The sequence below is a fragment of the Hevea brasiliensis genome, chromosome 18, assembly GCF_030052815.1.
Source record: "Hevea brasiliensis isolate MT/VB/25A 57/8 chromosome 18, ASM3005281v1, whole genome shotgun sequence".
Lineage (NCBI taxonomy): Eukaryota > Viridiplantae > Streptophyta > Magnoliopsida > Malpighiales > Euphorbiaceae > Hevea > Hevea brasiliensis.
In genome coordinates, this window is record NC_079510.1 from 48699173 (window position 1) to 48818133 (window position 118961).

Below are 118961 nucleotides of genomic sequence, written 5' to 3' on the forward strand. Positions count from 1 at the left end.
TTTGAATATTTGCAGTTCTTGGTTATGCGGAAGTGCAAAACGTATGCACCTTCCATATGCAACCCTCCGCAAGTATGAATTTTCCGGGTTTTCGTCATGCGTATGCATAGGTTATGCACTCGCTTATGCACCCTCGGCACTGGAAATTCAGAGTTTTTGGTTATGCAGAAGTGCATAGGTTATGCACTCTGCTTATGCAGACTTCGGCAGAGAGAGAAAATGCAGAATTTGAAGTTGTGCAAATGTGCATAAGTCATGCACTCACCTTATGCAAGTTTTGACAGATATGAAATTTGACAAAATTAGGCTATGCAGAGTTGCATAAGCTATGCACTTTCCTTATGCACTTGCAATAAAGGTGAAAAATGGCAAGAATTGTGGTTATGCAGGATTGCATAAGCTATGCAGTTGCTTATGCACAATTTAACAAGATCAAGAATGCAATAGAACATGGATTGCAAGTGTGAAAAATACCCTAAAATGAAGAAATATAATTCCATGAAGCATAAACCACAAGAAATTTTCACTAAAAACACATCAATATATACAAAGTGTATCAGAAAGGCATCACACAAGCATGTAGACATTGATCCTACATAAAAGACCTTTGAGAACTATGCTATTTTAAGTCAAATTCTGCAAATCAACATTTAGCACATAAAATTCCATAAAATCTGCATAAAGTTGCATCTAACCACAAATGAGAAATGAAATCTCCAAGATTTGCCAAGAGAATGCAGCATTTCTACTTTGAATTCTACAACCCAAATAAGCTCAAAACTGCAAAAATAACTCACTTACCACCATATTAACATTATAAGCACAAGTATTAAAAAGTTACACACCCAACCTCACCAAAAGCACAAGTCATTAGCTGCAGACACTCTTTTTGCTGCAGAATGTACATTTCCTCTGCATTAACCAGATTGCAGCCTCTGACAAAGTTATGCAAAGAAAACTTATCAGTTCTTTTGAAGGACAAAATTTTTCAAGTTAAGAATTACTTTCCCAACAGTTCACCAGCCTTTCTTCATTGAATTACATCTACAAGAGACAAAATTTAACAATGTCAAAAATTGAATTTGGGGAGATTTAAGATAAAAACAAAATTAATGAAAATGAAAGTAAATCAACAAAAGCAAAATAAAAGGACTTGGGATGCCTCCCAAGAGGGCTAATTTATAGTCCTTAGCTGGACTCTTCATGAATTTTACTGAAAAGAGGTGAGGGATTGGAGAGCTTGTAACAGCTTGCTCCTAGTATTGGGTCTCCAGTTATGTAATGTTTCAATCTATGCCCATTGACCTTAAAATTCACAGATTTTTCACTCCAAATTTCTATTGCTCCATAAGGGAAAACCTTAGAAACTCTATATGGACCAGTCCACCTTGACTTAAGTTTTCCAGGGAACAATTTCAATCTTGAGTTGAACAACAAAACTAAATCACCTTCTTTGAATTCCTTTTTCCTCAGATGCTTATCATGCCAAACTTTAGTTCTTTCTTTGTAAATACGGGCACTTTCATAAGCATCCATCCTCAATTCCTCAAGCTCATTAAGTTGTAACAACCTTTTTTCACCAGCTTGCTTAAGATCAAAATTCAAGGTTTGAATTGCCCAATATGCTCTATGTTCTAGCTCTTCAGGTAAATGACAAGACTTACCATACACCAACCTAAAGGGAGTAGTTCCTATAGGGGTTTTGTAGGCAGTCCTATATGCCCATAAAGCATCATCTAGTTTGATAGACCAATCTTTCCTAGAATTGTTCACTGTTTTCTCCAAAATATGCTTGAGCTCTCTGTTAGAAATTTCAACTTGTCCTGAAGTTTGAGGATGGTATGGGGTAGCTATCTTGTGCACTACACCATACTTCCTCATTAAGCTCTCAAATTGCTTATTACAAAAATGGGAACCCCCATCACTAAGTATAGCCCTAGGAGCTCCAAATCGCTCAAGACAAATTTCTTCAAAATTTCACTACCACTCTAGCATCATTAGTTGGAGTTGCAATAGCTTCCACCCACTTTGACACATAGTCAACCCCAACTAAGATGTATCTATTACCATATGAAGGAGGGAATGGCCCCATAAAATCTATTCCCAAACATCAAATAATTCCACTTCAAGAATATTATTTAGGGCATTTGATCTCTTTTGACAAATTTCCACTCCTTTGACATTTATCACAATCCAACACAAATTTCCTCACATCCTTAAAAGATTTGGCCAAAAGAAACCAGCTTGCAAAATTTTACTAGTTGTCTTAGAGATGCCAAAATGACCTCCATAATCGTAAGCATGGCAATGATGCAAAATACTGCACTCCTCTTCAGAATACATCTTCTAATTAAACCATCACAACATCTCCTAAAGAGTAAAGGATCATCCCATCTATAAAACTTCACCTCATGCAAAAACTTTTTCTTTTGTTGCCATGTCATACCTAGAGGTAAAACTCCACAAGATAGATAATTCACAAAGTCCGCATACCAAGGTAGTTTAGCAACAAGAGAGAAAAGTTTGTCATCCACGAACAACTCATCAATAGGATTTCATCCAATTCTTCACCATCCAATTTCAACCTACTAAGATTGTCAAGAACTACATTTTCAGCTCCTTTCTTATCTCTAATCTCCAAATCAAATTCTTGTAGCATCGATCCACCTAATGAGCCTAGGTTTAGCCTCCTTTTACGGAGTAAATACCGATGGTCGCATGATCCAAAATATAACCACCTTTGAGTCAATAATGTAAGGTCCGAACTTTTCCAATGCAAAGACAATTGCCAAAAATTCCTTTTCGCTTGTTGCATAATTTGTTTGAGCCTCATCCAGTGTTCTACTAGCATAATAAATAGCATAAGCCTTTTGTCCTTTCTTTGACCAAGAATGCCCCAATTGCATAGTTGCTAGCATCACACATAATTTCAAAAGGTAGGCTCCAATCAGGTGGTTGCATGATTGGTGCAGTGATAAGAGCTTGCTTCAACCTACAAAAGGCATCCAAACACTCTTGGTCAAATACAAATGGTGTGTCATTACTTAGCAAATTAGACAAAGGTTTAGCTATTTTAGAAAAATCCTTGATAAAGCGTCTGTAGAACCCGGCGTGTCCTAGGAAACTTCGAATTCCCTTGACATTGGTAGGAGGAGCCATCTTCTCTATCACTTCAACTTTGGCTTTATCAACCTCTATTCCTCTATTAGACACCAAATGTCCAAGCACTATCCCTTCCTGGACCATAAAATGACACTTTTCCCAATTTAACACAAGGTCAGTATCTGCACATCGCTGCAAAATTTTAGAAAGGTTAGCCAAGCATATATCAAATGAAGATCCATAAACAGAAAAATCGTCCATAAAAACCTCCATTATGTCTTCAATGAAATCTGAGAAGATTGCCATCATGCACCTCTGAAAAGTGGCTGGTGCATTACACAACCCAAATAGCATCCTTCTATAAGCAAATGTTCCATATGGACAAGTAAAAGTGGTTTTCTCTTGATCATTTGGATGGATAGGGATTTGAAAAAAACCTGAATATCCATCTAAATAGCAAAAGTAAGAATGCCTAGCTAGTCTTTCCAACATTTGATCAATGAAGGGAAGTGGAAAATGATCTTTTCTAGTGGCAACATTTAATTTTCTGTAATCTATGCACATTCGCCAACTAGTCACTGCTCGTGGGAATTAATTCATTATTTTCATTTTTACAATCACATTCCACCCTTTTTTGGAACAACATGTACTGGGCTCACCCAAGTACTATCTGAGATGGGGTAAATGATCCCTGCATCAAGCAACTTCAAAATTTCCTTTTTAACAACTTCTTTCATATTTGGGTTCAACCTCCTCTGATGTTCAATAGATGGTTTACAATTTTCTTCCAAAATGATTCTATGCATGCAAAAGTGTGGGCTTATTCCCTTAATGTCATCTATGGTGTATCCCAAAACTTTCCTAAATTTTCTCAACACTCTTAATAACTTATCAGCTTCTAAGGTACTCAATAATATCAACTCTCAAGCAAGTATCAGCTTCAGAATGATGCTTTTTCATAGTGTTATTAATATTGAAAACCAATTGCTCTTCACCAACTCTAAGAGTCAGCTTTTCTCCTTTAACATCAATCAATGCTCCTGCTGTAGCTAGGAAGGGTCTCCCCAAGATAATTGGAATATTAGAATCTTCCTCCATGTCCAAGATGACAAAGTCAACAGGTATATAGAACTTTCCAACCTTCAGGGGCACATTCTCCAAAATCCCTTCAGGATACTTGATTGTTCTGTCGGCTAACTGAAGAGAAATGTGGGTTGGCTTTAGATCTCCCATGTTGAGCTTCTCATAGATGGAAAGGGGCATAAGGCTAACACTAGCCCCTAAATCACATAAGGCTTTTATAGAACATGATTCTCCGATGTGGCATGGAATTGAAAAACTCCCTGGATCCTTAAGCTTTGGAGGAAGTTTCCTTTGGAGGATAGCACTACATTCTTCCTCACAAAGCTACAGTTTCATCATCTTCAAGTTTTCTCTTGTTTGAGAGAATTTCTTTCAAGAATTTTGCATAAGAGGGCATTTGTGAAAGAGCATCAACAAAAGGCACATTTATGTAAAGTTTCTTCAAAACCTCTAAGAACTTCCCAAATTGCCTATCAAGCTTGGCTTTGTGAAATCTTTGTGGAAAGGGAAGTTGTGGTTTGTAGGGCTCAGGAGGTATATATTTCTCTTCCTTTTCTTCAAATTCCTCTTTACATTTTTCTGCACTCTCTTGTTTTTCACTCCCATCAGTTCCTCTTTCATTTTCTCTCTTCTCACTATTTTCACTCTTCTCATCATTTATAACTTTACCACTTCTTAAAGTAATAGCTTGACACTACTCTCTTGGATTTTCTGGTTGACTTGGAAGCTTTCCAAAAGATTTGGCACTTGAGGAAGATGCTTGTTGTGCAATCTGATTTTCCAGCATTCTGTTGTGTGTTTGCATCTGTTCCAGCCTTGCCTTCACCTCTCTCATCTCCTCATCATGCTTATTTTGGTTAGCAAGTATCTGTTGCAATAAAGCTTCAGTGGTGGAATTTCGTTCTTGCTGTTTTGGTGGAGGGTTCATATTTTTCTGCTGAAAATTAGGCAATGGTTGCCTATTTTACGATATGGAACTTGACTCTGCTTGTGGTTGAAAATTCGATTTGGAACTTGACTTTGCTGATTTCCCATGAAAAGTTGGGATGATTCCTCCAATTTGGATTGTAAGTTTGAGAATAAGGATTCCCATTTGCTTGTTTCCATAATTACCAACATATGCGCTTGTTCTCCATAATCTACTCCACACCGGTTGTTTCCTCTGCATAAGCCACTTGTTGTGAACTTCCAGCTGATGTTGATGAACTAACCAACATACTCAAATCTTCCATCTTCTTAGCAAGGACATTTGTAAGTGCATCAAACTTTGCATTAATCATGTTGAATGGATCAAGATCATATATTCCAGCAGCTTGCCTTTTCTGAGTTGGAGCTGGTCCTCTTGGACTACTCCAAAGATGAGTATTCTTTGCAATTTTCTCCAATAGCTCATAAGCTTCATCTTCATGCTTAATAATGAATTCTCCTCCTGTTTGAGCATCAATAATTCCTCTGATTGCAAGAGTGACATTGGTGTAAAAATTTTGATTTATCATCCATTTCGGAATGGCATGATGTGGGCATAATCTCTCTAATTCCTTCCATCTCATCCATGACTCATAAAGAGTTTCATCTTCTCTTGGTCTGAAAGCTGTCATTTGATTCCTCAGCTCTTGAGTTTTTCCAGGTGGAAAATATTGTGCAAGAAATGCATCAGTGAGCTGCTCCCAATTTGTGATGGAGTTATGAGGTAAAGAATCAAGCCAATCCAATGCTCTATCTTTCAAAGAGAATGGGAATAGCTTCAATCTTGCTGCATCATCAGATACTCCAGGTTGTTTTTGCATGTCACAGATCATAGCAAACTTCTTTAGATGTGTGTGTGGATTTTCAGAAGGGTGTCCTCCAAATTGAGAATTCTGAATCATTTGAAGAACTCCAAAATCCATCTTGTAACTATTTGCATCAATCCTTGGTCTTGCTATGCTCTCTCTCAAGTCATCAAAACGAGGAAAAGCATGATCCATCATACTTCCCCTAGGCACGTTTGCATTAACAACTTCTTCTCCTTGGGCTTCATTTTCATTGTTTTGACCATTTCCAGCATTACCAACACCAATTCTAATTCTTTCATCAGCCATGTCTCCTTCAATTTCGGTTTCTCTCAATGCTTCTTTTCTTTTTCTGGTTTCTTTCTTGTTGCCCTTACAAAATTTCTCTATTTCGGGATTGAACAATAAGGATGTGTCACTTGAGCTTCTAGCTCTTCTCATAAAAGATTAAAAGTACCTGAAAAAAAAAAAAAAAAAAAAAAACAAACACAAAATGAAAAGATAACAAAAATAAAACTAAAAACAACTAAAATGATCAAGAATTCAATCTTAAACAAACAACTCCCCGGCAACGGCGCCAAAAACTTGATGCGTCCCAACCGCAAGTGCACGGGTCATACAAGTAGTATAGAAAAATATCGATCCCACGAGGAGTTGTGCTAATGATTGAATTTTCGATATAAAAGTTGACTAAATTGAAGAATTTATGAAATTAAAATAATGAATTAATGGGTAATGGAGTATGAAATCTAAATGTGCAAAATTAATATTCTATTCAACAATGTATTAATTAAACTAAAGTTGCATCAAATAGAAATAAGCAAGTTCAAATATGGCAATATTTAAAATGGCAAATGATTAAATTCGATTAGAAATTAACAATGGTAAAAAGGTGATTCCGAAGTTCGGGATTTCATATTCGAGCTATTTTGGGATTTAAATCGGTTATCCAATTTTATGAAACTTATGGGTTTTAAGGAGATTAATTCTTAAATCCTTTGAATTCCCTTTCGAGTGAGACAAAGAGTGCCTTAATCAAACTAATCCTACTTTCGTGGAGTTAGAATTAATTAAGACCCATTAAGTTCTTTAATTAATCTGTGAATCCTCTTAATCCTTAGCCTATTTCTAGGTCTAAGTTAATTAAGTCCAATTTCCTGATTATCTATCACAAGGCCTTCTCCTTTCGGTGCTTCAACCATGGATTAAGAACATTACTCAATGGGATCCTTCATTAAGCATGTCATTAAGCATACAAGAAATGAATAAAACTCATTAAGACCACAAAATATGGATTACCCAATCAAAATCCACAAAATATCTCAAATATTACAACCCTTACTCCAGAATCAAAAGTAAACTACTCACTATCCATAATGCTTACAAGATATGATGAGTTTAAATGGAAATAAAGCTTTAATCTAAGCTAAGAAGTAAGAAATTAAACACTAGAAATGTAGAAAAGTGTAAAGAAAGAAAGAAATCTGCAAATCTTGGTTGAAAATGGTGTGGAAGGTGAAAATGACTCCTCAAATTCTGCTCAGCCTCCTCCTCTTCTTCTTTGCTCCTTGTCTCCCTCTAAAATGGGAAAATGAGACTATATATAGCATTTTTCTGACATGGAGCCCTAAAATAGTATGTTCTAGGAGGAATTATTTGAGGGAATCTCCTGCCAGCTCATTAATGAACTCTTCAAGGGACTGCATAAGTGGACTGCATAAGTTATGCAGTCCCTTATGCAGTTTTCGGCTGGATCTGGGTCACTTATGCGAAGCTGCATGACTTGGTGCATAGGTTATGCACAATTTCGTGAATGTGCATAAGGGAGGCGAGAATGTGCATAAGCTATGCAGTCTCCTTATGCACATTTCTTTGGTTCTCGAATGATGATCTTTCTCCTTATGCAGATCTGCATAGCTTATGCGGCAAGTTATGCACAGTTTGGTCAATGCATATTTCAGCTTGAAAACTTGTTTTTGACATCTTTGGCTGTAGAAGACACTCCTCAATGGCAAAATTCTCTTCAGTCCTTCAAAAACACCATTTTTCCTACAAAACAAAGTAAAAATTACAAATTAATGCAAAATTGACAACTATGAAAAACTAACTAATTAACTAATGAAATTAGCTAAAAATGACTAATAATCAAATAAAAAGGGTTATAAAATTAGACCTAAATGACTATGCAAAATGTATGCATCAATCTTGAATGGCAAACATAGATCCTAATGCATATTAAAAGTGTTTTAATATGCAATTGAGTATTGAAATTAATTAGGCACATAAGAGATGTGGCATGATGCACGAAACCATAGAAGAAAATTTTTAAATTCAATGCTCCAATGCAACAATTTTCATGCTTCCGCTCCTTTAAAAACTTCAAATGCGTCCATTCCCAAATCCCAATTCCCAATGTTTAGGATCCCATTCCCCCACTAAGGATTCTAGGGTTCCTCTTGCATAATTTTTTTTTTTTTACAGTAAAGTAAAACACACACACACACGGGAGTATAGGAGTTACTGTACCAACACTCACACCCAGGCAATTGTGTTGGTACTGTGCGACAGGTTTTACCAACTGTCAGGGGCCCAAGTTTTAGTACTCACTTGGGACTATGTGGCACTTGTCTTGAACTCTTTCAAGACAAGTCAGCCAGGAGATTCTCATAATAATTTGCACATCAAAAGGGTATTTCATTAGAATGGGGCTTTAGCAAGCCAATTACGGGAAACTACTCCACATATCTCATATAAGTAAGCATCACAAGCACAGTAGACACATCAAGCAAAGGGGCAATAATATATACGCACAAGCATCTAAAGCTTCATAAACAACGAGGCACAGATATATCAAGAACGGGCTACTTCTTTCATTCGAATAGCGAAATCAATACAATGAAATAGGGATTCCTCACATTACTTGCAGGCAGGGGGGAAACCTACAAGGAGTGAATAAATAGGGACTCACCAACCGGTGACTGTTGGGCCCAGCATTTGCTAACTAGTTACTCCCCCTTAAAGAGCATTAGGAACACAATGAGGTGTGACAAGGGGTTAGAAAGTTTAAGTAGTAATTTGTAAATTTCAGCCGACTCTATCCTGGGCACGCCCCACATGGGACCTCAACCAGGCCATACCGGTCCACCCACAGACGGTAACAAGGCCTTTCATTTTTTTTTTATAATAAAGTGAAACACACACACACACGGGAGTATAGGAGTTACTGTATCAATACTCACACCCAAGTAATTGCTGACTGAGAGGAGCCTTGACACATGCCTATAAACCCACACACACACGTCTACAACCGATGTTGAAGCCCAAAGGCTCTACTCTTGCATAATGTTTGCGAGGCTGCTTGTTTTTCTTTTGACATTTCAAAAATTTGTAAAAAAAAAAAAAAAGAAGAATCCTTAAATTCTTGAATGATGAGATTGACACTCACATTATTACCGAAACTATTATGGATTTGCTTGCCCTAATATGTGTGCAATATAGTTATCTTTCCTCTCTTTTAGACCTTGCACAATTGCATAACATGAATTTTCTTGTTTAGGTCTTGTTGAACATAAATTAAGATATAAATAGATTGTACCATACAATCATGTCTTAATCCAAATTTAAACAAGAATGCTCGTATATTCACAAAAATAATTCTAAATGAGATTAGCCCTAAGAAGCTGAGAACCATTTAAAAAAATAAAAGTGACAATCATAAAGAGTTTGTTTGACATTATTATTTTAGTTAATATTAAGAAAAAAACATACCATCTTAAATATATTAATATATTAGTGAGATTTCATTAAAATTGAATTAAAATTAAACTTAACATGTTTTATTAATTATAACTCTAAAACATCCAAACAACTTTCCAAACTTCCTTTAATACCATGTAAAATGTTTTTCTTTAGGAAAAAAAAGTCGGTTGAAATGACAATTCCAAAAAGATCTAATGACTAGTTTTAGGTTACAACTTTGTCTTTTTTAGGATATTTGCATATTTCTTGCCTTTAACTTGCATCATAATGTCATAGTGCATTAGTTAATAAAGCAATTCTTTCCTTTTCATTATCATTGGTTTCCTCCCTTCTCCAACACTTAAACTAGCTAACAACCAGCACCAAACCTACTTTTGTCACCACCATCTAGCTCTGTCCTTGCACTTAAAGAAAAGAAAAGCTTTTCTTGCAATCATTTTATATTTGATAAATTTCAGCTACAGTGGTTGATTTAGGCTTGTAGGTTGTTAAATTCCTGCATCTTCCTTCCATTTTCTTTCATACTTCACAACTACTTCTATTATTATGGTTATACGTATAAGTAGAGAAGAAACAAAATATACATTTATATATAAAGATTATGCGAAGTTTGCCTTAAGAGGCTACCAAAAATGAGTACAGCAAGATTTATCAAGTGTGTGACGGTGGGGGATGGTGCTGTGGGAAAGACTTGCATGCTCATTTCCTACACCAGTAATACCTTTCCAACGGTATGATATGGCGAATTCTTCTCTTTTTCATTTGATGATTATGGATTTTTTTTTTTTTTAAACAAGTGACTCTTTAGAAATTAAGGGATGCAAATTTTCCTCCTGTTTCTTTTTGTGTAGGACTATGTTCCCACAGTATTTGACAATTTCAGTGCTAATGTGGTGGTAGATGGTAGTACAGTGAATCTTGGATTATGGGACACAGCTGGTAATTAAGTTCACACAATTTCTGAATTCAGTGGGTTTTTATTTAGGCATGGCAGGGCAAGAATATAAGTGAACTTTGTATTTGTGCATTTCAGGGCAAGAAGATTATAACAGGCTGAGGCCACTGAGTTACAGAGGAGCTGATGTGTTTTTGTTGGCTTTTTCTCTCATTAGCAAGGCCAGTTATGAGAACATATACAAAAAGGTCTTTCCATTTCTAGTCCATGGATGCTTTATTTATTGTTTTCTTTTTTCCTGCAACATTTTCATTCTTGAATTTTCAATACCTTTGATACTGTTCTTTGATTCATTACTCACAGTGGATTCCTGAGTTAAAACATTATGCTCCAAATGTGCCAATTGTGCTAGTTGGAACCAAGCTTGGTAAGAAATCAAGTCTTGCTATGAAATTTTCAATCCTGATAATACCAACTTGATAGAGAACTATCCACCGAATATCATTTAATCTAATGTCTCATCAGTTTAACTTAGCATAATGGCACAATGTTTCTGTTAACTATATTTAATTTTGGAACACTATAATGTAGATTTGCGAGAAGATAAGCGGTATTTGATTGATCATCCTGGGGCAACACCAATAACAACAGCTCAGGCAAGCTGTCTAATCCAAAATCTAATCAAAACCTTGCATTTGAACTTCTTAAATTTAACTTTTGATGAGCAGGGTGAGGAACTGAGGAAAATGATCGGTGCCGTTGTTTACATAGAGTGCAGTTCCAAAACTCAACAGGTAGGCCTGCTTCTGTGTATTCAAATTGTAAAGAAAGATTCAACGGGTAGGCCTACTTCTTGAGTATTTCTCACAAGACTAATCTTTTGTTTGTTTTCTCTACTCGGATTTTCAGAATGTGAAGGCTGTGTTTGATTCAGCAATAAAGGTAGCTTTGCGACCACCAAAACCAAAAATGAAGCAACGAAAGCAACAAAGAAATTGCTCTTTCCTGTAGACGAGATCAGTCTTTCTGCAACTTAAAAATTTGTCACATATATACACTTGATTCTTCTTGAATTAGTAATTTTCATACCCTTTTGAAGCCATAGAGATATCCACACAGGGGAGGACCTCAATTGCTTATGGCTGTTATGAGTTTTCCTTTTGTCTGCATACATGTGCAGTTTTGTATCTTTATAATTGTAATTTCTTTCATGGAACTAATATATAATATTCAATCCGTCCGTTGATTAACGTTTTCAATCAAAAAGTGAGCAGAGAGACCTATGTTTGATACTAAAGGCCAAAAGGGATACGTACTAAGGAATTTAATGCAAGAATTCTCTTCCCATCCTCATCTCTTTTGTTTTTCTTTTCGTGGGAAGTGAATTCAAATCTTGACTTTGCAAATTCAAAATTAATAGAGGCCCAAAATGGATGCTAAAATATTTTGCAAATTAAACAACATTCGAAATCATATGCATGTTCTTCTCTGATCTGATCCTTTCCCCGTCTCATCCTTTCAAAATTTTCAGTGCCAAAGAGACTAGTATAATAAAAGGAGAGTACTCTGGTGTTGAAAAAATTTTCCAGAGCAATAGCAATATCATATAGAAGGTTGCATGTGCACCCAGCTTGAAGCATTTAATCTTAGCATGTTTGGGTATTTACTACATGCAGGTTTGCATTTAGTACTGCCTGCTGTTTAACGCATTTCTAGCTTTGCCACACACAAATACCCATTTCATGTTGCCTTTGATAAATGCATGCCCACCCATATTATTGGTTTCATGTGTAACTCTTAATCTTGCAGAAAGAATCTGTATTTCAGAATTTAATTTTCCTCTAGTTTGTCTACATGCAGTGAGATTTTTTTTTTAATCGGAGATAGAGAAATTTCATTAAATAAATTTTAGTACAAGATTAGAGCTTTTAAATCCAACGTAAGCAAAACAACCAAAATGGATCACCAACAATAAATCATGTTCAAAGACAAACTAGCTTTACATTACAAACGGCCCAATGCCACCAATCTCAAACCCTGGAGTTGTCAGAGAAAGACCGATTGCCAAACCACAGCGCCGCTAACTTTTCATTACCGTCTGAAAGAGGGCTATCGGGTTCTCAAACGGAAATAACAAGCCAACATAGTTCAAACCCAAGAAGCCACCTTCCAGGCCTTCCATGCACACATTTACAGATTTAACATGATATATAGATTTATTTTTCAATTTGATAATATTCTAATTCATATAGCTTCTTTCCAAAAAAAATAAAATAAAATAAAGTAGCTTCTTTTCTTTCATTGCAAACAAATAAAAATAAAAAAGGTAAAGATAACATACTCAGAAATATTTGTTGTATACCAGCGGAGTGCTTATTCTAGGGGAGAAATGGGAGTAATTTATAGCTGATGAGTTAATTAATTTAAAGGTATGTTTGTCATTGGAATCAACATTTAATTAAAGCAAAAATTAGCTAGGCTTCTTTATTTGTATTTGATGGAACAAGAATGCAATATGGCTTGATTTGAGCCGGTTCAGAGGATTCGACATTATACTCTTAATTAATTATCCTATCTAATTAATGTATGGTCTTCTCTCTCTCTCTCTCTCTCTCTCTCTCTCCCTCTCTCCATCTCTCCTTGTCTCTCCCACTCTCTGTTTTCTGTATCCTTTCACCAAGCACATCTCTTGCTCCAATTGCTCCTCCTTCACCGACTCCTATCGTGTCCCCTCCCACCCTCCTTTCCCTTTTCCCTTTCTTTGCCTGCCTTGCACCAATCCCAATTTATCCTTCTTCCGCCTCGATAAAACTAATAATCGAACCATTGATAAGAAAATGGCCACGATCCTTTTTTGTGCAGCCGAAAATTACAGCTTCCTCCATAGCAAATGGCGATTGTAGAGAGGTAGAGTATGAAAGGAGGGTAAGGGAAGCGGCTGTTTGTAGGAACAAAGCTAAGGAGGCGCTGGAGCACGTGGCGTTGGTGGCGAAGAGAAAGGAGGTGGAATATGTGGAGATTTCTGGATCTGGGAATTTGGGGAAACGGTAAAGAGAGAGCGGGAATGGAACTATCATCAAGTCACCTAAGAAAAGTGGAGTGAATTGCTTCTGAAAAAATTGACAATGACAATGAGAATTCCCAAAGAGAGAGAAAGATTTATCAAGAGCGAGAGATTTATCATATTTGCAAAGAGAAAAGATCTTTCAGGAATAGGAGAGAAATTTATTAGAGAGAGGAGATTAATCAAAGAGAGAGGGAAGATTTACTAGAAAGAGCAGATTTATCATATACAAAAAGAGAGATGGAGTGACTGAAAAATTCTTGCCTAGATAGAATTTATTATAAATTAATTATGGATCTGTGCAATATTTTTGATATTAGCAACGGATTGAATTAAATTTAATTTATTATTAATTTAAAACACAATATATATAATAAGATTCATAAATTTATATATTTACATTTTATTAGTTTTATGTAAAATTATTATATTCATCATAAAAATTTATGTTTTAATTTTTTACAGAGCTTTTTTTATTAATTTTTACATATTATATAATATTATTAAATATTATATTTAATTATTTAAAATAAAATATTAATTTTAACATCATTTTAATTAATTATATAAATAAAAATATTTACCAATTTAAAATTATTTTTTATTTAATTATATTTTTATATGGTAAAAAATTATAATAATAAGTTTTAAAAATATGAATAGGTGAAAATGTTTATAAATTAAAATAAATTAATAATAAATATAAATTAACTCATTGAATTTAATTCATTTAGAGCCTTCAGACTTTCATATCAGTTGTGAAAAACGTCTGAAGAAGCGGGCCTTTATAATTTTGTTAAGATACATGTCCAGTCCTTGACCTGGATATATGCGTTTGTCAATCTTTGAGGGAAAAAAAAAAAACTCAGAGTTAAGAGGGTGAGCCGGTGTGTGTGAATGTAGCTCAACTCGCATTAATCTCCTAGTAGCACTGCCTCATTTGGACTCCTACATTGATTGTGGAAAAGTGTGTGTACATAAATTATATAGGTTAGTGAGTCTTGACAAAATTATCATAATTTTGTCAATATACATATTCTGTCATTGGCAAGGGTGTGCGTATTTGTTTATATTTGAGGGAAAAAAAAAACTCATTCAAACTTTATTATGTTAATTTCTTTTAAAAAAATTTGATTGCATTGTTTTAAATTTTTCATAAATTAAAATAATGTTAACTTATATAATAAAATTGCATATCTAGATTAATGTAAAAGAAGATTATTTGTAAAATTAAAAAGATAATAATTTTGAAATGAATTTTTGTTAGTTTAGTGCAATATCATTATAAAATTTTCACTTTTATTATATTAATATATTGAAATTTTATATTGTTAAATTATTTAATAAAAATATTTTAAAATTATTTAATATATGAATTATTTAATATATTTAATAAGTATTTTTTAAATTATAAATTATATTATATATATTATAAATATATTATTAATTAAAATATAAATATTAATTAATAATGTATGTTCTAATTAAAATTGAATATATATATATATATATATATATATATATATATATATATATATATATATATATATTGGTTTTAGGTTTCTAATTCTTAATTAAAAGTAAAATTTATAAAATAAAAAATATAAATTTATATTATTAATATTTATAAGAATATTTTTATTAGTTTAAACAGTCGATCTCTTATTCGTACTTGTATATATATTGTAGTGCATATAGTCTATTATTATAAATGTACCATATCTATTTCGTGTTTAAATTTTAATTATGTTAAAATTATATTATAAAAAATCATAAAAAATATTTTTATAAAATTATTTTCAGTTTTAATTATTTTTCTATTTTTAATATTTTTTATTAGTATTGATCTCTAATTAAAATTAAATAAAATTTCTTTTAAGTTGTTTATTTAAAAATTTTTAAAATTAATGACAATTTTTGGATGATTTATATTATTTTTATTTTTCCTTTATAAATTATAGTCATTAAAATGTTTAATTTTGATTAATATTCATAATTTTATAAATATTAATATTTTATTTTATTGAAATAAAAAATAGATGGAAATTAACTTAAAGAAACTAATAAAATATTTTTAAAAATATATATAATAGATAACTAATTATAAAAAAATATGAAAAATTAATTACTAATAAAGTATTTTATTTAATATTGTATTACAATAAATTATATTTTTTATTTATTAATTTTTTTATTTTAATTAATAACTTATTATAAAATTTTATATTTAATTAAAGTTAAATAGAAGTAGGGTTAAGAATTTTAAATTTATATAAACTTTAAAATTAATTTAAATAATAAAAATATAATTATAATTAATTTTAAAAATAAAGGATAATTTAAGTAAAACTAATGTTCTTTCGACCTTCATACATTTATATACAATATAGATAAGTGTAAAGTGAATTGAATCTAGAAAAAAAAAAAATTTCCCCTAAATAGGGATAGCAAAAGTTCTTGAATCCACCCCGCCCCGCTTTAAACCTAATCAATTTTTTCCGACGTCGACCCAACCCTAATTTGTACAGGGCAAAGATGGGATGAACTTTTCCCTATCCCAAAACCTCATAACTCGCCCTGCATAGTAATATATTATTATTTTTTATTAAAAAATAAATTATTTTTATACATTTATATATTTAAATATTATAATTTTAACAAAAATGTATAAATTTATTGTTAAAATAATGTGTAAAACTTGTATTTCTAATTATATTTTAGTTTTTAATAAATAAATTTATATTTTATACTAATAAATTAATACAAAAATAAAAAAATTCCCTAAGAGGAAATTTGCCCCACCCTGCCCACCCCACACCCCAGCAAGGAATGTCCTACTGTCATGACCCAAAATTCTGAACCGTGACCGGCGCATAATTTAAGTATTCTTAAATCATGCAAGCCTTATCAGAGTATCTTGAATGAATATAGTGTCACTTACTAATCCCAAAAATAGATAAAATCCAAATAAACAAAGCACTGAATAAACATCATAAATATCTCATAAGTAAACTGCGGAGTCTCTACAGATTTCAATAAAAACTTAAACTGTTCAATAAACTAAATTAATTATTAGCCCGAGAAAACATGAATTCTGGCATACCATCAGAACAAATCAAAGTTGTCCCTCTTTAGAAAATGGACCGAATATTTGGATCAGCTGCAGAATTCTATTGATATGAAACAGATAACAGACAGAGAAAACGTGGTTTGAGCTAGATGCTCAGTGAATGATAATTATAACACACAACGAAATAGGAACAGGCAGACGCTTGATTAATTTCATAATAAATTTTCTATTCAATAAAATCATGCTCATGCTGTCAAAAATCATTAATAAAATAACTTCATAAAAACATAAATATAAAAGAAATTCATTCAATAAAAATTTTATGGTATACGATTGCACCAGGTGATGATACCACATCACCAAAGGCCGATGGTAAGCGCTACGGATATCGATACCTTCCTCCTCCTTCACAGATATCAATGCATATGATACTAATGCAAACCATAAACTGCAATGATGCATGACTCGACAATGCAACCTAATACCGTGATAGTCCACACGGCGAGGCGGATAATGTAAATGACATCGGGCACGGTACCAATTCAAAATAGAAAATCAATTTGTACAAATCAATCAAAATCAATAAAAAATTTCAGATAGCAAATAATAACTGATAGTGCAATTCCAATTGTGTATTTCAATAGTTTCAGAGAGTCAATAAAACCAAATCAATCTCAAATAAATTCAGTAACACATCGGTAAATTTTATAGTTAAATATCAATCAATATAAATACATTAAAGGCCTGTTCCCGGAATCCTAATGGGTCTAATGCAGAGATAGTTGACAAAATCAATTATTTAATTAAAATCGAAATAAAATTCAATAATAAAATAAAACTGTAGAAAATCACATATAAAATAATTGTTAAAATATTAATTTAAAATTTCATTTAATAACAAACTTAATGCTAATAAATTTTAAAAGGGACTAAAAAGGTGCCATGTACTATAATTATCACTCACCTAGAATCTCCAAGACAATAGTTATTTTCAATGGACGAGAGACAATTTCAACTGACTGATTGAATATTTGAATATCCTACATACCCAAAATATAAAAGAAAAATATTAAATAATAATAAAATAAAATAATTTTAATATATATATATATATATTGGGTGGACGGACGTGGACGAACAGGGGATACAAGGTTTGTACGAACAGAGGATTCAAATGTTTATATATATATATATATATATATATATATATATATATATATATATATATATATATATTAGGTAGATGGACGTGGACAAAGATACAAAGGTTTATATATTTATATAATCTAAATTGAAGGTTACTTATCTCACAGTGATCATGATCAACCCAATTCAATACCAATGGTCAAAGAAAAAAAATAAATTTCTAGAGTAATTGTAACAAATCGAGGAAAGAAAATAAAATCAAATTCACCTATTATTGAATAAAGAATGAGAATTTTTACCTTAAAAACAGAATTGAAGGTGATGAATAAAGAAGTAAAAATTTAGGATTCTTCACAAGACATCAGATTATAAATAGTAAATTTTTATATTTATATACATATATATATATGTACATATATAACAATAATTTAAAAGATAATGAAAATACCTATTGAGAGTATTTGATAGAAAAAGGAGGTGACAAATAGGTTTTGAGAGTAAAGTTTAGCAGAAGAGATGATTAGGGTATATATATATTTCAAGAGTTCTATTTGGTGTAGAATGGGATAAGAGTTATTATTGAACTGGGTTGTTCAGATTGCAGATATATATTTAATTTTCAAAATATATATATATATATATATATATATATATATATATATATATATATATATATATATAAATAAATAAATAAGCAGACCATCCAATAAAATATATATATTTTTTATAAATATATTAAATTATTGTAAGCTAATTAAAATAAAATAATAATAAATGTATATGGGTTTCCACACACTTCTCCCCTTAAAAAAATTCGGTCCCCGAATTTGAATAGACAAAATTCTAACCTGAAGAATCAAATAAGTGAGGATATTTGGCTCGCATTTCAGATTCTGCCTCCTATGTGGCCTCACTACTTGAGTGATTATGCCATAAGACTTTGATCAAAGCCACTTCCTTAGACCGGAGTTTCCTAATTTGTCGATCTAAAATCTTTACTAGTTGCTCCTCATATGACATATCATCCCTAAATTGCATGGTTTGAGGTTGTAAAACATGAGATGGATCTGGTACATACTTCCTAAGCATAGAAATATGGAAAACTGGATGTACATGTGCAAAACCAGGTGGAAGGGCTAAACAGTAAGCAACTGCTCAAATTCTCTCCAAAATTTCAAATGGACCAACAAAACCAGGGCTAAGCTTCTCTTTCTTCCCAAACCTCATGATTCCTTTCATAGGGGAAACTCTCAGAAATACATGATCACTAATCATAAATTCTACATCTTTACGCTTAGGGTCGGTATAACTTCTCTGTCGACTTTGAGCAGTCAAAAATTGATCACGAATTAGTCGAACCTTTTCTGAAGTTAATTGTATCAACTCTAGTCTAGTAAGCCTTCTTTCTCCAACTTCATCCCAACAAAATGGTGACCTACACTTTCAACCATATAATGCCTCATATGGAGCCATCTCTATACTTGCCTGATAACTGTTATTATAAGCAAACTCTACTAAAGGCAAATGATGATCCCAACAGCCACCAAAATCCATAACGCATGCACGAAGCATGTCCTCTAATATCTGTATAGTCCTTTCTGACTGTCCATCCGTCTGAGGGTGAAAAGCAGTACTAAAGTATACTCGTGTTCCTAAAGCTTCTTGGAATTTCTTCCAAAATCGAGAAGTAAACTGAGTACCACGATCAGAGACAATGGAAACTAGAACTCCATGAAGACTAACAATCTTGTTTATATACACCTATGCAAGTTTAGCAAAGTCATATGTAGTCTTCACAGGAAGGAAATGAGCAGATTTTGTCAATCTGTCCATTATCACCCAGATTGCATTGTAACCACCTTGAGTACTAGGTAGACCCACAACAAAGTCCATGGCAATATGCTCCCACTTCCACTCAGGGATAGGCAATGGCTGAAGTAACCCAGATGGTCTCTGATGTTCTGCCTTAACCTGCTGACAAGTCAAACATTTAGCAACAAAGTCTATAATATCCCTCTTCATGCCAACCCACCAATAATGCTCCCTTAAATCACGGTACATCTTAGTTGTACCTGGGTGTACTGTGTAAGCAGAATGGTGTGCCTCCTCCATGATTTATCTTCTCAACTCATTGATGCATACATTTTGCATAGTCATTTAGGTCTAATTTCATAACTATTTTATTTGATTATTAGTCATTTTTAGCTAATTTCATTAGTTAATTAGTTAGTTTTTCATAATTGTCGATTTTGGATTAATTTGTAATTTTTACTTTGTTTTGTAGGAAAAATGGTGTTTTTGAAGGACTGAAGAGAAATTTTGCTATTAAGGAGTGACTTCTACAGCCAAAGATGTCAAAAACAAGTTTTCAAGCTGAAATATGCATTGACCAAATTGTGCATAACTTGCCGCATAAGCTATGCAGATCTGCATAAGGAGAAAAATCACTGTTCCAGAACCAACCGAAATGTGCATAAGGAGACTGCATAGCTTATGCACATTCACGCCTCCCTTATGCACTCTCACAGAATTGTGCATAACCTATGCACCAAGTCATGCAGTTTCGCATAAGTGAACCAGAAATAAAGCGCATAAGGGATCTGCATAACTTATGCGATCCCATAAAGGTTTCATTAATGAGTTGTGTAAGATTCTCTCAGATAATTCCTCCTAGAACACACCATTTTAGGGCTCCATGTCAGAAAAATGCTATAAATAGTCTCATTTCCCATTTTTAGAGGGGGGACAAGGAGCAGAAAAGGAAAGGAGAAGAGAGGCAGAATTTGAGGAGTCACTTTCACCTTCCACACCATTTTCAACCAAGATTTGCATATTTCTTTCTTTCCTTACATTTTTCTACATTTCTAGTGTTTAATTTCTTATTTCTTAGCTTAGATTAAAGCTTATTTTCATATAAACTCAGATTTTCTTGTAAACATTATGGATAGTGAGTAGTTTACTTTTGATTCTGGAGTAAGGGTTGTAATATTTGAGATATTTTGTGGATTTTGATTGGGTAATCCATATTTTGTGGTCTTAATGAGTTTTATTCATTTCTTGTGTGCTTAATGACATGCTTAGTGTAGGATCCCATTAAGTAATGTTCTTAATCCATGGTTGAAGCACCGAAATGAGAAGGCCTTGTGATAGATAATTAAGAAATTGGACTTAATTAACTTAGACCTAGAAATAGGCTAAGGATTAAGAGGATTCACAGATTAATTAAAGAACTTAATGGGTCTTAATTAACTCTAAGTCCACGAAAGTAGGATTAGATTGATTAAGGCACTCTTTGTCTCACTCGAAAGGGAATTCAAAGGATTTAAGAATTAATCTCCTTAAAACCCATAAGTTTCATAAGATTGGATAACCAATTTAAAATCCCAAAATAGCTCGAATATGAAATCCCGAACTCCGGAATCGCCTTTTTATTATTGCTAATTTTCAATTGAATTTAATTGCTTGCCATTTTAAATCTTGCCATATTTGAACTTGCTCATTTCAATTTGATGCAATTTTAGTTTAATTAATACATTGTTAGATAGATTATTAATTTTGCACATATAGATTTCATACTCCAATACCCATTCAATCTATTATTTTAATTTTGAAATTAGTTTGATTTAGCCAACTTTTATATCAAAAAATTCAATCATTAACTCAACTCCTCGTGGGAACGATATCTTTACTGTATTACTTGTATGACCCGTGCACTTGCGGTTGGGCCACATCAAGTTTTTGGCACCGTTGCCGGGGAGTTGTTTGTTTAAGATTGAATTCTTGATTATTTTAGTTGTTTATAGTTTTATTTTTGTTATCTTTTCATTTTGTGTTTGTTTGTTCTTTTTCAGGTACTTTTAATCTTTTATGAGAAGAGCTAGAAGCACAAGTGATACATCCTTATTGTTCAATCCTGAAATTGAGAAATTTTGTAAAGCAAACAAAAAAGAAACCAGAAAAAGAAAAGAAGCTTTGAGAGAAACTGAAATTGAAGCAAACATGGCTGATGAAAGAATTAGAATCGGTGGTAATGCTGGAAATGGTCAAAACAATGAAAATGAAGCCCAAGGGGAAGAAGTTGTTAATGCAAACGTGCCTAGGGGAAGTATGATGGATCATGCTTTTCCACGTTTTGATGACTTGAGAGAGAGTATAGCAAGACCAAGAATTGATGCAAATAGCTACAAGATGGATTTTGGAGTTCTTCAAATGATTCAAAATTCTCAATTTGGAGGACATCCTTCTGAAAATCCACACACACACCTGAAGAAGTTTGCTATGATCTGTGACATGCAAAAATAACCTGGAGTGTCTGATGATGCAGCAAGATTGAAGCTATTCTCGTTCTCTTTGAAAGATAGAGCATTGGATTAGCTTGACTCTTTACCTCACAACTCCATTACAAATTGGGAGCAACTCACTGATGCATTTCTTGCACAATATTTTCCACCTGGAAAAACTCAAGAATTGAGGAATCAAATGACAGCTTTCAGACCAAGAGAAGATGAAACTCTATATGAGTCATGGATGAGATGGAAGGAATTAGAGAGACTATGCCCACATCATGCCATTCCGAAATGGATGATAAACCAGAATTTTTACACAAATGTCACTCCTGCAATTAGAGGGATTATTGATGCTCAAACAGGAGGAGAATTTATTATAAAGCATGAAGATGAAGCTTATGAGCTATTGGAGAAAATTGCAAAGAATACTCATCTTTGGAGTAGTCCAAGAGGACCAGCTCCAACTCAAAAAAGGCAAGTTCTTTGGAATGTATGATCTTGATCCATTCAACATGATTAATGCAAAATTTGATGCACTTACAAATGTCCTTGCTAAGAAGATGGAAGATTTGAGTATGTTGGTTAGTTCATCATCATCATCTGGAAGTTCACAATAAGTGGCTTATGCAGAGGAAACTAACAGCTGTGGAGTAGATTATGGAGAACAAGCAGCATATGTTGGTAATTATGGAAACAAACATATGGGGAATTCTTATTCTCAAACTTATAATCCAAATTGGAGGAATCATCCCAACTTTTCATGGGGAAATCAGCAAAGTCAAGTTCCAAATCAGAATTTTCAACCACAACAGCAACAAGGAGTTCCATATCAGCAAAATAGGCAACCATTGCCTAATTTTCAGCAGAAAAATATGAATCCTCCACCAAAACAGCAAGAACAAAATTCCACCACTGAAGCTTTATTGCAACAAATTCTTGCTAACCAAAATAAGCATGATGAGGAGATGAGAGAGATGAAAGCAAGGCTAGAACAGATGCAAACACATAATGAATCTTTGGAAAATCAGATTGCACAACAAGCATCTTCCTCAAGTGCCAAGTCTTTTGGAAAACTACCAAGTCAACCAGAAAACCCAAGAGAGCAGTGTCAAGCTATTACTTTAAGAAGTGGGAAAGTTATAAATGATGAGAAGAGTGAAAACAGTGAGAATGCAGAAAAGGAGAAAGAAACTGATGAGAGTGAAAAACAAGAGAATGCAGAAAAATGTAAAGAGGAAATTGAAGAGAGGGAAGAGAAGTATATACCTCCTGAGCCCTACAAGCCACAACTTCCCTTTCCACAAAGATTTCAAAAAGCCAAGCTTGATAAGCAATTTGGGAAGTTCTTAGAGGTTTTGAAGAAACTTTACATAAATGTGCCGTTTGTTGATGCTCTTTCACAAATGCCATCTTATGCAAAATTCTTGAAAGAAATTCTCTCAAACAAGAGGAAGCTTGAAGACCATGAGACTGTAGCTTTGACAGAAGAATGTAGTGCTATCCTTCAAAGGAAACTTCCCCCAAAGCTCAAGGATCCAGGGAGTTTTTCAATTCCATGCCACATTGGGGAATCATGTTCTACAAAAGCTTTATGTGATCTAGGGGCTAGTGTTAGCCTTATGCCCCTCTCCATTTATGAAAAGCTCAATATGGGAGATCTAAAGCCAACCCATATTTCTCTTCAGTTAGCTAATAGATCAATCAAGTATCCTGAAGGGATTTTGGAAAATGTGCCTTTGAAGGTTGGAAAGTTCTATATACCTGTTGACTTTATAATCTTGGACATGGAGGAAGATTCTAATATCCCAATCATCTTGGGAAGACCCTTTCCAGCTACAGCAGGAGCATTGATTGATGTTAAGGGAGAAAAGCTGACTCTTAGGGTTGGTGAAGAGCAATTGGTTTTCAATATTAATAACTCTATGAAGAAGCATCATTCTGAAGCTGATACTTGCTTGAGAGTTGATATTATTGATGAGCTGGTTGAAGAACATTTCAGAAAGAAATATCCAGAAGATCCACTTGAAAATTGCTTGGTTCATGGAGGAGGCATAGACTATGACAACCCTCATGTGACTGCATATGCTCAACACTTAGAGGGTAGTCCACCATTCATTTTTGCTCCAGTTTTTCAACTCACACAAAAGGAAAAAGTAGAATCTAAGCAACCATCATTTAAGGAAGAAGATGCACCTAAGGTAGAACTTAAGCAACTTCCTTCTCAGCTCAGGTATGAATTTCTTGGCACTAATAACACTTATCCAGTAATTGTAAATGCAAACTTGAGTACCTTAGAGGCTGATAAGTTGTTAAGAGTGTTGAGACAATTTAGGAAAGTCTTAGGATACACCATAGATGACATTAAGGGAATAAGCCCACACTTTTGCATGCATAGAATCATTTTGGAAGAAAATTGTAAGCCATCTATTGAACATCAAAGGAGGTTGAACCCAAATATGAAAGAAGTTGTTAAAAAGGAAATTTTGAAGTTGCTTGATGCAGGGATCATATACCCTATCTCAGACAGTACTTGGGTGAGCCCAATACATGTTGTTCCAAAAAAAGGTGGAATGACAGTGGTCAAAAATGAAAATAATGAATTAATTCCCACTAGAACGGTGACTAGTTGGCGAATGCGCATAGATTACAGAAAATTAAATGTTGCCACTAGAAAAGATCATTTTCCACTTCCCTTCATTGATCAGATGTTAGAAAGACTGGCTAGGCATTCTTACTTTTGCTATTTAGATGGATATTCAGGTTTTTTTCAAATCCCTATCCATCCAAATGATCAAGAGAAAACCACTTTTACTTGTCCATATGGAACCTTTGCTTATAGGAGGATGCCATTTGGGTTGTGTAATGCAACAGCCACTTTTCAAAGGTGCATGATGGCAATCTTCTCATATTTCATTGAAGACATAATGAAGGTTTTTATGGACGATTTTTCTGTTTATGGATCTTCATTTGACATATGCTTGGCTAACCTTTCTAAAGTTTTGCAGCAATGTGCAGATACTGACCTTGTGTTAAACTGGGAAAAGTGTCATTTCATGGTTCAGGAAGGGATAGTGCTTGGACATTTGGTGTCTAACAGAGGAATAGAGGTTGATAAAGCCAAAGTTGAAGTGATAGAGAAGATGGCTCCTCTTACCAATGTCAAAGGAATTCGAAGTTTCCTAGGACATGCCGGGTTCTACAGACGCTTTATCAAGGATTTTTCTAAAATAGCAAAACCTTTGTCTAATTTGTTAAGTAATGACACACCATTTGTATTTGACCAAGAGTGTTTGGATGCCTTTTGCAGGTTGAAGCAAGCTCTTATCACTGCACCAATCATGCAACCACCTGATTGGAGCCTACCTTTTGAAATTATGTGTGATGCTAGCAACTATGCAATTGGGGCTGTTCTTGGTCAAAGAAAGGACAAAAAGGCTTATGCTATTTATTATGCTAGTAGAACACTGGATGAGGCTCAAACAAATTATGCAACAACTGAAAAGGAATTTTTAGCAATTGTCTTTGCATTAGAAAAGTTCAGACCTTACATTATTGACTCAAAGGTGGTTATATTTTTAGATCATGCAGCCATCGTGTATTTGCTCAGTAAAAGGAGGCTAAACCTAGGCTCATTAGGTGGATTCGATGCTACAAGAGTTTGATTTGGAGATTAGAGATAAGAAGGGAGCTGAAAATGTAGTTCTTGATAATCTTAGTAGGTTGAAATTGGATGAAGAAGAATTGGATGAAATCCTATTGATGAGTTTTCTTGGATGAACAACTTTTCTCTCTTGTTGCTAAACTACCTTGGTATACAGACTTTGTGAATTATCTATCTTGTGGAGTTTTACCTCTAGGTATGACATGGCAACAAAAGAAAAAGTTTTTGCATGAGGTGAAATTTTATAGATGGGATGATCCTTTACTCTTTAGGAGATGCTGTGATGGTTTAATAAGGAGATGTATTCCTGATGAAGAGACACAGAGTATTATACATCACTGCCATGCTTCTGATTATGGAGGACATTTTGGAATCTCTAAAACAGCTAGTAAAATTTTGCAAGCTGGTTTCTTTTGGCCAAATCTTTTTAAGGATGTGAGGAAATTTGTGTTGGATTGTGATAAATGTCAAAGGAGTGGAAATTTGTCAAAAAGAGATCAAATGCCCCTAAATAATATTCTTGAAGTGGAATTATTTGATGTTTGGGGAATAGATTTTATGGGGCCATTTCCTCCTTCATATGGTAATAAATACATCCTAGTTGGAGTTGACTATGTATCAAAGTGGGTGGAAGCTATTGCAACTCCAACTAATGATGCTAGAGTGGTAGTGAAATTCTTGAAGAAATTTGTCTTGAGCAGATTTGGAGCTCCTAGGGCTGTAATTAGTGATGGGGGTTCCCATTTTTGTAATAAGCAATTTGAGAGCTTAATGAGGAAGTATGGTGTAGTGCACAAGATAGCTACCCCATACCACCCTCAAACTTCAGGACAAGTTGAAATTTCTAACAGAGAGCTCAAGCATATTTTGGGAAAAACAGTGAACAATTCTAGGAAAGATTGGTCTATCAAACTAGATGATGCTTTATGGGCATATAGGACTGCCTACAAAACCCCTATAGGAACTACTCCCTTTAGGTTGGTGTATGGTAAGTCTTGTCATTTACCTGTGGAGCTAGAACATAGAGCATATTGGGCCATTCAGACCTTGAATTTTGATCTTAAGCAAGCTGGTGAGAAAAGGTTATTACAACTTAATGAGCTTGAGGAATTGAGGATGGATGCTTATGAAAGTGCCCGTATTTACAAAGAAAGAACTAAAGTTTGGCATGATAAGCATCTTAGGAAAAAGGAATTCAAAGAAGGTGATTTAGTTTTGTTGTTCAACTCAAGATTGAAATTGTTCCCTAGAAAACTTAAGTCAAGGTGGACTGGTCCATATAGAGTTTCTAAGGTTTTCTATTATGGAGCAATTGAAGTTTGGAGTGAAAAATCTGGGAATTTTAAGGTCAATGGGCATAGATTGAAACATTACATAACTGGAGACCCAATAAAGGGAGCAAGCTGTTATAAGCTCTCCAATCCCTCACCTCTTTTTCACTGAAATTCATGAAGAGTCCAGCTAAGGACTATAAATTAGCCCTCTTGGGAGGCATCCCAAGTCCTTTTATTTTGCTTTTGCTGATTTACTTTCATTTTCATTGATTTTGTTTTTATCTTAAATCTCCCCAAATTCAATTTTTGACATTGTTAAATCTTGTCCCTTGTAGATGTATTTCAATGAAGAAAGGCTGGTGAACTGTTGGGGAAATGATTCTTAACTTGAAATTTTTGTCCTTCAAATTCTCCCAAAAAAACTGATTGGTTTTTGCTGCATAACCTGTGCAGGAGCTGCAATCTGGTTTATGCAGAGTAAAAATGAAATCTGCAGCAAAAAGGGTGTCTGCAGCAAACGGCTTGTGTTTTTGGTGAGGTTGGGTGTGTAACTTTTAAGTATATGTGCTTTTAATGCTAATATGGTGGTAAGTTGGTCATTTTTGTAGTTTTGAGATTATTTGGGTTGTGGAATTCAAGGTGGACAATATTGCATTCTCTTAGCATAACTTGGAGAGTTCATTTCATCATTTGTGGATAGATGCAACTTTATGCAGATTTTATTGAGTTTTAATGTGCTGAATATTGATTTGCAGAAATTGAAGTCAAAATGGCATGGGTCACAAATGCTTTTTTTTTTTTTTTTTTTTTATGCGGGATCCATCTTCTACAAGCTTGTGTGATGCATTTTTGATGAACTTTGTATATATTGATCTGTTTTTGATGAAAATTTCTCATGGTTTATGCTTTATAGAATTACATTTCTTCATTTTAGGGTATTTTTCACACTTGTAAATCATGTTCCATTGCAATCTTAATCTTGTTGAATTGTGCATAAGCAACTGCATAGCTTATGCAATCCTGCATAACCACAATTTTTGCCATTTTCATCCCTGTTGCAAAGTGCATGAGAAGAGTGCACAGCTTATGCAACTCTGCATAGCCTAATTTTGTCAAATTTCATATCTTTAGAAACTTGCATAAGCAGAGTGCATGACCTATGCACATTTGCATAACTTCAAATTCCTCATTTTCTCTCTCTGCCGAAGTCTGCATAAGGAGGGTGCATAACTTATGCACTTCTGCATGACCAGAAACTCCAAAACTCAAAACCTGCCGAGGGGTGCATAAGCAGAGTGCATGACTTATGCACTTCTGCATAACCAAAGACTCTGAATTCCAAAAGCTGCCGAAGTCTGCATGAGCAGAGTGCATGACTTATGCACTTCTACATGACCCGATTCTCTGAAAAACCAAATCTGCCGAGAGGTGCATAAGGGGAGTGCATGACTTATGCACTCCCTCATGACTTCACTCCCCAAATTTCAAAAGTTGCCGAGACATGCATAAGCAGAGTGCATAGCGTATGCACTTCTGCATAACCTTACATTCTGAAAATCAAAACCCACCGAGGAGTGCATAAGCAGAGTGCATAGCTTATGCACACCTGCATGACCACATTTCCCAAACACCAAAATCTGCCGAGACCTGCATGAGCAGAGTGCATGACCTATGCACTTCTGCATAACCACCTTCCACAAAAATCAGAACCCACCGAAACATGCATAAGCAGAGTGCATAGCTTATGCACAACTGCATAACCACATTTTCCAAACACCAAAACCCACCGAGAGGTGCATAAGGAAGGTGCATGACTTATGCACAACTGCATGACCACCGACCCAAGATTTCAAAACTTGCCGAACAGTGCATAAGGACAGTGCATGACTTATGCACTTGTGCATGAGCTATTTCTCTGAAGTTCAAATCATTCTGAAACATGTATAAAAGAGTGCACAGGTTATGCATAAATCGCTTTTCACTTATACAGTTTCTACACAAACCCGATTCAAATCAAATTTCTTTTCGGCAATTTTCTCTTCCCTCCTCCACCTCCCGATATCCCTGCTCTCCCCTTTTCCCCCATGACCTCAATTCTGGCATACCCTTTTTCTCCACTCGCATTTTCGTCGGATAAACCCTAACTTCTCCCTGCATTCTCATTTCCGCCCTCATCTCTTCCATCTTCTCCAACGGCAATGGAGTCGCCTCCCCATTCCCGTCCAGCTTCTCCTCTCGAGGTCTCGCCATTGTCAATGATACCTCCCAATCCCGATTCCCCTCCACAAGCGACACCCCCACCACCTCCCACAACCACGTACAAACGAAAAATCTTGTCGAAATCTGTGCGACCCATGTCCTCTACCCCTCCTCTATCCAAACGCAAAGAACCACCTACCCCATTGTCAGAACCACCACCCAAAAAGCCAAAAACTCCAGCCTCCACACCCTCTTCCAACAAAAAGCCAATTTCAGTAGCTTCACAGGTATCAAAGCTACCTTGGCCTCTTCCTGATACAATTCAAAAGGCAGCTTTTAAGAGACTCAAGGATAGGAGGGTACAACCCACTAGGTATATTTCTGCCGATTCTCTACAATCTCTTGGTTTATTTGACAATGTAGTTGCATATCTTGATGGTATGGGTTGGATGGAATTTGTTCATAAGCAGGAGATAGTTTATCCAACTCTAGTTTTGGAGTTTATTTCTTCATTCTCTGCTACCCTCAAATTGCATGATGTAGACCATAAGCCAATTATGAAATTTAGATGTTTGGGGCAAAATAGAGAGCTGTCATTGGACCAATTTCATACCATTTTTGGTTTTGCAATTGATGGGTTATTTCGAGTGCCACATACTGGAGTAGAGGTAGCAAACAAGGGTATTTGGAATGCTGCACAATTCTGGAGAATCATCACAAACCAACCTCAGACTTTCTCTGCTGGCAAATAAAAAACTTCTCAAATCCTTGACCCTGCACTTAGGCTTATTCATAGGCTGATTGCTAGCACTATATTGGGCAGAGGGACTAGTTCTGGCGCTGTGGGGAAATCTGAATTATTCATGTTATGGTGTGCTTTTCACAAGGTCAAGGTTTCTCCTGGTTATTTCTTTTGTGAGCATGTGTTGCATATTGCCACCAAATCCATAGGTGACATTGTCTTGGGTGGGCTCATAACTGTCATAGCCAAGCATTTTGGTTTTAGTCCTGAAGAGCACCAAATACCAGCACTTGTGGACACCTTATATTTTGATACTGCACACCTATCTAAAACAGGGTTCAGTTTGCCACATTCTGACATTGCACAACCAGAAGCCCAACCTTTTCCATCACCCCCACAGCACTCCACTGAACCTATCCCACCCCCTCAGCCTGCACAGGACACCCCAGCAGCTTCTGCTCAGCCCACACCTCCTACAGCTGAACCTTCCTCATCCACAGCCCCTCCTGCATTCAACACTAAAGCCTTATTCACCTATCTTGAAAGGCTTAGTGATGATATATACTTTGTGGATAGGAAACTTGACACTGGTCTTGATACACTCAAGGATCGTCATGATCAACTATTTGACCTTGTCATGGAAACCAGGGACAAGCAGAAAGAATTGAAGGAGATGGTGAAGCAACTCATGATCTTTCTGGGAATGCCACCTCCACCTCCATCACCTCCTCCAGCACCATCGTTTCGACAACAACCAGCAGCTACCAGCCCCTTAGCAACATCCTTGGACAAGGGCAAAATAATAGAACTAGATTAGTTTTTGTTTTACTTTTGTTCCAGCTTGTAGGACTTTTCCTTTGTAAATATGTTCAAACATTTATAGTTTATTTTGAATTATGTTTGTTTGTTTTGAATTAGTTTGTTTCAAATTATGTTTTTCTTGAAGTTTCATTGGATAGCTATTACATTAGTTTTCTTTGATTTTCATTGCCCTTTTGTACATATTTGCCCATACTCTGTATATATTTCAATGCTTCTACTGCTGGTTGTACATTTCCCCTTGCTAATCATCATGCAGCAGCTTTTGTATACACTGCACAGGCTATGAATTTCCTTATGCAAATATCCTGCATAGCCTGTGCAACCCTTTCTGCAACTTATGCAGAACTGCACAGGCTGTATTCCCCTTATGCAAATGTCCTGCATAGCTTATGCAACCCATATTGCCACTCATGCAGAACTGCACGGCTTATGCACCCTACTTATGCACTTGATCTGGACAGCATTTTACTCTGCATAACCTGTGCAGCTTTTTATGCATCCCTTTATATCTTGAATTCTCCTCTGCCCCATACCAGGTAACTCTTTCTCTTTGCTCTTAATTTTCACAATTCCTGGTAAATATTATTTGCTTTGAGTTTTGGTTATCTACTACTTGAGACATTGAGGACAATGTCCAATTTTGAGTTTGGGGGTGCACATTTTGATTTTTGCTTACATTTTGATTTTTGCTTTATTTTTCACATTTTGAGTATAGGAGCATCTCATCCCATTCCATTTACATATATTGTAAATATTTACATACACATCCATATATACATATACATAACACATTTACACACACATTACACATTTACATACGCATTATACATCACATAGCACATATACAAATAGACAAATTGTACACATTGCACACAAATAGACAAATAGACTTCCTCCATTTAGTTAATGCATTACTCATTTTAGAAATCATGCATCATGCATTAAAATCTTTTGCCAAATCCCTTGAGTATTGAAAATGTGCCTATGAGAGTAATTTGACTCACCTTTTAGTTGGGTTTGTGGATTGAAAGTTTCCTAAGAGGTGCAAGGTTTTGAAGTGTCTATCCCTTGCCTATATCTTCTTAGCCAAAAAGCCACCCAATTAGTCCTTTGGAGATTGGAATGCTTAGAGGGAGTTATTGGATATAAGGTAGTCAAATGATGTCTCACCAATCCTAGAACAAATTTTCTAAACCTTTCAAGGTGAAATACCAGCTTGTACTTGAAAAGAGAGATGATTAGGCATTCTTTGATTTAAAACCTTCTCATTTTAAACCTTTGGCCCTTTTTCCTAATTAAAATTTACCCTTGCAAACCCCTTTGAGCCTTTTTTTTTATCCCTAATTTTTCTTGAAATCCTTATTGCTACCTAGCCAATGAACCAAACACTCCAACCCTTTTCATGAGAATAATATTGAATATTAGGTACACTTTCTAAAAAAAAAATAAAAATAAAAAAAAGAAAAAAATATACAATAAAAGGGAGAAGAAATGCTTGTCATCTTGTAAAAAAGTGCTAGTATATGTGCTTTTCACCATTGTCATTCAAAATGAAAGAAATCCACCCAAAGTATTAAAAGAAATGAGTTTGGGGGTGGCAAATTTTAGGGACAAGCATCAAAAGAAAATGCAAAATACAAGTTTAAAGTATCAAAATGTCCCTCCATTTTATGTGTTTTGTAAAATATGCTAGCACTTGACAATCCTCATTGTGTATTTCTCTCTCCTATATATAAAAAAAAGAGAGAAAAAAGAAAAAAAATATATAATAAAGTGTACCTTATGTTTCAAAATTGAAAATATTCTCATGCTTTGAATCCTTTTTACCCATCTTTCTTCTTAGCTTCATTTTGAACCCCATGGCCCCATTACACCCCTAAAAAGACCTTTGATCTCTTGATAGTGCTTGCTACATTAGTGGAGATAGGAGTAGGGAATTTGCCTATGGGATTGGGAAAATTATCCATTCATTCATTTAATTCCATCATTCTATATAGAGACACATTGGTTATTGATGGTCCTAGAATTCCTTTTGAGCATGACTCTCTCTCTTTTGATTGGTTGGTTTGGGGATTTTGAATGATAATTGACTTGATGGCTAAGCGGTGAAAGCTTGGATAAGCATTAAATTCTTTGCATTTTGAAGGATGGGTATATGGATTGCTGGTATGGCTAAAGGGGTGTTAAGTTACTTTAATAGGTGATTTTCATAGCTCTTTAAATAAGGCACCCCTAAAATTTTTGCACCACATTTTAAAGTTTGCTTGAGGACAAGCAAAAGCTTGAGTTTGGGGGTATTTGATGCATACATTTTGCATAGTCATTTAGGTCTAATTTTATAACCATTTTATTTGATTATTAGTCATTTTTAGCTAATTTCATTAGTTAATTAGTTAGTTTTTCATAATTGTCGATTTTGGATTAATTTGTAATTTTTACTTTGTTTTGTAGGAAAAATAGTGTTTTTGAAGGACTGAAGAGAAATTTTGCTATTGAGGAGTGACTTCTACAGCCAAAGATGTCAAAAACAAGTTTTCAAGCTGAAATATGCATTGACCAAATTGTGCATAACTTGCCGCATAAGCTATGCAGATCTGCATAAGGAGAAAAATCACTGCTTCGTAACCAACCGAAATGTGCATAAGGAGATCGCATAGCTTATGCACATTCACGCCTCCCTTATGCACTCTCACGCACTGTGCATAACCTATGCACCAAGTCATGCGTTTCGCATAAGTGAACCGTAACCACTGGAAATCGCATAAGGGACTGCATAACTTATGCAGTCCCATAAAGGTTTCATTAATGAGCTGGCAGAAGATTCTCTCAGATAATTCCTCCTAGAACACACCATTTTAGGGCTCCATGTCAGAAAAATGCTATAAATAGTCTCATTTCCCATTTTTAGAGGGGGGACAAGGAGCAGAAAAGGAAAGGAGAAGAGAGGCAGAATTTGAGGAGTCACTTTCACCTTCCACACCATTTTCAACCAAGATTTGCATATTTCTTTCTTTCCTTACATTTTTCTACATTTCTAGTGTTTAATTTCTTATTTCTTAGCTTAGATTAAAGCTTATTTTCATATAAACTCAGATTTTCTTGTAAACATTATGGATAGTGAGTAGTTTACTTTTGATTCTGGAGTAAAGGTTGTAATATTTGAGATATTTTGTGGATTTTGATTGGGTAATCCATATTTTGTGGTCTTAATGAGTTTTATTCATTTCTTGTGTGCTTAATGACATGCTTAGTGTAGGATCCCATTAAGTAATGTTCTTAATCCATGGTTGAAGCACCGAAAGGAGAAGGCCTTGTGATAGATAATCAAGAAATTGGACTTAATTAACTTAGACCTAGAAATAGGCTAAGGATTAAGAGGATTCACAGATTAATTAAAGAACTTAATGGGTCTTAATTAACTCTAAGTCCACGAAAGTAGGATTAGATTGATTAAGGCACTCTTTGTCTCACTCGAAAGGGAATTCAAAGGATTTAAGAATTAATCTCCTTAAAACCCATAAGTTTCATAAGATTGGATAACCAATTTAAAATCCTAAAATAGCTCGAATATGAAATCCCGAACTCCAGAATTGCCTTTTTATTATTGCTAATTTTCAATTGAATTTAATTGCTTGCCATTTTAAATCTTGCCATATTTGAACTTGCTCATTTCAATTTGATGCAATTTTAGTTTAATTAATACATTGTTAGATAGATTATTAATTTTGCACATATAGATTTCATACTCCAATACCCATTCAATCTATTATTTTAATTTTGAAATTAGTTCGATTTAGCCAACTTTTATATCAAAAAATTCAATCATTAACTCAACTCCTCGTGGGAACGATATCTTTACTGTATTACTTGTACGACCCGTGCACTTGCGGTTGGGCCACATCACTCATCAACATTGGGGACACAAAGTCTAGTGCCATAACTAAGAACTCCATCATCATTCAATATGAACCCTTGAGCTTGGCCTTGATGAATACTATCTATAATCACACACAGCTGAGAATCCCTCTTCTGAGCAGCCTTAATTCGATCAATCAAGATAGGCCTAACTCGAAAATGTGCTAAGAATGATCCAGCTATGATTTTAAACTCTACTCCCTGATCTAGCAACTCATGTAATTCACCAATCAAAGGCCTCATCTTGGTAGATATATGGGCTAAACTACCAGAAGACTTCCTGCTTAGAGCATCAGCCACCACATTAGCCTTTCTAGGGTGATACTGTATGGTATAATCATAATCCTTCAGCAATTCTACCCATCTCCTTTGCCTAAGATTAAGATCACGTTGGTCAAAGATGTATTTGAGACTTTTGTGGTCAGTGAAGATTTCACAAGTCTCATCATACAGACAGTGCCTTCAGATTTTCAAAGCAAAAATTACTGCAGCCATTTCCAAATCATGAGTTGGATAATTCTGTTCGTGCCTTTTCAACTGGCGAGAAGCATATGCAATAATCCGTCCATGTTGCATCAAAACACATCCCAAACCAATCCTAGAAGCATCACAATATACTACATAACCCCCTGATCCAGATGGAAGGGCTAACACTGGTGCTGTAGTTAAACGAGTCTTAAGCTCCTGAAAACTTTTTTCACAAGCCTCAGACCACTGAAATTTCACATTCTTCTGTGTCAACTTATTTAAAGGTGCTGCAATACTAGAGAAGTCTTGAACAAACCGTCTATAATACCCTGCTAAACCCAAAAAACTACGAATCTCTGACACAGTTATGGGTCTAGGCCAATGAAGCACTGCCTCAACTTTCTTCTTATCAACGCACACCCCATCCTTAGATATTGTATGGCCTAGGAAAGCCACACTATCTAACCAAAACTCACATTTTGAGAACTTGGCGTACAGCTTGTGTTCTCGTAAGATCTGAAGGACAATTCTCAAATGCTGTTCATGCTCCTCCTTACTCTTTGAGTACACTAGAATGTCATCGATGAACACTATAACAAATTGATCTAAGAAAGGCTTGAAAACTCTGTTCATGAGATCCATAAAAGCGGCTGGAGCATTGGTAAGACCAAAAGACATTACAAGAAATTCACAGTGTCCATACCTAGTCCTAAAGGCTGTCTTGAGTATGTCTTCATTCTTGACCCTCAATTGATGATACCCAGATCGAAGATCAATCTCGAAAAAATACTTTGCACCTTGAAGTTGGTCAAACAGGTCATCTATGCGTGGAAGAGGATACTTATTACGCACAGTTACCTTATTCAATTGCCTATAATCAATGCACATTCTCAAAGACCCATCCTTCTTTTATACAAATAACACAGGAGCACCCCATGGAGAAACACTAGGGCGAATAAACCCCTTATCTAGTAGGTCCTGTAGTTGCTCCTTCAACTCCTTAAGTTTTGCGGGTGCCATACGATAAGGTGGCATAGATATGGGCTCAGTTCCAGGAACTAAGTCTATACCAAACTCTACCTCTCGCTCCGGGGGTAAACCTGATAAATCTTCTGGAAACACATTAGGAAACTCCTTAACCACTACAACATTCTCCAAACCTGCACCTTCTACCTGAACATCTCTAACATAAGCTAGATACCCTTTACACCTCTTTCGCGATAATCGTCTGGCACTCACTACAGAGATAAGATTACTAGAGGCTATACTACGATCTCCCTGAAATTGAAATTCTGCTTTCCCAGGAATTTTAAAGAGTACAACTTTATTATGACAATCTAATGAACATGATAAGTGGCTAACCAATCCATGCTTAAAATCACATCAAACTCAAACATATCCAAGGAAACAAGATCTGTAGCTAATTCCCTATCTCCAATGTGAACTATACATCCCCCATACACCATATCAATGTCTATTGCATCCCCCATAGGTGTTGATACAGATAAAGGATACTCTAACAAAGTAGGTGGTGTACTAAATCTCATGGAAAAGTATGGAGAAACAAAGGAATGACTGGAACCAGGATCAAACAGTACTCTAGCATCAAATGAGAAAATAGAAAGTGTACCTGTCACTACTGCATTAGATGCCTGAGTATCCTGCTGAGTCAAAGCAAAAACTCTAGCTTGACCTCTACCACCAGATGTCTGTCCCTGAGTTTGAGCAAATCCTCTACCACCAGAACCTCTACCACCCTGTCCACGACCACCAAAACCTTGACTTCTACCACTATACTGTGAAACTGGTTGAACCTGAGAGGGAGCAGAATGTGTTGCTTGATCAGCACCCTGAGTTGTCTCACTAGTAGGATGATCCTGCTCACGGTGTCCCACTTGTCCCACAACCAAAGCATGCTCCAGTGACCCAATGACAAGTGCCCTTATGTGGCTTACCACAATGCTGACAAAGATTGGTAATAAGCTCAATGCTAATATGGTTATACTGAGCATTCCCTGTATGTGTCCTCTGCTCACGTCCCTGACCAACTCCAGATTGATGTGCCCTATTGCCAACTGTAGACTGAGAACCCTGCTTATTATCCTGATAAGAATCCTGATGACTCTGTCCTCTGTTAAATTGATTACCTTGACTATCTTTCTTAAATCGCTTACGCTGCTCACGAGCCCAACGTTCATCATCATACATCTCCATCTGTCTAGCCTGATCAACCACCTCCTCATATTTAGGTAGTCGTAAAGGAGCTACATGATCAATTAGCCTGTCTCGTAAGCCCCTTTCAAACCTACGAGCCTTCTTCTCCTCATTTGGAATCAAGTATTTACCAAAACGGGATAATTTGGTAAACTTCATCTCATACTCTGTAACTATCATTTTACCTTGCTTCAAGGTTTCAAACTCCAAGGCCTTAGCCTCTTAAACACTAGGAGGGAGAAATCGCTCCAAGAAGAAAAAGTGAAATTCAGGCCAGAGGATAGAACCTTCAGGTCGCCCATTCTTCTTAGAGATATACCACTCACGAGCAACTTCCTTAAGCTGATTTCCTGCCAACATCACCATCCTAGCACTACTGCAACCCGTAGTGTCATAACACCTCTCCATGTCATCTAGAAAATCTAAGGGATCAGCTAATGCATCCTCTCCAGTGAACTCCTTTGGTTTTAGCTTGAGAAAATCTGTAGAGTCAAGGAATCGAGCCCTATCCTGAGCTGGTGCTGAAGTAGAGCCAACCACTGGTTGTTGTGGTTGAGTTGTAAGGTACTCAGCTATAGTATTAATAGCACGATTCACTGCATGTAATCCCGCTGCCATATCTACCACAGTAACTTGACCAGCCCTAGGTGCTTGAGCTGCAGTAGCTAATTGGAATGGTTGTGTGCCAGTCTTAGCCATAGGCGTCTGTTCAGATGTCTGATTAATAGTTTGAGGTGGTACCTCCCCTGTTGGATCAAGGTTTGCACCATTAAGACCCTTGGCCCTAGTTCTCCTCTTACGTCTAATAGACCCAGGCACCTATTCATTTTAATAAACAAGTATTAAATCTGAAAATGTGAGCCAAATTAAGACAGGTGAGAAGGTACGAAGGACGCAGACATCTAAAGCAATGATAAACTGAAAAGACGTTAAGGATCCTATGCTCCGTAAGTTTACTAGACCTCAACCGAGCTCTGATACCAACTTTGTCACGACCCAAACTTCTGAACCGTGACCGGTGCATAATTTAAGTGTTCTTAAATCATGCAAGCCTTATCAGAGTATCTTGAATGAATATATTGTCACTTACTAATCCCAAAAATGGACAAAATCCAAATAAACAAAGCGCTGAATAAACATCATAAATATCCCATAAGTAAACTGCAGAGTCTCTACAGATTTCAATAAAAACTTAAACTGTTCAATAAACTAAACTAATTATTAGCCCGAGAAAATATGAATTCGGGCATACCATCAGAATAAATCAAAGTTGTCCCTCTCTAGAAAATGGACCGAATATTTGGATCAGCTGCAGAATTCTACTGATCTAAAACAGATAACAGACAGAGAAAACGTGGTTTGAGCTAGATGCTCAGTGAATGATAATTATAACACACAACGGAATAGGAACAGGCAGACGCTTGATTAATTTCAGAATAAATTTTCTATTCAATAAAATCATGCTCATGCTGTCAAAAATCATTAATAAAATAACTTCATAAAAACATAAATATAAAAGAAATTCATTCAATAAAAATTTTATGGTACAGTGCACCAGGGTGATGATACCCCACATCACCAAAGGCCAGATGGTAAGCGCGCTACTAGATATCAGATACCTTCCTCCTCCTTCACAGATATCAATTCATATGATACTAATGCAAACCATAAACTGCAATGATGCATGACTCGATAATGCAACCTAATACCGTGATAGTCCACACGGCGGGGCGGATATAATGTAAACAGAATCGGGCATAGGTACCAATTCAAAATAGAAAATCAATTTGTACAAATCAATCAAAATCAATAAAAAATTTCAGATAGCAAATAATAACTGATAGTGCAATTCCAATAGTGTATTTCAATAGTATCAGAGAGTCAATAAAACCAAATCAATCTCAAATAAATTCAGTAACACATCGGTAAATTTTATAGTCAAATATCAATCAATATAAATACATTAAAGGCCTGTTCCCGGAATCCTAATGGGTCTAATGCAGAGATAGTTGACAAAATTAATTATTTAATCAAAATCGAAATAAAATTCAATAATAAAATAAAACTGTAGAAAATCACATATAAAATAATTGTTAAAATATTAATTTAAAATTTCATTTAATAACAAACTTAATGCTAATAAATTTTAAAAGGGACTAAAATAGTGCCATGTACTATAATTACCGCTCACTTAGAATCTCCAAGACAATAGTTATTTTCAATGGACGAGAGACAATTTCAACTGACTGATTGAATATTTGAATCTCCTATATATCCAAAATATAAAAGAAAAATATTAAATAATAATAAAATAAAATAATTTTAATATATATATATATATTGGGTGGACGAACGTGGACGAACAGGGGATACAAGGTTTGTACGAACAGAGGATTCAAATGTTTATATATATATATATATATATATTCGGTGGATGGACGTGGACGAAGATACAAAGGTTTATATATGTATATAATCTAAATTGAATGTTACTTATCTCACAGTAATCATGATCAACCCAATTCAATACCAATGGTCAAAGAAAAAAAATAAATTTCTAGAGTAATTGTAACAAATTAAGGAAAGAAAATAAAATCAAATTCACACATTATTGAATAAAGAATGAGAATTTTTACTTTGAAAACAGAATTGAAGGTGATGAATAGAGAAGTAAAAATTTAGGGATTCTCTGCGCACATCATATTATAAATAGTAAATTTTTATATTTATATACATATATATATGTACATATATAACAATAATTTAAAAGATAATGAAAATACCTGTTGAGAGTATTTGATAGAAAAAGGAAGTGACAAACAGGTTTTGAGAGTAAAGTTTAGCAGAAGAGATGATTAGGGTATATATATATTTCAAGAGTTCTATTTGGTGTAGAATGGGATAAGAGTTATTATTGAACTGGGGTTGTTCAGATTGCAGATATATATTTAATTTCAAAAAAAAAAAAATTATATATATATATATATATATATATATATATATATATATATATATATATATATATATATATCTAAAAATAAATAAGCAGATCATCCAATAAAATATATATATTTTTTATAAATATGTTAAATTATTGTAAGCTAATTAAAATAAAATAATAATAAATATATATGAGTTTCCACACCTACCTTGACCCCGAACTCCTATGTGGTGGGGATAAGAGGAGCGATCTCATCCCCGACCTACCCTGTTACCATTCCTACTTATAGATCAATTTAATCACGTTAAATGTGGATAGTGGTTATTAAAAGTCTTTAATATCCTTTATCATTTAAATTGTACACATTCTCTTATAAAAATTAATTAAAAATTAATATTATAAAAATACTTGTTTATATAAAATTATATAATTATCTTTATTAATTCAGAGTAAATATGATCAATTTAATCCCTAGAACATTACCCAACTCAATTCAACTCAACTCAACCAAACCTTTATTCAAATTTAACTAAGTGTTTATCTATGGAACAATACTAAAAAAAAATATTTTCAATTAGGTTAAATAAAAAACTCATTTCAAAATTTAGGGGGCTTTAGCATAAATTTTCTTTAAATATAGGTCATAATTCACATCAAAACTAATGAATAAAAAATTGACCTTAATTGATATTTTTAATGACAAAATTTTAGATTTTCGCAGTAATAACCCCTTTTAATTTATTAGAATTCCCAATACATGTCATCACATGTGTATGAAAATGTTGCCAATTTAGTTGCAGTTGTTCAAAGGATCTAGCTAGGCTATAGACCAATGACCACAGAGAATAACCCATAAAAAATTCATGAAGAAGAGGCAACATAAATTGAGATGTTGATTCAAGTAGTAATATCAATAAAAATGAAAAATCAAATAATCATTCCCTTTATTAATCAAGCAAAGGGAAGACCAAAAATAAAAGGGGCAATAGAAATATGGTATTGGCAATGTCTTCTTCAATATTTTTCTGGAGACAAATGGGAAGGAAGGGAAGAGAGACACAAAAATAGAAAAACAGAAGGCAATTAATATTAGGGAGTGTACAGAGATGGGTATGGAACACTGGTTCAGTCACCATAATTAACAAGAGTACGCACGTTTGCTAAGCAAGTGATTGATGAATTAAAGCTACTCATCTCTCACTGGTACAATGGGTTAACTTCAGTTTCCAAAAGACCTTTGATGGGATCTTTTTCCACACTTTCTGCTCAGTTTATTGTCTTCCGTCAGGACTCAGAACCCAAACAAGGAGAGACGGAGAGGGAAATGTTAACTTTTTTAAGAGTCTTTGGTCCCATGTTACTCGTGTCAGAGTTTGGGAGAGAAAGTACTGTTTTTTCTATTTCACGTGTATTCATACACTCTACCAAAAAAAAAATATATATATATATATATTCATCTTCCTTAATTGTAGGTAAAGCAACTTAAGAGAAATATTGTAGATGTATGGAGGGTTCAATACATTCACTTGAGTACTTTGTTATGATTTCATATTAAAAATATTTTAATTTGTAATTTAAATAGATAGTAAGTTTTTACTTAAATTCAATATATATAAATATGTATGAATTCTAATATATATATATATATATATATATATATATATTCTATTATATATTATATCTTAAATATATAAAGAATCGATTTAAATTAAAAAAAAATTAAATAAATTTATACTCACATTTAGGAATTCTCTTAAATTCATGAAATATAATTTTTATTGATAATTATAAAAATTAAGATAGTTCTAAAATTATTTAAGAGGGTGAAAAGGGAAGAATTTTTAATTTTAATTTCTTCTTTCCGAATCTCTCAAATTCAATTTATATACAATAACCATTTGAGCTATGTCAATATCTTTGCGATTGTAATTAAAAAAAAAAAATGAAGGGATGATAACACCTTTTCACATGGAAGAAGTATGTGACATGAATGATGCAAGTAGAAAATGTTTTAAGATATTGCTTCAATCTCTTCAATCTATTCAAACACAGTGTTTGAATCTAGTCTTGTCTTTTCTTCGGTTTTTAAAGGCAAGACAATACATTAATTTGACACTTATAATTTAATTGATAAATAAAATTTTTAATTAATTTTTATAATTTTAAATACAATAATCAATATTTTTTTTCTCAGTCATTTACTTCTAATATAAATAATTAACTCTTAATATATTTTAGGTTAATTTAATACAGTGCTTTTTTTATAAGGAAAAAAAAAATACAGTTATGAAAAGCTAATATGTGATAAAAGAAATACTTCAAGGATTGATCCACATTTGGATCACTTATGTGAAAAGTTTCGATATCTTTCATTATTTATTTTTACATTTTCTCACGAAAGTTAATTAAAAGAGAGAATTGAGACATGGAGTGGGAGATGAGATGCAGAACATCCAACTTGGTGAGTGAGCTTTGGTTGTCGGAATGGGGCCGACATCACCTACTCCAAGCCTTTAACTCTCCTCCCTCCTTCGTCTTTGCCTGGGGAGAAGAGATATAGAGATTCATATTTTCTGCAATATGCTTTGCTCAAGCTTTCCCCTTTGCTAAACCTTTCCATTATTATTATTATTTTATTTCATGCGGAAAGTCAAAAGTCATAGGAAGAACTAATGCATTTTTAAATATATTTTTAATTAAGATCTCACTTAAGAAATTAATTATCTCTTTGAATAAATTTATGTTGTTGTTTGACTATCATGTTTGAGACTTTGAGCATGGCTTGCGAATCCCTGCCAACCTTTTCTGTGACCTGTCTTGAGGTCCAACGTGCTGATATGATAAGGGATGGATAGGAGACTAGAGATGTGCTCCATTGATATATGCTACGAGAAATTTCAAGTGCCTTGACTAATTTTTCATAGGTGGGAAATTTTAGATTAACAAGCAATTAATTAAGTCGATAACTTCTTGAAAATTTAAAAGAATCTTCACGGAGAAATTAGAGTGATTTAGTACTTGCTAGTAATTATGCTACAATAATTAATGATAAATAAATAAATAAATAAATTAACAAATAAAGGCCCTCGAGTCAATTCAAAGCACACCTTACTTTGCCCAAAATAACTCGAACTAGCAATTACTGTACCTCCACCGCTTTCCAATCAAACCCTACATGCCTCTCCTTTCTTGACTTTCAAACACCACAACGCACTCTCCCTTATTTATTCCTGCAACAACCTCTTCCATTAGAATAATCCCACACTTATTATCTACTCACCATTAATACCCTGCAGCAAAACCAAATTGGAGCAAGAGAATCCTCTCTATTGAAATCTGAAACAGGAAAAAAAAAAAAAAATACTACGACTATATCAAAAAAGAAAGGGACAAACTCATCAGAAGTACCCATTTCTCTAAAGCTACAAAACCTTCTCTCTCTTCAATTCTCATTAAACCTCTCTGTGTCAACTCTGATGAAGATTCTAATTAAGCACCCAGCATGTATTTTCCTCATTTCCTTTCTTTCTCGTCCGCTGGAATTGGTTTGTACCTTGAGTGGAGCTGAAGCATTTCAGTTTTAATGTAAGACTTAAAGCAAGGGATGGGAGTGTACTTTCCCTCTTCCCCTTTTTATTTATTTTGATTTCCCTTCTTGTTTATCTTGTCACAGGCGATTCCTGTTGTGGGTTTTGTCTATTCTATACATTTTCTTAGTTTTTTTTTTTTTTATATATACATTTTATTTTGGGAGAAGGAATTAAGTGCTGTTTATTAATTGAGATAAAATTGAACACAGGGGTAGGTGAGGAGGCTATAAGAAGGGATATTGTGTTTGGCTAGGGCATTCAGTACCAAAAGCTAGGGCAACAAAAGGGCTATATATCTCTTCCTGCTTCTCTTTTGGTTGGCTATTGAGTTATTTTAGCTTTAAATTTTGGCCTTTTTCTTGTCGTCATGGCTTCATCAAACAGACACTGGCCTAGCATGTTCAAGTCCAAGCCCTGCAACGCTCACCGCCACCAATGGCAGCACGACATCACCCAATCATCTCTGGTGCAAACTGCTTGCCACAGAACCCCTTACGCTTCAGGTACTAATCACATAATTTCAATCACAATTAGTCATCGTTTTCATTATTTTTTCCTTCCCTTAATTTCCGTTAATGTATTCTTAATTATCCTATTAAAATGTTCTTTGTAACTAATATTTGTTGACAACTGGGTTTCTGGCCAATTTGTGTATTTTTTTTTTTTTTTTTCAAACAGTTCCTGGATGTGAAGAGCGAAGTCCAGAGCCAAAGCCAAGATGGAACCCAAAGCCTGAGCAAATTCGGATATTAGAAGCAATCTTCAATTCTGGCATGGTGAATCCACCAAGAGATGAGATAAGGAAGATCAGAGCTCAATTACAAGAGTATGGTCAAGTTGGCGACGCCAATGTCTTTTACTGGTTTCAAAACAGAAAATCAAGAAGTAAACACAAGCTGAGACACCTCCAAAACTCAAAGCAACAAACTTATCAAACCCCTTCAGTTACCACATCAATCAATACTGTCACAGCACCTTCTTCTTCGTCATCTTCCTCAGAGAAATCCTCTCCAAAGGGCTCTAAAAGGACTCTATCTTTGAGCTCTCCAAGTGTTGTTGATGTGTCCAATTCGCCAACTGGTTCAGTGAATCAGACCTATTTTCAAGCACACAATGAGTTCGTGCCTGAACCCTTTTTCTTCCAGGCTCAACAGACTGGAGCCGGAGGAGGAACTAGGTCATTTACACAAGGGTATTGCTTTTCTGATCTATCAAATTTGGTTCAAGTTCAAGATGATACAGTGGGGAATTTGGTTCAACTTCAAGATAATACAGTTGGGCCTTGCACTGGCCTTCTGCTGAGTGAGATAATGAGTTCAGAAGCTTCAAAGAAAGATCTTCATCATCAAGACAAGAACATGAAGATACAACCATACCTTAGTTGCCCTGTCACGACTACAATGTCTCACAGCATCGGTTTTGCTCCTTCTCTACCTGTTCCTACCACTAATCCTAATAACGTCACTGTTCCATCTACTATCCGCCAAATTCAAGGTAACTTTTCTTTTCTTTTTCTTGGATGCCGTAATTGCCGGCAAGTGGAAAACACGCTCCAAATATGTTTTTGGAAATGTAATGTGAGAAGTAAAGAATCAAAAATAGGGTAAACTAGGTTTGAGAATATACGTCGCTTGTCCGTTTTTATACCAAATTTACTTAGTATACGTTTGAGTAGATTCACTCCAAGAATCCATAGACATGACTGATATATATATATATCAAACCATTTTTGGTTTATTGTAGCAGCAAGAGGGAAACGGTACATTTGTCATAAGTAGGTAATGATGGGGATAGATTTGTCTTTTAGATATACTATTTGCAATCTCCTATCCGGATGAACGTGTGCATGGCTTGGTTATGAACTTCTGGTTTAGTGTTGTCTAGATTGAAATTGACCATTGCGTTGGCTTAGAGAAAAAAGAAAAAAATGATTGTGTGCTTGCAGGCGCAGCAGAGTCGGCTTCTGTGGGGTCCAGTGGCTCATTGAGATCAACGGTGTTTATCGATGACGTTGCATTTGAAGTGGGAGTGGGGCCATTCAATCTGAGGGAGGCATTTGGCGATGATTTTGTGCTGATTCATTCATCTGGTCAGCCTGTTCTCACCAATGAGTGGGGTGTCACTTTCCACTCCCTCCAGCATGGAGCATCCTACTATTTAGTACCCCTTTCCATGAGCGAACACGTTAGTTTCTTTTTTCCTTCTCATATAATAATTTCAATAATTCATGAGCAAATTTGATGAGTTGAATTTTAAGAGGTAATGGAACTTTGTTTTATTGGTTGACAAAGAATTAATTACCTAATGTTTAAGAGATCTAGGTGTAGCCATTGGGGTTTGCAAAGGGAATAATATTGGTATCCAGCATGAAATTTTTAGTTTCTTGAGTTTTTACACTCATAATCCGCATTATGAGTTTATGACTTTTGTTTCTTCGTGTGAACAGTGAAGCTTTTGTTTACTAATATGATTAAATTATTAACGGGTTTTTCTTTAATTACAGATTTGAAAGTGGAAAGCTTAGGATGCGGGCTAGCCAACTATGGTTGTTGTCCTTCTCTTTGTTTCCTATCTCTCTTTCGCCTAGGGTTTGAAAATTGGGTTTGCAGCAACTTAATTATGACTGTCTTATGTATGAATCTTAGAACTTGTGGACCAATGTATTATCTTTAGTGTTATAATATATGTGAAAGCAATATATATGGAATATGCTTATCTACTCTTTTTCCTGTACAGTGTCTATGACCTTATAATTCTATAAAAATGTATATATATTTTTGCAGTTGATCATGTTGTTGCATCCAAGTCCAAAACTGCGCTGAGATCATTCTCATATATAGTGTCTTCCAGCTTTTAGATTTTAACTTATTATTGAAGGAAACCTTGCTGGTCTTCAGGCATTTATGTGATTCACCTGAAATTAGGTCAAGCCTGCCACCTTGTAGCTTTACGAATTGTCATATATATGGCTTGTTTCCGTATGATCTTTCTATCGGAACCCACTGTATGAGCTAGAAGTTCTTTTTTTTTTCTTTTTTTTTTTCTTCCCTAGGCGTACTGTCAAAACTTGATTGGCTAATTAATTGGATTTGGACATAAACTGCTGATATATAATATAATTAATCACATTATTGTATTTATATGATTTGCATCACATCATTAATTGGAATATATAATTGAATACACTATGCATACACATATACACAAGGCAAAGAATTTGTTTTTAGGGAGTAACATATACAAGGTTCAATAAAAAGATAGGGCATTTCAAAACAAAGATGGATTTTGCATTTGTATTTCGATGTAAAAAAAATCATAAAATATCAATGTAACATTGAATTCAAATATTTCTTCAAATTACCTTATTTGAAAAATATAAATCATTTTTATGCATGGTGGTTATCACTACTTGAGCAACCCAAAATACCCAATAGCATTTTTGGACTACAAACCAGGTTAGTGTATTGGTGATCAGACTAGATTAGTTTAAGGGTTTGATCAAAAGTTTGTACGTACTTTCCATCCTTGTTTAATTTATTTATTCATTGAAATTAATCAATTGATTTAAGAAAATCTCAAACAGTCCAATCTGAATGATGTGCAGCCCTACTCCTACTCCAAGCCTTCTCTAGAAGAAATTATATAATATAATAATAATTAAATATATAATAATTTTAATAAAATGATAAATCAATAAAAATTATATATATATATATATATATATATATATATATATATATATATATATATATATATATATATAAATGAGTCTCATAAAATTCATTTTTTTTTCATGTGTTCAAAATTATTATTTTTTTAATTATAACTACATTATTTTGCCTTTGCAATTTCATGGGTTAATCCTGCACAGAATAGTAATTATTCCTTTTCCAGGGGTACTTAGAAGTCCGTATAGCCATAACAAGAGTAGTTTATTCACTTGAATGAACAAAATTATAATAATTAATTATCATGCTGATTTGATACTAGAACCTTGCTCTTAATTAAAAAAAAAAATTAAGATATTTAAAGGTAAAGTTGGTTGGTTTACTAATGATAATTATGAGAAAGCTTACTTCTTTGACAAAACTATATTCTTTCTTGTCATTGGAGTTGGTGAAATAAGCCTATAACGCTTTAATTTGGCTAACTATTTAATGGTTGAGCCAATTCTATATATTTATAAGCCCTGGTCACGTTTGCAACCTATGCAGACGACAACCGCGAGTTCACTATTTCAAGAGCAGCGCCATGGGTGTTTCATTTAATACTTGATAGGGTTCATAGAGACCATCCTCACAAAGATACACATATAGACGATCTCACCAGTGAGAAGACTGATTTGGTTTTCATTGCCTAGCTCACAGGGCCAAATTGAACGACACTTTGCTTGCAGAATCAGACATCTGACATGAAAACGGAAAGGTATTGATGTTGTCCTCGACTGAGGCGAGTTGAATTTCAACGTTCTGGGAGCATAAAACATGAAACTACTGTTTCTTTTTTGTTATAGTTATAATATCCATTAATTAACCTATATAGGAACAGAAAGCGAGAGAGAGAGAGAGAGAGAGAGAGAGAGAGAGACAAGACTGAGTCAACCCATGAGTTGAGTGCTGCAGATTATTTACGTGTATACTGGTGATAACAGTGTTAATATTCAAGACTTGGATATGACTAAGTGATGGATTTTGATAGATCAATTTCCTCTACGTCTACGTCAGTACTCTGTGCATTTGCATGAACAATCACGTATTGTAATCATGACAATGAGGACTCCATACAAAGTGAGTAGCAGAGCAGAGCCCATCTCCCCCTCCTCATTCTGTCTCTTTCAATTCTGAGTTCTTTACAAGCGCTTGGAGATGACCTAAATGCGTGGAGAGAATATCACAGAAATAAGAAATTTACTTCTAAGACTTAGAGAGAGACTGTTTCTTGGCATTTGGCACTGTCCACTTGCTAGATGCTACTGATTGTTCTAGACCATCTGCCCCTCGCTCCAACAAAACATGAGTACAAGCATTCCACAATGTGCTATTATTGCAGTTACAAGGGATATAATTAATTATGATGAAATTCAAATAAGACCCATTAAAATACAACCGTTGCTATTCTAAAATTTTTACTATTAAATTTGAATTTTTTTTTAAAATAATCGTTCCATTTGTTCAATTTGAAATTATTATCTGAGAATTAACATTTTTTATTTAAATAATTTTATAGAGGGATTATTATTGAAAGACAAGTATTTTTCTATGTACATCCAATCGGAATATCCCAAATATAAAAATTTAATTCTAACTATTAATTAGAATGCTATATATAATTCATACGAATTTTAGTTTTTATCATTTTTCTTTATTATTTATATTTATTTTATTTTAAAATTATTAATATTTGGAAAACATAGCAAACATGGAATCTGGAAATAATTTAATTTTAGGGGTGTGAGAGTTGTGGAATAAGCTATCGGGTAAATAACTTTAGACATTGATTACGGAATTGGGTCCATGGTTGTGCGACCTGTCATTGAAACTCAGTATTCATGGCCCATTCACGTGTAAACTATTTTTTCGTGTAAACTGCGCGACGCCTCTGCTCGCTTATGCCAACGGAATTTTCTTTTTTTTTTGAAAAGGAAGAAATTTCATTACTCACTTAAATCAAGAAACAAAGCATTTACAGTGAACCCAGGTGGGACAACATCCCATTCCTGAAGACCAGATTGAAGGCTGATAGATGTTGCCAAAAGGCGAGTAACATTGTTTGTTGATCTTTTACAAAAACCACATAGGACTGGGTGAAGTCCTATAGCAACCCTATGCAATCCTTAACAAGAGAACCATAGTAAGACAAATTAGGCCTAACATTGCGTATAGCTTGTATTAAACACAATGAGTTCATTTTCCACACAATATTACTTGAAAAATGGCCCTTCAACCAAGTGCTTCCCTGAACGCCATAACTTCAGCTAGCTTGGGATCTGAAGGTCCTTCAATAAAGTGACTACATGCATGAAGAAACTGACCTGAGCTATCTCGAACCACCTAATCTGCACCAACACCTTGTCCATTTGATGGAACTGAAGCATCTACATTGCATTTAATATAACCATCAACTGGTTTGCGCCACACAACTGCACTATCCACACCATACACTTGAGAATTAACAGGCGCAGCAGTATTGCAAGGAGCTTGAGCTTGCTGCCATTGCAGTAAAAAGGCTGATGCTGAACTCACAACTTGACTGGGATCCTTATGTACATCATTCCATAACACATCATTTCTATGTCTCCAAATGGCCCATAAGATCATACAGACAAGGTTGACCTCATCCAAAGTACATTGCTCAAATAATTTACACAACCAATTCATTAAACCCACCTCCGAAAACTGTAACACACGAGGAATTGTAGAAGCCCAACAACTAACAGCGAAAGAACAATACCTCTACACGTGCACAATGCTTTCAGTACTCTGTGAACAGATTGAACAAACATCATCTGTCTCAACATGCCATTGTCGCAAAGTTTCCCCTATTGGAATAGACACCGCACACGCCCGCCACATATAGCTCTTGACCTTTGGAGGAATTTTCAAAAGCCATAGCATTCCCTAGAAATTCTTCTCCTCATCCAAAATCTGCCAATCTGTTACTGTAGTTATGAGATTGTAAGAGCTCTTTACGGTGTAAATTCCCTTCTTATCATGACACCACATCCAGACATTCTGTCTACCCCCACAGCTCAAAGGTAGTTGGAGAATCAAACTTTTATTCCTATCATTAAAGAGGCAATTGAGTTTTGCCATATCCCAATCCACACCATTACTTTATACCAAAGAACTAACAAACCATTCAGATGCATTTACAGGCCTGAGCGAAGTGACCCAAGGATGCTCTAAGTCTGCGGCCAAGGATCCTCCCAAATTGCAACATCATTTCCTGTGCCAACTTGAAGGACACACCCTTCCTTAAGTATTGGAACAGCTGCTATAAGACTCCTCCAAATGAAATTTGGGTTATGGCCCAGAGTTGCCTGCAAAACACAGCAACAAGGATAATATCAGGCTTTGTAAACTCTTGCAACAAGGGAATCTAAGTTATTGAGGAGCCACCAAACTTGCTTGCCCAATAAAGCAATATTAAATTCGTCTAATTTTCGGAAATTCAACCCGCCCTCAGCCTTCCTTCTACACATAAAATCCCACCTATGCCATCAAATTCCCCCACCAGAACCTTGTTCGTTGCCCTACCAAAAGGAATTCATCATCCTCTCTAGCTCATCACGTAAACTTTGAGGAAATAAGAAGACACCCATAGTGTACGTAGGTATAGCTTGAATGACAGATTTTATCATTACTTCCTTACCAGCTCTAGATAACATCTTCTTACCCCAGCCCTGTAATCTTTTCCATACACGGTCTTTGACATAGCTAAAAACCTCTCATTTGTTGTGGCCCACAAAAGCTAGCAGACCTAAATGATAACCCAATTCCACAGCAGATCCCACTCCTAAAATAAGAGGCCGTCGATTCCTCATATCCCTTCCCATATTAGAACTGAAAGCCAAAGATGACTTTTGAACATTTATAACTTGCCCTGAAGTTCTTCCATACACATCCAGGCAAGTCTTGATCTGTTGACACTCTCTTTCTGTTGCCTTAAAGAACAAGCTGTCATCAGCAAAGAACAGATGGGAGATGGAAGGAGCACCTCTTGCAACTCTACAACCATGCAGCAAACCTTTACGTTCAGCATCCAATAACAGAGCTAATAATCCTTCAGCACAAATGATAAACAGATAGGGTGACAGAGGATCACCTTGTCTCAATCCTCTGCTTGGAATTATTGGTCCAAGATCCATCCTATTTTGAACAATAGAGTAACTGACAAATGACACACGTAACATGATACGATCGACCCACCTCTTATCAAAGCACATTTTTAACATCATTCCCTCCAAAAAGCACCATTCTATCCTATATTATGCTTTACTCATATCGAGCTTTAAAGCAGCCATTCCTTCCCTACCCTGCCTCTTCCTTTTTAGATAATGAATAACCTCATAAGCAAGCATGATATTATCAGAAATCAATATGCCAGGAATGAAAGCACTTTGCGAAGGAGCAATAAACTCAGGCAAAATTCTCTTCATCCTGTTAGCCAGTACTTTTGATACAATTTCGTAAAGCACATTACACAATGCTATTGGTCTCAAATCAGCCATACAACTTGGTGATTTCCTTTTACGTAGAAGCACTATATTAGTGTGATTCAGACCATCAGGCATTATAGAATTTTTAAGGATATTCAAACAAGCACTAGTAACATCATGGCCTATAATACTCCAGAACATTAAAAGAAAGCAGGATTCATACCATTCGGGCCAGGAGATTTGTCTGGATTTATCGAAAAAACAGCCTCTTTGATCTCCTTTGTAGTGAACTCATCCATTAACATAAAATTCTGCTCCATCGTGACCACGGGAGAGACACAATCGAGCACCATCGATGCCTCACCTCCAGAGGACCGAAACAAGTCTTTAAAATATGCCAGCATTAACTTAATCCAACCCAAAATCCCAGCATCTCATCACACCGTGTGCATCACACTACTGGGTTATATTGTTAGCTTTTCTCCTGATTGAAGCTTCTGAGTGAAAAAATCGTGTATTGGAATCTCCTCCTTGCAACCCGAAATTTTTTACGCATTGCTTCCAATACTGCTCATACTGATCAATAGCTGAGTCTAACTCCTTTCTTATAGTTTCAAACTGCAAAGCCGAGGCGACATCTCGCCTACCCTTAAGTTTCGCTAGACAAGCTTGAAATATCTTCATACGCCCACGACACACCGGGAGGAAACCTCCACCCCATCGTTGAATGTCTATAGCATACCTCTGTAATTTTTCTATTAGCGGCCTTTGACTTGAATTCACCCAAATTCGTCTCATCACTCTACATTGTCCTTCCTTCAACCAAACATTCTCAAACTTGAATTTCCTACTCAACCGCGGCATCCCCACTTCTCTTAATTTTAGTAACAGCGCTGAATGATCTGATGTGGTAGCATCAAGGTTTAAAACCTTTGCTGCAGGAAACATCTCCATCCAAGAGGAAGACGCTAACACCCTATCCAGTCTCTCCTCAACCCACCACTCTGTGCCCCTTCCAAGCTCCCAAGTATAGGGGTATCCTTCCATTCCCAAGTCTACTAACCCACAATTTTTAGGTGCGCTCCAACCCATGGCTAATTAAAAATTATATAAAAATTTTAAAATTAATTCAATTAGTAAATAAATTAAATTTATTTTATTGATAAAATTTAAATTAAAATCACATCATAAAAGGGACATTTTTCTTATTTATAAATTTCTTAATTTTGATTTAAAAAATTTACTTTTAATTAAATTACAATAAAAAAAACTAAATATATATAAAAAATTATATAGAGAAATTAATTTAATGAACTAATGATAGGCAAAAATATGAAACATAAAACCATTTTTTTTAAGGGGAAAAGAAAAGAAAAGATTTATTTATGGATAACATATGATGATGGACTTAATTTGATAGCATTCAAACCATTCAATGCAAGTTTGAATTGCCTCTTATTCATGGCAACTAATTTCTTAGAAATGGATCAAAATGGCCTCTTTGAATTCATGGTATCTAAAAATAAATAAAAACAGTAACTTTTTTTAATGGGATTCATACAACTAAAAAAGACATAGAAACAATGAAATGGGGTTAAGAAAGTTTAGAGGCTTCCCACCAATGACATTTACCTAAATTTAGTTTAAGTAGCTATCAAGTCACTAATGAAATAAACAAAATTCTGCCCTCAATTTCTATTGTTTAATTAGGTACCTTTACCTAAATTTAACTCTACTTTCTAAGAACGGTGGCCAATTCTAAAACATGTTAAGAGAATAAAACGCTTTATTTATTCATTTTCATTGTTGAAAAATGCTTAAAACAAAATACTATTTATTTATAAAAGTGAAATTGATTTAAATTAAATTAAAAAAAGGGGGAAAACATGGTTTGCTAACCACAAAGCCCATAATTCCATCTCGCTCTCTCCATCCTTCCTTAATCCGTTAATCTTGCTTAAATTACCTTTCTCAAACCTCAATTAAAAAAGGTTAATAATATTAATTATTATTATTATTATTAGAAGCAGCGAAAGAAGAAAACCCGGATAAGAGAGAGCCGTATCAAATGGGAGCATATAGAGCAGACGATGATTACGATTACTTGTTCAAGGTCGTCTTGATTGGAGATTCTGGCGTTGGCAAATCCAATCTATTGTCTCGTTTTACCAGAAATGAATTCAGCCTTGAATCCAAATCCACCATCGGCGTCGAGTTCGCCACCCGCAGCATTCACGTCGATGATAAGGTCGTCAAGGCTCAGATTTGGGATACCGCCGGCCAAGAAAGGTTTCACAGCCTTTTTCTCCTTTCATTTCCTTTGCATTCTTCTATATTTATTTATGGGCATATTGGCATTTTTTTGGATCTCAATCCAATTAATCCCATGCTTTTTCTTTGTTTGGTGGAATTCAACTGATTTCATTTTGCTTTTGATGATTTTGATGTGGCTTATAAATTTTGATGATTTGGGTTGCCCTCGTTTTGAGGCATTTCGTTTATGGTAAAGTTGATTGTAGTTAATATTGACAATCCATTTGCAATCCAATCGAGAAATTACTCTTTAATGCTGTATTTAACTGCAAAGTCCATGCTTATGCATAGTGTATAAGGTGATTTCCTGAGTGACAATGCATTTATATTAACAGAAAAATGGACTATTTTTCTATCAACCCATTTTTGCCGACTCCTCAAGTCTCAGGATATGCAACGACAAGCTTCCTCCCCTATTCTGAATCCCACTCTCCTTTTTTTTTTTTTTGTTGATATTTCTTTCTTCATTCTGGAAATCTCTCCAAGTGTATGCAATTTGTTATTAGGATGATGTTTCACAAATCCCTTAATTTTTTTTCTTTGGCAAAGATATCGAGCCATCACAAGTGCATACTACAGAGGTGCCGTTGGAGCTTTACTAGTATACGATGTCACTCGCCATGTCACATTTGAAAATGTGCAGAGATGGCTAAAGGAGCTCAGAGATCACACTGATGCCAACATTGTGATCATGCTGGTAGGAAATAAGGCAGACCTGCGTCACCTGCGAGCTGTTGCCGCTGATGATGCCAAGGGATTCGCTGAACGAGAGAATACCTTTTTCATGGAGACATCTGCTCTGGAATCTTTGAACGTGGAGAATGCATTCACGGAGGTACTGACCCAGATCTACCGAGTCGTTAGCAGGAAGGCTCTTGACATCGGAGATGACCCAGCAGCTTTGCCCAGAGGACAGACGATCAATGTTGGATCCAAAGATGATGTCTCAGCTGTTAAAAAGGCTGGATGTTGCTCATCTTAAGCTTGGAAAATTTGCCTCAGAAAAATCTCATCTTCGAGGATTTTGGGGAGCTTAGATAAGGTCTAAAGGTTATCAAACTCTGATTCTTCGCCCTGTTCATATCATAGAGATTTGTCTGACAAAATGACAAATGCCATCTCAACTTGTTAACTCTCTGAACCTTGTGTTCTAAAAGCCAAAAAGGATCTGTATGCCAAAGGTTTAGGAACTTAGAAAACGAAATTGTGGTTTTATTTTAAGTTGTGAAGTACTTGTTTTTCCCCATTGTATTACCTTGATTAATCAATTACTGCAGTTTTATGTAAAGTTCAGTTGCTTGGGTTCATATCATATAAAATAACTTTTTGAACCACCAAATCACATATCAGATTGTGATTCTATGAGCTTTCCAGGTAGACCATGATCATATGAAACGAAGAATTGGGAAAGCAATCCATCTGTTTTCCAGTATTAAATCGCTGGGCTTCTACACACGAAGCTCCATTTTTCTTGTCATACATGGTAGTTACTGCACCTATTCTGGGTACTTGTTCCATTTATTCTGAGGTTTCGTTTCCCCTGCGTTGTGTTATAAGATGGTGTTGAGGAAACATTATACCTACCTGCCTCGGGCACAAGCATTAGAAGCAGGAAACAAGCTATCACAAATTCTCCAGCAATTAAGAAAAAAAAAAAGGAAATTAAATAGACTTAAGAATATCTATGACAATGACTTCTGAGACCAAATTTCCCTCGAGAAAATATTGCATTACATGCATGTAAACATATATATTTTGAACATGCAAAAAAGTAGCGAAGATCAAAGACCAAACAACAATAGAAGGCTAGCTGATAAGATTACTCTAGACCCCAACAACGTTTGAATAAAATTTTTGATATTGTACATCAAAACCAACAGAAATTTTATCGGTAGATCTGCTGATGCTGTGCCTTCATTTTATTTTTATTTTGGCATCTGCAATATATAGATCCATCACGAATCGATAATCCATTAACATAAGGGCCTCACAGCGTATCAGTGCCTTTATCACTATCAAGAATAATCTACAGTTTTTTTTTTTTTTTAGTAGCAGGAGAGACTCAATCAACATCTACTACCACACTTTCAAGTACAACCCAGCTCTGAGATCAACAATATAAAGAAACAGATGGAAGGAAATGAAGAGAAACACATACTAGTTCCAATTGGACTACTGAGTAGACTTTAACATCCTGGTGCTACATATGAAGACGACCAATTGGAATCAGATCATTCAATAAATGAAATACCATGACTGATGACTAAGAATGAGCAATAAGTTTAAAAGTAGCACCTTTGTTGCTTTAGTGTGATTCATGTTTTGTAACAAATATTCAACAACAGGATGATCATGTCAACCTTGCAGAGAAAGTTCTAACATGCTAATTTCGATGGAACATGATGCATTTTCAGGAGAAAGCAAATTGCACTTCACACGGGTAAAAAACATGCAAGGAGCCGAAAGTATGAGCAGGGAAAAAAGCTTATGGTTCCCAAAGTTAACTACGTTAATAAGATCAAAGATTATAAACACTGAAACAGGAGAAAATCAATTAGCTATGACAAATTTTTAGCAAATTATCAAACAGGCACCCCCTTCTAAAACTCCAACAACAAAATATATTGAATTTAAATAGCAACTCATTTGACCATGAGTAGAAGCCATTCCAATTCAAGCAACTCAGATAATAAAAATTCAGTTAGCAATTTCACAGCAAAATAACGCAGCAATTGGCTATTACTCTATGTACTTTTCAGTGGTTCCTAACATTCAGTGACATGTATCACCAATACGCTCAAAAGCATAGATTATGTGCTTTGTAAATGATCTCAAGTAAATTAGGCGACCAGATGCACTAGCACAGATAAACATATGTACCGGTAGGGCCACTAAACGTCCAAGACAGCACCCACATGAGACTAGAAGAATCAATTAAAATCACCATTCAAAATAGGTAAGCTGTGGTCTTTTACTTCTAACTCCTAGCAGTGCGACAAATCCAAGAATTTCTCTTACTCAAAGCCAAAGGCTACAGATTCTATAATTCATAATTATAGCCCACTCGCAAAATAAAAATCAGAATCCATTAATGAAAGCTACAAAACCCAGAATAAAAATCACACTCACGTATCACCGCCGAGCTTCGTTGGCATCATTAGGAGATGAAGGGGCAGAAGAGGAATCGTCCTTCGTGATAGAAGGAAGAGGATTAGAGCCCTTAATAATCCAACCCAGAGCGAAGAAAGAGAGACCCGCGAGAATTGCTGTGCCCCAAGCGTGGGAGTACCATCTGCTGTACTGCCGTATTGCAAATCTCCACTGCTCCCTCAGTGTTGCCGGGTCCGGGTTTGCCGTGTCGGGTGAGTTGGGGTAGTGGACCTTTTGGCCCGAGAAGTCGGCTTTAGCGTTGGTGTTGGCGCCACCATTTCTGATTTCGGAAGGAATTTTAGAAGGATGAGGAGGAGGAAGATTCTGAGGGGTTCCAGCATTAGGGTTTTGGGGGTCGGCCATTATAGAACACTTCACAGTCTATTACTGTGACTCGGTGCCCTTTAGATTTTAATAAATTTAAGTTTTAAATTTTTCATTTTAAAATATATTATTTATTTTTTTAATTTTTTAATCTATAAATTATTTAATTTTTTATTATTATTTTTTTTAATTCAACTATTTAATTTTATAATTTAAATAATATAATTATTTAATTATTGTAATTTTAACATTTAGTATCTGTCTATAATTATTTTCTTTTTCTTTAATTAATTTAATTAAAAAAGTTAATGAAGTGGTTAAATAATTTATAAAATAAAAATAAAAAAATAATATATTTTTAAAAAGAAATTAAATAATAATTTTTCTTTTATTTATTTTAATAATTTATATTAATATATAATTTTATCATAGTATAAAATTTCATCACCCTTCACGCTTCCGCTCCTGCTGCTTGGCAATGTCACCATTGGACAGCAATTTTCTGCAAGCGGAGATCCGCAAAGCTTGTTACCTATAAAGCGCGACGCATTTAAGCTCTGGAGTTGAGTGCTCGATGGAATTTGCCCTGACAAGTTGTCATAAGGCAGATTTAAGCAATTCATAAAGTTCATACTCGACATGCTTGGAGGCATCCTGCCAGGTATCTGGTTTCTTGATAAATCAACAGATTCTAGTGCTCGCACATTACAATGGTTTTTGGGATCTCTTCAGTCAAATGATTCCCTGATAAATGCAATGATCTCAACCCCAACAGACCAGTTATCTCCTATGGAATTTCTCCAGATAACTTGTTGGACATGTCGATGCTTCTTATGGAATTTCTCCAGATAACTTGTTGGACATGTCGATGCTTCTTAACTGTCTCAAAATGGTGTCATATTGAAACTTCTGCACCAATGCTTCCTCAAAAACAATTCATATAGATGGAACAAAGTCTGAATCTGATGACCATGGCTGTGAGATTGTTGAGGCATTTTGGTATTGATGCTAATAGATTATCTCCAAGTTCTACGATTAGAAGGAAGATCAGCAGGGTGGCAAAATTCTGAAGGAATTTCACTACTGAATTTATTTGGTCGAAAGGTATTAAAACTTTCAGTTTTGGGAGGTGTCGGGCAAGGGGGGCGTGAGGCGAAATATCATCCATTAGAATTATATAAAATGCACCAGGCAATGCCCAGGAAAGATGGTGGAGTCACAATGGTCTCACTTAAGTACCACCTCCTTAGACAGCATTTCCTAGACATGCACTTCATACAATCCTAATAGAATCAAACCACTGGTAAGTACCGTCTTCCCATAACACTACCACGGTACTAAGGATTTATGCCACGAAGGCATAGATAGACAGGAGTCGCCACCCGGGTAATAACCGGGACATATTCAGTGTTTCTTCCGAGGGTCATGGATGGCAACTTACTCCTTGCAGAGTTTCCACAACCGTCATTACCATAGCCCAATGTCTAGTTTCGGGATAGTGGGTACGTAAGGGGAATGTGTTAGGCACCCCTTACGCCTGGTCTAACCTCGTTAATTCGAGTGCCAGTCCTCTACTAATGTTTCTAGAAGTCTTGTTTATTATCCCTTTATTAAACTTTATCCTAAAAATGCAATTCTAATCCTACACACGCAAGTAATTCACAAAAAGGGTTGTTGTTTACACACAATTTTCATACACAAATAATTCCTATCTATGGGGTTGCTAATTATTTAAATGATATTTACCAGATGACTAAAATTAATTTATTATTGAGAATTTAATTTACAAACAAATTCAATTGCAAATAACCCTACGTTTCTATTTAACCTAATTAATTAATTTTCACCAAGTTACCCTAAGGATAATTGAACTAAGTTAATTATGTACATGTGTAATTTATTCTAATATCACATAAGGCCCAAACAATCACAACCTAATAAAGATTTCTAACATGCAAATTTATTTTACAATTACCAAGTATTAAATTAAATTTATTTACATGCCAATGTTAGTTTAATTTACAAACAAGATTAATTTTAATTTACAAAGTATTTATTTAAATTAATTACATGCAAAAGTCAGTTAAATTAAAAACAAAGTTAATTTTAATTTACCAAATAAAAGTTTTATTATTACTACAATTTCATGCTAATAGTTATTCGAGAAATTTAGAGCTACTTACCTGTTGGTAAATGCAGTTGCCATTGGGGCAAGCTACCCTTAAAAAAGGGTCTTCTCTTCTAGTATGGCAATGATATCCCTGGCTTACTTCCGTTTAGCTCCATATAAGCTCCACGCAAATGCCCTCTTTGGTACTTACCTTAGGGCTACTTACCAATTTTGTTTGTAATAAAAAATAAAGAAACTAAAGAAAATAAAAGAAATAAAGAAAATATTAATAACAATTTACATTGGATTCTAACTCCAGTCTCCTAAAAGGTTAAGATTCCTAATTAGTTACAACTACCTAATGGTCTAAGTCTTCTAACATGATCCAAACACTTTATAACACTTCTTGAATTAAAAGAATACAGAAAATAGATCAAATATCAATTAAAACCTAAGAAAATACAAGAACATGCATAAATATACAATTTTCAAATTTTGACAGATTAACAGTAGCAAGAAATTAGATTTTTTAAAAATAGTTAAACATGCCTAAAAATCATAAAAAAATTACAGAAGACAGCCTACGTATCATACAATAACATAAAATTTATAAATCAAACAAAACCCTAGCCGAATGATCTACATAAATCGTAACTCTTCTAAGTGATAGAATCGTACTACTTTTTTGTAAAATTCATAACTCATTAACCATAAAAGATATGAATGCAAAACCAATTGGAAAAGATTCATAAGATTCTGAAGTTAATTTTAGACACTAGATTTGCACAAAAATATTAAGGAACAAGGGAGATATGGGCTCCACAAGTCGGATATCCTGCAAATCAGATTTTACAGGAACCCTAACTTCAAACAGCCATAACTTACAAAATATTAAACCTTTTTTAATGATTCTTGAGCCTAAAATTAATGGAATTTCGTGTAGAATATGAATATAATTTTTACAAATTTTTTACAGATTCAGAAAATAAAGAAAAATAATAAAAATACGAGAGACAGAAACTAAACATGTGCAGAGTTGTGTATCCCCTCAAATTAAACATGATTACATGATGTATATGAACATATAAAATAAATTAAAGATAAAGAGCATAGAATTATAATATTGTGTGGCATAGATCTTGAAAAGAAAACAATAAAAACTGACCTTCCAGAAATCTTGTATGAAAATCTTCTTGAAGAAAAGAAAAAATAAGGAAGAACTCAAAAAATCTTAAATATCTCTAAATTTCTTATAACTCTGAATTTTCTCTTCCTCTTTCCTCCCATCCTCCCCTCTTCTCTTCTCTAGTAGGGTATTTATAGGGTTTTGGGAGAGAGGTGTGATAGGGTTTGGAGTCTTAGGATGATAAAGTTTAGATGACTTAAACAACTACAATTGCAGAGTTCGAATAAGACTGGGATATGGGTGAGGTGTTTCAACCAATAGGAAGACAGAAAAAAATGGAAGGCACCAATAGGGAATGAGGAAGAGGTGTGGTAGGATTTGGAGTCTTAGGGTGATAAAATTTAGATGACTTAAACAACTACGATTGCAGAATTCGAATAAGACTGGGATATGGGTGAGGTGTTTCAACCAATAGGAAGACAGGAAAAAATGGAAGGCACCAATAGGGAGTGAGGAAGAGAGTGGGGTCAAGGAGGAGAGAGATATTTTGTTATTTTAATTTTTAGAAAATAATTAAATGGGTCCCATTTAAAATTCCTAACTAGGCTTTCTTAGGCCCATAGAGCCCAATTAAACTTAATTAGATCCATTTAAGAACTACTCATATTAAATTTAAACAAAATAAAATTTTATTTAAATTTAATTAAATTAATTTCCCCAAAATTTTATTATTATTTTTATTTTTTTCAAGATCATGCCACGGAATTAATAATTCAGCTCCATGCCTCCAATTACATCTTACAGTCATATAATTTTTCATCATCTGGTTTCCCATGGCCTCAATGCACATACTCATCACAAAATAAGGGTCTACAATTTGCCCCCCACTTTGGCGAAAGTTGAAATCAATGCGAAAGCATTGCTCAAGTTTTGTCAAAGTGAAACTCAAATTTCTAATAACTATGAAACATTGGCTATGAGGATCAAGTATATCTTGCTCGGTCGACATACTCTATGTTATGAGACTAGCTACGGTCTCATAATAGTAATAATTGTGTCATGTGAAAAACGAGTGTATCTTGCTCTGTCGATACACTCTGCGTCATGAGACTAGCTACAGTCTCATAACAGTGATAACTGTGTCATGTGAAAATTGAGTGCATCTTGCTCTGTCGATACACTCTATGTTATGAGACTAGCTACGGTCTCATAACAGTGATAACTTTGTAATGTGAAAATCGAATGCATTTTACTCTGTCGATACACTCTGCATCATGAGACTAGCTACGGTCTCATGATAATGGAAACTCTGTGTTTTGAAATGTTGTGGATTCGTATTTAGGACCGCAGTCCTAAACTACCTACGTATCTCTCTCGCTATCCTGAGGAAGAATCAGACCCACTCGTAGTTCGACACTTGAAACTGTGGTGATGCATGTTCTTCTACGCCTTACACACCTACAGGTGACATGTTGATGCGTGTTCTTCTACGCCTTACACAACTATGCCATGTGCCCTAAACAACGTCTAAGGACTTACCAAAAAACATCTATCATGAAATGTTGTGGGTTCGTATTTAGGACCACGATCCTAAACTACCTACGTATCCCCCTCGCTATCCTGAGGAAGAATCAGACCCCCTCGTAGTTCGACACTTGAAACTGTGGTGATGCATGTTCTTCTACGCCTTACACACCCACAGGTGACATGTTGATGCATGTTCTTCTATGCCTTACACAACTATGTCATGCGCCCTAAACAACGTCTAAGGACTTACCAAAAAATATCTAATTCATGATTTGAAAAAAAAAAAAATTAGGATGACTGGGTCTCAAAATTCTCTCTGATTTTTATGCTTCCTATATGCTACTTCCTATCATGGGCATGCTGATTTTGCTAGAGATTCTAAAAAAAACTTAGTCCTCTGGGGGACCTCTTTTTGCAAAAACTTTCTTATAACCTCAAATTTTTTTGAGAAAAATTATTCACCAAAAAAGACTTCCTTAAGGTCACAATATAATTTCTCTCTGATTTTTCTTTTTCTTCTCTCCCCCCATGATTTCTGCCTTGACTCATTTCTCTTCCATGAACTTCATTCTCTGTGCCCTAAGTTTTGCCTGAAATGCCCTTTTGGGTTTTCATCTCAGCGGGCTTGCTCTAACTTTTGCCTAAGCGGCCCTTTCAGGTTTTCCACTTAGCGAGCTCTCTTTTTTTCTTTTCTTTTTCTTGTTCTTTTTCTCTTTTTTTGAAATTAGACAATCACCAGGATATTCATATCAAGCACCTATTCTATCATGCTCACAAGACAATAGGTTAAATCAAAACAATGCAGTTCAATTACTTAATCTTTTGATATATCCCTCAAGACACAAAACATTCACAATCATAATTCAATAAAACCTATTCCTGGTTAATACAATAAAAATTTCTTTATTTATTTAGGTACACCATTACTCCCTCTTACATTTAGTTTTGCTAAATTTCTAACATTCCAAAGTTAGAAATAAGCTTTATAACCTGCCGAATGGCCTTTTCAGGTTTTCCATCCAGATCTTCTCTCATCTCTCCTTTTGCCTAGACTGCCTTTTATAGGTTTTCAATCTAGCATTTTTTTCTTTTCTTTTCTTTTTTCTTTTTCTTTTTTTTTCTTTAGTTCTTTTTTCTTTGACCCTTACTTTTGCCTAGACCGCCTTTTGCAGGTTTTCAGCTTAGCAGGCCTGTCTCACACAAAGTACCATTTAAGCCTGTCTAAATTGACTGGTTCTTGAAATTCATTCCCATCCAGGTCTGATATTCTTACAGTAGCAAGATCTTTTTGACTATGTGTGGACCATCCCAGTTTAGCTTAAACTTTCCTCTTGGATCAAAAGGGATGGGCTGAGTTTGTTTCACAACCATATCTCCCTCTTTGATCTTTCTTGGCTTCACCTTCTTATTAAAGGCTCTAGTTATCTTCCTTTGATAAGCCTGCATATGATACAAGGCTCGCATCCTCTTTTCATCAATCAAAGCTAGTTCTTCATATCTCTTATAGGCCCACTCATTTTCTAGGATCTTAGCTTCTAGCATCACTCTTAAGGATTTGACCTCTTGCTTAATGGATAGCACTACTTTAATCCCATACACTAAAGAGAATGGGGTTGCCCTCGTGGATGTCCTTGTAATACTACGATTATCTTAAAGAACATAAGGGAGTTTTTCAGGCCAATCCTTATATGTTTCGAACATTTTTTCCCAACTAGAACATTTCCATTCATATGGGGACCACACATTTCCTGCAAATATTTCTTTCATTATTTGCTCAGCCTGTTTTCTATCACACATAAGAGTTTGTAGAATTGCCCCCACTAAAGTAAGTTGAGTGGCTAATCCATGAATTGTTGCTCTATCTCTTTTGTAGGCTTATTGCAGTATTCTCTCACTTCAGAGACCTCCTTATGTCTTCATATCATTTTCCTTCTCCCTCTAGGTCCACATGTGCTACTACTAATCCTTCATAGCATAAAATTTTACTCCTCATTAGGATAACTGGCTAAGTCAACTTTTGATCACTCTTTTCCTATAGCGACACCAGCGTGGCTTGGGAATCGGCCATCTGATTTTAAGCTCGAGGCATGTGCTTCTTGGTACTTTGTTAACAAGGCTATAAATTTATCTCTTTCTTCTTGGGTTAAATCTTCAGCTAACTTAATGTCTTTAGGATTATTTGGTGTACCCAAATTAATAGAGATCGATTTTGATGCATTAACAAAAATAGATTCTAAATGATTATGAATGCCATGCATATGCCCATTAGAATAAACATCAAACAAGTAAGCAGAAGGACTAGGAGTGTTATTGATCTTGGCCTCGAAATCTTTATCAAGTACATCAGAATTGGAAACATCAATATCACTACTGTGAGCATTACAAAAGATAGACTCAAACATAGGGGTGTAGCTTTAGGTGTTTGGCTTTTCATGCAGTCCTCAGATCAATGGTGCTGATTTTCTACTTTAGCTATTTCACATGTGGTAACCCCTAATCATATGTCAAGGTAATTGCCCCCTCTTTCAAGAACTTAGGAGGCTTTAGCTCTTCTTCCTCTTCTGTTAGCTCATAGCCTAAACCATGACTCGTGATCTGCCCCATCATCTCAAGAAAAGTCACCAGACCATCTATACTTTCTTCTAAGCCTGTGCTAAGAAAAAACTCCATCCCTTTCTTCATAGTAGCCACCTTTAGATCCATCTAGTTTTTATAGATCCCAACAACTTGAAAATCAAACACTAGTGGAACTGAACCATCTAGTTGTAATGCAACTACCTCCTCATCAAAATTGATCAAAACGTCTAAAGGACCCTCATCATAGCTAGAATTATCACAAATGTCAACAACCATTATAGACTGAGGTTCATTGGGCTTTTGGATGGGTTGGATAGGTTCACTGGGCTTTTGGATGGGTTGGATAAGTTTATTGGGCTTTTGGATGGGTTGGATAAAGTCAATAATTCTGTTAGGGTTATTTGGGGTGATGGAGATCATGTAGAGACCCGGTGTAGGTGGAAATTTTGGCTAGGCATGGGGCTTTTGGGTTGATTTTCTGGGTCAATTATCCTTTTGGCATCAATTAGGTCTTAGATATCATGCTTAAGTTAAAAGCATCAGTCGGTGTCATGATTGTGGGCTTGGTAGAACCGGCAACATTGGTTGATATCATAGCTAGGTGGGAATGGATTTGGTAGTGGTCTGGATGCTAAGAGCTGTAGGAGGTCTTGAACTTTAAGACGCTCCAAAACTTAGGATAAGGGTTGGCTGATTTGGAAAAAGTCTCCTTGGGGTGTGATACACAATTTGAACCTCAATAACTTTAATGCCACTTAATTGGCCTACCTCGGGGCCTCTTTCTAAAGTTGACCACAATTGTCTCTTCTTGCTCAAACATCTTGGCGTTCAATATTTCATCAAGCACGGCCATAGTTTTTTCCATCTTAAGTAGTGCAGAAGAAATCCTTACTAGTCTCTTCCATTCCCTAACCCAAGTGACCTAATTGGAAGTCTCTTTGGTGTGTTTTGAGGCTATGTTTGCTATAAAAAAAAAAGGATTTAAGAGTTAACCTAAGCATACTATGTACATGAATGCAATGCATGAATGAACCATTTTTTTTTTTTTTTTTTTGCCTTTACTTTTACAAAACCAAAACTGAACCATACCAATAGAACCAAAACTAAACCAAAACCAGACCATATAAACTGAACTAAAATTGGACCAAAGACAAAATTAAAACCAAAGACAAAAAAAAAAATCTCAAGAACTGAATCTTCGCCTCCTTATACCTTCAACTCTCACGTGCAGGGTAAGAAAAAATTCTATCCTAGGCTACGGTACACTGGACACACCAACAGGGGATGGTCCAGGACGATCCTTCCCTCACAAACAAAGGATTTATATCCTTAAAGTTTAACCATAAGTAAGCATCCTCTTGCTTAACATGGGTTTTGAAATGGACTTGGGCCTATACACACATTGGGCCTATGCATAGGCCTAGGTTCATCTCAACTACCACTAGAACTTATGGTTTGAACAGTAAAGTTATAAATCTAGCACAACAAAAATCTACGGGGTACCTAGGGTTAAAATCTATGGCTCATGGGCTTCATCGGGTAGGAAAAGGGTCACCCATGCGAGAGCTTGTCCATTAAGCACAACGGCCGGAGCTGTGGCTCTTTTATATACTCGAAGGTACGGGCATGGGGTGCTAGCATTCACCAATTCGTCATAGCTCGAGTAGAACTATGGTCTCCTTGGCTAGTACTAACGAGGCTAAAAGGGTAAGGGTGATCCGTGTGATAGTGTAGTGCAATGCAAAAAATTTAACAAAGGAATAATATTAGACTAATAGAAACATGTTGGAGTAACTATCCATTTAATCCCCAGTGGAGTCGCCAAACTGTCGGGCAAGGGGGGCGTGAGGCGAAATATCATCCATTAGAATTATATAAAATGCACCAGGCAATGCCCAGGAAAGATGGTGGAGTCACAATGGTCTCACTTAAGTACCACCTCCTTAGACAGCATTTCCTAGACATGCACTTCATACAATCCTAATAGAATCAAACCACTGGTAAGTACCGTCTTCCCATAACACTACCACGGTACTAAGGATTTATGCCACGAAGGCATAGATAGACAGGAGTCGCCACCCGGGTAATAACCGGGACATATTCAGTGTTTCTTCCGAGGGTCATGGATGGCAACTTACTCCTTGCAGAGTTTCCACAACCGTCATTACCATAGCCCAATGTCTAGTTTCGGGATAGTGGGTACGTAAGGGGAATGTGTTAGGCACCCCTTACGCCTGGTCTAACCTCGTTAATTCGAGTGCCAGTCCTCTACTAATGTTTCTAGAAGTCTTGTTTATTATCCCTTTATTAAACTTTATCCTAAAAATGCAATTCTAATCCTACACACGCAAGTAATTCACAAAAAGGGTTGTTGTTTACACACAATTTTCATGCACAAATAATTCCTATCTATGGGGTTGCTAATTATTTAAATGATATTTACCAGATGACTAAAATTAATTTATTATTGAGAATTTAATTTACAAACAAATTCAATTGCAAATAACCCTACGTTTCTATTTAACCTAATTAATTAATTTTCACCAAGTTACCCTAAGGATAATTGAACTAAGTTAATTATGTACATGTGTAATTTATTCTAATATCACATAAGGCCCAAACAATCACAACCTAATAAAGATTTCTAACGTGCAAATTTATTTTACAATTACCAAGTATTAAATTAAATTTATTTACATGCCAATGTTAGTTTAATTTACAAACAAGATTAATTTTAATTTACAAAGTATTTATTTAAATTAATTACATGCAAAAGTCAGTTAAATTAAAAACAAAGTTAATTTTAATTTACCAAATAAAAGTTCTATTATTACTACAATTTCATGCTAATGGTTATTCGAGAAATTTAGAGCTACTTACCTGTTGGTAAATGCAGTTGCCATTGGGGTAAGCTACCCTTAAAAAAGGGTCTTCTCTTCTAGTATGGCAATGATATCCCTGGCTTACTCCCATTTAGCTCCATATAAGCTCCACGCAAATGCCCTCTTTGGTACTTACCTTAGGGCTACTTACCAATTTTGTTTGTAATAAAAAATAAAGAAACTAAAGAAAATAAAAGAAATAAAGAAAATATTAATAACAATTTACATTGGATTCTAACTCCAGTCTCCTAAAGGGTTAAGATTCCTAATTAGTTACAACTACCTAATGGTCTAAGTCTTCTAACATGATCCAAACACTTTATAACACTTCTTGAATTAAAAGAATACAGAAAATATATCAAATATCAATTAAAACCTAAGAAAATACAAGAACATGCATAAATATACAATTTTCAAATTCTGACAGATTAACAGTAGTAAGAAATTAGATTTTTAAAAAATAGTTACATATGCCTAAAAATCATAAAAAAATTACAGAAGACAGCCTACATATCATACAATAACATAAAATTTATAAATCAAACAAAACTTTAGCCGAATGATCTACATAAATCGTAACTCTTCTAAGTGACAGAATCGTACTACTTTTTTGTAAAATTCATAACTCATTAACCATAAAAGATATGAATGCAAAACCAATTGGAAAAGATTCATAAGATTCTGAAGTTAATTTTAGACACTAGATTTGCACAAAAATATTAAGGAACAAGGGAGATATGGGCTCCACAAGTCGGATATCCTGCAAATCAGATTTTACAGGAACCCTAACTTCAAACAGCCATAACTTACAAAATATTAAACCTTTTTTAATGATTCTTGAGCCTAAAATTAATGGAATTTCGTGTAGAATATGAATATAATTTTTACAAATTTTTTACAGATTCAAAAAATAAAGAAAAATAATAAAAATACGAGAGACAGAAACTAAACATGTGCAGAGTTGTGTATCCCCTCAAATTAAACATGATTACATGATGTATATGAACATATAAAATAAATTAAAGATAAAGAGCATAGAATTATAATATTGTGTGGCATAGATCTTGAAAAGAAAACAATAAAAACTGACCTTCCAGAAATCTTGTATGAAAATCTTCTTGAAGAAAAGAAAAAATAAGGAAGAACTCAAAAAATCTTAAATATCTCTAAATTTCTTATAACTCTGAATTTTCTCTTCCTCTTTCCTCCCATCCTCCCCTCTTCTCTTCTCTAGTAGGGTATTTATAGGGTTTTGGGAGAGAGGTGTGATAGGGTTTGGAGTCTTAGGATGATAAAGTTTAGATGACTTAAACAACTACAATTGCAGAGTTCGAATAAGACTGGGATATGGGTGAGGTGTTTCAACCAATAGAAAGACAGAAAAAAATGGAAGGCACCAATAGGGAATGAGGAAGAGGTGTGGTAGGATTTGGAGTCTTAGGGTGATAAAATTTAGATGACTTAAACAACTACGATTGCAGAATTCGAATAAGACTGGGATATGGGTGAGGTGTTTCAACCAATAGGAAGACAGGAAAAAATGGAAGGCACCAATAGGGAGTGAGGAAGAGAGTGGGGTCAAGGAGGAGAGAGATATTTTGTTATTTTAATTTTTAGAAAATAATTAAATGGGTCCCATTTAAAATTCCTAACAAGGCTTTCTTAGGCCCATAGAGCCCAATTAAACTTAATTAGATCCATTTAAGAACTACCCATATTAAATTTAAACAAAATAAAATTTTATTTAAATTTAATTAAATTAATTTCCCCAAAATTTTATTATTATTTTTATTTTTTTCAAGATCATGCCACGGAATTAATAATTCAGCTCCATGCCTTCAATTACATCTTACAGTCATATAATTTTTCATCATCGGGTTTCCCACGGCCTCAATGCACATACTCATCACAAAATAAGGGTCTACAGGAGGCTAACCCCACCAACCATCCTGGTAGCTTTCCAACAAAATTATTCATCCTAAGATGAAGAGTTTGTAGCTCTTTACACTTTCCAAGACATGCAGGAATTTCTCCAGAGAGGCTATTTTTGCGCAAGTGGAGTTACTACGGGCACTGCAAATATCCTGCAGAGCTTGGAACTTTCCCTGTAAGATTATTGTTCCCTAGTTTTAAAACTTCCAATGATTGCCAATTCATCCAACAATCTGGAATTCCTCGATTTTCTCCAACGTGAAGAATTTCCAAACTGTGGAACAGCTGTCGATCACATAGCAAGTAGGAAATACTTCCAGATAATGAACGGTTGGAAAGATCTAATGCTGTTATATTTGCTAAGATACGAGGTAGTGGAGATTTGCGTAGTGAACTTCGGTCACAAACCGAAGCATGTTGTGGGAGATAGCAAGTTCTTGCAGATTTGATAGGTTTCCCATACTTCGAGGAAGAGTTCCAGTGTAACACCCCTATTGGTATAGCCTGGTATATTTCACTGTTCCGGTGACCGGTGTCGGTCCGGACAATTAATGGGATTAGGGCCACACTTAAGACAATTTGAAAAGCCATAAACACAAATAATTAGTAATGTTTAATTAGTTAACTACAAATAAGAAAAACAGAACATAAGAGGTTAAACGAGCCGAGAGTCACAGCGATGAGTGACCTCCTCGGGAATGATTGCGAAGTCGTTTTAAACTCAAATTTTGAACCGTAAAAAGTGACGCTGCGGTCCTTAGGACCCTTATGAACACAGTGGAAAAGAGAAAATCACGAAAAAGAGCTGTTAAGTCAGTCAAATAATTAGGTCAGGGAACCGGAAGAAATATTGGATTATTTGCAAACCGGGATGAACCGGCGAGGGGCAATTTGGTCAATTGACCCCGAGAGCTGACTCCTGACCTAACTGTCAAATAAAATCAGAGAAAAGAAAATTTCAGAATCGAGAATTAAATTAAAGAACTAATAGAAAAAAAAAAAGAAAAAAAAAAGAAGAAGAAGATAGAAAAGTTAAAGATGATGACATCATGAATGATGTCAATAAGAAATTAATTAAGTTATTTATTAAATGGGATTTTTTGGTCTTCCATCAACTAAAATAAATTAAGAAAAGAAAAAAATTAACAAAAAGTCATCTTCATCTTCTCAAAAACGTCACTCTCTTCTCTCCCTCACAAAACCACCATGAAAGCTCATTTTTGAGCTTGAAAAACTAAAATCCAACCATACAAAATTGTCCTACCATAAGTAGACCTTGTTTGGGCAACTAAGAAAGAAGATTCAAGGAAAAGAAAGAAGAAAAATTTGAAGAAAAGGAGGAAGAAAATTCTGCTCAAGGTATAGTACTATAAACTTCAATTTTTATTGTTTAATTAGTGTTAGTGTGGCATCAAGAGCTTGTAAATAAACTTGAAATGAAATAAAATCATGGGAGAAGGACTAAACTGAAATTTTGGCTTGGTTGATGGGAGTATGATTGGTATGGTTTGATGTGTTTAAAGGGAATTAAAGATGTTAATAAACTTACATTAGTATGGTGTTAAGATGGAAATGCACCAATTGTGATTGAATGAGTGAGTTAGGGTTTCAATGCTAGGGTTTGTGAACCAAGATTTGGAGAAATGCATAAATGGCATGTTTGACCTATTGTGAAGTGAAATAGTGGTCAATTATGACCAAATGAATTGTGTGGGAATGGTAGGAAATTAAACCAAATTCGTAGGTCAATGGTCATGCTGCTGGCAGCATGACCAGACCACTTTGAAGGACCAAAACTCAAATTTTACAAGTCCAATTGATATGCCACCAATTGGAGATGAAAATAGACATAAAAGAGCACAATTTTCATTAAGGAACCATTGCCAAAAACTGACCAAAACTTGGTGAAACAATTGACCAAAGTGAGTTGATAGCAGGCTGCCACTGCACTAAACTGACCAAATGAACAGTAACTGTTCATTTGGTCATAACTTGAGCTAGGCAGGTCAAATTGATCTGAAATTTTACCAGCAATTAGATATGATATAGACCTAAAACTTTCATGAAGAACACCAACCCAAATTATGCCATTAACTCATTTAAATCATTGACCAAAGTTAAAATTTCTGTACTGAAATTCTGCAGATTTTTAGTTGAGCAGCAATGTTTGGATAGCTATAACTCTCTCTAGAAAACTCGGATTTAGGCGATTCTTGAACCGATGGAAACCTAAGACATAGTACAACATTTCATATGAAGAAAGTGAGACCAAATTATGAACTTAACTTGATCAAACAATTGACCAAAGTTGAACCAAAAATCTGACAGCACCTAAATTGCAGTATGAGCGATTGCACGTGAACAGTAAAATTATTTTGGCCATAACTTGAGCTACAAAACTCCGATTGAGGTGATCCAAAAATGAGAATACACTTAAGACAATAAGGAACATTTTCTATGAAGGAAGTTTTGTCAAATTCCAACAGTAGATCGACCAATGGAATAGTGCAACTTCGGAAAACCAAAACCGAAAATTGGCAATTTTGCCAAAATGACCTAAGCTTTAAACAAATGACCAAAACCAACAAGTTTGGTGACCAAAATGTGGTATGTGGGTGAAGTTGGAGTTCCCAAACCTATTAAGCCTTAGAAAGTCAATAATTTGACTTGAATAGTGTAGTAAATAGTAACCCGAAACACAAAATTTCGAAAACGTCAAATTTAACACGTTAGAGCTAGCTAAATGTGAAGTTAAGTTTATTTTGGATTTATTTTAAGTTCTAGTACTGAAACATTGTAAAATTGTGTGTTTCAGTTGAAAAGAATATCGGGAAGGAACCCGAGGAACCGAGTCGAGGCTAAAGGACGACTCGTTTGAGGTTTGTGCACAACATATACTTTTATAATCATCTTTTGCATATCGTTTTGAATAATATGAAATGTTGGATTATGGTATTCTTATGATGTTTGATCTAAATTGTTGAAAATTATTGTGTATATTTGAAATGACAATGTTTAGCAAATTGTTAAGATAAGTTTTGAAACCACAGTGTCATGACCATATATTTGAACACCTCACTAGCACGACTAGTGGAGGTAATTAGTTTCGAATTTTGATTCCTTCTCTGGAGAGGTGTTGAGGTGTGCCAGTAGAAGAGGATGTGAATGGATATCCATATATTTGAGCTAGCTAGCCTTGTGATATGATTTCTCTTTAGCCTCTGGCTATTGAGATTCATGTGATTTCTCTTAGCCTCTGGCTATTGAGATTCTATTTGTTTCGAATGGCATGATCTAACTGTGGGTTTTATGAAATGTGTTTGATACTTTGAAATGAACTTGGTTTACATGTAAAATCTTACAATGCATGATTGTATTTAATTTTCATGTTTAGCCAAATTTTTGAATGAATGTGCTTTAAGTTTTGCATAAAGATTATTTTAGTATATTGTGCACCACTGAGTCCTAGTACTCAGCGATAGCTTTTATTGCTGTCGCAGATACAGAGACTAGAGGAGCAGCAGACTGAGTCACGAGGTGTGAAGCTACCACTAAAGTTTTCGGGTATAATTTATACCCTAATCAGAATATTTCTTTTGATGTATATAATGCACATAAATGTATGGACATGTACATGGGTCTTGAGCAGCTTGTACAAAGTTTGTATAAAAGTTGTAATAAATTTTAGTTTGGACTTTCTGAATGTAAATTTTAGTATGATGAATATATAAATTGTTTATCTTGAATGGAATATGAATAAATGATATTGATGGACAGTATTTTGAAGGAATTATTGAACTTGTGAATTTGAGAAATTGATTGAGATTGAGTTTGAAATTGAAGCAGTTGTTGAGAAAATTTTTAGAAGTGCTTTTTACAGGTATTCGAAGAACGGTTTTCTCAAAATACAGAGGAAACTCTGTCAAAATTTTTATAAAATTTGCGGAAAACTAAAATGGCCAAAAATATTAATTAGTTTTAATTTCAACTAAATGTTTTAAATACTCATTAGAAATGCTCACCACTTGTCAAAGATAAGAAAATTGTTTTAAAATCCCTTGTAGGGTACTTAATGAGTTATCGGTAGGTGAAGTTCGGTAGTTCATTAGGTATTCTACGGGATCATGTTATGCCTTACAGAGGGGTAAGGTGTGACATCCAGTTATTTGACTACCAGCAAGATATTAGTGATTTCATGAATGACCATCCTCCAAAAGACTCAGAAATAGGACCAGAAATCAAATTATCCCTAAATTCAAATACTGGAGATTTTCTAATTGCTCAAATCTATCGGTCAGATAACCTTAAAATTTGTTGCCTTCCAAGATTAATGACTCAAAAGCAATGTGAAAAACAACCAGAAATGCTTCTAAAAGCTTCTAATATCTCTATGGTTCTTGAAAGTGTCCTTCCAGTTCATTACCTGTGAAGTTCAAGTCCAATGAGAAAAGTCAAGTGTTGAATGGCACTTGAGATCCCACCTTGCAAATTCGTTGTGTGGAGATCAAGGAAGTCAGGATATTGAAAACCTATATAGCATGGAAATGGAAACACAGACACACGGGAAAACGCGGAAACGGACATGGGGAAATGGCATTTTAAAAAATATAGGAAACACAAACATGGGAGAAATGTGTAAATATAAAAAATATAGGGGTATATTTATAAATATATATATCATGAAAGATATTCAATAATAAATAAAGTCCAAATCAACATTCAAATTCAACTATAAAGATACATATTTAGAAGTTTTATACTTATAAAAAATAAATATTAATTACAACACATTCAAATGTTAAAAAAGAAATTATAATGAAATTTATGACATTTCCTCAACTTCACTGTCTTTCTCCTTCTCCATGCTTGTAGTTGCATTTTCATCAAATAAAACAGACTCTAACTCTGGTTCATCCAATGAAAGGTTAGCAAATTCAAGAACTCCCACATCTTCCATACTCCCAAATTGATCACCACCAACATTCCACAATTTTGTTTTCTCATCATAATATTAGGAGGAGTTTCTCGAAAGAAGACGAATATTATTATGGATAAAAACCAAGTCCTCTGCATGTTTTGGAGTTAATTTATTACTTCTACATGAATGAATGAAGGAATAAATACTCTAATTTCTTTCACAACAAGAGGAGAAAGTAGGTTGTCCAAGCACTTTAAAAGCCAACCTTTAAAGTAAAGGTGCATTAGAACCAAAATATGCCCATCATTTTCTAGGATCTGTAACATACATACTTCCAATAAAATCAGGATCAGTAAAATGACCACTTTTCAAAGAAAAATTTGCAAATTCATCATTTTCTCTAATTGGCTCATCTTCATTAGAAAAAATCCTCCTAAAGCATTTAATTCTTTCAGTTGATACTTCTCCATCCATATGAGGAGGCACTCTACTTCTCCCTCTTGAAGCCATTTTTCACTATAAAATCTTAAAAAATAAGAAAATAAATTCAGAAAATAATAAAAAAATTATAACAAAAAGATGAGTATGTAAGTTAGAAATTTACCTTGGATTTAATGAATGAGCCAAACAATGAAGGGGAGTGTTGCTCTTTGCCCAACGATCAACAAGAATTCAATGAACCACATAATAGAAAGGAGAAAATCCATCTGCTTGCTTTCCTTCATGATAAAAAATAACTTACTTCACCTTTTCAATCATAGAATCCCACAACTCATAAACCAAATGAATGCATGGTTTGTCTGTGTCACAAACTCTGATCATGTCATAAATGGGCCCAGTAAAAGTAATGATGTAATCAACCTTTTCCCACCAATCCTCATCTACCACTTTATCACGAACAAATCTAGCTTTGCCTTAGTCATCTTCTCGGTATTGTGCCCATTAATCACTCATAACCATTGCTTCTAAAGCACGCCTAATAAGTTTAAATCTTTTAAGAATCACAACAATAAAAGAAAAATGAGTGCTAGCAACTGAAAGCAATTTCAAAGGGCTAACCCAATTATAAATTGCAAGACTCATGGAATGATTCATTATAAAATTCTTGATTTGCAAAGCATCCCCATGGATTTTAGTGATCCAGTAACACACATCATAAGTTTCTTGATTAGTTTCCAAATTTTTTGCTGCACATATATTCTTCAAAGCAAGATTAAGAGTGTGCATAACACAAGGAGTCCAATAAATATGTGGAAATATTCCTTCAATGATTTCTCCAGCACCTTTACAATTAGAAGCATTATCAGTAATGACTTGTACCACTTTTGGATGACCCACCTCATCAATTACTTCTTTTAGCAAATTAGCAATAAATTGCTTATCTTTCACTTCACCAGAACAATCTACATATTTGATAAACATGGGGCCAGACTCAGAAACAACCATAAAATTAATCAAAGGCCTCCTCTGGGGATCGCTCCATCCATCACTCACAATACTAACACCCTTTTTCTAACCAAGTGCTTTTAATTGGTTCAAGCAACCTCTCTCCATTTGCTTTTTCTTGTTGAAGTAATGTGTTTCTCAATTTGTTATAACCAGGCGGCACATAACCACCCAAAGTATGATTAGCAGCAAAAGAATAAGAACTCACATAATAAGGATTTCTAGCAAAATTAAAAGGTAGACCCCCAATGTAGAACATTTTAGCAATCTCTGCATCTAATTGAGCTCTAGTTTGCAAGTCAAAAGCTCTATCAAGAGGAGAATCATTAACTCTTCTTTTCTTCAAAGCTGCTGAAATACTTGGTTCAGTTATATTCAATGAAGGAACATAAGTTATACTAATAGGCAAAGAAACTCGCCTAGATTGTGAATTGATAATTTTGTTTGTTGCCTCATCCTCTTGTTTCCTCATTTCATAAATACTATCATTCATCACTTTTTTACACACACCAATCCATTCCAGTGATTTTCAATAAATGAGCCCTCACTCTAGTATAAATCCCTTGCTTTTCTTATCCTCAAAAATTGCATATCCATTTACAATTACCCCCTCCTTCTCCAGTTTTCTCAAGTTTAGTTATATATCTCCACAAATGATTAAATTCTTCCTCCCTAGTTTTTGAAGAAGTGGCACTAGTGCTATTTGCTTGGGTAGAATTAGAGTTCGAAGAATCCATTCAAATATTGTCCTATCAAAATGACAAAAAGAAAATGCAATTTTATATAATTTACAAATTATTTAAACAAATTATATACTAAGGATTAAAGTACAATGCAAATTATATATTAAAATATTAAAGAATTAAATAATAGAATTGAATAAATTGACTATAAAAATTATTATGAAAAATTTTAATATATAATATAACGATACATTAAAACAAATTATATTAAACACATTATATATAAATTATTACAAAAATATAAAATATATTAATATAAAATACAAATTTTGAATGTTGGAATTTTTTTTATTTATCATTAATTAGAATTTAAACTTGAAATTTTATAATTTTAAAAATAACTTTAAAAATATATTTACATTTGTCCTTAATTTCCTTCAAAATGTTGATTGTAAAAATAGGGCAAATCTTGAAAATTTTTAGTGAATTTGGGAGAAATTTTTTTTTTATCTTTCTTTTTTTAAAAAAAAATATTTATGATAACTCATCAAATTTGGTTTGAGAAAAATCTAATTATGGAATATACATTTAGAGAAAAAAAAATTGATATTAAATATGATAAATTTATGATTAATTAATGAAATAAAATTGTAATTAATTAATGAAAATTGCTTAATAAAATTATTTCACAAAGAAATTAGAAAAGGAAAATAATAAATTAATGATAAAGAAAATAATAAATTAAATAATAATAAATTAATCAAATCCCAATATAAACCTAATACTGCACAGGAACCAGAAAAGAGGAAAGGCCATCGTTACCTGTCGTTCCTCCCTTCTTCTTCTTCTTTTTCTGTTGATAAGGATGGAGAGGGCATATCAGAGAGTGAATATGGCATATCAGAGAGAAAGGATGTTGCGCTTGCGATCCTTACCTGCGAACTGCGATGCTGCCGTTGAAGGTCTGATACTCCATTTCTTTTTCTTTTTCTTTTTTTTCCTTTTCTGTTGATCTTGATGGTGAATGTTGTGAAGTGATCGATTTTGACCTATCCATTTTCCTTTTTTTTTTTTTTTAATTTTCGGCCGAAAACGCATTTTCGATTTTCAATATTTTTAGAAACAGCCTGGAAAAGTTTCCCAGCCGTGTCAGGTCGTTTCCTCATCGGAAACGTATCCGACACTGGGAAACGTGACCCAGTGCCATTTCCGTGCTTCACAGTTGAAAACCATACAACCATTGAGGCATGATTTTACTGGTAAAATCAATTTCACCCAGAACAAGATTTCTAAGAGCAGTCAAGTTCTTGAGGCCAATGGGAATTGGACCCCCAAAATTATAATTTTGCAGTGTAAGAGAAACAAGACCATTAAGGGTAAACAACCAATTTGGTAATGGAGAATCCAGGTTATTCTAAGAAAGATCAAGGCTTCTGAGAGAAGTCAAGCTCGAAAAACCACTTGGAATTGGACCTTAGTTATTGTACTAAAAATTAGGAGAAATTAAGATAAAAATAGTGTTTGATATAAATGAATTCTATAAAAATTCATATAATTCATTTGTAAATCTAAAATTTTAGTGTTTAATTTAAATAAAAATTCATTTAAAATTTTTAATAATTAATTTCATTGAATTTATTATAATTAAATCAAATTCCATTAAAATTTCAAGTAATAAAATTATTCTTTTATTATATTTTATTTTATTTTATTTATTTCAAATATAAAATTCATTTCATTTGTTTAAGATAAAATACATCAAATTCATTGGCAAATGAATTCTATGCAAATGAAATGAATTTTGTCATGGGTCAAAGAATCTATATATTAAGACAAAGAATCCATATGGGCAGAGTCCCAAAATTATGGCTTGAAATTTCAAGGATTTTAAGGGATGCAAAACTGACGGTGGACCGAGGAGAAGGAGACCACAATGAGAAGCGTAACTCTTAACAAAGAAAGGAACTTCTTTATTGTCAGCAACCAGTCGGATGCTGCACTTAGGTTCACCCTTCTTAAATCTAGGTGCACAAGCGATGGCAGACGAGAAAGCCAATTAAGATTGCCGACATAAGTTCAGATTTATCATCCAAATCTACATATGGACCTCGCACCCTGAGGTGGCGCAAACGGGTAAGATTTCCAAGTTGGCAAGGGATTAATCCGTCAAATCCTGCTTCAGAAAGATTAAGATATGTCAAACTCACCAGAGAGTCTATGGAGCTGGGAATTGGAATCCCTCCAAAGTCATTGTAGCTCAAATCCAAGTCACTCAGATGCTTCAAATTGAGAAACAAAGCGCTTATGTTGCCTACAACTCTGATCTTCCGCATGCGTCACCCTCTGCTCGGTTATCGGGGTGGAGCACTTCGACACGACCAGTTAACTTATCGCAGACAAATCCAGTCCACGAGCAACAATCCTCTTCAGAAGCAGCCCAAGATGATAAGCGGTTTGAAGGATCCTTAAGATCTCGCTTAAAACGAAGAAGAGCTTAGCAATTAGGCGTCAGGGAAAAAAGCATGGGAAACGGATTTTTGTTCAATTTTCTGCTTAACGATGCATATTGCATAATATACAACCAATAAAAAATGATAAAACTTGTAACACTCTGATTTTTTTTATATAATAAATTTTTTATATATATAAATATTGATATAATTTCAATATGTGTATTTGATAAAAAAAAAGTTTATTTCAAAATAAGATGATTGACTAATAAGTTGATCTAGTTTATAATTAATAAATTATATTATGTAATATTAAGTTGTGCTTAATCTTATTATTATTATTCTTATTATTTAGTTATTTTAATATAATTTATTAAGGAGTTTATTATAAAGCACTAATAATACTTTAATACAATTTTGATCGTAGATTTGGTAAAAGTATTTTAATGAAATATATCTATTTAAAAGTTAAAAGTATTATAAAAATAATAATAATAATAATAATTTTTTTTATATATAAAAAACATATATACATGAAAAGACACCACCTGCTCACTTGGGCAGTAGATTATGTTTTTTATAGGCTACGGATAGATATTATAATTGTTGTTGTAATCCTAAGACCTTATATTATTGCTTTTGATTGAGTTGCAGGGAGTTAGGTCTAGTTATAAGGGAGATTCTATTGAAATTTTAATAAGACTTTAGGATTTATTTTAATTTCATAATTTAAATTAATTAGTTAATTTTCTCAATTTTTTAATAAAGGTGATTAGTGCCAGCTATTTTTTCCTTTCAGCCAGACCAGCTGCAGTTAAGTCGACCAGTTTGTGAGTTAGATATTGATTATTTTTGTAATTTAAATATTATTTTTATTTTTGCATGTCTATGCATTTTATAAATATATTTACATATGTAGTTAAGTAAATTATGAGCATTTTTATTGTTGCATATTTATTTGTTGATAATTATTTGTGTTTGTCGTCCTGAGGATAATTTGAAACTTTGTATGTATTATATATGGCATATGATGATTATGAATTGGATGGGTAGTCGCGATTTGAGCTAGTCTCACTGGAACCAGTTTTTATAGATATGAAAAGTCAGAGCGAGACACGACTTTGAGTTGATCTTGCTTGCCCCCGCATTTAGATTTAATCGAAATTCAGCTTGAGTTGAGCTCGCTAACAGAATTTGGATTAAGAGAGCTGTATAGGGGATCAGCTCTCATATTTATGAATTCATGTGATACAGTGAATGCATGAGTGGCTCCAAACTATATTTTTATGTGAATAAGGGATGTATTGTCTGTTATTTGTGATGGATGTGTATTTCATAATAGGATTGTACTAGTTTTAGATAGTTATAAAAATTACATCTATAATCAATATTTAAACTCTTTGAATCGAACGCTCATTCCTGTTTAAATATTTTTCCTAGGTTACAGAAAAAGCAAGTTTATTATTCGAATCTATTTGTATTTTCCTTTGTAAGTTGTGATGCTTCTTAGTTTAATAATTTTTATTATGTCTAATTATTTGTTTATTTATTTAATTATTTATTTAATTACTAAAATTCTGCTATGACACTAGTTTATGAATATATTGTATTAATTAATGAAGAATTTATGATATTAAATGATTTGTACATATTGTGTATAGAATTGAGCTAGACTCTGAATTTCTAATAGTTAAGAATTAAGTTAATCTCCAAATAAATATATAATAATTTATTTTAACTTGTTTTGCACGTTGAGCCTTGAATTTTTTGGGTTGGTTATGGATTTGAGAGCAATAAAACTTATTGCAGATTTTAGAGGCGTTATATTGACTCAAATCTTAATATCGATCTGGCCCGTAAAATCAGATAGTGACAAAACTTGTATGTCGTGGCCGCATCTGGCGGGCTTGACACTGCTCGGTCTCATGGAAATTTCTTCTATTCTGTAAATTTCAGAAGACTTGACTAAGAAGATGAAGTTGATTAGAGAAGTGAAGAACTTGACGTTACACCTTCTTTCCTTTGTTTTCCCCTTTACTCAATTTGCACAAGTCTTAATGCATGAAAGTAACTAAAAATGTGGAAATGTCAAATTGATTCCTTGATTTATATTAAATAATCAATCTAGCCGCTAAATTTTGATTAAAATCAAACGAAATCTTCAAAGTTGTGATTTTAATTAATTTGTGTACTTCAAAAGATAAAGATTCTAAAAACGACAGAAAATCTATTTGCTTTCAAGACAAAAACATAATCAATCTATAATGCAAGTTTCGCAGAATGACTAAAGGGGCAACAATTATAAACCAGCTACCACGTTCTCTACTATCATGAAGGGCACCAACTGCCAAATTCTCTATTATGGGGCACCGCTCGTTTGGAATGACATTTTTCCGGAAAATCATTTGCGTGCTTCAGCCTTCTTCTGCTCTTTTGCTGAAAAATAGAACATTTGTCAATTTGGAGACATCACATATGGGGAAGGCACAAAATAGTTTGTAAGGATCTGTGAACATTACCAGCCTTTTCTTCTTCTCGCTTTCTAGCAGCTTCTGCCCTTTGCTGACGTATGAGACTCAATCGCTCTGTATGAGAAATAATGAAAGTTAGGAAATTGGAGTAAAAGAGAGGCATGATACCCTTCGCTCTCTCTCTCTCTCTCTCTCTCTCTCAAAACACACTCACTGAGCTAGCAGAGAATGTAAAGAAATTGATAAAAATTGGAGAATTAATAAAGATAAAATGTCAATATTGGTTGATACTTATTAGGTGTAAGAATGTGAAAACAAATACAACACTTCCCAAGCATGCTAACCATCACATCTTCCTGAAAGTTGCTTTTACCTTGATGTGTTAGTTTTACCCAGAATAATTTCCTTCAATTTTCACAGACAAGCCATCAAGGTGAAAAAGATGTTTATATAGGCATACATAGAACAATAATGTAAACTGTCACAGGTGGATCTCATGGGACGCTAAAATGTCAAGAGATATATTGTCCATCAAACCAAGTCTATTTCATAGCTTAACCGCATTCAACATGATTATAGTCAAAATTATCTCTAGGAGGAAAAAAAGGGAAAACACACAACACAATAAAATGCAAATACATGCCTAAGTCTTTTCTGGCTTGTTCTGTTTTTCCTTGTTCTTGCAGCCTCATGTATCGCTCATGAGCTCTTTGTTTCTCTAACTCTTCCCTGCCAGCAATAAACACAAGTTGGAAGTCAAAAAAAATTTCTTCAGGTAGATAATTAATAATTATTAGGTTTGAATCCCAGTTTCAGGATACCAATCCTTCCAGCAAAGATATGAAAATTGGGTACTGTTAATAGTTCATTCCATATACAATTATGCATTCTCTCTTTGGTAGACAATAAGCAGTCCCCACAAGGGGACAAGCAATGAGCCTTTACCAACCTTTCACGCCTTGAAAGCTCTGTTGTTTTCCCAATCTGCAAAAGACCAATGACAGAATTACTTCCCAATGAAACATAATGATCAGAAAAATACAGAAGAAACAACTTATTTGAAACTTACATCAATGTCTCTAGCTTTCACATTCTTTGGCTTTGCCATATTAGGATTTTCGATCTGAATAATACCTTGAGTTCCCTTCCGCTTTTGCTAACAAATTACAGAAAGTAACAAAATTGATTTTCAAATGGATGAGTCATTCCTGCAAACCAATCCAAATTATATCCAAAAAAATGTTTACTAACATCAGGTTCATCATCAGATTCTTCTTCAGACTCCTCCCCAGATTCTTCTTCAGGTTGATCCTCTTCGTATTCAGCTTCTTGCTAAGAATAAGAAAGATTGCTTACATGTAAACACAGATAATGAATTTGGCAAAGATGAATTCGATAAGCAAAATAAACTCAGACAAATAGTTAAACTAAACGTTTGAACTCCTACATGGTATTGCAGGCAAAGAGACTGTTTGTGTGCGTGTGTGTGTGTGTGTGAGAGAGAGAGAGAGAGAGAGAGAGAGAGAGAGAGAGACCTTTTTAAATGTACGAGGACGCGAAGAAGTGCCAGCAACTGCAATCACACATCACCAAGGAAAAGTTCACTCAGTCCTTGCTAAGTGACCTCTATATTCTCAGAGTTCAGGTGAATTTGAAAATAAATTAAAACGAAAAATCATCTAATAACGAAAAATCATCTAATAAAAATGATTATATAGATTAGCTCAAACTCAATAAATACATTCAAACTTAACCTTTTTTTCCTTACTTTAGTGAATACCCTTTGAGCTTTTAGGTCACACTTAGGTCACGTTTGGTAGAGCGCAATGTAATGCAATGTAATTAATTATGTGATGTAATCAAAGTTATAATGTATTGTATTGTCATTATATTTCTAAATTTGGTTCTAAAATAAAAATATAAGTAGTGTAATATAATAATAATTTTGATTTTAATATTTAATTTATTTATAGTGTTAATGATAAGTGATAGTGGTTGGATAGTTGAACAGTAATAGTGGCTAAGCGATGGTGGCGGTGACAATAGCTATGGTTAGGTGGTGGTGGTGATGGTGGCGGCGGCAAGGTGTGATAGTAGTGGTATTAGTAACTAGGTAGAGGTGATAGCTGTGGTGGTGGTAGCAGGGGTAGTAATGTTGACAATAAATGAAAAAAAAAAATCAAAAACAAGTAAATGTAATGATTTTTAAGCAATGCAATCAAATGCGCAATATAATCACGAGATTATATCGTACCAAATATGGCCTTATTTCACAATAAAGCTAGACATACTTCTTTTTCATACAACAAAACCAAAACTTTTATGCAGTGAAAGTTAAATGTTGGAAGCTCTATTACAAATTGTAGCCCCACTGAGTAAATATATTTCTACTGTTTTCTGCCTTTCATCAAAACTAATATCTATTAGCCTATTACCCGACGGAAAACGTTTTACAGCCAGAATCACGGTTCCACATATCATCTCAAGGGAAAAGGCGTCCACAACTAAGACTAGAAGCAAAATTACCAGGTGTTAACTATCAATTTTCCTAATCACAACACGATATATTGTATTGTAGTTAAACGAAAAATCATTCACATACTAAAGAAAACCCCAGTCCTCTAGTACAAGTTGTTGAATTCCGAATCCAACTTGAATTTTAACAACCTTGAACTAGCATCAGAATTTTAGTCCCTTCCACTCTTATGTATTTTCTAAGGGAAAAAAAAAGGAGAAGAGAGAAGTTTCCCGGGGGCTTACGCATCTCTTCAGGAGTGGAGAAGTGGCGCTGACCAGTGGGCTTGCCCTTGAACTTTCCTCTTCCCATCGGAGAAACTAACAGAGCTATAAATCAAAGATTGAATTGGTTGTTTCACTACGATGAGAAGTTGATCTGATCAAGAAGCAGCTTCTGTTTCTATAAAACAGAACTTCGGGTTTTCCCTGAGGATGATTTTGTATCGAATCCAAAAACCCTAGTCCTAGTGGAGAATGGACGTGGACCAGCGCGTGGTGGAGCGGAGAATGATCCTCTGCAACGACGTGCAGCGAGAGAAATCAAAATGAGGGCCTACACGTGTCCGTTTTTATTACCGGTCGCAATTAACAAGGTTTGAGTGTGATTGCTGTTGACACATAACAAGTTGACTTGTTTTGTTTCGTTTTATAATAACTATGATAAATATAAAATTCACAATTTTAACATTTTACTTATTATTCATTATTATAATTTTTATAATATTTTGAGACTATAGAACGATTAAATTTAACGAAATAAAAAATTTTAATTATTTTTTCAAGAACATTTAAAAAATAATTTAACATCATTGATATTTTTGATTTTTTTTTTTAAATCTTAAACAAGAATGTCAAAAGTAAGATGAAAAATGATATTTTTTGAAGAGTGCTTTTATTATTAAATTTTAATGAAAAAGGGCATTTAAGTGCTATAAATTGATGTAGCCAAGTATTTTCTCAATTCAAAATACAAAAATACACAACAGTCATTAGTTAAAATACATTGACAGCAAGCCATCTTCTTCGCCCTTTTTCACCTCAGCTCCAACTTTCAGAACTCAACCCATCAATCTTGCATTAATTATTTGATTGGCAGCAATTATACTAATTGACAGTTGTTTACCATCGCCTCCGATAATGACCCAGATGGATCCACAATGATTCGAAAAAGGGTGCTTCAAGATCAGGTGCTGCTATATCCAACCCCCATAAATAAATCCCCTTCCTCTGACTCTCTAAAACCCTTTGGCAATGCTGATTCAATCATTTCACATCTGGTGCTTTCAGGGTAGCTAGAATAGCTACAAACTCCTCAAATTGATCTTTTTGAAGAATACATAACGCTTCCAACTTCAAATTTATCCAAGAATTTTGCAATGTGCTCATCAAATACCGAACCTGGTGGTTCTAGAACAATAGGACTTGCAAGAATCATAGGCTTGCCGAACTGCTTCTCAATACAAAAACAAAACCTTCCATCTCTGAGCAGGCTTTTTAAGCTAATGGCACCACACCCATCGAAAGAAAGCAATTGGCGTTCCAAGCCTGAAAGCCGCTGACAAATCTTTTTGTAGTTGTAGCAACTAGTCCTCGAGCTTCATGGGCACGTAGCTTGATCCAAGGTGGAGGGAAACTTGGCGGAGGCTTCATCCATCGAACATTTCTCAAGGAGCTCTCTTTCAGGGCTTATCAATGACCAACAGTAGCTGGACTAATGGTACAATAATGCACAGAATTTACGCCAATCCTGCGTGATGCTTCTAGCAACCAATAAGTGAAATCAAAGAAGACGAAATGGGGTTTGGTGTCTGGGAGATGAGCCTCGATGACAGGCGTGAAATCCATGGTAGTCATTAGAAGAGTATGCAAAGAGAAAGGGGCATCGTTTGTTGTCTCAATGCCTGTGGAAGGCCATCCACGTATGGAATAGTGACAGGAGTAAAGTTTATGAGATCTGAGCGACGATTGAATGGCTTAAACTTGGGTTTGGTTTTTGATGGCAGAAGGAATGAGAATTTGTGGCTTGTGTAAGCTCGTTGGATAGATGAAGAAAAGAGCTACGTTAGCCCATAGCAAAGCATGAATACATAACTATGTTAAAGGCTTTGTTGTCATTGGCCGTGTTCATTAATTTCCTGTATTGTAACTCGTAAGATACTGAAACCCTCAAAACTCATGTTTTCTTCCGGCGAGAAGATTAAATATCAACCCACAAAAAGATTATGATTAGTGATGGGAAAATTCAAACTGAATTTATTTAATGATAATGGCTTTATCTAACATTATCTTTTTCTCTTTAAGGTTATATTCTCACCTGTGGTTGTTTGTCCCTCCTAAACCGTACAATGGATCCTCTTCAAAATATCAATTTTTGTAATTTGTAACGCTACTTCTTGGATCGCTTATGTTTGGTTTTCCTTGGATGGATGCTAAATTTAGTTGCACTTTTTGTTTATTCCAAAATTGTTTTGACAATATATAACACCCAGTATCATTCACTTGAAAACAAAATCATTGTTTTGTGTGAACTAAACCAAGCAATATAGACCTAACAAAGGTGTGCAACTATGCATGACATGATACCACACACACATCAAAGAAAAAGAAACATACCCTATAAGGGCCTTAACGTTACTTTTGGATCCTAGTAGTCAACGCTGGTCCCGTTGTGTAGTTCAGAGAAAAAAGCATCCTAATTTTACAAGCTGTATGATTTTAAGTAATTTAGAAGGCCATTGTCATCATTGCGTTTTAAGGTTTCAATCCCCCAGAATGAAGTTTTATAGCATGTATGACATAAGTCATGCTTTCAGAAGAAAAATCAAACCAACTGCAGCTACCAAGTCAAAAATGCATCTGATTTTTGTATTACCCGTATTTTGAATTTGATTGCTCCAGCAGCCCCTTCAAATTTTTGGAATAACAACCTCAGGACTAAAGACTGAAGACTTATAAATTTGGGGGCTTGTCAGTTGCGATCCATATAAAATTTTGTTAGTTTTTAGATAAGTATCCGATCTAGCAATTTAAATTTCCCTTCCCTTCTCTATGGAGTGTCCAAAAGCTGCATACATGATATTCACATGCATCAGGTAATGGTCACCGAACTGGCCTTGCCAATGCAAAGCAGGCATTCAAATTAACTGACATCAACAGCTCTATTACAACTATTTCATTTGGAAGGCGGATCTTGTGGCTGGGTTCAATAAAGCCTGCTTGCCATAGTCCAAGATGTAGAACTATCAACTCAAGGCATACAAATAAAAATAAAAACAAAAATAAAATCAGAGCAACTCATTCTTACCAGGGGATAGCTTTCGTCCACCATACAGCTCACTTGCCAAGGGATTGGAAGCCCAATGATTCACAGCTACCCGACTTGTAGGTTGGAACCCTACTATTTTACCATCAGTTGACAGAACAACCTAAATTCCAATTCCAGATACAAGCAAATTAATAGTGTCAAACAGCATTCCAAGAGTGATGATAAACAAAAGCAAAGAGACGAGTATTGCAATATTCTGGCTGGTACCAACGAAAATTCAATTACTCGCAATCTTCATTTCATTGGTAGAATCAGTAGAAGATTTATGGTCTAATCCATTCAATCAACCCCAAAAGATAGAAATGACAATGGGTGTAGGATGGATTCTGATATATCCACACCCACCCATCTTATTTCAAGTTGGGGTGAGTACTGACTTGCATTAGAATGCACTAAGATATAGCAAAATAGCAGATCAGGGTTCATAGAAGATGCAAGAATGATCAAAAGATAATTGAACAAATTGAATTTCGGATTACCTGATAACTAGCAATATCCTGTGCAGATGATTTCATATCTTCATCAATTTTCTGTTCAGGAGCAGAAGTTGAATTTTCTTCCCTAGTGGATTCAGATTTGCCCATAACTTTCAAGTATTTTGGAACATCTCCAATCCAAGCACCATTATCTGTTTCTGTTATTATATTGCCAGGCCAGCCAAATGCATCCTTAATCTTTTTGACGATCAGAACGCAAAATCCTTGCAACTATCAACATGTGGTTAAAGTATTAATTATATAAAACAGAAAGAAATTCAAAAGAAAAAAAAATTCAAGAATCAAGTAAAATACCTATAGGACCTATAAACTAAAGTCTTCGGAATAACCCAAATAATACTCAATATATTGGCCAGAAATATTCAAGGCATCAGCACTGGATGGATACAAGCACTACCTAACTTTTCATACCAAGTGCTTGCACTTGTGCACACATGCGCAAGTGCATACTACATTGGTGAGCTGGACAAGAGTTTACAATGTATATGTATGTTTACCTTTTCAGCATCCTGAGATTCATTTACTGCAAACTTAATTTCAGATGATGGAGGTGACCTATGTTCTTGAGCGTACATTTCTCCTTTGCGTATATGAGGAAAACTAAACTGTCTGAGAGCAGTGATGGTAATGAGAAAAATTCCACTTGCAAGGCTAGCCGACAAGATGTTCAGCAAAGAAGAGCTCCTCTGTAAGGAATGTAATCAATTAGCCTGATGGTCTCAATGGATTCAACCTGAACTTAACAAAGGAGTACAAACAATCAATTTGCATACCTTTTTATTGGAAAAGTTGGTAAACTTTGTAATGGCATGACATGATAACTCTTTATCAGGCAACGAGTAAACGTCTTCATAGTACATATCTAATATTTCAGCCAATCCAGCCTACAAAATCACATAAACTAAAGTCAGAAAAAGAATGCATGTATCCCATATTGCCACAAGATTGAATTCTGGTAATCCACCAAAACCACGACTTATTTACTTTACCACATTGTTGCACGGGATACATATTGGAGGATTGATAGATTACCATATTGTGACAATATGGGATACATGCAGTAAAATTCACATCAGGGCCAGAATCCAAGAGGAGTGAAAATTGTATAACATGAACATCATCTTATATCACAAAACTAAAGTTGGAAAATTCTGTTTTCTGAAAGTAATGCTCAAGAAGAGTGAATTTTGTATTTACAATGCAAGAATAATAATGTACCATCCATTAACAGCCAAAAGTAAACACAAAAGAACAGAGCATGCACCATTAACAGTCAAAAGGCTAATATAAAGGAGAGAATAGATTACCATTTGGGAATGGGTCAAAAGAACTTCCCACCTATTCTCTGCAGATCTTCTCCATCCTTCAAATTTTACATCCTTAACTTTATCAGCATTAATTTGTAGCCTATAAGCTGGTACATACTCACTTGTCCATGCACTGAAGTCAGGCCCACCAATTTTTTCCAACTTAGAGTGTGCCACTAGTGTCCACCAATTGTACTTGTTTCTCTTTTTTATTCCTCTGAAACTTTCCTTGGTTGAATTAAAATTTGCTAGCAAACTCTTGGCATTCTCTACTATTTCATCTTCAAATAATTTATAAATGACAACAGCAGAGTCCTTGGACACAATTCTCTTGGGCTTCTGAAACCAGCGGGAGATACCACTAGAAGTTTTCCCCAAAAAATCATCAAGGAAATGCCCTTCAGTGTCTTGAAGAGCAGCTATGCAAACAGCTTCTGCAAGCACAGAAATAACCTCTTCTTTTGATGACCTGAGAAAGAAAGATGCAGGAACCTGCTGATATGAAATGCACAAGAGAACTGAACCTGTCAGTATCATGTGGTACCTGCAGGACAGACATATTTAATATGATATCACACAACAGATGGATGCAGATTTCAACCAAAAAAAATAAAAAATAAAAAGATGGAACAAAAGGTGTCCAACCTCTCTTGGGTTTTGAAGATCCTCCATGTTTCTCTTTGTCCCAGGCCTTAACACAACGAGCTCAAAATTCCACAGCTGTTGCAAAACCACTTGTCTAAATGTCATGGCAAGTATGTTTTGAGACGTAGTCCCAGAGAAAATATCTTCAGTGTAAGAACTTCTGAATTTGCCCGCTTTTTCTTTAACTTTCTTAGCAGGTAAAAACTGTTAAAAGCAGATTATAAACTCAGTGCGACATTCATTACAGAGAGTTTGGAACGATTCTTATGCAAAAATTCAATTCGTTTTATGATGAAAATTAATAACTTTTTATTTAATATATTACCCAATTGTGAAAAACAGTTGAAAACAATAATTCGGGAAGCAAATCATCTAGATTTTAATAAGCCTGAAAATAGGGATGGTAAATAAGTTCTGACCAATCGAGTAGAAATGGTGGCGTGCTCATCCCCGGGCCCTGGGAAAATCGTCTCAACGACCATGGTGGGCATGCCGGAATCAATGTGCTCAGCCGCGGCCCGGCCTCCATCGGCTGCAGCTGCAGTGAGAGCCTGCTCGAAGCCAACGGCGCCTACTAAGCTGAGCCGAGCCAAGTCGTTCTCAAAGGTCCTAACGCAAGGGAGGGTCTTTCCTTTAGACTCCGCTACGAATTGGAGAAATGCTTCTTCTTGTTGCTGTTTTGGAGAAGTGCAGAAGAGGACAGGGAGGGGATTTCTGGAACTGGGCAGGGGCAAAATGGGAAGGGAAAATGTAGGAATTGTAGTTTTGGAGGAGAGGGAATGAGAAGGTGAAGAAAGAAGAAGAAGAGGTGATAGAAAGGAGAGAGCTTGACAAGAAGGAGGCATTTTGATTCTGTGATTTTGATGATGGCAACTGGTAAGGGTTTTTGGGGTTTTGAACATTGAATGTAGGCACACGTCAGCAAATCATAGGTTGGGCCCTAATGGGCTTATAAAAGAATTTTCAATGGTGATAATTAAAAGAAAAAAAAAATTTCCAAAATATCAAAAACTCAATAAATTTGGCAGTGCCATGTTGCTAACGTACAAGAAGTTCCTCTTTCCCGTCTTCTGTTTTTGTCTGTGCGTCTCTCCTCCAAATCGCAAAGCTAGGGTTTCGACTTTGCTCGCCAGCCGACATTCCTTACAGGTTATTGAATTGTTCCTTTTCTCTTAAAAGAATTCCTAAACTCGTTCTATTCCTTTATCTTATTTTGATTGATTGATTGATTTTAATTATATGTTGTTTTTTTGGGGATCTCGAGTAATTAACAAGTTTCTGCTTTGATGATTTTTCGCCTATATCTTTATTTTTGTATAGTTGATTTATTTTCATGATAATTTTTTTTAGTTTATCTAGGATTTAATTATGAATTGAGAATGTAAATATTGGGTTAACCTTTTTGCAAAAAGAAATTCTGTTTAGTTTCCGAGCACAAGCAAGCCAGAAAATTGCAGTTCCGTGTTCTTTTGTTGTGGGAACAATTTTTAATCCATAGAATAAAGGGTGAATTTACACAGCTTCCGACGGAGAATTTATTGTTGGTTTTTCTTTCATTCCTTATAAATCAGATAGAATGGTAGAATGTTTTTATTTAAGATTGTTAGGAAGATGATTTAGTGGACCATACTGATGTGCTTTAGTAAATGTGAAAATTTGTTATTTGTAAGCATTTTTTTAAAGCAAATAATATTGTTATTGTAGGACTTGAGCTATGGGAAAGAGGAAGTCAAGAGCAAAGCCTCCTCCTAAGAAGAGAATGGACAAGCTTGACACTGTCTTCAGTTGTCCTTTCTGCAACCATGGCACTAGTGTCGAATGCCGAATGTAAGAATTGTTTCAAATATGAACATTAGTATTATGTGTTACATGTAAGGGAATGTGTAACCGCACTTGAAATTTTGGTTCACTGTAATTAAATGAGTAGGCTACGCACAATGTTTTTTTCATTAGGAGTTGACCTTTTGATGTTGCTTGCATTTTAATTTAGTTAATGTTATTATGGCAGCCTCTGCCTCTTGTAATTTCCCTTGGTTGTTTATACTTGTAGTTCTGATTTTTAATTGTGGAGGGAAAGAAAAAGAGGGGGAAGGGGGGGTGGTGGGGTGGGGTGTTTAATAAATGTGTTAATCAGATATTTCTGGATTATGGATCATTTAGTAGTTGTGTTAATAACTTTTGACATATTTCTGGATTCAGTGATATGAAGAATTTAATTGGTGAAGCAGTATGCGCAATATGCCAAGAGAGCTTTAGCACTACCATCACAGGTATGTTGTAAATAATGTGTTGTTTAGGACACTAAATATTGGATATTCCTGTACAATGGTATATCTGGTAGCATATTCACATTAGTAATAAACCATCTTTTGAGTATTGGATTGAGTGGGAAGAGTTGATTTGCTTTTCCAATGTCTCCTGAGTTCATATGTGAAGAGAGATTTTATCAGGTTGACCTAAAGTATGATATTGGATTTGGCCGTGCGTGATTAAAATAGGTTATATAAATGGAAGGCTTAAGAGTGCATAAATCCTAATTTTAGCTGGTAGCACCATAAGGTCTTTACCATTTTGTTCTGATATTGTAGATTAATAATTGTTACAAATAAAATGATCCAAGGAATATGTTTTCTGATTCTTTTTCTTTGCTTTGCTTTGCTTTGGCAGCTCTAACTGAACCAATAGACATGTAAGTTCATCTTATCCTCAACTATCAATCACCTTCCCTCGCCACCCCACCTTCTCTCTCCCTGATCTAAATCTTTTGATTGCAGATACAGTGAATGGATTGATGAGTGTGAACGGGTTAACAATCTTGATGATGACGGTGCTTGAAGGCAAGGCCTCAAGCCTAGATTCCAGTTCCTATGTTGGAGTAGAATAGCTAGTATCTTTAGCTTTCTCAAGCTTGTCATTCTGTTAGTCCGGAGCTGGATCAGTAGGTGCAAATAAATAAATGTCTTAACAGCATTTGTAGCGCTGTTTAGGAAGCAGATGCATAGTTTGTAACTGCATGATGATAGTTTGTAAGTAACTGTGTTATGGAAAGAAAGCAGCCATCAATGAAGAACTATCTAGATTCTATTGTGTTTTTGCCTTGCAATATAAATAATCAAATGACTTGATGCACTGCCCTTGGGCCAGTAGTTCAGTGGATGAGTACCGCTCTCCCAGTACGTGAACGTAAGGATTCAAATCCTGATATCTTCATCTCCAAATCCCCTTAAGATTGGCAAGTGGTTTTATATTTTCTGTTTATTTTGAAGAGAAGATTTTTACTAATTAGAACATAATAGAAAAGGCAATCAACTAGGTTTGGATCTGCTATCTTAACCTCTCATGTGACTACCTTGTGGAAGCCTTTTGCAGAGGGCTGAACTGCTAATCTAAAAACGGGTTGTGGTTCTTTCATGGGTGAGAAATACAGGCTTCCCTTTCACACAGTTGCACGGGATTTACACTTTGACATATTTTGCAAGATTCAGGTTGAATCTAAAATGTACGTGAAGAGTGTACAAGTTTTGAAAGCCTCCAAACATCAGTAAACGCGTTTACTTTCCCTATTTTAATGATGTCACACTTGCTTACGAGCATCAGCCCAATGATGGCTTTTTCTGCAACATCTATTTACAAGTAAACAGGGCTTTCAATCGCTTCTTAAGATCTTCGAAGTTCCGTTCCAGGATACAGAAAGTTCAAGAAGAAACAATTTTTTTCTTTCCTTTTTCTTATTGGAAACATGCACTATAGATGAGCAAATTAGCATGCACATCTTCTACTCTTGTAGACTAGGGAGAAGTTTGTCACAATCATTTCCCAGGATTAATAAGGAATACTTGCAATGAAAATGACAAGCTTAATTATGCTGAATTTGATACATCTTTCCTGAATGTAACAGGTGGGAGTTTCATGATTAAAAGGATATTAATACCTCAAAATCCATAAATATTGTGATCATAACAACAACAGAGAACTAAATTGGCACAAGAAATTGCAGACAAGATCTGCTAAATTCGATATAATAAATTATTTACAAATTCCTGAGCAAGCAAACTCAGAAACTCCAGTCTGACAATCTAACAGATGATATTGTATACTTGGAAGAAAGGAAGTTACATATTAAGATCATATTTCCCATTAGCAACATACCAGAGAATTAGTATAAAACCTTGAAACCCAAAAAATGTCAGTAAAATAATTTTGCTATAATTTGCGTCCACCACTTACTATTTTGGTGACATGAATTGATTTCCAGTCTTCACCTACCATATCAGTTAAAAATAGACTGATGAAAAACAGCCATTTTTCTTCGTCTTCAGGTTCGAATATGCTCCAGCATCTACAGCAGTAGTAATGCAAATAGCACTCCAATGTGAAAACGAACTATGCACAATTCACAGCCAAAAAAGAGCTTCAATTCATGTTTTTGATGATGAAAAACTGAAGACCAACCCACCAAAAATATGACAATGCCTCAGCTAATGTAACTAGACAATTGTATTGTTCCGGGTGAAACAAAGGTTATTCAATTCACATAATAGTCACCTAGATTCTCAACAAGATAATTGTATGGCGGGCCTAGCTCATAATCAAATGTTTCATTTGTTGGAGCCACTCGATTTGGAGCTGAATAAACACTTCCGACACCAACCTTAACATTCACTTTGGTTCTTCCTTTAACACAACGCTTGTTATCAGAGGGAAACTCAGCAGTTAGTCTACCCATTTGCTTCTGCAGATCGACAACTGATTCATTTGTTATTTTACCCTTAGCACCCTTCTTTCCATCAACAGCTTTCAGTTCCAATCTATACAAAGCACAAGCATCACACTTGTTGATCTCATATTCATAAAGATGCCACTCAAAATTGTTCAGTGGTTGTGGGTCCATATAATAGGATCTCTTCAGCCCCCCATATTCATTCATCACTTGCTTCCTTGATTCATGCCAACCACGCCCACAGTAATCTGGCAATGACCTTTGCTTTCTGTTCCCACTCTCAAATGCTCTACGTGGCTTATCAAAAAAAAGCCATTCCCTAATTGTCTCACCCTCAAGAACTGAAAGATCAAAGAGCTCTGCACTCATAAAAGAGAGTTAATTGACACAACTTGAAATGAATATCACATGTTGTTGGAGAATATGCGGTCTCAATATATAGAACAGGAGAAAAGAAAAGCCTACAGATTATTCCAAAGGTGTAAACAGCAAAACTAAGCTTACCTGGTGCATTCCATGGGGACTTTGCAGTTGCAGCTCCCTCACATTCAGGAATACCAACATCTTTTCCTTGTGCCTTCGCACTTAGAGCAGCAAAAAGAAGACCATCCTTCAGGCCAATGCCCCCGGGTCGAAGAACAGGACCCATCCCAGGTGGACCTTCATTTAATGCTAGGGCATGATGAAAGCTACTGCAATAGTCCTGACACCAGTCCAACCCTCCTTGAGCAGGTCTTGGACAATCCCAAAGTGCACATTTTGGGCCCAGGAAAGCAGAAGGTGGAGGAAATATACTTGGCAGATAGCCAGAAACATGAGGCACACCATCCTCAACACACAAATCTGTGCTATTAGAACCAGTATAGAAGTTTGACTCAAAATTTTGGGATAAATCATACTGATTATAGTCCAAGTGACCAGCTCCTTCTAAGTCGTTAGCCACCATGCTGGGAACTCCTGTAGGAGAGTCTTTTTTACATTGATCAACAAATGGGAAACTGTGATCCTGTTGCCCCTGATTAACACCATATCCCTAACACATATTAAGGCCGGAATCACCATTGTTTCAGTTCTTATGACATGCCAACGCGAATCAAATCATAAAACATGACCAAGTTAAGCACACAAATTATTTTCAGTCCCCTAAAATAAATAAACTGATAGATAAAAGAAATGAATACAGAAAAACTAACACCAACAAAACAGATGTAGAACGTTTCTTAGTTCTTACAATTTAGACCTAGCAATCACTAGGAAAGCAAGTCATGTCAACCAAACAGCAGGTGTACAACTCTGCACCACTATCTTCGAATGATAGCTCACACATATTATGGTTAATTAACAATCTAAGATCGTGACTGAAGCAAATTTACAGCAACTACAGAAATTTAGGATCTGAATAGGCCAAAAGAATATCAACTTTATGCAGAGTATAATAAAAATCTTCAGAACAATTTACTTAGATGCCAATTTATTTCAAGCTACAATACCAAAGCTCTATCACTAGATGGAACAAGACATGAAGAACAAGATTTTAGCTATTCCGGATCGTTTAAGGATATCAACTAGTTCAATCATTAACCCATCATATCCCTAGTTGAGCAGGGAAATTACTACAGTTGCATTATATAATTCTACCGTGAAGCAATATTGAATCTCTAACCCAGTTATTCACCTACAAATTTCTTCCAAAAACATTAATTTTTTTTACTGGGACTATGATTATGAATAGGTTCAAACCAACCAAGCATTCCTCATTTGGGCAATGAGACTCAACCATCACACAAACATTGCATCCATACTGTAGCAATTATTCTCTCCCACTGTACACTTCTGGCCATAACCAAGCAACAATTGCAGTTTCTCAGATTTCTACATCTCAGGATGTTTCATATTCCTCTTTCTGCAGCCTTTTCTTGACTTAAACTATTCACATGCTCAACACCAGATGGACATCCTCCAATGATTTTCTCTACAATCATGAAGGAAGCAAGAAATACATACCAACACAATCAGCACAAAGAAGTAAATAAAGTATAGCATGTAACCAGGTCTTGTCATCTAAAAGAGTAACAAAGTGCAGCCCTACATGATCCAGCTCATCACAACCAAAAACAATGTAAGAACTCCAAACTAAACTTAATCATTAAAACATAAAAAACATAAGTGAATACTACACAAAACAAGAAATGAGGGTGGAAGACCAACCTCCTGAAAGACCACATTATCCCCAATTTGCAAGCTCTGATCATTAGGCTCAGGCTTTGGTGCAGCTAATGCACTAGTGGCATCATCTTCCTCTTCGCAGAGCTGCAACAACCTACATATATCTGACGAGAATGACCCAAGACTTCCACCCTATAATTCCAGAAAGATCATAGTTACAATTCTTAATCTTAGAAACATTCCATCCATCACCATACAAACTTAAGCATTCTAATTATAAATTACAATACATAAATATATATGAACACAATTTCACAAAGGCACACATGCAAAGTTATAGCAATATACATGTACTCAAAAATGGGATTAAAATAGTCAAAGCTAACTTGTTGCAAAGAAGAAGCTGGAGACGGCTCATTGAGCTCAGCTTTCCATTCACGAAGCATCTGGTGAACTTGCTCCTCAAGGACGGCCACATCAATAGTGCGGCTCTCTTTCCTAGCAAACTGCAGATCCATGAACATTCCTTGCAGATCATCCACACGGTTCTTGGCCTTGTCCTTGAATAGCTTATGAGAAGCTGACTTGCAATTGATCTTTGAACCTTTCCCCATTTCAACTACAAAACCTCCCTTTCAGTCCCTACAAAATTCTGCAAAAATATAACCAAACAAGAACCAACTTTTAGTCCCCCTCCAAAAAAAAAAAAGGAGAGATTTTTATTTTAAGAAAAAAAAAATCGACATGAAAACATCAAACTTTCAGTTAAAATACAAATAATAAACCTCAAAAAGAAAATCCAATTGTCTACTAAAAGCATAGGAAACAAATAGAACAAATGAGACTTGAAACAATTTCTTTTAGCACTCTAACTTATAAGCAAAGACAATCAACACCAAATTAACAAAAATAAGCCGAAGAAAACAGAATCGCTCAAATTTTCAGAAATAGGCATTTAAAAAAAATTGAGATTAAATCAAAAAGAGGAGAAAATCTAGCAGAAAATCCACAATAAATGGACACTAAATTTTACCCAATTCTGTTCAAAACAACATGGTCATCCATTAAAAAAAAAAAAAAACTCAAATTTAACGAGATAACAAAACTCACAGGGGTTTTCTACTTCCAATCTCGAGCTCCAGAGAGAGAGAGAGAGAGAGGGAGAGAGGGAAGAAGTGAGGCGAGATTGGAAAGAGAGGAGAAAAGTAAATATTCGAGAACGAAAAAGCAGAGATGCTTGTTACCTCAAAGTTTTTTCTTTTTTTTTTTTTCAATTTCCTAATTTCCAAACAGTACTCGTAGAGACAGTGACGGTGTTTGTGTGAGTAACAGTGGGAGTTATTCTATGTCCTTTTTTTTTTAAGAAAAAAAAAAAAGAAATTAGCGTGAATTTGCTCGTCATTTTTAATTTATTACAAAATTTTATTAATTAAACGTGAAAGTTAAATTAATTTATTATAAAATCACAATAAGCGTGTAAAACCTGAAATTTTAAATAATAAATTATATTATAATTTACTAATAATTGAATTCTTACTTTTTTAAGAATACATTTTTAAAAAATTTATTTTCAATAAGTATTTTTTAAAATATAATATTCACTTAATATTAACTAATTTTTATAGGATAAATTAACCTTTTATTACAAAAAAAAATCCTTAAAATCTCTATTCTACGCTGCTGTTAAAGTTATTTATGCGAGAGCAATTGTGTACGAGGCAAAAGCTCATTTGGTGGATAATATGGTGGGGTATTTTGGTTTTACTCATTTGCCCTCTCCTTTCAATTATAATACAGTTTTAACCTTTCCTCCGAATGTACGCCTTTACCCCTGTGAATTTCACGTCTGCTTTTGCATTTTCTGAGGATAGTTTTGGAAAGCTATTAAAGTTGGGCCCAAACCCAAACAGATGTGCACATTTCTCACCTCTTTCAACTTTTTATTTTTAAAAAATATATATTTTAATTAGAGAAATAAAAGGAAATCTTAAACTTAAAATATTTTTTAATTCAATCATATTAAATTACCTTTAAAACTGTAAAAATATTTTTAACAACAATAATTCTAATAATAATAATAATAATAGTTTATCTCTATAAATTCCATTTAAACAAGTTGTCAAGGATTTACCAGAGATGATGATAGCAACTAACATGCCCTCACCAACACTTTGGGCAACTAAGTAGATTAGTTTGGCACTTGGCTAAGGAAATGACTTTGATCAAATGGCACTTGGCCAACAAGCACACACAGCAAGGCAACAATTGATGCACCCTAAGTTTTAACGTTGACAACCCAAACCTTTTTTAGTCAATTATAGAACCAAACTCAGTGCTTTTGATTTAAGATTTTATTTTAATTTATTTAAATATAATTTAAAATTAATCAATTTTTATTCGATTTCCGTTTCAAATCATACTGTGGTCTAGCCCAAACCAACCATGAAAAGCCCATTTGTTTTTCAGGATTTAAAAATTTGGAAAATCATAATTTAACACGTTAGAAGGAGAAAGATGAGTAGGGGAAGAAAGGCATAAAGGGCTCGTCCACTATAAGGTAAGAGATTCCAATCTTGATGGCCATTCAAGGCAGGATTACTTTTAGTATTTATCAACTATTGTAAAACAACCAGCATCTTTTTGTCAATAAATAATAAAGGCCGGTGCAATGGCCAAACTTTGTTTATCTTAACATTAATCTCACTCCATCATTTATCTTTCTAATCTTTTATGTTATGTTTGATTGGTGAAACGAAAACTAGAGATTAAAAGGTAAGGATTAGGTGAGAAGGTAAGGTTTAGCAACTTATAAATAATTACCTTTCCTTGTATATTAAGAGGCGAACGAGATTAATATGAAATAATTTATTACTTTTATTATTTTTAATTTTTTATTGATGTTATTTAGATATTTAAAAAGAATATGTTAACTTTTTATTTTATTAATATTTATGATTTTTTAATAATTAAATGTTAATTTAGATAATTATAATTATTTTTTTTTTAAATGTTAAAACTTATAAGGATAAAATTTAACCATTGATTTTTACCTTTTTATCAAATATATCCTAAGAAAAAAATTATCTTTTTTTTTAGTAAAGAGATTAAAAAAGTAAAAATTAAACTTAAATGTCACATGAATAATATATTTTTAATTATTGAATTAAATCAGATTAAACTTTTTTTTTAAAAAAGAAAAAGCTATAGTATAAGATAGGTGAATTGTAATTATATTTATAGTATTTATCGTTAAAAATTTCTTTGGATTAGTTTAACGTGAATCAATATTAAATTACATTTAAAAATTTTTAAAAATTCTCTAACAAAAATGAATTTTAATTAATAAAAAATAATTTTGTTTATTTTTATTGATGGAATTAATTTTATTTAGTAAAATAATTGTAACTATATAAACAAAATTTGTTTCTTCTTCTTTCCATCAAACCCTTCCAATTTGGAGGGATGGAATTTGTGGATACTTAAGTGCAAAGGCTTAAAAATTTTCTTTCTTTTCTTTCTGCCTTTGTTTTCATCCGACCAATAAAGGAAATCTTTAATATTTTTCCCCACCGTCTTTCCACTTTTCCTCCAAACCAAACAGATACTAGATTAGCAGATCACAGTTCATCTGCACTGCTGCTCTCCCCTTCAAAAGTTATGTGTGGTACAGGATGGAAATCTAAAAGGAAAGGATAGATATATAGTGATAAATAACTTATTGATTTTCCTTGCTGGAAAATTAAAGCTTTATTTAATTAACCAATTAATAGTGATACGTGTGCGTGTGTATCCACGTATCTTTCACAAAAAGCAGTGCTATGCAGACTAAACTTTCAGAAAGAAACAAATCTGATATGATGTTAGTATACCATGAAGGAAAAAAACAAAAGAAGCTGATGGGGAAGAACGCACGCATAGCATAAGCCTACACGCACATGCAATTAAAAACACAAGCCCAAGGAAAAAAAATTCAGAACAGAACACTACAGAAATTTTAAAAATAATTATAAAAATCATCGATAATTTATCAATAAAAAAATAAAATTAAAACTAATTTATATCTATTAAATTACTAACTGATTACTAACAAATAATTTATAAATAATATAATTTTATACGTAAAAATAACACCTAATATTAATAATAAAATTACTGATCAAATAAAAAAAATATTGATGAAAAAATTCATTTATAATTATCGAGTAATTCGAATTTAATAGGTAATATTAAAAAGAAAATTAAAAAAAATTCAAAACCTTTAAAAATTTTAACTACAAAATTTTTTTATCAGTAATTACCGGTAAACTTATTTTTTTAGGTAATTTTAAGAAAAAAATAAAAATAAAATTTTAAAATAAATTATCTATAAAAATTTTTCATCGGTAATTATAAACGAGCCGTATTTAATTGATAATATTAAGAAAAAAATAGAAAAAAATTTAAAATAAATTAGTTACAAATTACCAATGAACTCGTTTTTTTAGGTAATTTTAAAAAGAAAATAAAAAATAATATTTTAAAATAAATTACCTAAGAAAATTTTTTATCTATAATTACTAACAAACGGTGTTTAGTCAGTGATAATAAGAAAAAAAATTAAAATAAATTACCTATAAAAATTTTTTGTTAGTAAATACCAATAAACTTATTTTTTGTAGGTAATATTAAGAAGAAAATAAAAAATAAAATTTTGAAATAAATTACCTATAAAATTTTTTCATCGATAATTACCAACTTATCTTATTTAATTGGTATTATTAAAATAAATTACTTACAATAATTTTTTAGCAATTGCAACTTATTTTTTTCAGATAATATTAATAAGAAAATAAAAAAAATTATTGATAATTACCAATTAACTATATTTAGTCAGCAATATTATAAAATTAATTAAAATAAATTACCTATAAAAAAATTTTATCCGTAATTATCAATGAACTTATTTTTGGTAGGTACTATTAAGAAAAAAATAAAATTTTAAAATTTTAAAATAAATTACATACAAAAATTTTTCATCAGTATTTACTAATGAATTGTATTTAGTCAGTAATATTGAAAAAAATAAAAAAAAAATTTGAAAAAGCTTAAAAACTTTTGCTTACAAAAATTTTTCATCTGTAATTACTAACGAACCATATTTAATCAGTAATATTAAAAAAGAAAATAGAAAAAATTAAAATAAATTACCTACGAACGTTTTTCATAGATAATTACCGACAAACTTGTTTTTTATTAGTAATATTAAGAAGAAAATAAAAAATAAAATTTTTAAAGTAAATCACCCACAAAAATTTTTTGTCGATAATTATTAATAAACTATATTTTGTCATTAATACTAAGAAGAAAATAGAAAAAAATTTTAAAAATTTTAAAAAATTTTCCCTATAAAAATATTTCGTCGATAATTACTAATAAATATTGATTTCGTCGGTAATCCATCAGTAAATTATAAAAAATGTAAAATTATCACACCATTTATGAATAAATAGAAAAGGTATTAGTTTCTTAATAAAAGGAAAATTACTCCCAAATATATGGCAATCGCGACATAGATAATATGTGGAGCCTACTTTGGGCTCACTAATTATTTATTTTAAAAGACATTTAAATCTTAAAAAATTAAAAAATAATTTTACATTTAAATGAAAACAATTAATATTTAATATTTAATTTAAAAAATAATAAAAAATTTTAAAAAGTAAAAATAAATTTGAAATTAAATTAAATTGAAAATTTTAAATTAAATTAAATTAAATTTAAAAGTTAAATTAAATTTAAAATGAAATTAAATTAAAAATATTGAATAAAAATTAGCTACGAAAAGTTGTCATTACTTACGATAATTTGTTTTCATCTGTAATTACCAATAAAAAGTGTTGTCTGTAAATAGTTGGTAATTTATTAGCGTACAATCCCCTATGAAATTGCCTACAAAAAAACATAATTTACCTACAAAATATTTCATCGATAAATTTAGTGATAACATTTTTTATTTGTAAAAACTATCAATGCTAGAATTTGTAGACGAAAAAATCATAATTACTAACAAATTATAAGCATATTTAGTCGATATTTTTCGTAGTTATTTTTTTAATTTTTAGTAGAAACAAAAGTTTATCAAAAAGGGTTGAAACAAAAACACGGGTTTTGTAACACCCCAAAATTTTAAATTTTATGAGCATTTTTGATATTTTAATTTTATTTAAATTTTAGGAATTTTTTTGAGATTTTTCGGATTTTAAAAATCGGGTTCGATTTTCCGAAAATATAAACTTTGATGATTTTTAAAAATTAATTTAAAGACTACGTGGCAAAACTAAAAATATATTTGGAGTCTACGTATTTTTCTGAGTTTTCTGGAATTTTTTCGGAATTTTTGGACCTCGTTTTCGATCCCGAGGCAGAGTAAAAATTCAAAATTTTGTATTTCAAATCGAACCGGCTGAATCGAACCGGACCGGATCGGACCGGTCGAATCGGACCGACTCCCTGCCCTTTTTCTTCCTCCCGAGCGCGTCGTTCCCTCTTCCTTTTCTCTCTCTTTTCTCTCTCCTCCCTCCCCTGCCGCCGGCCAGCCACCTCCCCGCCACCCGGTAGGCCGGCGCGCCACCAAGCCTCCCACCACCCGGCCCGCGGCCCCAAGCGGAACCGCGAATTCCCTCCCTCGCGCGCGCGGCGTTTCGGCTTCCCTGGCCAAAATCCGGCCGATCCGGCCACCAATTGGACCGGGTCTTGTGTCTAAAATCATCTACTCAGCGAGAGCTTTCCATAGACACCAAGAACGCCGAAATCCATCGAGCGGTTTGTCCAATTTTTGCTCGGGAAGTTTTTAGCCCATTTCGACTTTTGGATTAGATTTCTCAAAAACCGTGAATCCCACGAGAAAACCGAGGGTACCAGCACGCTCCACTCGTCGAGAGCTTCGCGGTGACATAAATTTCAAATTTTTCCGACACCGTTTTTCGGTGAATCCCACGGAACTTCGCAGTGTTTTTCCGAGCATTTAATGAGCTTAGAAAATTCTGAAAAATTTATGTACTAACCCCCGTGTTATGGGCTTCGTGTAGGTATCCTCGATTCACGGAAATTCGACAGTTGACCGGGTTTACGAAATTCCGGCCAGACAGACCCGTTACCGGAAAAGTCTCCGAATTGCACCGAGGTTTTGGCTACCCCCCCATTGTCAGACGACCTGAGCGCGTTCCCGAGGTCGGAATCGGCAAAGGTAAACCCGAACCTTACTTTTTCGTAATTTTCTAGTGCTTAAATAGGATTAAAAATCTATAAAATATTCGTGGTAGCTTAGAAAATTATGATTCTTTTTGCAATAGCTTAGTAATATTGCTAAGGACCGCGGGGCAAAGTTTTAGAATTTTTAGAGCTTGTTGGGGCAGTTTTTGCAAAAATGATCAATTATAAGGACTAAATTGAAATTTTACATATTGTGATGAATGATTGATTTGATGGGCCCAGGAGGGGCTGTGTGATGTGGTTGAGTTGTGGATATATGGATTGTGAGTATAGAAGTGTGTTTTGAGCCCTTTTGCAAGTTGGGTAGGTCCTAGGTATAGGGGAGACTCTGCCGGATTTTCGGCACGACTTAGGACGTATTTGGTCTTTTTCCTTGTTTGTATGGGGTCAAATTTATTAAATGATTGTAATAAAAATTGTCAAGTGAGTAGATGACCTTCTTCCTCCGCCCACTCGGTGACCAAGTCACAAGTCTGTGAGTAAAATATTAATTTTAATTGTAATTTCGATATTATTATATGTTCAAGCATGCCCATGCATCACTTATATGCATATATTTATGTAGTTAAAGTCTAGGCATGATTTATGTTGCATTCATAACTGTTAGCGTGCCATGGATGTTGTTGTGGTAATTTGGAGCAGTGTGCGTGCGTTGGCGTTCGTGTGATGTGGTGTGGACTATGTATAGGACGGGTAGACACGGCTTGAGATCTTCGCTGGGACCGGGTCCTTCGGGGTAGACACGGCTTGAGTTCTTCGCTGGGACCCCGATTTGGTATTTAAGTGGAAGTCCGAGCTGAGTTCTTCGCTGGCACCAGGTTGGATTTAAGAGAGCTGTATAGGGGATCAGCTCCCATATATTATGATTGATGTTACAGGGTGCGTGAGTGCTCCAAATTACCTTTTTGATGTTATGATGTGAAAATGATGTTGATGTTGCATTTCACTCTACAGGGTGCATTAGTTTTAGATAGTTATAGAGATTATGGTTAAAATTGATATTTTACTCTCTGAGTCGAACGCTCACTCCTGTTCAAAAATTTTTCCAGGCCATAGGAGGATATGTTTGAGGTTAACCTGCTTTCTCCCTCGCAGGTCGATTACTAATGTTTGTATAAACTTGTTAAATCTTAGAATTTCCGCATGTGTTAGCAATGTTTATTTGAATTGGGTCTGTAACCTAAATTATTATTTTGGACCTGTAAACTTAATATTATATGCATGTTTGATGGATTGGATGAGGGAGCTGAGCTCCCATTTATTTTTATGCTGATGAGTATGTGGAGGGTGAGCTGAGCTCCCCAATTGAGTATTTATTGTGTTTACAGGTCGGGTGAGTCGAAAACTCCCCGTTGGAAAGTCCATTTTATGGCCGGACTCTGTCGGTTTGATTTCTTGAATTTGGGCCCAAATGGGCCTTAGAGTTGGGTTAATGAACAGTTAGGCTTACTACGGGCCTCGGGGGCTTTAGGCTGACCCAGGTTCTAGTGCCGGTCCGGCCCATAGGTTGGGTCATGACAGATGTGGTATCAGAGCTTAGGCTCCAGATTCTTAGGGAATGTTTGTCTAAACTGTTGAGAAGAGTCTAATAGGAGTCACATGCGGAAAGTAGGGTCCACATTCGTCTTGCATTGTCATCTTTGCTTCTAGTATCTGCTCCATATATTGTGTATAAATATGAGTCTATAGAGCTGTGTAATGTGCAATTTTGAATTTTGTGGGCTAATGCTGCTGAATTTCAGGAAAATGCGTAGAAGGTGAGAGCCGCCATCGCACTGTAACCAGATGTGCCTGACGAGGTGTCAGCACAGGATGAGGCGCCTGCCCCGAGGAGGCGGGGTAGGAGGCCTAGAGCTGCTCAAGTAGAAGAGCAGCTGCCAACAGTTCAGGATCAGTCTTTTATGGCACAGGGTCCTATGGACCCCATGGCAGCTACTCTAGCTGGGTTGCAGAGAACCATCGACATGATGGCGCAGTATATGGTCCACCCTCCACAGCAGCAGCAGTCCACCGCACCAAGAGGAGAACCTTACAAACAGATAATAAATTTCAAGAAATTGGTGCCTGGTACTTACGATGTGTCTGACGATGCATATCGATTTTTGGATTCCTGCAGACAGGCAGGAACAGAATTACAGTTGACTGATAGAAGACTGATAGAGTGTATGCAGCATGTCATGGGGCCTATGCCTAGACAATGGATGAATGACTACGTGTTACCTCGGATGGAGGGTTTGACATGGGCTCAGTTTGTGGAACTTTTTATCAATCGGTTTGTGCCAGAAAGCTTCAGAGATCAGAAGCAGTGGGCCTTTGAGGCCTTAAGACAGAATGGCAGTGTCCAGTAGATGAATATGCTCTGCAATTCGAATTGAGCAGATATGCCCCTACAGCAGTATCTACAGAGACTATGAAGGTGAAAAGATTCCTAAAGGGGCTTGACAGGAGATATGCGAACCTGGCCATGATGTCTGATCAGTCTTTTGACGTGGTAGTTGATCGAGCCAGACAGATAGAGATTAGCTATGCTGTGGATGACAGCGGAAGGGCAAAGAAAAACAGAGCAGAGGGCTCTTCAGGTGTTCCCCACATGGCTACTACAGACAGTGGTGGCCAAACTAATTACAGAGGAAGAAGCAGGAATAAGAGAAGTGGGTTCAGACACAAATCCCGAGGATTCACTGTGGTACGGATCTAGCGGTAGCTCAGTGGTACAGCAGCCTGGTCCAGTTCAGATCCTCCTTGGCACCTTGTGCACAGTGTGGAAGAGGACATTCAGGACCTTGTATGATGGGTTCAGGAGTATGCTTCAGGTGTGGCTAACCAGGTCACTTTGCTAGGGAATGCCCTGTGTTCATCGAGCCACAGATGGGGTCACAAGGTTCTGTTGCAAATGTTCCTCGACAGTTGTATCCTGGTGCTTCCAGTATGGAAGGCAGTCAGTTCAGTGACCAACAGGGCCGAGGACAAGGGGGACGTGGATTTGGAGGCAGATCAGGAGGTAGAAGTCGATGTCGTGGTTACGCCACTCGGGGTAGGGTCGGGCTCGGGTTTTCACCCCGACCCACCAGATGCTCGAGCTTCAAATGCGGTTGTGGCGGTATTCTTCCGGTCCTGCATTCCTATGAGGCTCGTGTTTTAATAGATCCGGGTGCTACGCACTCATTTGTCTCCCCTGTGTTTGCCATGAGGTTGGGTAGAAACCCTACAACCTTAGAATGTCCTTTGTCGGTAGCTACCCCACTTAGCGATAACATAGAGGTAGATATGGTTTTTCCAGGTAGTCCAGTGGTAGTGGATGGAAAGATCCTCCCAGCAGACTTGGTTCCTCTACCCATAATGGATTTTGATGTAATTTTGGGGATGGATTGGTTGGCAACTCACTATGCCACTTTAGACTGCAGGAACAAAAAGGTGTATTTCCACATACCTGGTGTGGAAGAGTTTAGCTTTGATGGTGACAGGAGCGTGGCTCCATATAATTTAGTGTCAGCAATTATTGCTAGAAAAATGTTGAGGCGTGGATGCCAAGGGTATTTGGCATTGGTGAGAGATACATCTGTAGAAGGTGTCAGCATGGAAAATGTTCCTGTTGTCAGAGAATTTATGGATGTCTTCCCAGAGGAGCTTTCAAGGTTGCCACCAGGAAGGGAAATAGAGTTTTGTATTGATGTTGTGCCGGGTACAAACCCCATATCGATGCCACCTTACAGGATGGCACCAGCAGAATTGAAAGAGCTGAAGGAGCAACTACAGGAGCTTTTGGACAAGGGTTTTATACGTCCGAGCACTTCACCTTGGGGCGCTCCTGTTCTATTTGTGAGAAAGAAGGATGGGTCATTGAGGTTGTGTATCGACTACAGACAGCTGAACAAGGTGACTGTGAAGAACAAGTATCCACTTCCTCGGATCGATGATTTGTCTGATCAGCTTCAAGGAGCTAGATTCTTTTCCAAGATAGACTTGCGATCAGGCTACCATCAGTTGAGAATCAGGAATGAGGACGTGTCCAAAACGGCATTCAGGACAAGATATGGTCATTATGAGTTCTTGGTGATGTCTTTTGGACTCAATAATGCGCCAGCAGCCTTCATGGACTTGATAAACAGGGTGTTCAAGCCATTTTTTGACCGTTTTGTCATCGTATTCATAGATGACATTTTGGTATACTCTCGGACCGAGGAAGAGCATGTGTGGCACTTGAGGATGGTGTTGCAGACTTTGAGGGAGCACCAGTTATATGCCAAATTTTCAAAATGTGAATTTTGGCTAGAAAGCATCTCATTCTTAGGACATGTGGTTTCTAGTGACGGTATTTAAGTAGATTCTAAGAAAATTGAAGCTGTAACTGATTGGCTTAGGCCTACAACAGTCACTGAGGTGCGAAGTTTTCTGGGTTTAGCTGGCTACTATAGGCGTTTTGTACAAGATTTTTCCAGGATAGCGGCTCCCCTAACTAAGTTGACCAGGAAGAATGTTCCATTCATTTGGACAGATGACTGTGAGGTGAGTTTCCAGAAGCTTAAGGAGTGTCTAACCACTGCCCCTGTGTTGACACTACCTATGAGTGGTGAAGGATACACCGTGTCGTGACGCCTCGAGTTGGCCTAGGTGTGTATTGATGCGTAATGGAAAGGTAGTGGCTTATGCTTCAAGGCACCAAGAGGCATGAGCAGAACTACCCCACCCATGATTTGGAAATGGCGGCTGTAATCTTTGCACTAAAGATCTGGAGACACTATCTGTATGGTGAAGTGTGCGAGATATACACCGACCACAAGAGCTTGAAGTACATCTTCCAACAGAGGGATTTAAACTTGAGACAGAGGAGATGGATGGAGCTTCTAAAGGACTATGATTGCACCATCCAGTACCACCCTGGAAAAGCCAATGTTGTGGCTGATGCCTTGAGCAGAAAATCTTCTGGCAGTTTAGCGCACATTTCAGTAGAGAAGAGACCATTGATTCAGAAGGTACATGAGTTGATGGATCAAGGTTTAATCCTAGATCTTTCAGATGAGGGGGTATTGTTGGCTCACTTTTCAGTGAGGCCAGACTTGAGGGACAGAGTTAGAGTTTCCCAGCACAGAGACCAACAATTGATGAAGATTATAGAAAGAGTACAGCAAGGTGAAGGTGGTGAGTTTGGATTTGCCAATGATGGCGCCCTAGTGCAAGGTTCTAGGATATGTGTGCCCAATGTGGACAACCTCAGGAATGAAATCATGCGAGAGGCACACTACACACTGTACAGTGTCCACCCAGGTTCCACCAAGATGTACCATGATGTGAAAGATAGTTATTGGTGGAATGGCATGAAAAGAGACATAGCAGACTTTGTGTCCAAGTGCTTGACTTGTCAGAAGGTGAAGTTTGAACACCAGAGACCGTCAGGGAAGCTGCAAGAGCTCCCTATCCCAGAATGGAAGTGGGAAATGATTACTATGGATTTTGTGACTGGGATGCCTCGTACCACGCGAGGATATGATTCGATATGGGTAATTGTAGACCGCTTGACCAAATCAGCTCACTTCTTACTCAGAAGACTACATACTCGTGGCACGGTATGCGGCTCTACATTCGAGAAATAGTCGATTGCATAGAGTTCCAGCTTCCATAATATCTCGAGAGGGCCCCGATTCACTTCTCGGTTTTGGAGAAAGTTGCAGGAGGCACTTGGCACACGATTGAACTTCATGACGGTTTTCCACCCTCGCATGCACGGACAATCTGAAGGACAATCCAAACATCTGGAAGACATGCTTCGCATGAGTGTTTTGGATTTTGGAGGTCAATGGGATGAGCGACTAGCTTTGGTGGAGTTTGCCTACAATAGCATTACCATTCCAAAGATAGGATGGCACCCTATGAGGCACTATATGGAAGAAAGTGTAGGTCTCTTACGTGTTGGACAGAAATGGGGAAGCGAAGGTGCATGATGTAGACCTAGTGCAAGACACTTGAGGTAGTTCCTTTAATCGAGCAGTAAAACACTTTTCAGAGGCGAGAAGAGTTATGCACGGACCCTGACGGAGGGATGTGGAGTTTGCAGTGGGCGACTATGTATTCCTGAAGGTTTCTCCAATGAAGGGAGTCATGAGATTTGGAAAGAAGGGCAAGTTGGCACCTCGGTATATTGGACCTTTTGAGGTTACGGATAGAGTTGGAGCAGTTGCCTACCGGTTGGAGCTACCACCCAACCTTTCTCACGTTCATCCCATGTTTCACATCTCCATGCTCAGGAAATACATTCCAGATCCTTCTCATGTACTACAGCCGGATGTGATAGAGCTAAAAGAGAACTTGACATTTGAGGAGTAGCATGTAGCCATAGTGGACTACCAAGTGAGACAGCTGAGATCCAAACAGATCCCTATGGTTAAGGTTTTGTAGAGGAGTCAGTCAGTGGAAGAGTGCACCTGGGAGTCAGAATGGGACATGCGTAGCAAGTACCCTTATCTGTTCAATGTGTAATCCTGTACTTTATTCTGCCTTGTGTAAAATTCGAGGACGAATTTTCTGTAAGGGGGGAAGAATGTAACACCCCAAAATTTTAAATTTTATGAGCATTTTTGGTATTTTAATTTTATTTAAATTTTAGGAATTTTTTTGAGATTTTTCGGATTTTAAAAATCGGGTTCGATTTTCCGAAAATATAAACTTTGATGATTTTTAAAAATTAATTTAAAGACCACGTGGCAAAACTAAAAATATATTTGGAGTTTACGTATTTTTCTGAGTTTTCTGGAATTTTTTCGAAATTTTTGGACCTCGTTTTCAGTCCCGAGGCAGAGTAAAAATTCAAAATTTTGTATTTCGAATCGAACCGGCCGAATCGAACCGGATCGGATCGGACCGGTCGAATCGGACTGGCTCCCTTCCCTTTTTCTTCCTCCCGCGCGCGTCGTTCCCTCTTCCTTTTCTCTCTCTTTTCTCTCTCCTCCCTCCACGGCCACCACCTCCCACCACCCCACGGCGCGCCACCCAGCCTCCCGGCCCACTGGCCGCCTAAACGGCCGGAAACGCGTGTAATTCCTCCCTCGCAAGTTCGACTTCCCGGCCAAAATCCGGCCGATCCAGCAACCAATTGGACCGGGTCTTGTATCTAAAATCATCTACTCGGCGAGAGCTTTCCATAGACACCAAGAACGCCGAAATCCATCGAGCGGTTTGTCCAATTTTTGCTCGGGAAGTTTTTAGCCCATTTCGACTTTTGGGCTAGATTTCTCGAAAACAGTGAATCCCACGAGAAAACCGAGGGTACCAGCACGCTCCACTCGTCGAGAGCTTCGCGGCGACATAAATTTCAAATTTTTTCGACACCGTTTTTCGTTGGGTCCCACGGAACTTCGCAATGTTTTTCCGAGCATTTAATGAGCTTAGAAAATTCTGAAAAATTTATGTACTAACCCCCGTGTTATGGGCTTCGTGTAGGTATACTCGATTCGCGGAAATTCAACAGTTGACCAGGTCTGCGAAATTCCGGCCAGACAGACCCGTTACCGAAAAAGTCTCCGAATTGCACCGAGGTTTTGGCTACCCCCCATTGTCAGACGACCCGAGCGCGTTCCCGAGGTCGGAATCGGCAAAGGTAAACCCAAACCTTACTTTTTCATAATTTTCTAGTGCTTAAATAGGATTAAAAATCTATAAAATATTCGTGGTAGCTTAGAAAATTATGATTCTTTTTGCAATAGCTTAGTAATATTGCTAAGGACCGAGGGGCAAAGTTTTAGAATTTTTAGAGCTTGTTGGGGCAGTTTTTGCAAAAATGATCAATTATAAGGACTAAATTGAAATTTTACATATTGTGATGAATGATTGATTTGATGGGCTCAGGAGGGGCTATGTGATGTGGTTGAGTTGTGGATATATGGATTGTGAGTATAGAAGTGTGTTTTGAGCCCTTTTGCAGGTTGGGTAGGTCCTAGGTATAGGGGAGACTCTGCCGGATTTTCGGCACGACTTAGGACGTATTTGGTCTTTTTCCTTGTTTGTATGGGGTCAAATTTATTAAATGATTGTAATAAAAATTGTCAGGTGAGCCGGGACAGCCTTCTTCCTCCGCCCAGCCGCCTCAGTGACCACCGTCAAGTCTGTGAGTAAAATATTAATTTTAATTGTAATTTCGATATTATTATATGTTCAAGCATGCCCATGCATCACTTATATGCATATATTTATGTAGTTAAACTCTAGGCACGATTTATGTTGCATTCATAACTGTTAGCGTGCCATGGATGTTGTTGTGGTAATTTGGAGCAGTGTGCGTTCGTTGGCGTGCGTGTGATGTGGTGTGGACTATGGATAGGACGGGTAGACACGGCTTGAGATCTTCGCTGGGACCGGGTCCTTCGGGGTAGACACGGCTTGAGTTCTTCGCTGGGACCCCGATTTGGTATTTAAGTGAAAGTCCGAGCTGAGTTCTTCGCTGGCACCAGGTTGGATTTAAGAGAGCTGTATAGGGGATCAGCTCCCATATATTATGATTGATGTTACAGGGTGCATGAGTGCTCTAAATTACCTTTTTGATGTTCTGATGTGAAAATGATGTTGATGTTGCATTTCACTCTACAGGGTGCATTAGTTTTAGATAGTTATAGAGATTATGGTTAAAATTGATATTTTACTCTCTGAGTCGAACGCTCACTCCTGTTCAAAAATTTTTCCAGGCCACAGGAGGATATGTTTGAGGTTAACCTGCTTTCTCCCTCGCAGGTCTATTACTAATGTTTGTATAAACTTGTTAAATCTTAGAATTTTCGCATGTGTTAGAAATGTTTATTTGAATTGGGTCTGTAACCTAAATTATGATTTTGGACCTGTAAATTTAATATTATATGCATGTTTGATGGATTGGATGAGGGAGCTGAGCTCCCATTTATTTTTATGCTAATGAGTATGTGGAGGGTGAGCTGAGCTCCCCAATTGAGTATTTATTGTGTTTACAGGTCGGGTGAGTCGAAAACTCCCCGTTGGAAAGTCCATTTTATGGCCGGACTCTGTCCGTTTGATTTCTTGAATTTGGGCCCAAATGGGCCTTAGAGTTGGGTTAATGAACAGTTAGGCTTACTACGGGCCTCGGGGGCTTTAGGCTGGCCCAGGTCCTAGTGCCGGTCCGGCCCATAGGTTGGGTCGTGACAGGTTTTAACCATGTTTCATCTAGAGTAAGAATATTAAGATTTCATATCCAATATCTTTTGAAGAAAGAACTGGTTCTAATACCATTTTAATTCACCACTATCACAAATAGTTCAAGTTATCAACAAACAGGTTAATATTGCATACAAAGTTCCATATTCTTAGCATTTTTTCAAGCTAGACTAGCTAACATCGTCAACCTAAAACAAAAGCCCAACACATCTGCTGAAAACCCTGAAAAAAGTTTAGGATTAATTATTTCCATCTGAGCTGAAGGTATCAAGATTCAGGCACAAGATATTCAGAAGAGGCAGCTTTATTGCCCCACAGGTTTAATGTTACTCCAAAAAGTCAACTTCCTAAAAGAAATTAATATCAAGATGAACTAGCATGAATATCCATAAGGATAAGCCAAAAAAGAACACTTGAGAACCTTACTATGCTGAGTGCATGACCATGCTGTATGCATGTCTGTTTGTGTGTGCTTATCTCTAAGAAGGCAGCACAGAAAAATATAGGGACAGGTGTTTGCAAGGAAAAAATGAGTTGGCGTTTAGAACATTGACTTACATTGCCAGATAAAAGCCTAGAGACGTTTTGCGCATTTAAAATGCAGCACACTTCAACAATTATAGTATTTCATTTTATTACCTAACAGTCATTGTTTTATCAACACAAAACTCAATTGCATGGAAAGCAAAAAAGAAAAGGGAAGAACTAGAATTCAGAAAATTACCGTGAAAACAAAGAGTTCCCCTATGAGATCAACAGCAGCCTGGACAGCTTTCTCCTCATTCAGAGGGCGTAACTCAACATCAATTGCATGACCATAGATTCATCTTTGCATTCTCGTCGTCAAACTGTGGTTTGCCTGAACATTTTCAAAATTAATCCTCCAACTGAACAGGAAATGGGGATCAAAATCATATGTAAATATAAAAATTGCTACTCATGAAATGTGATCAAATGCACATGTAAAATCTTAGGTACCTGGGCGATGTTGACGATGAACTGGCGGAACTTGGTTTGAAAAGCGAACTGTTGCTTTAGCTTCTTGGCGGGTGGCCTGCTTAACGTTTTAACAGCTAATGTCCCAAGGTTCACTAGCGGAAGAATCATAATCGCCTTTTTTTTTTCCTTCCAAGTTTTTGAGTTTGATGCTGCGATTGCTGGCGATTAACTGAAATGAAAAACCAATTGCATTTTGTGATGATCAAATTGAAAGATGAAGTGCGTCAATGGCGAGTTATTATCAATAATTTTCTCCTTGATGAAGAAGAAAGATTGGCTGTTGCTGCTGCATTTAACCGCGAAATGGCCAAGTTTTGAGGTTGCAGATGCCAATTCTGACCTGTGAAAACCAGTAATTTTTTTTTTTTAAATGCAAATTTCACTGCATCGAATAGACCAGATCACAAGGTGCAAGGCTCAAGGCCTAGACACGCAAATAAATCTAACACAAACACTGGCCCAAACATGAGAAAGCCCAGAATCCTTAGCTGCCATGCCGCGCCCTAGAACTAAAGGCCCTGTGAAAGCCAGTTCATTGCGTTTACATTCCCTGATGCTCGTCAAATGTTTTTCTTTTCTTTTTTTTTTTTCTTTTTTTTTATAAAAAAAATATTAAAATTTAATTTACATTTTAAAAAATCTCAATTTTAATTTAATAAATAATAAAAAATTATTTAAAAATATAGTTTAGCATTCCTTCTTATTTATTGTAAATTCATTATATTGATGATATAAGAGAAAAATATCTTTATAATTATTCAAAAAAATTAATTTTAATATGTGAATGGCTCGTAATCGCGTGTTTCTCAGCAAAACTGATTATGAAACACTTCCCCTCTCCTCTCCCCTCCGTTCTCTGCGTTCTGCCATGATCTTCCAAAATCAACAGTCCCATTTTGACACTTTCATCTCAAAATCAACCAAATTCTTGCTAATCATTTCAACAATTTCAGCAAAACAAACACACAGATCAATTGAAGCAAGGGATATGTATAGTAGCGTAGAAAGAAGATGAAACTGAGACCATCCTTAGAAAAATTGGAACTGATGGGGTTGGGCAGAGCTGCTAACCCATTCGTTGAATCCGCCATGAAAACGGGGGTCTTAAACGCAATCAACTTCGCATACATGTACTTTAACAATTCAATCATCCAAGTCCTTAATTGATTGCTAATGTATACATGAATCTTTAATTGGAGAACCTGGATATCTTTCTCATTCATTGGCTCACTGAGAAATTGATTTGGAATTTGGGATACCTGGAATATTAGAGCAAAATCAAAGTAAGTTATTGTAGTTAAAATTGATGGAAGCTCATGGTTTAGTTAACCTTTGAAGCAGTTTCCTTTTTGATGTGTAAGCAGCTGAGCTTCTACTAGCATATTTGGCAGTTGTGAATTGGGGTGATGGAAATCAACTTTAAACTTGACTGAAGCATTATGTGGTTTGGTATTGATCCCCTTAACCATTAAATTCAAACTAGCCAGGCCTGGATTGGCGGCCATGACTAGTTCTGTTAAACAGGTGGTATGCAATTCTATTTTAGATTTGGGTATTCTGAAAATTTATTGCTACCACAAGATTGCTGACTGGAAGTCAACCAAAAAGCAACGGTCAAATTTGGCAAAAAAACATGAAGAAAAGCTCCTGGAAATTAGCTGCTGGGAGGTAATTTACTAAATATACATAGCTGGGTGCAGACTGCAGTCAATTATGAATTTAGCAAGTTAGTGACTTTTGTTACCTCATTTGATTTCCCTGGCCTTCACAAACTTGAATGCACGCGTTGAAGTTTTCAAGTAAGCACTTGTGCAGTTTGGTTCGAACTAGAACCAAAATCAGACCTACTTACTAATCCAATTTCAGTTTAATTTTAAATGGACTTATTTCATCTACTTTCAAACAATTAGCAACTTGCGTGTAATTAACTATAGAAAAGGACAGAAAACAGGAACAGTTCGCTTATCCAAGTCAATAAAATTGTCAAATGATTCTAAAATAATAAATTCGATGGACAAAGATTGTCAATAAGTCAAGACTAAAGAACGGTCTGTCTAATTGGGAGCCATTCATTTGTTATCGTTGACCGGCTTTATTATGAACTGGTCTCCTATCGGTTTTTCAATGATCAGCAATCTTTCTCCATAAAAAAAGGGGGGTATTTCCATTCCACCATCTGCCAGAATTTTGGTGAATTTCCTGGTTATGGATTCCATGCATAGCCGGAGTGCAAATGAACTGTTGCAAGCTCAAGTTCATTTGTATAATCACATATTTAACTACATCAATTCTATGTCACTCAAGTGCGCAGTTCAGCTGGGCATACCAGACATAATTCACAACCATGGCAAACCCATCACCCTTCCTGAGCTCGTCTCAGCACTTGGCATCCACCCAACCAAAACCTGTTTTGTCTACCGGTTCATGCGCATGCTGGTGTTCTCTGGATTCTTTTCTACCACAAAAGCTCCTAATGCTCAAGAAGAAGGACAAGAAGCTTATGTTCTAACATCATCTTCTAAGCTCCTTGTCAAGGATAACCCCAATTGCTTGACACCCTTCGTTAATTCATTGCTTAAGCCAGATTTTGTAACTCTAGGGCATGTCTTGGGAGATTGGTTTCGAGGCAACGAGGTCACAGTATTTGAGAAAGCACATGGAATGGCATTTTGGGAATATAATGATAGAAACCCTGAATTTAACCAGCTTTTTAATGAAGCAATGGCCAGTGATTCTCAGATGATGAATTTGGTCATTAGAGACTGCAAGGCAATTTTTGAAGGGGTGAATTCATTGGTTGATGTGGGAGGCGGTAATGGATCCTTGGCCAGGATCATATCAGAGGCATTCCCTCGTATGAAATGCACTGTTCTTGAAATTCCTCAGGTCATTGCCAATTTAGAAGGCACTAAGAACTTGAATTATGTTGGAGGTGATATGTTTCAGCACGTCCCTGCTGCAGATGCCATCATACTTAAGGTATGCTTCTCTGTTTATCAGTGATTAAATTTCCCGTCTTCAAATTTGTTCCTTGGATGGAGCTGGTTTCTTATGTCTGTTAATGAATGTTTGGCAGTTAATTTTGCACGGTTGGAGTGATGAGGAATGCCTGAAAATACTGAAGAAATGCAAAGAAGCCATTTCTAGCAAAGGAAAGGGAGGAAAGGTGATTGTCATAGACTTGGTGATAAATGAGAAGAAAGATGAAGATGAATTGACAGAAACAAAGCTACTCTTTGACATGCTGATGATGTATGTGACTACCGGAAGAGAAAGAACGGAGAAAGAATGGGAAGAGCTATTCTTGAAGGCCGGTTTCAGTCACTACAAGATAACACCCGTACTTGGTTTAAGGTCCCTAATTGAAGTTTATCCTTGAGAGTGCAGGAACCATGTATCAGAATCTTGATAAGATTGTTGAATAAAATTTATCCGCTTAATTAGGCAAGGCACGGCTGTGATGTTAAGCCAAGATGCTGAACTTGTGTTGTTCTTGAAATTTTCTTTTCCCTGAGTAATTAAGAATAAAATATTAGTCAAATTGCAATATTGAGATTCTGCGATTTCAGAATAGGAAGAATGGTTGTATATCTCTAATTTCCATTTTGTTAATTATTTTCACTGTTTAAGTGTCTCACAATCCCATGATAGAAACTGGAAAGTGTCGACCATAATTAGTAGGTTGCTTGGCATTTAGTCCTATTGTTTGTTTTAAACGACCAAAAAAGGAAGAAACATTTTCTGCTGTTTTTGTTGTGACCCTGGACTTCAAGGGACAAGACATTTCAGGCTGTTTTTGTAATGATCCCAGATTTCCAAGGAAGGTTCAAAAACATGTGTAATTGTTTGATGCATACCGATTAAACATTGTGGGAGGTAAATAATTAAAGCTTAAAGTAAAAATATTCTCTTCCTCCCATAAATATGGATTAAATTTCCTTTTTCATCAGTTCCAAATCATTTCTCTTTTGAAATGGCAGATTATTTATTAGTTCACTAATATAATTCTATTAAATATATATTATAAAATTAAAATTCATTAATTTTAAGAATAATTTAGCATAAGTAATTTTTAGTGGATTAATATAAATGGAGGGTATATTAAGAAAATACTTGAGAGAGGGTATGATTTTACTCTGTTATGAAACAGAGTTGGTGATTAAGTTGCAGCGACAGAGCCAATAACAATATTTACAAGTTATTGCTCCCGAAAATTACATGCAAGGCCACTTAGAACATACAACTGTTATATAGTTGAACTATGCATCCATTGTTTTTAGAAAACTTTAGAGCAACGGGGAGATTGCTCTT

At 35.3% G+C, this 118961-nt stretch overlaps 11 protein-coding genes, 2 non-coding genes and 1 pseudogene across 16 annotated transcripts; 6 read left to right on the forward strand and 8 right to left on the reverse strand.

Annotated features, from left to right (window-relative positions):
• Positions 1–5691: 5691 nt before the first annotated feature.
• On the forward strand, positions 5692–5798 carry LOC131176170 (small nucleolar RNA R71). Its single transcript, XR_009146295.1, has one exon. It is a non-coding gene; the product is annotated as a small nucleolar RNA R71 (small nucleolar RNA).
• Positions 5799–10182: 4384 nt separating this feature from the next.
• LOC131176044 (rac-like GTP-binding protein RAC13) lies at positions 10183–11861 on the forward strand. Of its 2 annotated transcripts, XM_058141124.1 has the most exons (7): positions 10190–10447; positions 10568–10655; positions 10750–10859; positions 10975–11038; positions 11203–11267; positions 11340–11405; positions 11521–11861. In XM_058141124.1, exons 1-7 carry the CDS (start codon positions 10349–10351, stop codon positions 11620–11622), a joined length of 594 nt encoding a protein of 197 aa, XP_057997107.1. In that variant the 5' UTR covers positions 10190–10348; the 3' UTR covers positions 11623–11861. The 2 variants fall into 2 exon arrangements, with proteins under 2 accessions (XP_057997106.1, XP_057997107.1); XM_058141123.1 differs by having other exon boundaries at positions 10183–10447; positions 11203–11405.
• A 10494-nt stretch (positions 11862–22355) lies between these two features.
• On the reverse strand, positions 22356–22462 carry LOC131176177 (small nucleolar RNA R71). The gene has a single exon (XR_009146302.1). It is a non-coding gene; the product is annotated as a small nucleolar RNA R71 (small nucleolar RNA).
• Positions 22463–43678: 21216 nt separating this feature from the next.
• LOC110633278 (WUSCHEL-related homeobox 8-like) lies at positions 43679–46722 on the forward strand. The gene is made up of 5 exons (XM_058141157.1): positions 43679–43998; positions 44213–44506; positions 44682–45497; positions 45949–46187; positions 46507–46722. Exons 2-5 carry the CDS (start codon positions 44371–44373, stop codon positions 46510–46512), a joined length of 1197 nt encoding a protein of 398 aa, XP_057997140.1. The 5' UTR covers positions 43679–43998; positions 44213–44370; the 3' UTR covers positions 46513–46722.
• A 5895-nt stretch (positions 46723–52617) lies between these two features.
• On the reverse strand, positions 52618–53253 carry LOC110633237 (uncharacterized). The gene has a single exon (XM_021781747.1). It carries the CDS (start codon positions 53251–53253, stop codon positions 52618–52620), a length of 636 nt encoding a protein of 211 aa, XP_021637439.1.
• An 809-nt stretch (positions 53254–54062) lies between these two features.
• LOC110633264 (ras-related protein RABA1f) lies at positions 54063–55762 on the forward strand. Its single transcript, XM_021781779.2, has 2 exons — positions 54063–54450; positions 55024–55762. Exons 1-2 carry the CDS (start codon positions 54230–54232, stop codon positions 55454–55456), a joined length of 654 nt encoding a protein of 217 aa, XP_021637471.1. The 5' UTR covers positions 54063–54229; the 3' UTR covers positions 55457–55762.
• Positions 55763–57401: 1639 nt separating this feature from the next.
• On the reverse strand, positions 57402–58033 carry LOC110633265 (uncharacterized). The gene has a single exon (XM_058140713.1). The coding sequence runs from the start codon at positions 57985–57987 to the stop codon at positions 57607–57609; it is 381 nt and encodes a 126-aa protein (XP_057996696.1). The 5' UTR covers positions 57988–58033; the 3' UTR covers positions 57402–57606.
• A 20332-nt stretch (positions 58034–78365) lies between these two features.
• LOC131175908 (receptor-like protein 53) lies at positions 78366–79482 on the reverse strand. The gene is made up of 2 exons (XM_058140601.1): positions 79195–79482; positions 78366–78563 (listed from the first exon to the last, which is right to left on the reverse strand). The coding sequence occupies exons 1-2, from the start codon at positions 79480–79482 to the stop codon at positions 78366–78368; spliced, it is 486 nt and encodes a 161-aa protein (XP_057996584.1).
• A 2275-nt stretch (positions 79483–81757) lies between these two features.
• Positions 81758–85101, reverse strand: LOC110633279 (uncharacterized). Its single transcript, XM_021781796.2, has 8 exons — positions 84831–85101; positions 83606–83643; positions 83322–83402; positions 83140–83226; positions 83020–83054; positions 82714–82799; positions 82119–82184; positions 81758–82035 (listed from the first exon to the last, which is right to left on the reverse strand). Exons 1-8 carry the CDS (start codon positions 84895–84897, stop codon positions 82001–82003), a joined length of 495 nt encoding a protein of 164 aa, XP_021637488.1. The 5' UTR covers positions 84898–85101; the 3' UTR covers positions 81758–82000.
• A 400-nt stretch (positions 85102–85501) lies between these two features.
• Positions 85502–87676, reverse strand: LOC110633256 (cyanidin 3-O-galactoside 2''-O-xylosyltransferase FGGT1-like; annotated as a pseudogene).
• On the reverse strand, positions 87526–91263 carry LOC110633254 (uncharacterized). 2 transcript variants are annotated; one of them, XM_021781763.2, is made up of 8 exons: positions 90781–91263; positions 90362–90565; positions 89717–90208; positions 89183–89293; positions 88907–89095; positions 88392–88619; positions 87892–88012; positions 87526–87799 (listed from the first exon to the last, which is right to left on the reverse strand). In XM_021781763.2, exons 1-8 carry the CDS (start codon positions 91261–91263, stop codon positions 87687–87689), a joined length of 1941 nt encoding a protein of 646 aa, XP_021637455.2. In that variant the 3' UTR covers positions 87526–87686. The 2 variants fall into 2 exon arrangements, with proteins under 2 accessions (XP_021637455.2, XP_021637453.2); XM_021781761.2 differs by having other exon boundaries at positions 89717–90211.
• A 103-nt stretch (positions 91264–91366) lies between these two features.
• On the forward strand, positions 91367–93448 carry LOC110633257 (transcription elongation factor 1 homolog). The gene is made up of 5 exons (XM_021781766.2): positions 91367–91510; positions 92066–92188; positions 92561–92631; positions 93029–93050; positions 93136–93448. The coding sequence occupies exons 2-5, from the start codon at positions 92076–92078 to the stop codon at positions 93194–93196; spliced, it is 267 nt and encodes an 88-aa protein (XP_021637458.1). The 5' UTR covers positions 91367–91510; positions 92066–92075; the 3' UTR covers positions 93197–93448.
• An 891-nt stretch (positions 93449–94339) lies between these two features.
• LOC110633255 (transcription factor VOZ1) lies at positions 94340–98522 on the reverse strand. Of its 2 annotated transcripts, none has more exons than XM_021781764.2 (5): positions 98358–98522; positions 97634–97899; positions 97290–97439; positions 95586–96114; positions 94340–95440 (listed from the first exon to the last, which is right to left on the reverse strand). In XM_021781764.2, exons 2-5 carry the CDS (start codon positions 97859–97861, stop codon positions 94887–94889), a joined length of 1461 nt encoding a protein of 486 aa, XP_021637456.1. In that variant the 5' UTR covers positions 97862–97899; positions 98358–98522; the 3' UTR covers positions 94340–94886. The 2 variants fall into 2 exon arrangements, with proteins under 2 accessions (XP_021637456.1, XP_021637457.1); XM_021781765.2 differs by having other exon boundaries at positions 95586–96096; positions 98358–98521.
• Positions 98523–116742: 18220 nt separating this feature from the next.
• Positions 116743–118199, forward strand: LOC110633253 (probable O-methyltransferase 3). Its single transcript, XM_021781758.2, has 2 exons — positions 116743–117629; positions 117727–118199. The coding sequence occupies exons 1-2, from the start codon at positions 116856–116858 to the stop codon at positions 118027–118029; spliced, it is 1077 nt and encodes a 358-aa protein (XP_021637450.2). The 5' UTR covers positions 116743–116855; the 3' UTR covers positions 118030–118199.
• Positions 118200–118961: the final 762 nt, after the last annotated feature.

Excerpts from the sequence above, each read along its gene's own strand:
- LOC131176044 (XM_058141123.1), top strand. The coding sequence starts at position 10,349 with ATGAGTACAGCAAGATTTATCAAGTGTGTGACGGTGGGGGATGGTGCT. Across the intron at positions 10,860-10,974 it reads ATGAGAACATATACAAAAAG|TGGATTCCTGAGTTAAAACA; the intron begins GTCTTTCCATTT and ends CATTACTCACAG. Across the intron at positions 11,406-11,520 it reads GCAGTTCCAAAACTCAACAG|AATGTGAAGGCTGTGTTTGA; the intron begins GTAGGCCTGCTT and ends TCGGATTTTCAG.
- LOC110633278 (XM_058141157.1), top strand. The coding sequence starts at position 44,371 with ATGGCTTCATCAAACAGACACTGGCCTAGCATGTTCAAGTCCAAGCCC. Across the intron at positions 44,507-44,681 it reads CAGAACCCCTTACGCTTCAG|TTCCTGGATGTGAAGAGCGA; the intron begins GTACTAATCACA and ends TTTTTCAAACAG. Across the intron at positions 45,498-45,948 it reads TACTATCCGCCAAATTCAAG|GCGCAGCAGAGTCGGCTTCT; the intron begins GTAACTTTTCTT and ends GTGTGCTTGCAG.
- LOC110633237 (XM_021781747.1), bottom strand. The coding sequence starts at position 53,253 with ATGGGTTGGAGCGCACCTAAAAATTGTGGGTTAGTAGACTTGGGAATG.
- LOC110633264 (XM_021781779.2), top strand. The coding sequence starts at position 54,230 with ATGGGAGCATATAGAGCAGACGATGATTACGATTACTTGTTCAAGGTC. Across the intron at positions 54,451-55,023 it reads GATACCGCCGGCCAAGAAAG|ATATCGAGCCATCACAAGTG; the intron begins GTTTCACAGCCT and ends TCTTTGGCAAAG.
- LOC110633265 (XM_058140713.1), bottom strand. The coding sequence starts at position 57,987 with ATGGCCGACCCCCAAAACCCTAATGCTGGAACCCCTCAGAATCTTCCT.
- LOC131175908 (XM_058140601.1), bottom strand. The coding sequence starts at position 79,482 with ATGCGGAAGATCAGAGTTGTAGGCAACATAAGCGCTTTGTTTCTCAAT. Across the intron at positions 78,564-79,194 it reads CAATCTTAATTGGCTTTCTC|AATAACCTGGATTCTCCATT; the intron begins GTCTGCCATCGC and ends GATCTTTCTTAG.
- LOC110633279 (XM_021781796.2), bottom strand. The coding sequence starts at position 84,897 with ATGGGAAGAGGAAAGTTCAAGGGCAAGCCCACTGGTCAGCGCCACTTC. Across the intron at positions 82,800-83,019 it reads GAGCTTTCAAGGCGTGAAAG|GGAAGAGTTAGAGAAACAAA; the intron begins GTTGGTAAAGGC and ends TATTGCTGGCAG. Across the intron at positions 82,036-82,118 it reads GCGAGAAGAAGAAAAGGCTG|CAAAAGAGCAGAAGAAGGCT; the intron begins GTAATGTTCACA and ends TCTATTTTTCAG.
- LOC110633254 (XM_021781761.2), bottom strand. The coding sequence starts at position 91,263 with ATGTTCAAAACCCCAAAAACCCTTACCAGTTGCCATCATCAAAATCAC. Across the intron at positions 88,620-88,906 it reads AATCTCAGGATGCTGAAAAG|TTGCAAGGATTTTGCGTTCT; the intron begins GTAAACATACAT and ends ACATGTTGATAG. Across the intron at positions 87,800-87,891 it reads TGGACGAAAGCTATCCCCTG|GCTTTATTGAACCCAGCCAC; the intron begins GTAAGAATGAGT and ends TATGGCAAGCAG.
- LOC110633257 (XM_021781766.2), top strand. The coding sequence starts at position 92,076 with ATGGGAAAGAGGAAGTCAAGAGCAAAGCCTCCTCCTAAGAAGAGAATG. Across the intron at positions 92,189-92,560 it reads ACTAGTGTCGAATGCCGAAT|TGATATGAAGAATTTAATTG; the intron begins GTAAGAATTGTT and ends TTCTGGATTCAG. Across the intron at positions 92,632-93,028 it reads CTTTAGCACTACCATCACAG|CTCTAACTGAACCAATAGAC; the intron begins GTATGTTGTAAA and ends TTGCTTTGGCAG.
- LOC110633255 (XM_021781764.2), bottom strand. The coding sequence starts at position 97,861 with ATGGGGAAAGGTTCAAAGATCAATTGCAAGTCAGCTTCTCATAAGCTA. Across the intron at positions 96,115-97,289 it reads ATAATGTGGTCTTTCAGGAG|GGATATGGTGTTAATCAGGG; the intron begins GTTGGTCTTCCA and ends AATATGTGTTAG. Across the intron at positions 95,441-95,585 it reads GTCCCCATGGAATGCACCAG|AGCTCTTTGATCTTTCAGTT; the intron begins GTAAGCTTAGTT and ends TTATGAGTGCAG.
- LOC110633253 (XM_021781758.2), top strand. The coding sequence starts at position 116,856 with ATGGATTCCATGCATAGCCGGAGTGCAAATGAACTGTTGCAAGCTCAA. Across the intron at positions 117,630-117,726 it reads CAGATGCCATCATACTTAAG|TTAATTTTGCACGGTTGGAG; the intron begins GTATGCTTCTCT and ends AATGTTTGGCAG.